This window comes from Mustela lutreola, chromosome 3, assembly GCF_030435805.1.
Source record: "Mustela lutreola isolate mMusLut2 chromosome 3, mMusLut2.pri, whole genome shotgun sequence".
NCBI classification, from domain to species: Eukaryota; Metazoa; Chordata; class Mammalia; order Carnivora; family Mustelidae; genus Mustela; species Mustela lutreola.
Genome location: NC_081292.1, coordinates 201,023,806 through 201,145,701, shown reverse-complemented (window position 1 = coordinate 201,145,701; position 121,896 = coordinate 201,023,806). Strand labels below are relative to the sequence as shown.

The window sequence follows — 121,896 nt, the reverse complement described above, 5'->3', positions numbered from 1 at the left end:
GGGAAAAGGGAGAAAAGAGTGTTACTAGAGCCCGCTGAGAGTTGAAACCTTAAGGGAGGGTTTGCCTGGTAGGAATTATAGTTGGGGAGGGACATAGCTACTAGCAGAAGGCACCGAAACACAGAGGAAGAGTGGAGGGAAGAAACACTCTGGCTTCTCTTCTCTCTACCCTTAAGTGCATTTAAGTGCCTCCACTGGTCAACTCCAATGGAAGCCAGGCATCAAACAAGAAGAGTGATGCACTGCATCTTCATGAGCTCCTGGAACCCAGGTCAGGTCCAAGAAGGCACAGAACATCTGGAGAAATATACAGTACAAAGTACCAGTATCTGGAGTATATACAGTACCAAAGGACAATAGAGTACCTTATACAATCAATGAAAACTGGTATATTTCAGAAAGAGTGGGGACCCAGCCAGTTTCAGGAAACTTAGAGCTTCATTGAACTTTGCTCCTAATGCTTTTTATTGATCTGATTCATTTCTCAATACTCTTAGTCTCCATATCTCTTAGTTCAAATTCTTGACAAAGATTTTTATTGGCTATGAATCAGCCAGTCTAGTCTCTTTCTTGTCAAGCGCTACCCATGATCTAACTAACTGTGCCCAGGAACTTATATCCTGCAGTTGGATATAGCAGTAGTGGTCCAGTCCCTTAGGTAAGGGGGCAGTTTTAGAAGATCATGGCTGGAAAGGCACCCCAAAATTACCAGCTACTCAAATATAGGAGTGGTTGTTGTATATTACATGAAGTCATTAGTATGCTATCAGAGCTCTCTTCTTAGGGCAGAGGGGAAGATGATAAATTTTAGGCACTACAATTAAAGGTCATGAATAAAAGAAAGTACTAAATGTATGCGTGGAAGTAGTGGCAATATCGTCGGCTAATTCTCAACCAGGGTTATTAAGAGCAGGCAGTACTCAGTGCACCTTCAAACACCACTGTCCTGCAGTAATGTTACGGGAAATCCCCTGGAACTTGGCAAAGTGGCTACCTTGCTCTCAACTTTGTTTAAGGAATTATTCTACTACAAAATTACTTGTGTGGCATTCTATAAATTGTGTGTTATAAGGCTGGAGCCATCCTGGAACCAAGTTTTATCTCTTCCCATGTCTACAACCCACGGAATATGGTGGAGTGCAACAGCCTGAAGTAGCTTGATAAGGGGGAACGTGCATAAAGAAACACCAAAAGGCAGCAGAACTTATACAAGAGGTTTCAAGACCCAGCTATTTGAAAGCACAATACTATTGAAATACCAATTGAGAGCTTTCCTGTGGTGGGATGAAATGCTATTATACTCTTAGCTATTTCCTACCTATTATCAATATGAAAGAGAAAATCCACAAAGAGATTTTTTGGTGACTCATCATTTTAGTCAAATTATGTGGGGACATCTGTTTGGCTTGTCAGACTCTTACAGTAATAATAGGATTTAAAAAATACTCTGAGCAGGTTTTCAATATGTGATCCCAGACCAATAGTATCAACATCGCTTGGGAACCTAAACATGCAAATTCCTGGGGCACCTGGGTGGCTCAGTAAGTTAAGTCTTAGACACTTGATTTTGGTTCAGGTCTTGGTTTCAGAGTCATGGAATTAACCCCCACATGGACCTCCTTGGTTGAGTCCCCCAGTTGAGTCCTCTGGTGGAGCCCTGCTTCTGGCCCTCCTCCAAGAGAGTCTGCTAGAGATTCTCTCCCTTTGCCCCTCCCCCCATTCATGCGCCTCAAATAAATAAATAAATATTTAAAAAAATGCATATTTGTGGCTGGTGAGAGTTTGAGAACCATACTACATCAGAATCACTGATGGATTTATTAAAACCCAGCTTGTTTCCTGTCTCTACATCACCCCCCGACCCCCTTGCTGATTTAGCAGGTCTGAATTGGGGCTCAGGAGGACGCCATGATTGAAGAGAAAGTTTTCTGGAAAAATGGCTTCCACCCTAAAATTAGTAAATATATAAGGAAAAGTTTTTTGGACTAGAGAAACAGATGTGCTTCATATAATCCTTAGGAGGATACTTCCTAGACAGTCAGACTGTCTACATCAAAATGCAAAGATTCTTAATTTGGCAAGATTTCTTCTTTTTAATGTTATTTGCTTTGGGATGGTGAAGTCTTAAGAAATATTTTATAAAATAGCAACCCAGAAATGGCTTCAAGAGTTCAGAGCATTTGTTTCAAATTTAGAAGAAACGACAAGTAAGACCCCATGTATTACCCATGTAAGCAGTATTCTAATTAACTGAATTTGAAAAGTGATTCTTAATGAGCATAAAAATAAAAAACCAAGTTCATATTTCAGTGTCATTTGAGAATCTTCTGTCAGTGTCCTAGAAAAAGAAGGAAAAGAGAAAATGCTTGATATATCTTATGAAATTGCTTCCCCATTCTTTCATGTTTTAAAACCGTTCCTAGGCCCAGAACTTGCTGTCTGTATGCATTTCAGGGCTGTGTAGGTACTAACACAGATGCACCAAGACAGTGCAATAACTATGGAAAAACATCAATGAATCCATTAGGACATTGGGTATTATCACAGCAGCCATTCCTAGGTGGCTGTAATATCATAGCAGATACAGGATTTATGTTCTGTAGTCATTGAGAACAGCCATGACACACATTTTCCTCCCTTTCATAATTTAATTACTGTCACCACATATTATTATCAGCCATTACCACAGATTCCAGAATATGGAAAGTCACTGGAGCCAGAGCAGAGGAGCCAAGTAAAACACCTGCAAGGGATTTCAAAAGTGATTACAGTTCAGTTGCTCTATTTTGAATGAAAAATACAGATGATGAAGCCACGAAGCATCTGTTCTTTTTCCTTCTGGCTCTGTGCAGTACCGTGTCATGCATTTGCCTTGTGACTTCAATCAGCCCCCCTCCCACAGAGCATGCCGTACTTCATGCATATGGTCACTCAACAAATGTTTATGACTTATAAATATTTACCAAAGAAAGTATGATCGGTGTCTGTTAGCAACAGTTTTTGGAGCAGATGCTGTTTTCGGAGCGTGGCAGTCATCACATGGATGACGAGAACAGAACATTTCTATGCTAACACCTGACAGTTGTGATTCTTCTCCAGTTCTTAAAGATATTTCACATATAATATTTTATGTCACCCTAGCTCCGGTTCTGGGATTAGAATAGAAAGCAATGATCTCCACAGTAAAAGAGCAGAAACCTGTTTTGAGTGACTTGACAAAGGTCTCAGTGCTAATGAGTACTGGGGTGGGGATGCATACGCAGGTTTTTCATTCTCAAGTTCAACATTTAAGATTTAAAACAAATAAAATGGATGCTTTTACGGTTTGGCATTCTCACCTTTTCTTTCTGGAATCTTGAGTTTTCCCTTTTCCTTTTGGCAAATGAGAATAAAAAAAAATTTTTTTCCTCAAACCCTTTCCAAAAGTACAATCAGATGCCACATTAACAATAGAAGTGAGGGGCGCCTGCATGGCTCAGTGGGTTAAAGCCTCTGCCTTCGGCTCCGGTCATGATCCCAGGGTCCTGGGATTGAGCCCCGCATCGGGCTCTCTGCTCAGCGGGGAGCCTGCTTCCTCCCCCTCTCTACCTTCCTCTCTGCCTACTTGTGAGTCTCTGTCAAATAAATGAATAAAATCTTAAAAAAAAAAAAAAGGAATAGAAGTGAGAGAAACCTAGCCCCAAGTTCAGGTCCATTATCGATGTTGGGGCTAACTGGGCAGTAGGTACAGTGCTTAGGGAACTAACTGTAGCCATCCTGTGGGGCCATTCTTCCACTGGCTTCTTGGTTCTCTAGTCCCCGCTTCTCCAGTCCTGGAAAATGGAATGTGCTGTTTCTATAAAACAATGTGCTCTTTTTTGTAAAACTAGCTTTAAATGCTGCTGCCTCCTCCCTTAGCTGTTGGAAATTGTTGTTTCTATCTGGAAAGGGATTGCAGAAAATGCCTTGTAAGAATAGGAACCCAGCATAGATCCCAGACAGCAGTATGGCTGTTGGTTTTGCTGGAGAGGGATCTGAGAAGCTTCGGTAAGATTCCTGAAATTCCACTGTTAGTCTCACATAAGCTAAATAAAACTAGACAAAGCGTATTCAGTTTTAGCTTGGACTATAAAGTAACACAGAAATAAACAGACATGATTCAAGGTTTTCCTTGAGGTGCCTGCAAGTCTTGCACAAAGTATATTGGTATAAATAAAAGTCCTATTCATGCCCAGTGAGGTAGATATGTCGTACTTCTAAACATTTTGTGAATATAGCTCATAGGACATATCCTTGCATGTTTCTTTTTAAGAAGCTTTATTTTTAACACCAATTCCACTGACCATGAAACATGTTAGACTTTCAAGTTTTATTCTAAATAAGAGAAAGGGGAGGGGAAGCCAAAATCTGCCCAGCCTGGTTATTCTACTAGGGAAATTCAGATGGCTCTTCGCAGGTCCTGAGAAGGTATAATCAGTGCATGCTTTTCAAAGCAGACAATGATGTGGCATTTTTGATCATGGCAGGGAACAGAATTTTTCTATTTAGTTTAAGAGTAAATGGGTTTGTTACAGGTTAATAAACCCTTTATAGAATTGCTGAGAAGGTTAAAGTTGAACTCAAAGAATTGCTTTAATGGCCCAAAGGCCAACCAGAAACTACAGAGTTGTAAAAGCAGCTGGTGCCAAAAATCAAGGGGTCCCCCTACAACCAGGAGACCGCTAGGGTCAGGGAGCACTGGCAGCAGAAACCAGCAGAAACCAGCAGAAACACTGCTTGCTACCAGAGCCAGTGGAAGCAGCAGAATCCCAGGCTCTGCCTCCTCGCTGCCGTCCAAATGCCGTGAACGTACGTCTGACAGTAGCCTTGGTCGGATCCAGAGTACTAGCTGCAAGGGAGTCTGGGAATAAGATTTTTTTTTTAAAGCTTTCCAGCATAAAAATAACATACATGCATCACATTTTACCAGTCTGCTCCCCTCAAATGGGCGCCGGGATTGCTTGTCATCTTCAGCTGCAAACTGCAGAGAAAATTCTTCTGGACTAGGTGATGTGATATTTTCTCTAGGATATATCCCTAGAGGTGGGATCACAGGGTTATAGAATACATGCGCACTTTAAAAAAAACTTGAGTCCTGCCAGGATATTACTGCCAGAATGGTGCCGGTAGCCTTACAAAAATTTAGTGTATAAATCACTTTACATTTATACATACTATTATCAAATACGAATGGTTTTTACTTCCAAGGAAGAGCCTCTAAGGCAAAAAATAGATTTTTATTTCTTTTTCCTTTTTTTTAAAAAAAGATTTTATTTATTTTATTTGACAGACAGAGATCACAAATAGGCAGAGAGGCAGGCAGAGAGAGAGAGGGGGAAGCAGGCTCCCTGCTGAGAAGAGAGTCCAATGCGGGGCTCGATCCCAAGACCCTGGGATCATGATCTGAGCTGAAGGCAGAGGCTTAACCCACTGAGCCACCCAGGTGCCCAATAGATTTTTATTTCTTAAATATTATGTCTGAAATAGTATAATAGAAGATAAGTTGGTAGGAATACTCTGGTAAAATTTTATTTGCTTTTGTAAAAATGGGCACCATTGTGGGGCCCTAGAGAGCTCCACAGGTCCTGCGTTGGATGAAACTTAGATCCTGTGTATAGGACACTGGGCAGGCTCCTTAACTCCGTGTGAGCCTCATTTCTGTGAGCATTCCCCAAAGGGTGGCCATGATAATAAGGACATGGTTGAAGAATTGGAGTTAAGGGACATGAATTCATCAGGACAATGGCTGGCACATAGTCCTTGTGCAGGCCATGTTAATTTTTCATTGAGCACCCATGGACTTTTCCTACTGCCGCTCACATATAACTCCCATATGAATGAATTTTGTGGCAAACAGAGGCCAAGATTGTAGATGACCAATAACTAAATCCCTGCTGGCTAGTCCCTCATCAGTGCTGGAAGGGTTGCAGAGTGAAAGGTAAGACACAATTTCCCTTGGTTTTTTTTGTTTTTTGTTTTTAAGATTTATTTTACAGGGAGAGTGTGTGTGAGGAGGAAAAGGGGCAGAGGGAGAGGAAGAGAGAGAGAGAATCCCAAGCAGACTCCCCACTGAGTGGGGAGCCTGAAGCGGGGCTCAATCCCAGGACCCTGAGATCGTGACCTGAGCTGAAACAAGAGCCCAACACTTAATGGCCCAAGACACCTAGTGCCCTTTTGCTCCTTTGAGGACCTCAGATGGTGAAGGAGAAGGACACACATGCCCTTTTTGTTTAACTCTGTGGATGACCGTAGAGAAGCACCCAGAGTGGCGAGCAGGGTGCAGGCTGCTCATCTAAGAGGAGAGGCTTGAGGCCAGAACCAGCCCTTCCCCAGTGTTCGCTCACCCACAGGCATGTTGTCGCCTGCCTCAGCTTTCCCGATGATTTCTCTCAGGGTTAAGTGGTCCTGCTTTTACCCACCCACACCAAACTGCGTTTCCTTTTAACACATCTTGCCGTACTGTCCTGTAGTCTACACTGTGATTGTTGGAGTGACTGACTAGATGTGCTCTGTCATTTCACCATGGCCACGCTTGGATTTCAGGTGGCATTTCTTCGTTGCCTGATTTCCGTGTCCGTTCAGGTACAGGTACTCTCTCTCTTCCAAAAATAAAAATAGATAATAATAATAGAAATAAATAAAATAAATAATAATAAAAATAAATAAAATATTTAAAACCTGACCAGCGGTTTGACCAGGGTGGATTGGATCCAGAGTCAGTAAGTAGGTATGAAGGTATAAACCGTGTAACTGGCCAGGTGAGACGAGATACTGACATCTCTCAGAGCAACAGCAGGAAGCAGCTGCCACCCTTAACCAAAGCCAGGGCCGCGGGTCCTCAGGTTGAAATGACCAAAAGGCAGAAGCTCAGAGAAGGGGTGAATAGAGGTGCGACTCAGGCAGCCGGCAGGGGACTGTTCAGCCATGGCTGGTGGTGGTATCTTGAGGCTGGCTGCCAGGTGTTAGAAAACCTGCAAATTGCCTTCAGTTGCCGAGGTGGCACCGGTAGGAATTGCCTGCCCAGGTGAAGAATGTTGCTGGGCGACACGGGGACTGCAAGTGTGCGGAGCCGTAAGGGCCAGGAAGGCCTGAGTCCTTCCCTCCTTCTCCAGCCCAGCATGCTCCGTCCAGCGCCCCCTATTGACAGAGCCTAACAGGGAGTCAGGGGGACCGCAGAAATTGGATTTACAGTCAGAACCCCATTTGTCTGGAACAGTATAAAAGGGTGGGTTTGGAGCTGAAGGATAATAGCATGATAACTGACCTATTTCTTTAAATATGTCATTTTTCTGCATGTGGCTGTCCAATTTTCCCAACACCATTTATTCAAGATGCTGTCTTTTTTCCATTGGACATTCTTTCCTGCTTTGTCGAAGATTAGTTGACCATAAAGTTGAGGGTCTATTTCTGGGCTCTCTATTCTCTAGGACCCGTATCCACACGTCCATCCACAGATAAATGTGTTTGCGGAAGGTGGTATAGACATTTAGCGGAACACTGCTCAGCCTTTTTTTTTTTTTTAATTTTTTAAATTTTTTATAAACATATATTTTTATCCCCAGGGGTACAGGTCTGTGAATCGCCAGGTTTACACACTTCACAGCACTCACCAAAGCACATACCCTCCCCAATGTCCATAACCCCACCCCCCTTCGCCCAACCCCCCTCCCCCCAGCAACCCTCAGTTTGTTTTGTGAGATTAAGAGTCACTTATGGTTTGTCTCCCTCCCAATCCCATCTTGTTTCATTGATTCTTCTCCTACCCACTTAAGCCCCCATGTTGCATCACCACTTCCTCATATCAGGGAGATCATATGATAGTTGTCTTTCTCTGCTTGACTTATTTTGCTAAGCATGATACGCTCTAGTTCCATCCATGTTGTCGCAAATGGCAAGATTTCATTTCTTTTGATGGCTGCATAGTATTCCATTGTACATATATACCACATCTTCTTTATCTGTTCATCTGTTGATGGACATCTAGGTTCTTTCCATAGTTTGGCTATTGTGGACATGGCTGCTATAAACATTCGGGTGCATGTGCCCCTTTGGATCACTACGTTTGTATCTTTAGGGTAAATACCCAGTAGTGCAATTGCTGGGTCATAGGGCAGTTCTATTTTCAACATTTTGAGGAACCTCCATGCTGTTTTCCAGAGTGGTTGCACCACTTTGCATTCCCACCAACAGTGTAGGAGGGTTCCCCTTTCTCCGCATCCTTGCCAGCATCTGTCATTTCCTGACTTGTTGATTTTAGCCATTCTGACTGGTGTGAGGTGATATCTCATTGTGGTTTTGATTTGTATTTCCCTGATGCCAAGTGATATAGAGCACTTTTTCATGTGTCTGTTGGCCATCTGGATGTCTTCTTTGCAGAAATGTCTGTTCATGTCCTCTGCCCATTTCTTGATTGGATTATTTGTTCTTTGGGTGTTGAGTTTGCTAAGTTCTTTATAGATTTTGGACACTAGTCCTTTTCTGATATGTCGTTTGCAAATATCTTCTCCCATTCTGTCAGTTGTCTTTTGATTTTGTTAACTGTTTCCTTTGCTGTGCAAAAGCTTTTGATCTTGATGAAATCCCAATAGTTCATTTTTGCCCTTGCTTCCTTTGCCTTTGGCGATGTTCCTAGGAAGATGTTGCTGCGGCTGAGGTCGAAGAGGTTGCTGCCTGTGTTCTCCTCAAGGATTTTGATGGATTCCTTTCACACATTGAGGTCCTTCATCCATTTTGAGTCTATTTTCGTGTGTGGTGTAAGGAAATGGTCCAATTTCATTTTTCTGCATGTGGCTGTCCAATTTTCCCAACACCATTTATTGAAGAGGATGTCTTTTTCCATTGGACATTCTTTCCTGCTTTGTCAAAGATTAGTTGACCATAAAGTTGAGGGTCTATTTCTGGGCTCTCTACTCTGTTCCATTGATCTATGTGTCTGTTTTTGTGCCAGTGCCATGCTGTCTTGATGATGACAGCTTTGTAATAGAGCTTGAAGTCCGGAATTGTGATGCCACCAACTTTGGCTTTCTTTTTCAATATCCCTTTGGGTATTCGAGGTCTTAGAAGATGGAAATCCTGCCGTATACTATGCTGCGAATGAACTGTGGGGGCATCATGCTGAGTGAAATAAGCCAGTCACAAAAGGACAAATAGTATATGATTCTACTTATGTGAAGTATCTGAAGAGTCAAACACACAGAAACAAAAAATGGTGATCGCCAGGGATTGGGGGAAGGGAAAAATTGGGAGTTTTTGTTTAATGGAAATAGAGTTTGTTTTGCAAAGATGAGGAAGTTCTAGAGATCTGTTACACAACAATGTGAGTAAACTTAAGATTGCTGAACCGTACACCTAGAAATAAGTGTTGCCTGGGTGGCTCAGCCGGTTAAGCATCTGCCTTCAGCTCAGGTCTTGATCCCATAGTCCTGGGATCTGGTCTCTCCTGGGGCTACCAGCTCAATAGGGAGTCTGCTTTTCCCTCTGTCCCTCTCCCTGTTCATGTGCAGGCTTTATCCCTCTCTCTCTTCCAAAAATGAAAATAGATAATAATAATAGAAATAAATAAAATAAATAATAATAAAAATAAATAAAATATTTAAAAAATGATTAAAAATAAAAATTTCTATTTTTTTTACCACAATTAAAATTGTAAAAACATTACTTAAAAATTATTTAAAAATTAGGGTCCATTAAAAACTGCCAAAAAAAAAAAAAAAACCCACTGCCTATCTCCAACATTTTATGTCTCTCCATAAATTTCTCAGTCTGATTTTTATGTTTTTCCACATTACTTGGTGGAGAATCCTTGATCCTTATCCCATATTAATCAAGTAATCTTCGATTTTTTTTCATTGTTACCTGAATAATATTCAGGATACAAATGACAAAAGCAAGCAACTATTTATGAAATATAATTGCAAAATAAGATCATTGTCTTGCAAAAAAGACTACTCTACAGCTGCTTGTAAGACCCTCTATCAATAGAACGGTCCAAAGTAAAATGAATTGTTTACAAAAGCAGCAAAAACATTTTAGTTAGGTTTACAGGCCACAGCGAAATTTCTTTGTTGAAATCGTGAGCGGTGGAGCCAGTTTTATGCTCTTTCCTGGCCCATTCTCTGTCACATTGCCTGCTGGAGCCAATCTTTGCCATGCTGCCTCATAAACTTTTACAGTAAATATTCCATTATTGGACACTGGGGTAGAGAATGATGGAAGGGAATGTAATTGTTTTAGCTTTAAATTTACCCTTGTTCAAATTTGTCTTTGATATACAGCACAAGAGCAGCCTGTAAGTCATGAAGGCGTTCACCTCTCTCCAAGCTGGATTGCATTTAAACCATTCCAGACAGATGAGGGAAGTGCCCCTTAGGAGAAGGAGAAAGCAATCTCACAATCCCTCTTAGGAACTCATCCCCTGTTTGACAAATCTTGCCACTGGGGTCTTTGTAGTTAGCCAGAGTTTCATCTGCTTCAATACTCCCCCATCACCCTCTCCCAAACTTCTGGTTACATCATTAATGGATATTGGAAGCAGCTGGCCTCTTTCTTCTGCATAAGGGACTTTTATAGACACGAAAATGATTATGCAGTTTCCCTTACACTACTCTGCTGAACAATTCTGTCTTCTAATTTTACCCCATAAATTTTATTTTTCAGAATTTTTTTAAAAGATTTTATTTATTTATTTGACAGACAGAGATCAGAAGTAGGCAGAGAGGCAGGCAGAGAGAGGAGGAAGCAGGCTCCCTGCTGAGCAGAGAGCCCGATGCGGGACTTGATCCCAGAACCCTGGGATCATGATCTGAGCTGAAGGCAGAGGCTTAACCCACTGAGCCACCCAGACACCTCTATTTTTCAGATCTTTCAGGGATCTTTCTGAGGCTTCTGAATCTTTTGTAATTTACCAGACTGTTCTAAAATTGTGGAATTCCAGTTTTCATGAAACTCTAATATATTTCTAAGCATTTTTGAGATTAGTGGAATGATTAACTCATCCCTGTACAATGTTTACTTTAAAAATAAATGTCATTATTAAACCACTTTTCAAATCTTTGTGGTTTTCCTGACAAAAAGGAAAAATATCACTCACACCATTTGCTGCAAAGCTATTAGCCCTCATAATGTCAGGTGGAAAATCAGCTTCTTTGGGGGAGATTTTTAATCTATATGGAAAATAAGATATTATAAAAAATATGGAAATATATATATTAGTGGGAATGAAGATCAGTTAGGATGAATGTAGTGTGAGAGGCTTTCCTCAAATTATAAAGAATTTTTGCTATTTTTCTTTAAATATAAAAAATGTAAAGAAAAAGTTAAAAACACCTAAAATCACACCATTTTGAGCTATGAAGATTTAACATAGTAGTGACCATCTTTTTTGTTTCTCTTTATATTTTCACATATTTATAATTTATCTTAAAGACAATCATGTTATTTTTCTTCATCACATTTTAAAGGCATTTTTCTGTATGCATTCTTAACTTCATATGCTCTCCTTTCTCCCTCAAATAACTAATGTTTTATCCCTCCAGTCCTTTTTCATTGACATGTGATCATATTTGAGTCTGTGTTTAAAGGCTTGTCACTGTTTTAGAGAAAACAATATAGTCGTTTACACATCTTGCTTTTCTCACTAAACAAATCTTTATGGAAGTTCTTACCAGGCAACTATATAGATTTAACTCATTTATTTTCATGGCTGCATAATGGCACGGCTGTAACTCCATTTCACCTCTCCCCCCGTTGTGTCTGTAATATTCTTTAGTTGCTGTATCAGGTTAGATCTCCAGATTGTGGTTCCATAGTCATTAATATATCAGAAAGGGACAACAGAAGGTTCTATAGCCATTAATATATCAAAACAGGATAATAGAAGTTGAAAACAGGACAACATGAAAGTAAAATATACACAGAAATCTAGAAAAAGAACTACAAAGAAATCAAAAAGCAGAAGGAAGAAAGTATTAAGGATAGAAATGGAAAATAATGAATTAGAATACAAAGTAAAACAAAAAGGGAGAATTAATCAGTCCAAAAGCTGGTTCTTTGGGGGAAAAAATATCGGCAAAATTGACAAACCACTGGCCCAACTAACAAAGAAATTAAAGAAGAAACTTAAATATACACAAAATTGGAAATCCTAAGGTAGAGGTTCGGAAGAAAGAAAGCTTTAAAAACTCTAAAAGACTACTTTGCACAGCTCTCTACAAAGAAATTTAAAATGCATAATTTTCTGGTGTAATGCAATTTTCTAGTAAATGTGGAATGCCTAAATATGTCAATTAACAGAGATGAAATGGAAAAATCAAAGAGCACTCCATTATAAATCTCAGATGGTTTAACATGGGAATTTACTAAAACTTTAAAGATCAGTTATTTTAATAGTATTTAAACCATTTCAGAGCATGGTTTAAAAATAAGTCTTTCAAATTCTTTCTATGAAGCAAATTGGTCTCAAAACCCAGCAAAGTTTTGTATACTTGAAATTAATGTAACATTGTGTGTGAACTATACTCAAGAAAAAAAACTGACAGAATTTGCACCCCAAAATAAAACTGGCCAGTCTCATTATGATGATCAAATTGAATTGTTCTAAATCAAATTTTAGGAATTTATTAGCTCATTAATAAAAACAGTATGATCAAATGAAGTAGTTTTCCTGAAATGTAAAAGCTCAACATAGGAAAATCAGCTAATATCTTCATCATTTTAATAAGAAGAGAAATCATATGATCATTTCTATAGATGCAGAAAATTTCACAAAATTCAACCATAGTTCAATAAAGAGAAAATGGTGGATACTTTTTGAACAAGGTAAAATATATACCTCCATCTAAAGCCAGGGTTACTCAATGGGCAAGCATTAGAGGATTTATTGCTAAAATGATAAGGCAAACATCTCTACACTATGCTGGAGGTGGTAGTAAATGAATTTAGACATGACAAAGTAATTAGAGGTATAAGAATTGAAATGAAGAAATAAACTATCTCTATTTGCAGAGGATATGATTATATATCTAGAGAGCCCAAAAGAATCAATGGGAAAGCTACTTATGTAAACAAACAAACAAAAAAAACTTAATGAACTAACAATTTATGGTATTATCACATAACAATTAAACTAAAATCAGTTCTACAGGAGAATTCATATTAATGTTCAACAGCATTCTTTTTGCTAATGCCTCTCCAGATTCTAGAAAACCTCATCTTCTGGGAGAGTTTTAGGAAGTGATGATGGGAACAAAATTCATTCTGTCATTGCATGTTCACAATAGATTTCCTATGGACTTCATACTTCAAGGTCAGTTTGGATATAAATGACATGGCTCATATTTTCTTTTATTTTTTTATGATTTATTTACTTATTTTAGAGAGACAGAGAGTGTGTATCTGAGCTTGGGGAGGGGCAAAAGGAGTGGAAGAGATAGAAAACTCAAGTGGACTCCCTTTTTAAAAAATTAATTAATTAATTAATTTTAAAATTTCTTTTCAGTGTTCCAGAATTGTTTATGCATCACACCCAGTGCTCCATGCAATACATGCCTTCCATAATATCCACCACCAGGCTCACCCAACCTCCCACCCCCAACCCCTCCAAAACCCTCACATTGTTTCTCAGAGCCCACAGTCTCTCATGGTTCATCTCCCCCTCCAGTTTCCCCTCAACTCCCTTCTCCTCTCCATCTCCCAGTGTCCTCCGTGTTATTCCTTATGCTCCACAAGTAAGTGAAACCATATGATAATTGACTCTCTCTGCCTGACTTATTTCACTCAACGTAATCTCTTCCAGTCCCATCCATGTTGATACAAAAGTTGGGTATTCGTCCTTCCTGATGGAGGCACAATACTCCATTGTATATGTGGACCACATCTTCCTTATCCATTCGTCCATTGAAGGGCATCTTGGTTCTTTCCACAGTTTGGCGACCATGGCCATTGCTGCTATGAACATTGGGGTACAGATGGCCCTTTTTTTCCCACAACATCTGTATCTTTGGGGGAAATACCCAGTAGTGCAATTTCTGGGTCATAGGGAAGCTCTATTTTTAATTTTTTGAGGAATCTCCACACTGTTTTCCAAAGTGGCTGCACCAACTTGCATTCCCACCAACAGTGTAAGAGGGTTCCCCTTTCTCCACATCCTCTCCAACACATGTTGTTTACTGTCTTGTTAATTTTGGCCATTCTAACTGGTGTATGGTAGTACTTCAATGTGGTTTTGATTTGAATTTCCCCGATGGCCAGTCTTTTGAGTGCAGAGCCTCACACAGGGCTTGATTCCATGACCCTGAGTTCATGATCTAATGGCTCACATGTTCTTCAGCAATTTAGTTATTTTACTCCATTGTCTTCCTGGCATAAACTATTGCTGTTGTAAAATATAATGTCAATCTTATTTTTTTTTCCCTTTTAAGTCACTTAGTCTGTTTGCCTAAATAGCCTCCCTTTTCTTTTTCAAATGTTCAGTAGTTTTACTAGACAACGTTTTGATATAAACTACCTGGTTTGATCTTTTTGCAGGCATGCAAAATACCCTTTAAATATGAAGATTCAATTTTTCTTCTATTTCAGGGAACATTCATTTAATTGCAGATCACTCCTATTGCATATATACTGAAGTTTCTTTGCCTTTCCTCTATATCTATCACTTTCTCTTTTAAAAAACTTTTTTTCTCCTTTTCCTTTTTAAAGATTTATTTGAAAGAGAGAAAGAGAGAGAGAGAGAGAGAGAGAGAGAGAGAGAATGCACACACAAGCACAAACCGGGGGAGGGGCAGAGAAGAGGGAGAATCTAGAAGCAGACTCCCTGCTGAGTGAGAGGCATGACCTGGGGCTTGATCTCAATATTCTGAGATAGGACCTCAGCCAGAATCAAGAGTCGGCCGCTTAACCAACAGAGCCACCCAGGTGCCCCTTCCTTTTGGTTCTTAAAATTTTCTTCCTTTACTCTGCTATTTCTTGTATGGTATTACTATTTGTGCTTATGTATGTCTTAATTCGTGACATGCTTTATTATCAGTAGTTCTTATTTTTCTTCTGTTTGCTCTCTTTTTCCCAATCATCTCATTTTTAAGATTTGAAAAACTCAGATTTATGCTGTTCTTTTATAGCTTCTGTAATTGTCTTAAATTCTTTTAATGTTTTAAAATGTTATAAATACATTTGTATTGTACGTATTTTTCCAAATGCTTTTGTTGGTGCGGTATTGTTCTGCTCTTACCTCACTTTAGTTTATAATAACTTTATAGGAAATTGAATTGGAATTTTTTTCTTTTGCTAATGTTTAAGTGAGATGCAATTTCCTGAGTTTCTTAGAAAGGAAGGACAAAGAGTCAGTATACTCTGCCAGAAGAGTTCAGGGCTCTCTTTCATTCTTGTCATGAAGTAGTACTTTTTGAGACCTGTCATTTTCGCCTTTTCTTCCCTCTGCTTTTGCTACATCTACCACAGGTGTTCCCACTGCTGTTGTAATCCACTCCTTGTTCTAGATGGCCTGAAGACAGAGCCTATCCAGGCTTTTGGTGGGGCTATAGATTGCCCCAAATTCAGCTGTGACTCTCATTTAAACCTTGCTTTGAGTGGTCGATCCTCTAGCCCTCTGCTAGAGGGTCACTTTGCCCCTGTTCAGTACCATCTTCCTCTCCATAAATTGGCTGCTGGTACCCAGCTCTCTCCTCAGTGTCTGCTGACCCCATGCTTCTGGGGGGCTGATGGAGACCAGTTGGGCTGGGAGTGGCATGGGTCACTTAGTTCCTCTATCTGTTTATACCTGCCCTCATTACTCTTGGGAATCTAGATGCTTCTTTTGATGCACTTCCCCCTCTCCAGTATCTGTGTTTTGACTCCAGTTGGGGTCAGGAATAGAGTCTTCTTAGATAACTACCTGTGTCTGATTCTTTCTCTGTATTCTGACCATTATATTTTCCTGTGTGTAAACACCGTATTTTGCATTTTTTCCCCTACTTTGCACTCAACATCTTTTTGGTCTTTTAAAAGTCCTGCTTCTTATAATAGAAAGTCTGGCTTTTCTACTTGAACTTTCCCTTGATTGCTCCTGCTAGGCATTTAGTAATAATATTTAGAAATTAGTCTGCTTGCTTTTTTTCCATGCTGTATCTCTCTCCCTTTAGGAGCAGCACATATCAAAAACTGTCATTGTGTTTGCCTAAGTGCTTGGGGAGAGAATAATGAATATAAAAAAGTGTGTCATGGATGTTGTCCCAAATCTGATTTGATCTGGAACAGAGCTTCTCTGTGATGTAGTTCACAGAGAGAAAAAAATAACATTCCTGATAAAGTGTTTAAGCCATTTTCTGAGGAATTTTAACGGGATTAAAAAACTCATTCTGGAAACCTAGTCACCTACATACCCAGCTGATCGTTGTTAAGAATTTAATAAGCTTTACCACCCATTCTTTTCTTTTTGATTTTAGCCAACCAACGATAATGTAATCCTCTGCTTTTGGGCCAGAGGCAATTTTGCCTCCTGGGGAACAGATGGCAATGTCTGGAAACATTTTTGTTGTCACAACCAGGTGAGGAGGGTGGGGGTTGCTACTAGCATCTAGTGTGTAGAGCCCAGGGATACTGCCAAACATCCTATAACATGCAGGCAGCCCTCCCCTGCCAGGTGAAGAATCATCAGGTCAACAATGTCCGTAGTGTTAAGCTTGAGAAACACTGATCCAGCCCTTCTATTTTCTAATGAGTTGGTCTGTTCTAGGACTTTCCTCATGAAACAAGATTGAGTAAAATTTTTATATATTCTCATGACTAATTTGTTTAAAAATTTCTGTGTGATTTTTAAACAAGGGGGTGGGGGAACCTCAGTTAATTCCTAAAAATATTATCCCCCGACACTAGCTATCAGTGTCAGGCAGCTGAGATTGATCTGGGGTTCGTAGGTACGTAGTCCCCAGGCCAGGCAGGAAAGCTCAGTCTTTTGCTTTAAACAGAGACTTCTGGAGTCAAAACTGATAATAAACTGTACCAGATTTTATGTGCAGATGTTGACTCTTGAGACTAAGCCCAGCAGTGTATTCACTACTATCTCCTAATTCCCTTTCTTCTTCTTCTTCTTCTTTCTTCTTTTTTCTTCTTTTTCTTCTTCCTATCCTAATTCTTAATTTCCTAATTCAGCTTAGCCCACTGACTTGCCTCCTGGTTGCCTGGGTGCTTGAATTTATTTTTTGTTCTCAAGCATTTATTTTCAACAGCATCTCTCCATTGCCTGTCTTTTCTGTCACCAAGGAGACACTGCTCTGTGGATACAGCCTTTCTTTCTGACCAAACTTTGTGCTTATAGAAAAGAGCCTTTTTTGCCTCTTCCACTACCAGGAAGGTCAGCTGGTGAGACAGGGAGTGGGGGAGTGGGAAAACCCAAGTACATGCCCATCTTGGCTGTGGGGATGCAGAGAATGCACAAAATGGCTTGTGAAAAAGCACAGCTTTCTCTCTGAGTTTTGCCAAATACCTGTGAGAGGATTGAGTGTACCAGATATTCATTTTTGCAAGGCAGATGGAGGTATTGGTAGTAACACCTGGGTTCAGGAGAGGAAGAAGGCAAACAGAAAAATAAAACTCTACAGTTGTTTGAAAGATATTTTTAGGATCTTTTTTAATCTATATTTTTATGTGAAAGAGAAAATGTTTTTTTTTTTTTTAAAGATTTTATTTTATTTGTCAGAGAGAGAGAGAGAGAGAGAGAGAAAGAAAGAACACAGGCAGGGGGAGCATCAGAGGGAGAGGGAGAAGCAGGCTCCCTGCTGAGTAAGGAGCCTGATGTGGGGCTGGATCCCAGGACCCTGGGATCATGACCTGAGCTGAAGGCAAATGCTTTACTGACTGAGCCACCCAGGCATCCCGAGAAAATGTTTTTTAAAGACACAGTTCATCTACCAGAGACCCTGTAGCTAAAGAAAACCATCTGTATCTCTAACTACAGTCTTTAGCTTAAAATATAGTTTGTCTGATATGAGAATTGCTACCCCAGCTTTCTTTTGAGGTCTGTTGGAATGATAGTTCTCCATCCCTTCACTATCAGTCTATATCTTTAGGTTCAAAATGAGTCACTTATAGACAGCATATGGATGGGTCCTGTCTTTTTATCCAATCTGCAACCCTGTGCCATTTTATGGGAGCATTTAGGCCATTCATGTTGAGAGTGATTATTGACAGATAAGATGTTATTATCATCATGTTGCCTGTGAGGTCCTTGTTTCTATGGATTGCCTCTGTATATCTCTGTTCTGTATCACTCTTGGGGTCTTTCTTCTTTTATAGAAACCCCCTTAATAGTTCTTGCAAGGCCAAATTAGTGGTTACATATTCTTTCAGTGTCTGCTGGTCCTGGATGCTTCTTATCTCTCCATCTCTTCTGAATGAGAGCCTTGCTGGATAAAAAATTCTTGGCTGCATATTCTTCTTATTTAGTACCCTATATATGCCTTGCCAGCCTTTTCTGGCTTGCCAGGTCTCTGTGGACAGGTCTGACATTATTCTAAGGTTTCTCCCTCTGTATATAAAGAATCTCTTCCCTCTCACTGCCCTTAAAATGGTTTCCTTGGTTCTAAGATTTATGAGTTTTACTATTACATGCCTGGGGGTTGATCTGCCCTGATTGATCTTGGGAGGGTGTTCTCTCTTCCTCTAGGACACAATTACTTATTTCATTCCCCAGATTAGGGAAGTTCTTAGCTACAATTTGGTCAAATATATTTTCACATAGACCAGTGGAATAGAATAGAGAGCCCAGATATGGACTCTCAAATCTATGGTCAACTAATCTTTGACAAAGCAGGAAAAAATATCCAATGGAAAAAAGACAGTCTTTTCAATAAATGGTGCTGGGAAAACTGGACAGCTATATACAGAAGAATGAAATGGGTCCATTCTTTTTATACCATACACAAAAGTAAACTCTAAATGGATGAAAGACCTCAATGTGAGATAGGAATCCATCAAAATCATAGAGGAGACCATAGGCAGTAACATCTTTGACATTAGCCACAGCAACTTCTTTCAATACATGACTCCAAAAGTAAGGGAAACAAAAGTGAAAATAAACTTTTAGGACTTCATCAAGATCAAAAGCTTCTGCATAGCAAAGGAAATAGTCAACAAATTAAAGAGGGAACCCATGGAATAGGAGAAGATATTTGCAAATAACACTATAGACAAAGAGCTGATACCCAAGATCTATAAAGCACTTCTCAAACTCAACATCCAAAAAACAGATCAAATCAAAAAGTGGGGAGAAGGAATAAGCAGACACTTCTCCAAAGAAGACATACAAATGGCTCACAGACACATCAAAAAGTGTTCATCATCATTATCCATCAGGGAAATTCAAATCAAAACTACACTGAGATACCACCTTATACTAGTTAGAATGGCAAAAATTGACAAGGGAAGAAACAACAAATGATGGAGAGGTTGTGGAGAAATGGAACCCTCTTATACCATTGGTTCCCACCAATGGTGTATTTTCCAACTATTTGGAAAATAGTGTGGATGTTCCTCAAAAAGTTAGAAATGGAGCTACCCTATGACCCTGCAACTGCACTACTGAGTATTTACCCTGAAGATGCAGATGTTGTGAAAAGAAGGGGCACATGCATCCCAATGTTCATAACAGTAATGTCCACAACAGCCAAAATGTGGAAGGAGCTGAGATGCCCTTCAACAGATGAATCGATAAAGAAGATGAGGTCAATATACACAATGGAATATTACTCAGCCATCAGAAAGGATGAATACCCAACTTTTACGTCAGCATGGATGGGACTGGAAGAGATTATGCTGAGTGAAATTAGTCAAACAGAGAAAGTTAATTATCATATGGTTTCACTTGTTTGTGGAACATAAGGAATAGCATAGAGGACATTAGGAGAAGGGTAAAATGAAGGGTGAGAAATTAGAGTGGTGGAAAAACCATGAGATTATGGACTCTGGGAAATAAACGAGGTTTTAGAAGGCGTGGTGGTGGGATGTGTGAGCCTGGTGATGGATATTAAGGAGGGTACAAGTGCATGGAGCACTGGGTGTTATAAGCAAACAATGAATCATGGAAGACAACATCAAAAACTTATGATGTACTATATAGTGATTAACATAACACAAAAAATAAAAAAAATAAAACCAATATATTTTTTTATGAAAGAAAAGGAGAAAACAAAAGTCAAATATTCATATATTCAAGCATACACTATGCTGATATGGAAGTTGGGGGAAAATATATTTTAACAAGAAAATACTTTTTTTTTAAAAACAATGACTTAAAACGTACTTTCACTTGAGGAAAAGTGAGGACATTGAAAAAAGTATACATTCCACTAGACCTCTTCCACATAACACTCAACTGAAAAATTAGGCACATTTCTAGGTATTCACAATTAGTACTTTGTGCTGTTGGCTCACATCTTGTAGTTTTATTTATTTATTTTTTTTAGTAATAACAGGCTGCTGATTTTCTTCCAAGCACTTTCAAACCAGTAAGTGCATAAATTCCAGCCAAAACTGCCTGTAATCATCTAAAAATTCTCCTTTGTCCTAGCCAGTGGGCTCCCCTTCAATTTGCCTCTAATGCCTCTGCTCACTTCTCAACACACTTCTCTTCTCATTGCTTTTCTTTCTTTCTTTCTTTCTTTCTTTCTTTCTTTCTTTCTTTCTTTCTTTCTTTCTTCATTTCTCTTAGAAAAAAAATCTTGGTAATTCTTTCTGACACAATAATATGGACTACATATGTCTTATTTATTTGTTAGGATTTTTTTTCTTTTTAACTAGACCCAGTCCAAACTTCCAACTCATTTGTGAAGGTGTTACCATGAATGATACAGCAGCAGCAGCATGGATTTGAAGGAGTTCATGTTCCTATCCTGTTTCTTAAGGTGAATGATGTTTTTATAAGAGAGAGACTAGGATATCTGACTCCATTCATGCAAAAAACAGCAACCACATGAGGAAAATGAAAGAAAGGCCATTATTTCCCCCTAAAATGTGTTCTAGCATCTGGCACTGAGGATACAAAGGTGAAGAAGAGAGTTGCATTTAATAGATAACCCCAGGATATTGTAATGGTATGAAATGTGTTTGAAAGAGGAAGAGGGCTTTAAGTTACTTATGGTGGAACCTGGGACTTTTTTTTGAGAGAAGAGGCCTCTATGCTGAACACCAAAGTGACCACCCTTTCAGTTTCTCCATCACTAAAGTGAGGAAAGTAATGTAGCTAAGATCCATTGTGTAAAGCAGGACTTGGTCTAAGACCAGAGGATTTATCTAGGTTGTGTGTCTGTGTGTGTGCCTAAATTTTAATATGGACGTGTCTTATATGGGAACTAAAAATGAACAAAACTATAATGCAAAACCCCTGTGGAGAAGTGGTAAATGACTTACCCTTCTTGAAACCCACTCCATTCTTTTATGGGGCAAAAAGTCATTCACTGCTGCCTAGCAGCAGGCCAAGTAGACCTGGTTTTCTTCATTTCCCCTTTTAAGTGGGAATTATTATTAAACAAAATGGCTTTTCTAAGGTGTCTAAAGTTAACAGCTAGAAAATTCTTATTAGTCTTTGCATTGAAAAGAGGCAGAGAACCTGTGATAACATTCCCACTTTGGATTTGTGTACGTCTCTGTGTTTGTTTAAATTTCAGTATAGTTAACACACAATGTTATATTAGTTTCAGGTGTACAATATAATGATTCAGTAATTCTATACATTAGTCAGTGCTCATCAAGTTACATGTACTCAATCCCCTTCACCTATTTCACCCATCCCCCACCCACCTCCCCTCTGGTAGCCATCAATTCTCTATAGTTAAAAGTCTGGGGGTTTTTGGTATCTTTCCTTTGTTTTCTTTCTTAAATTCCACATATGAGTGAATTCATATGGTATTTGTCTTTTCTGTGCGACTTATTTCACTTAGCATTATACTCTCTAGATGCATCAATGTTGTTGCAAACAGCAAGATTTCATCCTTTAATACATCTGAGGAATATTCCACTGTCTATATATACCTCTTCTTTTTTAACATCTATCTTTAAAGTTAACATCTTTAACATTTTTATCATCTATCCATGGATGCTTGGGTTGCTTCCATATCTTGGCTATTGTAAATAACGGTGCCTCTATTGTAAATTTAGGTGTGCATATATCTTTTCAAATTAGTGTTCTCATTTTCTTTGGGAAAATACAAGTAGTGGAATTACTGGATCATGTGATAATTCTATTTTTAATTTTTTGAGGAATCTTCATATCGTTTTCCACAGTGGCTGTAGTTTGCATTCCTACCAACGGTGCATGATGGTTCCTTTTTCTCCTTATCCTTGCCAACACTTGTTGATTCCTGTGTTTTTGATTTTAGCTATTCTGACAAATGTGAGGTAGTATCTCACTGTAGTTTTCATTTGCGTTTGCCTGATGATGAGTGATGGTGAGCATCTTTTCATGTGTTTGTAGGCCATATGTGTGTGTCTTCTTTGAGAAACTCTTGTGTTCATGTCCTCTGCTCATTATATTTGGGGTTTTTGGTGTTGGGTTTTTTAAGTTCTTTATATATATTTGGATACTAACCCTTCCTCAGATATGTCATGTGCAAATATCTCCTCCATTTAGTAGGTTGCTTTTTAGTTTTGTTGATTGTTTCCTTTGCTGTGTAGATGCTTCTTAATAATTCTACTAACTTATTTTTGCTTTTGTTTCTCTTGTCATTGGAGACCTATCTAGAAAAATGTTGTTATGGCCAATGTCAGAGAAATTATTGCCTGTGCTCTCCTGTAGGAATTTTATGGTTTCAGGTCTCACATTTAGGTCTTTAACCCACTTTGAGCTTATTTTTGGGTATCATATAAGAAAGTGGTACAGTTTCATCCTTTTGCATATTGTTGTCCAATTTTCTTAATATCATTTGTTGAAGAGAATGTCTTTTTCTCATTGTATATTCTTGCTTCCTTTGTTGAATATTAACTGGGCATGTAATTGTGGTTTTATTTCTGAGCTCTCTAATCTGTTCTATTCATTTGGTTTTGTGCCACTGCCATGCTGTTTTGATAATTATAGCTTTATAATATATCTTTTTTTTTTTTTTAAATTTGACACACAGAGAGATCACAAGTAGGCAGAGAGGCAGGCAGAGAGAGAGAGAGGGAAGCAGACTCCCCGCCGAGCAGAGGGCCCGATGTGGGGCTTGATCCCAGGACCCTGGGATCATGACCTGAGCCGAAAGCAGAGGCTTTAACCACTGAACAACCCAGGCATCCCTATAATATATCTTGAAGTCTAGGATTGTGATATCTCCAGTTTTGTCCCTTTTAAAAATTGGTTTGGTTTTTCTGGGTCTTTTGTGATTCTATACAAATCTTAGGATTGTGTGTTTTAGTTCTGTGAAAAATACTGGTGGTATTTTGACAGGGATTGAATTAAATCTATAGATTGCTTTGGGCTGTATGGACATTTTATCATTATTTGTTCTTCTAATCTATTAGCATGGAATATCTATTTGTTAATGTCATATTCAATTATTCCTTCATCAATGTTGTCAGAGCACTGGTCTTTTACCTCCTTGGTTAAGTTTATGCTTAGGGATTTAATTTTTTTTTGGTGCAAATATAAATAGGATTGTTTTCTTAATTTCTCCTAAAAAAAAGGGTTTATTTATTTATTTTGGGGGGTAGGGGCAGAGAGAGAGGAAGACAAGCAGACTTTCCCATGAGTATGACTCTTATGTTATTACCTGAGCCCAAACCAAGAGTTGGACACTTAACTGACTAAGCCACCTGGGTGCCCAAATTTCTCTTTCTGGTACTTCATTATTAGTTTATAGAAATGCAACATATTTCTATATATTGACTTTGTATCCTGTGACATTACTGAACTCTATCAGTTCTAGTAATTTTTGATAGTCTTTAGTGTTTTCTGGATGTAGTATTGTATCATTTGCAAAAAAGTGTAAGTTTTACTTCTTACCACTTTGGATGCCTTTTATTTCTTTTTTTTTTGTTGATTGCTATGGTTAGGATGTCTAGTACTATACCGAATGAAAGTGGTGAATGTGGACATCCTTGTCTTGCTTCTGACCTGAGAGGAAAAGCTCTGTTTCTTACCATTGAATATGATGTTAGCTATGGGTTTTTCAGATATGGCCTTAATTATCTTGAGGTATGTTTTCTCTAAACTTTCTTTGTTGAGGTTTTTTTTGTTTGTTTGCTTTGTTTTGTTTTTACATGAATGGGGGTTGTACTTTGTCAAGTGCTTTTTCTGGAGCACCTGGGTGGCTTCAGTTGGTTAAACAACTGCCTTATTCTCAGGTCATGATCCTGGCGTCTGGGGATTGAGTCCCAGCTCCAAGGGAAATCTACTTCTCCCTCTGACCTTCTCCCCTCTCATGCTCTCTCACAGTCTCTCTCTCAAATTAATAAATAGAATCTTTTTAAAAAATGCTTTTTCTAAAAAAAAAAAAAGCTTTTTCTGTATTCAGTGAAATGATCATATGATTTTATCTTTTCTGTTATTGATGTGATGTATCATGTTGATTGATTTGAAAATATGGAAACACCCTTACATCCCAGGAATAAATCTCACTTGATTACAGATAAATTATTATTTTTAAAGTATTGTTGGATTCAGTTTGCTAATATTTTCCTGAGGATTTTTGTATCTATGTTCATGGAAGATATTTTGTACTTTTCTTTTTGTACTTTAATCTTTACCTGGTTTTGATATCAGGGTAGTGCTGGCCTGATAAAATTAATTTGGAAGCTTTCTTTCCTGTTCTATTTTTTAGAAAAGAGTAGGTATTAACTGTTTTAAAATGTTTGGTAAAATTCACATGTGAAGACATCTAGTCCTGGACTTGAGTTGGGAGTTTTTTGATTATGGCTTCAATCTCATTGTTGGTAAGATGTCTGGTCAAATTTTCCATTTTTTTCTAATTCAGTTTTGAGAGGTTTTATGTGTTTCTAGGAATTTATCTATTTCTTCTAGGCTGTCCAGTTTGTTGGCATGCAATTTTTGGTAATATCCTCTTATAATTCTTTGTATTTCTTTGGTATTAGCTGTTATTTCTCCTCTTTCATTTCTGATTTTGCTTATTAAAGTCCTCTCTCTCTTTCTATCTTTTTGATGAGTCTGGCTAAATGTTTATCAAGTTTGTTGATCTTTTCAAAAAATGAGCTCCGGGTTTCATTGATCTGTTCTATTGTTGTTTTGTTTTAATTTCTGTTTTGTTTGTTTTTGCTCTAATCTTTATTATTCCCTTCATTCACTGGTTTTGGGTTTGGTTTGTTCTTCTTTTTCTAGTTTCTTGAGGTGTAAGGTTAAGGCGTTTATTTGAGATTTTCTTGCTTCTTAGGTAGACCTGTATTGCTATGAACTTCCCTTGACAACTACTTCTGCTACATCCTAAGGACTGTGGAACGTTGTGTTTTCATTTTTTCCATGTATTTTTTTATTTCCTCTTTGATTTCTTGTTTGGCCCATTAATTGTTTAGTAACATATTATTTAATCTCCATGTATTTATGCTCATTCCAGATTTTTCTTATGGATAATTTTTAGTTTCATTTTGTGTGTTCAGAAAAAATGCATGGTGATTACTTCAGTTTTTTTGAATTTGTTGAGACTTATTTCGTGGTCTAATATGTGATCTATTCTGGAAAATATTCCATGTGCACTTAAAAGAAGGTGTATTCTGCTTTTTTAAGATGGAATATTCTGAATATATCTGTTAAATTCATCTGGTCCAATGTATCATTCAAAGCCCCTGTTTCCTTGATGATTTCCTGTTTGGATCATGTGGCATTGATGTAAGTGGGGTGTTAAAGCTCCCTATTATTATTGTATTACTATTTGTTAATTCCTTTATGTTTGTTATTAACTACTTTATGTATTTGGGTGCTCCCATGCTGGGTGCATAAATATTTACAATTGTTATATCTTATTATTGGATTGTTCCCTTTATGATTATACAGTGTACTTCTTTGTCCCTTGTTACAGTCTGTTTTTGTTGTTGTTGTTGTTTTAAGTAGGCTCCATGCCCACTTTAGAGTCCAACATGAGGTTTTAATGCACAATTCAAGATCAAGACCCGAGCTGAAATCAGGAGTCAGACACTTAACTCAGATGCCTCTACAGCCTTTGTTTTAAAGTCTATTTTGTCCAGTATAAGTATTGCAAACCCAGGTTTCTTTCACATCCATTTGCATGATAAATGCTTTTCCATCCCTTTACTTTCAATCTGCATGTGTCTAAAGAGGTCTCAAATGAGTCTCTTGTAGATAACATATTGATGGATTTTGCTTTGCTATCCATTCCTTAACTTTATGTCTTTTTATTGGAGCAGTTATTCCATTTAGTAATTATTATTTTTATTAACATATAATGTATTATTTGCTGCAGGGATACAGTCTGTGAATCATCGTCTTACACAATCACAGCACTCACCATAGCACATACACTTCTCAAAGTCCATAACCCATACAACCTATCCCCCTCACAACCCTCAGTTTGGGTCCTGAGATTAAGAGTCTCTTATGGTTTGCCTCTCCTCCCAGTCCCATCTTATTTCATTTTTTTCCTCCCTACCCTACCTCTCACACCTACCCTACCTCTCACATTCCTCATATCAGAGAGATCGTATAATTGCCTTTCTCTGATTGAATTATTTTGCTTAGAATAGTACCCACTAGTTCCATCTATGTCATGGAAAATGGCAAAGTTTCATGTTTTTGTTTTTGTTTTTTTTGATGACTGCACAGTGTTCCATTGTGTGTGTGTGTGTGTGTGTGTGTGTGTACCACATCTTATTTTTTTTTTTAAGATTTTATTTATTTATTTGACAAAGAGAGAGATCACAAGTAGGCAGAATGGCAGGCAGAGAGAGGGGGAAACAAGCTCCCTGCTGAGCAGAGAGCCCGAAGCAGAGCTCAATTTCACAACACTGAGACCATGACCTAAGCCGAAGGCAGAGACTTAACCCACTGAGCCACCCAGGCGTCCCTATACAACATCTTCTTTATCCATTTACCTGTTGATGGACATCTAACATCTAATATCAAACATAGTTTGACTATTGTAGACATTACTACTATAAACATTCGGGTGCACATGCCCTTTTGGATCACTACATTTGTATCTTGAGGATAAATACCCAGTAGTGCAAATGCTGGGACATAGGGTGTCTCTATTATCAACTTTTTGAGGAACTTCCATACTATTTTCCAATGGAAGGTAGCCACTACCTTCCATTCACACCAACAGTGTAGGAGGGCTCCCTTTTCTCGACATCCTTGCCAACATCTGTCATTTCCTGATTTGTTAATTTTAGCCATTCTGACTGATGTGAGCTAGTATCTCACTGTGGTTTTGATGTGTATTTCCCTGATGCTGAGCGATGTTGAACAGTTTATGTGTCCGTTGGCCATTTGGATGTCTTCTTTGCAGAAATGTCTATTCATGTCTTCTGCCCATTTCTTGACTGGATTATTTGTTCTTTCGGTATTGAGTTTGATAAGTTCTTTATAGATTTTTGGATACAAGACCTTTATCTGATATGTCACTTGCAAATATCTTCTCCCATTCTGTCCATTGTCTTGGTTTTTCTGTTTTCTTTGCTGTGCAAAAGTTTTTTTTTTTTTTAACTTAATTTTATTTTTTTCAGTGTTCGAAAATTCATTGTTTGTGCACCACACCCAGTGCTCCATGCAATACATGCCTTCCACAATACCTATCATCAGGCTTACCCCACCCCCACCCACCCTCTCCAAAACCCTCAGTTTGTTACTCAGAGTCCACAGTTTCTCATGTTTTGTCTCCCCCTCTTATTTCCCCAAACTCACTTCTCTACATCTCCTAATGTCCTCTATGTTATTCCTTATGCTCCACAAGTAAGTGAAAGCATATGATAATTGATTTTCTCTGCTTGGCTTATTTCACTCAACATAATCTCTTCCAGTCCCATCTATGTTGATACAAAAGTTGGGTATTTATCCTTTCTGATGGGGAATAATACTCCATTGTATATATGGACCACATCTTCTTTATCCATTCATCCCTTCAAGGGCATTTTGGTTCTTTCCACAGATTGGTGACTGTGACCATTACTGCTATGAATACAGCGGTACAGATGGCCCTATTTTCATTACCTCTGTGGGGAGAAATACCCAGTAGTGCAATTGCAGGGTCATAGGGTAGCTCTATTTTTAATTTTTTGAGGAATCTTCACACTATTTTCCAAAGTGGCTGCACCAACTTGCATTCCCACCAACAGTATATGAGGGTTCCCCTTTCTCCACATTCTCTCCAACATCTGTGTTCTGTTGATTTCTGCCATTCTAACTGGTGTAAGCTGGTATCTAAATGTAGTTTGTTTTGATTTGGATCTCCCTGATGGCTAATGATGATCAACCTTTTTTCATGTGTCTGTTAGCTATTTGTATGTTGTCGTTAGAGAAGTGTCCGTTCATGTGTTCTACCAATTTTTTTAAATGATTATCTGTTTTGTGTGTGTTGAGTTTGAGGAGTTCTTTATAGATCTTGGATATCAGCTCTTTGTCTGTAGTGTCATTTGCAAATATCTTTTCCCATTCTGTGGGTTGTCTCTTTGTTTTGTTGACTCTTTCCTTTACTGTGCAGAAGCTTTTAATCTTGATAAAGTCCCAAAAGTTCATTTTCTTTTGAAACAAAAGGAAACTTTTGTTTCCTTTGCCTTTGGGGACATGTCTTAAAAGAAGTTGCTGTGGCTGATGTCGAAGAGCTTACTGCCTATGTTCTCCCCTGGGATTTTGATAGATTCCTGCTTCACATTGAGGTCTTTTATCTATTTCGAGTTTATTATTGTGTATGGTGCAAGAGAATAGTGGAGTTTCATTCTTCTACACATAGTTGTCCCATTTTCCCAGCACCATTTATGAAGATACTGTCTTTTTTCCATTGGATATTTTTTCCTGTTTGGATATGGACATAAACAGTATGTCAGAAAGGGACTTTAGGGTAACAATTATCCAGGCAATGGCTATGTTGGAGAAAACCATTAATGGCAACATATAATTGATTAGGGCAGAAGTGAAAGCCACCAGGGAAGAAGTTAAAAATGCTATCAATGAGATCCAATCTAATATAAACATTCTAACAGCTAGGGTAACTGAAGCAGAAGATAGAATTAGGGATCTAGAGGATAAACTGATAGAGAAAAAGGATCAGGAGGAGGCCTGGAACAAATAGCTGAGAAGCCATGAAAACAGAATTAGGGAAATAAATGATGCCATGAAACATTCCAGTGTCAGAATTATTGGGATCCCTGAGGGGGAGGAGAAAGGAAGAAGACTAGAAGATATAGTTGAACTAATTCTCCATGAAAATTTTCCCAATCTGGGGAATGGAGCCAACATTTGTATCCTAGAGGTAGAAAGAGAACTCCCCCCCCCAAGATGAGTGAATCTAGAAAGACCTTGAGGCACTTGATTAGAAGATTTATGAATCATAATTTTAGAAAAGATCTTTTGAGAGCAGTTAGGGGGAAGAGATTCCTTATGTACAGAGGAAGGTCCATCAGAATAACGTCAGACCAGTCCACAGAAACCTGACAAGACAGAAAGGGCTGAAAAGACATATTCAGGGCACTAAATAAGAAGAACATGCAGCCAAGAATATCTTATCCAGCAAGACTGACATTCGAAATGGATGGAGAGATAAAGAGCTTCCAAGACTGTCAAGGTTTAAAAGACTATGTGACTACCAAGCAGGCACTACAAGAAATAAATATTAAGGGGAGTTCTATAAAAGAAGAAAGAACCCAAGAGTGACATAGAACAGAAATTTACAGAGACAATCTATAGAAACAAAGACTTCACAGGCAACATGATGTCAATAAAAACGTATCTTTCAATAATTGCTCTCAATGTGAATGGCCTAAACACTCCCATAAAATGGCAAAGGGTTGCAGATTGGATAAAATGACAGGACCTGCCTATATTTTGCCTACAAAAGACCCATTTGGGACCCGAGGATACATCCAGACTGAAAGTGAAGAGATGGAGAAACACCTTTCATGCCATAGGGCCTCCAAAGAAGGCTGGGGTAGTGATTTTCATATCAGATAAATTAGATTTTAAACTAAAGAGTATAGTCAGAGATAAAGAAAGACACTACATTATTCTTAAAGGGTCCATCCACCAAGAAGATCTAACAATTGTAAATATTTATGCCCCCAATATGGGAGCAGCCAACTACATAAAATAACTGTTAATTAAGATAAAGAGTCATATTGATATGAATACATTAATAGTGGGGAATCTTAACATGTCACTACAGTAATGTGGCAGGATACAAAATCAATGCACAGAAATCAGTTCCTTTCTTATACACTAACAATGAAAATATAGAGAGGGAAATTAGAAAATCGATTCCATTTACTATAGCACCAAGAACACAAGATACCTGGGAATTAACCTAACCAAAGAGGTCAAGGATCTATACTTGAAGAACTAGAGAACACTCATGAAAGAAATTGAAGAAGACACAAAAATATGGAAGATATTCCATGCTCATGGATTGGAAGAATAAACATTGTCAAAATATGTATACTGCCTAGAGCCACCTATGTTTTCATTACCATCCTGATCAAAATTCCACCGGCATTTTTCAAAGAGCTGGAACAAAAAACTCTAAAGTTTGCATGGAACCAGACAGAAGAGACCCCAAATTGTTAAGGAAATGTTGAAAAAGAAAAATAAAACTGGGGCCGTCTTGTTGCCTGATTTGAAGCTTTAGTACAATGCTGTGATCACCAAGACAGCATGATACTAGCACAAAAACAGACACATAGACCAGAGAAACAGAGTAGAGAGCCCAGATATGGACACTCAACTATGTGGTCAAAGATATTGATCTTGATGAAGTCCCAATAGTTCATTTTTGCCCTTATTTTCCTTGCCTTTGGTGATGTTTCTAGGAGGAAATTGCTGTGGCTGAGATTGAAGAGGTTGATGCCTGTGTGCTCCTCAAGGATTTTGATGGATTCCTGCCTCACATTGAGGTCTTTCATCCATTTTGAGTCTCTTGTGTGTGCGGTGTAAGGAAATGGTCCAGTTTCATTTTTTTGCATGTGGCTGTTCAATTTTACCAACACCATTTGTTGAAGAGAGTATCTTTTTTCCTTTGGACATAATTTCCTGCTTTGTCAAAGATTAGTTGACCATAGAGTTGAGGGTCCATTTCTGGGCTCTCTATTCTGTCCCATTGATCTTTGTGTCTCTTTTTGTGCCAGTACCATACTGTCTTGATGATGACAGCTTTGTAATAGAGCTTGAAGTCTGGAATTGTAATGCCGCCAACTTTGGTGTTCTTATTCCACATTCTCCTGGCTATCTGGACTCTTTTCTGGCTCCATATAAATTTTAGGATTACTTGTTCAATTTCTTTGGAAAAAAATTGGTGGTATTTTGATAGGTATTGCATTAAATGTGTAGATTTCTTTAGGGAGCATAGACATTTTCACAATATTTGTTCGTCCAGTCCATGAACCTGGAATGTTTTTCTATTTCTTTGTGTGTTCCTCAATTTCTTTTATGAGTACTTTACAGTTTTCTGAGTACAGATTCTTTGCCTCTTTGGTTAGGTTTACTACTAGGCATCTTATGGTTTTAGGTGCAATTGTAAATGGGATTGGCTCCTTAGTTTCTCTTTCTTCTGTCTTGCTGTTGGTGTATACCGATGCAACTGATTTCTGTGCATTGATTTTATATCCTGCTACTTTGCTGAATTCCTATATGAGTTCTAGCATATTTGGAGTGGCATCTTTTAAGTTTTCCACATAAAATATCATATCATCTTCAAAGAATGAGTTTGATGTTTTCTATGCCAATTTGGATGACTTTTATTTCTTTTTATTGTCTGATTGCTGAATTAGGACTTCTAATACTATGTTGAATAGCAGTGGTGATAGTGGGAAGCTCTGCTGTGTTCCTGACCATGGGGGAAAAGCTCTCAGTTTTTCCCCATTGATAATTATATTTGCGGTGGGTTTTTCATAGGTGACTTTGATGATATTGAGGTATGTACCCTCTATCCCTACACTGTGAATAGTTTTGATCAAGAAAGATTCTGTACTTTGTCAAATACTTTTCAAGCATCTATTGAGAGTATCATATGGTTCTTGTTCTTTCTCTTATTAATGTAGTGTATCACATTGGTTGATTTGAAGATATTGAACCAAATTTGCCATCCAGGAATAAATCCCACTTGGTTTTAGTGAATTATCCTTTTAATGTACAGTTGGATCCTATTGGCTAGTATTTTGGTGGGAGTTTTTGCATCTATGTTCATCACGGATATTGGTCTGTAATTCTCCTTTTTGATAGGGTCTTTTTCTGGTTTTGGGATCAAAGTAATGCTGACCTCATAAAATGAGTTTGGAAGTTTTATTTCCATTTCTATTTTTTGAAACCATTTCAGGTGAATAGGTATTAATTTTTCTTTAAATGTTTGGTATAATATCCCTGGGAAGTTGTCTAGCCCTGAGCTCTTGTTTGTTGGGAGATTTTTGATGACTACTTCAATCTCCTTACTGGTTATGGGTCTATTCAGGTTTTCTATTTCTACCTGGTTCAGTTTTGATAGTTTATATTTCTCTAGAAAGCATCCATTTCCTCCAAATTTTCAAATTTGCTGGTGTACACTTGCTCATAATATGTTCTTATAATTTTTTGTATTTCTTCAGTGTTGGGTGTGATCTCTCTTCTTTAATTCATGATTTTATTAATTTTGGTCCTTTCTCTCTTCATTTTGACAATTCTGGCCAGGGGTTTATCAAACTTATTTATTCTTTCAAAGAACCACCTACTATTTTTGTTGATTTATTCTACTATTCTTTTAGTTTCTATATCATTGATTTTTGCTCTGATCTTTATTATTTCTCTTCTACTGCTGGATTTAGGTTTTATTTGCTGTTCTTTCTCCAGCTCCTTTAGGTGTAGGGTTATGCTTGTATTGCTATATACTTTTTTTCTCAGGACTGCCTTTTCTGTGCCCCAAAGATTTTCAACAGTTGTGTTTTCATTTTCACTTGTTTCCATGAATTTTTAAAATTCTTCTTTAATTTCCTGGTTGACCCATTCATTCTTTAGTAGGATGCTCTTTAGCCTCCATGCTTTGAGCCCTTTCTAACTTTCCTCTTGTGGTGGAGTCCTAGTTAAAATGCATTCTCATCTGAAAATATGCAGGGAATGATCACAATCTTTTGGGACCAGTTGAGACCGGATTTTGACCCAGGATGTGATCTATTATGGAGAAGGTTCCATGTGCACTGGAGAAGAATGTGTATTCTGTTGCTTTGGGATGGAATGTTCTAAATATATCTGTGATGTCCATCTGGTCCAGTGTATCATTTAAAGCCTTTATTTCCTTATTGATCTTTTGCTTAGATGATTTGTCTGTTTCAGTGAGGGGATTGTTAAAGTCCCCTACTATTATTGTATTATTGTCAATGTGTTTCTTTGATTTTGTTATTAATTGGTTTATATAATTGGTTGCTCCCTTGTTAGGGGCATAGATATTTAAAATTGTTAGATCTTCTTTTTGGACAGACCCTTTGAGTATGATATAGTTCCTTCCTCATCTCATATTATAGTCTTTGGATTAAAATCTATTTTATCTGATATAAGGATTGCCACCCCAACTTTCTTTTGATGTCCATTATCACAGTAAATTGTTTCATACTCTCTTATTTTAAATATGGAGATGACTTTGGGTCTAAAATGAGTTTCTTGCAGACACCATACCAATAGGTCTTGTTTTTTATCCATTCTGATACCCTGTGTCTTTTTATTGGGGGTATTTAGCCCATTTATATTCAGGGTAACTTGAAAGATATGAATTTAGTGTCACTGTATTGCCTGTAAGGTGAATGTTACTGTATATTGTCTCTGTTCCTGTCTGGTTTATGTTACTTTTAGGGTCTCTGCTTGGAGGACCCCTTTCAATATTTCCTATAGGGCTGATTTGGTGTTTACAAATTCTTTTAGTTTTTGTTTGTCCTGGAAGCTTTTTATTTCTCCTTCTATTTTCAATGAAAGCCTGGTAGAATATAGGATTCTTGGTTGCATATATTTCTCTTTTAGTGCTCTGAATATATCATGCCAGTCCTTTCTGGCCTGCCAGGTCTCTGTGGAGAGGCCTACTGCCAATCTAATATTTCTATCATTGGATGTTACAGATCTCTTGTCCTAAGCTGCTTTTAGGATTTTTTCTTTCTCACTGAGACTTGTTAAGTTTTACTATTAGATGATGGGGTGTTGGCCCATTTTTATTGATTTTGAGGGGGTTTCTCTGTGCCTCCTAGATTTTGATGCTTGTTCCCTTTGGAAAATTAGAGAAATTCTCTACTATAATTTGCTCCAATGTACTTCTGCACCCCCTTTCTTCTTCTGGGATTCCAAATATTCTAATATTATTTTGTCTTATGGTAGCACTCATCTTCTCGAATTCTCCCCTATGGTCCAGTAGTTGTTTGTCTCTCTTTTTCTCAGCTTCTTCATTCTCCATCATTTGGTCTTATATGTCACTAATTTTTCTTCTGCCCCATTTATCTTAGCAGTAAGAGCCTCCATTTTTTATTGCACCTCATTATTTCAACTTGGTTAGAGTTTAGTTCTTTTATTTCTCCAGAAAGGGATTACCTAGTATATTCCATGCTTTTTTCAAGCCCAGCTAACACCTGATAATCATCATTCTGAACTCTAGGTCTGACAGATTACTAATGTCCATATTGATTAGGTCCTTAGCCATCGGTACTGCATCTTATTCTTTTTGTGTGTGTGTGTTGAGTTCTGGCCTTGTCATTTTATCCATATAAAAACAGATGAATGAGAGAATAAAATAGTAAATGGGAGCAATGATCCCAGAAATATATACACTAATCAAATCTGAAGAGACCCTAGAGCAGTGGGAGAAGAAAGGAAAAAATGTATATATGTATACATATATGTATATATATACACATATATACATATGTGTGTGTATATGTATGTGTGCATGCGTGTGTGTGTGTGTGTGTGTGTGTGTATGCCAGGATGGTGAATAGAACAGAGCCACACACTTGATTTGGGGTTTATTTTAGTCTGTTAGAAGAAACTCTCTCCCAAAACATTGAAAGAAAGAAAAACTTATATATATACAAAAATAAGAGTAAACACAATGATCAGATGGAATATGACTATAAAGATGAAAATTTAAAAAGATTCTATAAAAGGAGCTGATAAGATAAGAAATTGGCTGAAAGGCTGACAGCCTTCCCATTGAGATCAGGAACATGACAAGGATGCCAACCGTAACCACTGTTGTTCAACATAGTACTAGAAGTCCTAGCAACAGTAATCAGACAACAAAAAAAATAAAGGGATCCAAGTTGGCAAAGAAGAAGTCAAACTCTCCCTCTTCACAGATGACATGATACTTTATATGGAAAACCTAAAAGACTCCACCCCCAAACTACTAGAACTCATACAGCAATTCAGTAATATGGCAGGATACAAAATCAATGCACAGAAATCAGTTGCTCTCTTATATACTAACAATAAAAATGCAGAAAGGGAAATTAGAGAATTGATACTATAACACCAAGAACCATAAGATACCTGGGAATAAACCTAACCAAAGTGGTAAAGGATCAATACTCAAGGAATTACAGTACACTCATGAAAAAAATTGAAGACGACACAAAAAGATGGACAACCATCCTATGCTCATGTATCAAAAGAATAAATATTGTCAAAATGTCAATACTGCCCAGAGCAATCTATACTTTCAATGACATCCCAATCAAAATTCCACCAGGATTTTTAAAGTGTTGGAGCAAACAATTTTAAATTTGTATGGAACCAGAAAAGATGCCAAATCACTAAGGAAATGTTGAAAAAAAAAACAAAAACAAAAAACAAAACTGGGGCATCACGTTACCTGAATTCAAGCTTTAGTACAATGCTGTGAACACCAAGACAACATGGTACTGGCACAAAAACAGACACATAGACCAATGGAACAGAGTAGTAGACAGTCCAGATATGTACCCTCAGCTCTATGGTCAAATAATCTTTGACAAAGCAGGAAAAAATATCCAATGGAAAAAAGACATTACCTTCATAAATGGTGCTGGGAAAATGGGACAATTATGTGTAGAAGAATGAAACTCCACTATTCTCTTATACCATACACAAAGACAAACTCAAAATGGATAAAAGACCTCAATGTGAGGCAGGAATCCTTCAAAATCCTAGAGGAGAACATAAGCAGTAAGCTCATCGACATCAGCCACAGCAACTTCTTTCAGGACATGTCCCCAAAGGCAAAGGAAAAAAAAGTGAAAATGAACTTTTGGGACTACATCAAGATCAAAAGCTTCTGCACAGCAAAGGAAATAGTCAACAAAATAAAGAGGCAACCCACAGAATGGGAAAAGATATTCACAAATGACACTACAGACAAAGAGCTGATATCCAAGATCTATAAAGAACTCCTCAAACTCAACACACACAACAGATAATTATTTTAAAAAATGGGCGGAACACATGAACAGATGCTTCTCCAAAAAAGACATATAAATGGCTAAAAGACACATGAAAAAATATTGATCGTCATTAGCCATCAGGGAGATCCAAATCAAAACCACCTTATACCAGTTAGAATGGCCAAAATCAACAAGACAGTAAACAACAAATGTTGGAGAGGATGTGGAGAAAAAGGAACTCTTTTACACTGTTAGTGGGAATGCAAGTTGGTACAGCCACTTTGGAAATAGTGTGGCGATTCCTTTAGAAATTAAAAATAGAGCTACACTATGACCCTGCAAATGCACTACTGAGTATTTCCCCCAAAGGTACAGATGTAGTGAAAAAAAGGGCCATCTGTACCCCAATGTTCATAGGAGCAATGGCCACAATGGCCAAACTGTGGAAAGAGCCAAGATGCCCTTCAACAGATGATTGGAATAAGAAGGTGTGGTCCATATAGATATTGGAATCTTACTCAGTATCAGAGAGGATGGATACCTAACTTTTGTGTCAACATGGACGGGACTGGAAGAGATTATGCTCAGTGAAATAAGTGAAACAGGAAAGTCAATTATCATATGGTTTTGCTTACTTGTGGAGCATAAGGAATAAGATGGAGGACATTAGGAGAAAGAAAGGAAAAATATATTGGGGGTAAATCGGAGGTGGAGATAAACCATGAGAGAGTGTGGACTCTGAGAAACAAACTGAGGGCTTTGGAGGGGAGGGTGTGGGAGGGGTTGGGTGAGCCTAGTGGTGGGTATTATGGAGGGCATGTTTTGCAAGAAGCACTGAGTGTAGTGCATAAACAAGAATGCTGGAACCCTGAAAGGAAATAAAATAAAATGGAAAAAAAAAAAGAGTTGAGGAAGTATATTGCCTGGAAAAAATTTTAAAAAAAGAAAGAAGTTGGTTGGAAAAAAAAAAAAAAGAGGAAAGAATGTTATCAGGCTGGACCCTAGAACAAAGCCATGCACTAGATTTAAGGTATTTTGATTTTGATCTATTTTGATCTATTAGAAGAAACTGTAGCCCAAAATTTTAAAGAAAGAAAAACTTACATGTACACAAAAAATGAGGTTGAATACAGCTAAGGGATAGAATATGACTATAACAATGAAAAATTTAAAAGACTTTTAAAAAGGTATTGATAAGACATTATAAGAACATACTATGAGCAACTCTATGCCAACAAATTTGACAATCTGGAAGAAATGGATGCATTCCTAGAGACATATAAACTACCAAAACTGAACCAGGAAGAAATAGAAAACCTGAACAGACCCATAACCAGTAAGGAGATTGGAACAGTCATCAAAAATCTCCAAACAAACAAAAGCCCAGGGCCAAACAGCTTCCCAGGGGAATTCTACCAAACATTTAAAGAAGAATTAATTCCTATTCTCCTGAAACTGTTCCAAAAAATAGAAATGGAAGGAAAACTTCCAAATTCATTTTATGAGGCCAGCATCACCTTGATCCCAAAACCAGACAAGGATTCCATCAAAAAAGAGAATTACAGACCAATATCCTTGATGAACACAGATGTGAAAATTCTCACCAAAATACTAGCCAATAGGATCCAACAATATATTAAAAGGATTATTCACCATGACCAAGGTGGATTTATTCCTGGGCCATAAGTTTGGTTCAACATCCACAAATCAATCAATGTGATACAATACATTAATAAAAGAAAGAACAAGAACCATATGATACTCTCAATAGATGCTGAAAAAGCATTTGACAAAGTACAGCATCCCTTCCTGATCAAAACTCTTCAAAGTGTAGGGATAGAGGGCACATACCTCAATATCATCAAAGCCATCTATGAAAAACCAACCACAAATATCATTCTCAATGGAGATAAACTGAAAGCTTTTCTGCTAAGGTCAGGAACATGGCAGGGATGTCCATTATCACCACTGCTATTCAACATAGTACTAGAAGTCCTAGCCTCAGCAGTCAGACAATGAAAAGAAATTAAAGGCATCCAAATTGGCAAAGAAGTCAAACTATCACTCTTTGCAGATGATACAATACTATATGTGGAAAACCCAAAAGACTCCACTCCAAAACTGCTAGAACTTGTACAGGAATTCAGTAAAGTGGCAGAATATAAAATCAATACACAGAAATCGGTTGCATTTCTTTACACCAATAAGAAGACAGAAGAAAGAGAAATTAAGGAGTCAATCTCATTTACAATTGCACCCCAAACCATAAGATACCTAGGAATAAACCTAACCAAAGAGGCAAAGAATCTACACTCAGAAAACTATAAAGTACTCATGAAAGAAATTGAGGAAGACACAAAGAAGTGGAAAAATGTTCCATGCTCCTGGATTGGAAGAACAAATATTGTGAAAATGTCTATGCTACCTAAAGCACTCTACACATTTAATGCAATCCCTATCAAAATCCTATCCTTTTTTTTTTTTTTTCCAAAGAAATGGAGCAAATAATCCTAAAATTTATATGGAACCAGAAAAGACTTCAGATAGCCAAAGGAATATTGAAAATGAAAGCCAAAGTTGGTGGCATCACAGTTCCGGACTTCAAGCTCTATTACAAAGCTGTCACCATTAAGACAGTATGGTACTGGTGCAAAAATAGACACATAAGTCAATGGAACAGAATAGAGAGCCCAGAAATGGACCCTCAACTCTATAGTCAACTAATCTTCAACAAAGCAGGAAAAAATGTCCATGTAAAAAAGACAGCCTCTTCAACAAATGGTGTTGGGAAAATTGGACACCACATGCAGAAAAATGAAATGGACAATTTCCTTATAGAATACATGAAAATAGACTCAAAATGGATGAAGGACCTCAACGTGAGACAGGAATCCATCAAAATCCTTGAGAAGAACACAGGCAGCAACCTCTTCGACCTCAGATGCAGCAACTTCTTCCTAGGAACATCACCAAAGACAAGGAAAGCAAGGGCAAAAATGAACTATTGGGACTTCATCAAGATAAAAAGCTTTTGAACAGCAAAAGCTTAACAAAACCACACTTAACAAAACCAAAAGACAACTGACAAAATGGGAGAAGATATTTGCAAATGACATATCAGATAAAGGGCTAGTATCCAAAATCTATAAAGACCTTAATAAACTCAATATCCAAAGAAAAATAATCCAATCAAGAAATGGACAGAGGACATGAACAGACATTTCTGCAAAGAAGACATCCAGATGGCCAACAGACACATGAGAAAATGCTCCACATCACTTCACATCAGGGAAATACAAATCAAAACCATAAGGAGATACCACCTCACACCAGTCAGAATGGCTAAAATTAAAAAGTCAGGAAATGACAGATGCTGGTGAGGATGGGGAGAAAGGGGAACCCTCCTATGCTGTTGATGGGAATGCAAGCTGGTGCAACCACTCTGGAAAACAGCATGGAGTTTCCTCAAAAAGTTGAAAGTAGAGCTACTCTATGACCCAGCAATTTCACTACTGGGTGTTTACCCTAAGGATAAAAACATAGTGATCCGTAGGGGCACGTGCACCTGAATGTTTATAGCAGCAATGTCCACAGTAGCCAAATTATGGAAAGAACCTAGATGTCCATCAACAGAGGAATGGATAAAGAATATTTGGGATACACACACACACACACACACACACACACACACACACACACATATACACAAAATGGAATACTATGCAGCCATCAAAAGAAATGAAATCTTGCCATTTGCAATGACGTGGTTGGAACTAGAGGGTATTATGCTTAGCAAAATAAGTCAATTGGAGAAAGACAACTATCATATGATCTCCCTGATATGAGGAAGTGGAGATGCAACATGGGGGGTTTGGGGGATAGGAAAAGAATAAATAAAACAAGATGGGATCAGGAGGGAGACAAATCCTAAGAGACTCTTAATCTCACAAAACAATCTGAGGGTTGCTGGGGGGAGAGGGGTTGGGAAAGGGTGGTGGGGTTATGGACATTGGGGAGGGTATGTGCTATGGTGAGTGCTGTGAGGTGTATAAACCTGGCGATTCACAGACCTGGGCTAATAATACATTATATGTTTATAAAAATTTTTAAAAAATATTTTAAAAAGGTATTGATAACATAAAACAGTTAAAAAATGTTAAGAGACGCCAAAGCCTCTGTCTTTGGCTCGGGTTATGATCCCAGGGTCCTGGGATTGAGCCTTGTATCGGGCTCTCTACTCAGCAGGGAGCTGTCTTCCTTTCCTCTCTCTCTGCCTGCCTCTCTGCCTAATTATGATCTCTGTCTGTCAAATAAATAAAAATAAAATCTTAAAAAATGTTAAAAGAGGAAATATTAAAAAATAGAACAGGAAAAAAATAAAATTAAAAAAATTTATCTTTGAAATACAGAAGGATCTTGGGAAAAATGCCATGAATTCTATGTGCTATATTCCTGTAGTTCTGAACTTTTGTAGTTCTCATTGATCAATGAACTTGGTCTTGGCTAGTTGTTTTTGTTGATTTTCTGAGGGAGGGGACTGTTGAATTGATTCTCTGTCTTTGTCCAAGATAAAATTGCACCACCTTTGCTAGGTACAGTTTAAGTAATCTCTTTGGTTTCACTCTTAGGAGGTTTTTCCTCAATGTTTTCTGTAGAGCTTTGGAGGAAAGGAGTAAAGGTGGTGGTCTCCCAATCTCTGGACCCATAGTAGTTGAGAGCTAGGGACCCCACTCCTCAGTGCACCCTCAGAGAAAAGCAGTCAATCCCTCCCATCTCCTGTGTCTCCAGCTGCACTCCATGCTTACCCGGCCTGTGAGCAAATGTTTCTCTCTCTGGTTCTTGGCTCCATTTGGAGTCTCCAAACCCAGAAGATTCCTGCTACATGCTCCTGTGCAGCTTCTCCTGGAGGAAGAAGGAGAGGGTATCTCCATGTCTGTCACTTATGGGGTCTCTGCTTGAAGGGTGGTGGCCCAACTGTGCCTAGGATCATGGTTTAAGGTAAGCCCAAGCTGAGAGCTCACTCCTTGGCTCTGGCTCTGTAGTTGGCTTCCCCGCTCTTATACCTGGCAGCTTTGCCACACTCAGACACCCTCAGTCTTTCTGTGACCCTGAGTTCTGAGACCACACTGTCCCTGCGAGCGCTCCACCCCTACTTAGCCTCTGGAGCAACATCTTTCAGTGGAGCAGACTTCTAAAAGTTCTGATTTTGTGCTCCACTGCTCTTCTACTTGCTGGGAGCTGGCCCCTCCCCTTGCGGTCTCTCTTCTCATCCTAACTTCCAGAAAGTGGTCGCTTTTCTGTTCTTAGAACTGCTGCTTTTCTTCTCTTTGATTTCCTGTTGAGTTTGTAGATGTTCAGAATGGTTTGATAACTATCTAGCTGAACTCTTGGGACCTGATGATATTTAGGTCTCTTACTCCTCCACCATCTTCCATTTAGTAATTATTGATAGATATGTTTATTTCCATTTTGTTACTTGTTTTATGGTTGTTTTATAGTTTTTCTCTGATCTTTTTTTTTTTTTTCTTGCTCTCTGTCATGGTTTGGTGGCTTTCTTTAGTGATATATTCCTTTATCTTCATTCTTTGCATATCTATTACTGATTTTTGATTTGTGGTTACCATTTGATTTATAGACAACATCTTCTGCATATAGCAGTCAATATTGTTTACTCCTCTCCTCTCCCCATTTTGGGATATGGTATCATATATCACATTCTTTTATTTTGTGAATTCCTTGACTGATTTTTACAGACATACTACTTTTATTACTTCCAACTCCTTATACTCTTACTTACTGTCTTTCTTTTAAAAAGGGATTAAAAGAATCCCTTTTAATATTTCTTGTAGGGCTGGTTTAGTGGTCAATAAATCCTTCAGTTTTTGTCTGCGAAACTCCCTATCTCTCCTTCTATTCTGAATGATATCCTTATTGGATAGAACTTTATTGGCTGCAGATTTTTTCCATTTAGCACTTTGAATATTTTATGCCACTTTCTTCTGGCCACTAAAACTTCTGAAAAATCCACTGATAGACTTACAGGGTTTTTCTTGTATGCAACTGACTTCTGCTTCTTTAAAACAAATTTGTTTTATAACTACTCTTTGCCATTTTGATTATTGTGTATCTTGGCATGGTTCTCCTCGGGTTGATTTTGTTGGGAGAGTTTTTGTGCCTCCTGGATCTGGATTTATGTTTCGTTACCCAGATTAAGGAAGTTTTCAGGTATTATTTCTTCAAAAAAATTTTTGGTCCCCTTTTCTGGGTTCCCTATAATGCCAATGTTATTATGCTTGATGGAGTCTCTGAGTTCTGTAAGTCTATTCTCATTTGCTCAGCTTGACTGCTTTTCATTATTCTGTCTTCCAGGTTGTTAATTCATCCCTCTGCTTCCTCTAGCATGCCATTTATTTTATCGAGTGTATTTTTAATTTCATAATTTTGTTCTTCATCTCTGATTGGTTCTTTTTTGATCTCTTTGTAATGGTCTCACTGATGTCCTCCACTCTTTTCTCAATTCCAGTGAGTATCTTATGACAATTACTTTAAATTCTCTATTTAGCATGTTACTTATGCCTGTTTCACTTAGGTCTCTTGCTGTGTTTTCATTCTATTCTTTCATCTGGGATATATTCCACTGTCTTCATTTTGTTTATTTCTCTGTTTCTATGTGTTAGGAAAGTCAGCTATTTTGCCTGCCCTTGAAGGTAATGGCTTTGTGAAGAAGAGGTCCTATAGTGCCATGCAGTGCAGTGTCCCCTCTTCCCCAGGTCATGGTGCTTCAGGGTGTGTCTCCTATGTGTGTTGCCTCTGCCCTGCTATTGGATCCTTACCACTTTTTTCTTCAGTTCAGTTGTCTACAGTGGTTCTGTTTGCCTGTTGTAGGCAGTGTTTGGTCCCTAGCCAGGGCGAGTACATTTTAACAAGGTGTGCACTGGTCTGCTCGGGAAATGATTGTTGTTGGCAGAGTGGAGGTCCCATAAAACACATAGGTCAGGAGATGAGGTATTGGTGGTGTTCTGGAGTAGGGGTCTTGTAGCACCAGAACTGAGGCAGGTGTGATTGGGGAGGGTGGATCTGCTGAAGTGATGATCCAGACCTTGGTGTGATCAAGCTAGGTAGTGTATGCTGGTACTGCATTGGTTCATGCAGGTGGCAGGGAAGGAAAATGGCACCTGCCAACTCTTGTTCTTGGAGGGATCTCCCTGTGATCACTGCCTCTCTGGGCCATGCTCTTGGGTGAATAACTAACCTTCCTGTCTGCCCTAGACATCTTTCAAACTGTTGCTTCCATGCTGTATCTCTGCTGGCTTTGGTCATGCTGTCTTTTTAAGAGTGAGGACTCCACTTCTTAATGCCATCTCTGTTCTCCCAGAGCAAAGCCCACAAATTTTTATTTCTATTCTTTAAGTCCCACTGGTTGTAAGAACTCCTGAGATTTAGTCCCTCTTGTTTTCAAAGCCAAATATTATGGGGATTCATCTTCCCCATGCAGTCTTCCCCAGTGTGATAGTCTATTTTTTACCCTTCTCTGCACCATTGGCTCCCTCCCCACTCTGAATGGCCGTGGTCTTTTTGCTCCCAAACCTCATACTTACCCTTCTTACTTTCTTCAATGAGACCTCTTTTCTACCTTTAGCTGTAGAGTTTGTTCTTTCAGTCTGGGTGTTTATCTAGTTTATGCCGATGTGAGTGTTATCTAGTTCTACCGATGGGATGAGGTGAGCTTAGGATCCTCCTCCTGCTTCCTCCATCCCATCTAGTGTATTTTTTATTTTAGTTATTGAGTTCTTCATTTCTGATTGGTTCTTTTATGTTTTTTGTCTCTTTGTTAAGGGTCTCACTGAAGTTCTCCACTCTCTTCTCAAGTCCAGTGAGTTTCTTTATGGCCTTTACTTTAAATTCTCTATCAGACATATTACTCCTCTCCATTTATTTAAAAATCTTGCTGTGATTTTTGTCCTTTTTGCTGTGATTGTTGTTTATTTGGGGCATTTTCTTCTGTCTCCTCATTATGCCTAACTCTCTGTCAATTTCTATATGACAGGAAGCTCAGCTATGTGTTCTGCCACATAGTGTCTGCTGTTCACTGGAATGTGGTGTTTCATGGGTGTCTCTGGTGGTGTTGCAGGCACTCTACTCTTGTGGCTGAGCTTCTTTTGCCTTCAGTTCGGTTGTCTTCAGTGACTTTCTTTGTTGTGGGCAGAATTTGGTCCCTGTGTTTTCAGTGGACTAGTCTTGGGTTTGAGCTGAGGTAGCCTAGGTATTTGCTTGAGATGTAGTAGCACTAAACTAAAGGGTTATTTTCCTATGTTGTGCCCTGGAGAAATTTTGTTAGTGGATGCAGTCTGCAGTCAGACCAGATGTCTGCCCCCAGCCCTGGGTGGGGCCTTAGTCAGACTGGTGTGTGTAGGTGGTTATCTCTCCCTCTCCCCATGGGAGGAGTTACTTTGGAGTGGTGCTGGTCCCTTTCAGAGTTGCTTATACCCTGCCAGACTTACAACATCACTTTGGAACAACTCCAGCCAGTGGCCTATTGGAGGGACAGGTCTACAGGAGACCTGGGGACAAAGGCATGCTAGACAGGACAGGGTGAATGGTGTTAACAAGTTAGGTGGATGGTGTTGCTATTTGGCTGGTTCCCATAGTGTCTATGTGTCTAGGCTGATGGGGGTGTGGTGGGTGGAGAGAATTAACATCTACCAGTTCCTTTCTTCCTGGAGAACGCTCCCAAACACCTTTGTCCCTCTAGCACATATTCTGAGATTAGTGAACAAATTTCCTTCCGGTATACCCCAGGCATTTTTCAAAGTGCTGTTCCTATGCTGTATCTCCATGGGGTAATTTGTTCTGCTGTTTCTTTAAAGGCAGACACTACATTTCCTCTCACTTTCTCTGCTGCCCCAGAGCTGAGCCTGCTGATTTTTAAAGTTCCAGGTAGTAAATTCCATGGATTATAAGAACTCGTGAAACTCACCTCCTCAGGTTTTCAAAGCCAAATGTTATTAGGATTTGTTTTCCTTCCTTCAGGCTCTCCATGTTTGAGATGCCTGCGTGTCTCTTTTCCCTCCTCATGTTCGTGGCATCCCTCCTTCCTACAGCTAGCCCCACAGGTCCATTTGTCTCCCAAGTATATCTCTGCCCTTCCTGCCCTCTTCCACATGGCCCCTTTTCTACATTTAGCTGTTCTGCCAGTCTTTGGGTTATTTTCTGGGTTCTTTACACTGATGTGGGTGTTATCTAGTTATCTAGTTGTATCTGTGGCTCCCTGCTTGGTGGGTAGCCTGCTTCCCCCTCTCCCACTCCCCTGCTTATATTCCCTCTCTCATTGTCTCTCTCTCTCTCTCTCTTTGTCAAATACATAAATAAAATCTTAAAAAAGACCCAAATATTCCACTCTGAAGACTCTGAGTTTATTTCTTATGATGGGTTACATGTATATGCCCTCCAGACAACATGGGCATGAATAAAAATACTGAAGATTAATATGGCATAATTATATAATTATATAAGATTAATAATGGCTAAATATTTGCAATAATTGCTTCCATTTTTAATACATAATTCTTAAAAATAACTTGTAACCTTTAAAAAATAACTTTAGTAATATATATTTATTGAAAGAAACTAAAAGAAATAGAAAAGAAATAAAACTATTATAATCAAGAAAAAGAATGACTAACATTCTTCCATGTAAATGGCCTTCTAGAAGCATCTTTGTAAAGGTCTATTTGTACACACATTTATTGACAGTTTCTCTGTACCGGGCCTTGACTATTTGCAATCAGATACATTCCTCCTTCTTTCTTTATAAAAGGGATGACCAGTGTGAACAGCGCTTCCTGTTTTCCTGTTACCACATCATCTGGCTTTCATTGAGGTTTAGCAAATGAGAAGCTTTCATGAGTTTGGAGGCAGGAAGAAGGGAGAAGGCAGGGGGTTGTATTCCCTTCTCTCTGCCTTTAGCAATAACTCTTCCAGTTTCTGTGTAGCAGGGCTGTTAATGTCCTAGTTTCTGTCAACTGACCTTGACCTTTGGGTTTCACTGTCACCACTTTCCCTTTGTCCTTCTAGCCTGGAGTCTGGGTAGTGGCTTTCTCCTCCTGTGAGTCTGTCATCTCATCTTCCTGTGATTTCTCAACTCTTTCATCTCCTGCATATCCAGTTCTCCAATTTAAGTCTCCCCCGTTTTATATGCTTGTGCACCTGGGTGGCTGCTGATGGATGCAGGTTGATAGCGATATAAATAGAAAATTTATACTCATCTAGGAGATATCAAAAATGAATTCTGATTTCATCACAACTGGTTGTGTTTGAAGTTGATCGAAGACTATGAATTTTGACCCTTACTGGAACTAACTGATGCCACTGATCAGTGAGCTGTGGCACTTGTTGCCAACTGTTTACAGACAGTGGAGTTGTTCCATCATATCTGAAGGATTAATTTTCTTTCTTTTTTTTTTTAAGATTTTATTTATTTATTTGACAGAGAGACAGACAGTGAGAACACAAGCAGATGAAGCAGGAGAGGGAAAAGCAGGCTTCCAGCCAAGCAGGGAGCCCGATGCTGGGCTCGATCCCAGGACCCCACTGGGATCCTGACCTGAACCAAAGGCAGAAGCTTAACAACTGAGCCATCAAGGCGCTCAATTTTCTTTCTTTTTTCTTTTTCTTTTCTTTTCTCTCTCTTTTTTAAAGAGAACTAGTTTTCAATACTTAATTAGTTTTCTACTGTGAACACCATTTTTTTTTTTTTTTTAACACTGAAAACACTTCACTTTCCCCCACTAGCACACTGTTCTGTTCAGTGATTTCTTTACTACCTTAGGATCCCTCACAAGGTAAGATTATGGACAAAACTTGGGCTTTTTTTGTTTTTGTTTTGTTTCCTTTTAAAGCTCTGGTAGTCTTTGTTTTATTGTTTGACACTAAAATATTATTTTTCAACATACTTTTTATTTTATTCTATATTTTATGACTTGTCAAATATATTTATGTTTCAATGCCATAATTTCTTCAACATTGTTAAACATTTAGTTTGTTTCAAATTTTTTGCTTGCTGTGATTAATTCCTTAACAGTTAAATATCTGGAAATATTTTCAATTATTCAAGTTGTAAATTTTTTGAGCAACTCTTCACTAAAGGTTTCAAATGACTTCTCAGTGATATGCAAGCTGCAAAGAAAATAAAACTGACAGAAAAACTAAGTGGAATATAAATGGTAGTGGTTATCTTCAGAAGTGTTTTCATGATTCACCTCCTCCCTCCCCTCTTTATTCAGGTGTCCAGCCATGTCTGACTCAGTCCACATGTCTCAGGGGAAGCTGATCCCACCCATGCTCCAGGATGGAGCTGTGGTTAAGCCTATCTCTCTTCCCTAGGGATTGGTTGAGAAATTGTCATATGACTCAGTCTGTGCCAATAAGCATCAAGGAGAGGTTTGCTGCAGATTATGGGAAAAATGCATCTTCCATAATCTGGGACTTTTCTGTCTTCTTCTCATTTCATTTCCAGTCATTTCATATCCAGCATCAGTAGGAAGCCCATTCACCAGAGGGAGAACAACAGGGAGCCAAAGCCATAGAAAATGTCCACTCTAAAACCTCGTCTTCTAGACATCCAGTTATGCAAACCAAGAGACTTCCTACATTTGAAGATAGGTTGAATGAACTTTTCTGTTATTTTTTGCTCAAAGCATCTAATTTGCACAGTAAATTAGCAAAATAAGTACTAGAGGGAAGTGTTATGAGTTCTAATGTTTAAAAATAAGAAAGAAAAAGAAAATGAAGAAAAAAATCTAAGTGATTAGATGTCAGCTAGTTTTAAACATTTTTATATCTGACAAAAAAACTAGAGACACATTGATTCAGAATAGATATATCTATTTTTAAGAAGTGTGGTTCTGGCATAAGTATCTGTTGATATTTTTATTTATGTTGACAGATAAGATGAAAGTGAAACAGCTTTGAGGTATATTAGAACTTCCTTGGTTCATCAAAGAGATGAGAGACTTTTTTGCTGACTTGGGTGATAGGTTGTAGAATACTGGAAGAATATTTCCTCAGTGTGTGTTTGTGTGTGTGTGTGTGTTCACTTTATGGTGTAATGGTTACATTTTGTTATGATATGCCTTTTAGTTTGATGTAAACATTTTATCTATCCTATTGTTAAGTTTAGACCTCAGGTTAACAAACTACAGCCTTAGGGCTAAATTTCACTGCTCCTGTTTTTGCAAATAGTTTTATTGAAACATAGCTGTGTCATTTATTTACTACTGTCTGTGGCTGCTTTCTCACTACCATAGTAGTGTTGAATAGCTGTGACAGAGATCGTGCCTGCAAAACCTAAAATACTTATCATCTGACCTTTTATAGAAAATGTCTACCAAATCCTGGTATCAATGATCAACAAAAGAATAAATCAAACCCTGATTTACCTAGTAGGTCAGCTGAAGTCAATAGCTACATCTCCTGACCTCCTGGGGGTGTCCTTCCATTGTCCCACACCAGTAGTTTCTCCCTGACATGTTGTCCCTTCCTATGCTGATCAGCTGACACTGGTTAAATCTGGGACTTTAGAGGAAGAAGGGGAAACATTTTTGAACTCCAATTTTGTCTGTTTAAAAATGCATTTGCTTTAATGTAGTTAGTCCAGTGTTCCAAGTGCTACCTATTTTGCTATTTTATCTCTATGGTTTCTTACTTTTATAAATAAAGTATTTATTGTTAATATCTCTTTACTGCTTTCTGAATAAATAATTACAAACTTTTTAGTTGTGAGCCATGCTATAACAGATATGGTCCAACATAAGTTCCAAAGATTTATTATTTAAATAAGAAAGTTATCATGAAACTATATGGAATAAGAGATCTTTGGGCTATTGAAGCCATAGGTAGCTTGATGCCATGGGAGAGACCATTCAAGACTGAATGATCAAGAGATAATTCAAGACTGAAACTTGGCTTTTATTATCCCAGTATGTCTCACCTGTGCAGAATTACCAGGGGAGCTTGTTAAAATGTAAGTTTTACAGATAAAATGTATATTTACACAGGCTCACTGAATGAAAGCCTGTGGGACATTGGGTCTGTAAACTTCTAGCAGGTATGTTTGATCAAATACTAAGAAATAATCGTGAGCTTCCATGAGACATTGAACAGTTTGGGGGCCTCATTTGTAAAATGAAGGACTTGGCTTCTATGATTGTATGTTATATCTTAAGATTGGTTGTTTTCTCATGGTGCAGGAGACTCTAATGTGAAGGAGACGAGAGCAATAATTATGCCTTTATCTCTGTTACTTGTTTAAAAATACATGCACACAGGGAACCTGAGTGGCACAGTCAGTTAAAAGGTTAACTCTTGATTTCAGCTCTGGTCATGATCTCAGGGTCCTGGGATCAAGCTCTGGGTTGGGCTCCATGTTTAGAATGGAGTCTGCTCCAGGATTCTCTCTGCTTCTGTCCCTCCCCCTGTTTGTGCTCTCTTTCTCTCTCTCTTTCTTATAAATAAATAAATCTTTTTAAAAAATGCATGTACCCCTTTGTGCTGTAAGCATTCAAACACATGCACTTCTCTTGCCATGTATTTTTGGCAATGGTAGACATTTGTGGCAGGACTACTATTTATACACAGCCTCTTGGGCATCAAATGGGCATCCAGACATGTTCTGAATTAGAGCATTTACCCTGCATCTGGTGCATTAGCTGGTGGAACAGTGGGAACGCCTCATGGGACACCATAAAGATGGAGTGTACTATCTGATGGATGCTGCAGATGTTGTCCTTAAGGTTGTTACATTGAACCATGCAGGTGGGCTGCTTCAACTGAGTGCACCAGGTGCAGATCCTTACAAAAGATTTCTGCTACCAATGATGAGTCATATTGGTGACATGGGAAATAAACAACACCAAAACTCTCATTCAACTTGAGTTTACTGGCCAGTTTCCACTTTTATTTTTTGTACATGAAATCCACAAGATGCTTGGTGGCCAAAAGCTTGGTAGTTTCTATAAGTACTTCAAGATCAGAGAGAGTAGAAAGTTACTACAAATTAATGTCATGGTAGCTAAGAAGCAGAAGTTTAACTACACAGTGACACAACATTATGTTCCCATTGTAATATTTCCAAATAGACAAAATTGCCTCTTTAATATCTTGTAGTCTAATGTGGGTCATCTTGTCAAGCCATCTTTTATAGAACATTTAATTTACCTGTTTTGCTTTTTTTTGCTGCTTAGGCCTGTACAACCTCCTCTTCTGCTATTTTCCTGGATGTTTTAGCATGAACACCTTAACTCAAATATGACAAAACCTTTGTCTGCCTGCCAATGGAAAATCAGTTGCCACAAGGAAGACATGTGGTAGAGGAAGGCAGAAAAGAACTTGGATTCCAAGGTTGTTCTTAAATTACTGCCAGTTTGCACTCAAACTTTTCCAAGACACAGACTGTGGAAAAGACTTGGTGTGTGTTCTTGCTGATGAGCATTTCACAAAATGGGCTCCATGTACCAAGCCTGCATCCATGTGTATTGAAACAAAGTCTGGTGGCCCCTGGGGAATGGGTCACCGCCTACCTCTCCTCCACTCACATGAATCCTTCTCAGTGCCCTCTTCATTAAGATTCAGAGAATCCAAGATAAATGAAGATAGAATGAATCTTGAGATCATAAAAAAAGAACTTTCCAGAAAGAAAGCACTTTCTAAAGTAGTGTTAAAATTTGGAATACTTTCTAAATCATAATCTCTAAAACAAACTAGGTACCTTGGTTTGCTGGAGTGGCCATAACAAAATACCACAGACAAATGGCTTAGCAACAAGAATTTTCTCACAGTTGTGGAACCTGTGTGTGTAGTCCTTGATTGATGTTTCATGTTCGGTTTCCTCTTTGTCCTCACATGGTCTTTTCTCTGTGTAAGTGCATCCTTGGTCTTTCTCTTTTTGGGTGTCCAAATTCCTTCTCTTATGAGGACAAGAGTTAGATGGAATTAGAGCCCAGTCTATCTGCCTTGCTTTATTACCTCTTTAAAGGTCCAGTCTCCAAATATGGTCCCATTTAGAACTAGTAGAGGTTAGAGCTTTAACACATAAATTTTGGGGGACACAATTTAGCTCATTACACTAACCCAGATTTAAAGAAGTCCATGAAAAGCTTTAGTATAGAGTGATTTTAATTTTCTAATAATACCCATTTTGCTATTGGCTCTGTTAATGAGCCAAATCTACAGGATCAGAAAAGTAAAAAAAAAAAAATTCACTCTGGTGCCATGGTCTGCATTTGTTGACAGATATCACCTTCACCTACTTGATTCTATGAGTTCCCTTTTTACAGCTTTCCTAAAATAAGTGGAAGTGATGCCCTTGCATCCAGTAAATGTTCTTTTTTTCCCAATTTAGCTGTCCTTTCCTGTGGGCACCCTTTCACACCACATTCATGACGTGACTTCATCCATATCATGAATGAACACTGCTGAAATCTTGACTCCTCGCATCTACTAGCCTGTTGTAGCCATCCCATTCAGCAATTCTTTGACCCTATGAGATCTTTAGCCCATTAGCTTTATCTCAATAAAAGCCCTCCCTTCTACCTCCACCCGCTCTTCTCTTTCTTTCCTGTACAACTTAAGATTCTAAGATCTATCACTAGAATTGCCTTCTTTCCCTTTCTCCCTCCAGGGTTGGCAGAATTATAGTCCTGGTAAAGCCAAGTCCTCTGCTTCCTTCTTCCTCGGCCCCCCAGCAGCTATAGAAAAGTACAACTTTTTTTTTTTTCTTACTATTCTCATTTCAGAGTCATAGCATGTGATAGAAAGAATAATCCTCCCCAACAAAGATGCCCATGTCTCAAACCAGATTCACAGAAGGTGATGTAATAACCAAGGTAGAGGCAGAGTAAGAAGTGTGGCGATGGAAGCAGAGGTCAGAGAGAAAAAGACAGATTTGATGCTATACTGCTGGTTTTGAAGGGGAGAGGGTATGGATCATGATCAAAGAATTCAGGCAGCCTCTAGAAGCTGGAAAATGTGAGGAAAAAGATTTTCTCCTAGAGCCTCCAGAAGGAATATGGCCTTGCTAACTCTTTGATTTTAGCCCAGTGAGATTCATTTCAGAGTTCTGACTTCTGGCATTGAAGACAATACATTTGTGTTGTCTTAAGCCACCAAGTGATTGGTAATTTGTTACAGCAGTAATAAGAAACCAATACAAAGCTCAACTGGCCACTGAACTCTGTGTGATATTTGTACCTTTCAACATGCTTGCTTTCCTGTTCTCCAAAATAGCTCTTCCCTATCTTGGCAGCTAATATAGCCTTGTATTTCATTGAGAATCTGACTCCTATTATGATAAACATATGTATTTATGTGCTCAACTATTTATATGTAACAATATACCAACCACATTGCTACTTCCTTGATCCCATCACATGTTTGGCCCCTGGCCATGCCACTATCTTCAAGGAAAAGGGATGGAAGAGGAAGAGAAAAATCAACATCAACAATGTTAGCTGAGAATCTGCTTGGGCTATAACATATCTGTAGTATCTAACCTGAAGCTTCTTCATATTTATACCCAAGGAACAATGCCTGACTTAATATTTAAAACTTGGGTTTTTTAAAAAAAAATAAAATTGTAGCCCGAATAACTGGTGGTTCTGCATAAAAGAATTCCTTCCCAAACAAAGACATTACCAAAAAAAATGTGGATACAACCTCTTCTCTCCCTTTGGGACCCCATAGAATGTTATAGTGTTGCTATGGGTCACCGCCTTACTGGTGTTACCAATATTGTAAGAAAAAGCCATATCCAAAGTCTCCTGTCTGCAGAGATGTCCCTGACGCCCAGATCCACATCTTTGTCCCAGGGTGGGAGAAGGCAAAAGCAGATGAGTTCCTACACCTTGGCCATATAGTGTTAGATGAATATGAACAACTCTCTTTTGAAGCCATGGAGACTTCCTTTAATGGTTCCCAAAAGTACACGGTGAAAGGCTGTGGCAAATATTGCTTTCACATCCAAGTATGGCTCACCCCTTTCATGTCATCCATATCAACAAGATTTTGTCCTGTGCTGGAACCAAGGGGCTACAGACAGGTATGTGGGGTGCCTTCAGAAAGCCCTAGAATACAGTGGCTAGGGTCCATATTGATCAAGCTGCAGAACAAGAAACATGTGGTTGAAGCTTTGTATAGGGCCAAGTTCAAGCTTTCTGGCCTCCAGAAAACATCATTGAGAAGTGGGGCTTTAGTAAGTTTAATGTAGATTAATTTGAAAACATGATGGTTGAAAAGTAGCTCATCCCAGATGACTGGGGTATCAAATACATCCTTAGTCATGGCCTCCTGGACAAATTGCTGGCACTGCACTCATGAAAACCTCGGCACTGCCCCTTCCTTATTCATGCTCACTGATAAATCCTATTTCCTATAAAAAATATGGATATAACCAAACACCATCAGTGACTTGAACTCTTTACCATCATGGCAGGCATAAGCCACATTATACCTATCCCTGTTACCTTAATTTTGGGTTTTGTGATTGCTTTTAAACCTAACCTAAAAAATTTATTATGGATTTTTTTTGTGAGTATATAAATGCATATTTGTGGTTTAAAAAGCAGATGGACACACACACACACACACACACACACACACACACATATGAGATGTTAATTGGGAGAGAAACTTTGAAGATCCCTGTGTTCCTTCCTCATGGCAACCTCATTTTTTGTCCAAATGAAATCACCATCTTGAAATTTGTGTTGTTTTCCTTGCTTTTGTTTATAGTTTTACCAACTATACAAAATATGACCACACATCCAGTTCATCTAAGACAATCGTGGTTTAAGAATGGTGTCCCTGAGTAATTATTTTTTTTTAAGATTTTATTTATTCATTTGACAGACAGAGATCACAACTAGGCAGAGAGGCAGGCAGAGAGAGAGAGGAGGAAGCAGGCTCCCCGCTGAGCAGAGAGCCCCATGCGGGGCTTGATCCCAGGACTCTGAGATCATGACCTGAGCTGAAGGCAGAGGCTTTAACCCACTGAGCCACCCAGGCACCCGTCCCTGAGTAATTATTAACAGTATTTCCTTTTCCTCTCAAACGTCCTATTTTGAATGATATAAATGAAATATGGACACAGACTATATGTATAGATTTTTATACAGTGACTTATTTTTGGAGCTGAGTGGCAAAGTAGAAACCTAATTTTTTAAGAAAAGTGCATTATTGCCATAGTTAGATGAAGGCTCCCAGAGAGCCTTGAGGTCATGATTTGGCTTCCATGTGTGTGGAATTTCATAAGGGCTTCTTTTGGAGAAGTCAGTGGACAAAGCAGTGAGTTACTCTTGAGGAGCACAGGGTTCACCATTGTCTAGGCATTTATTCGGTTACAATGTGGGTCAGGTTGTTAACTATATTTTTCAATCCTCTTTTAAAATTATTTTCAAATATTTATTGAGGTGTGATGTGTGTACCATGAAGTACATATATCTTAAGTGTATACCTGAGGAATTTTAATGTACAACATATTTCTGTATCCAACACCCAGATCAAGATATAGAACACTTCTAGCCCCAGAGGACTCCTCATGCCTCCTCCCACTCAAGGATGACAACTATTCTGATATTTATCAGCAGTGATTATTTTATCAGTTTTTGAAATTCATATAAGTGAAAAAGAAGCATTCTCCTTTGTCTAGCTGCCTTTGCTCATTGATTATGTCTGAGATTCATTTATGGGATAACCGTTCACTTTCTTTCTTGCTATGCAATATTGCATTGCATGGCTACACCACAATTTTTTTTTCATCCATTCTACTGTTGAGAGACTTTTATTTTTAGCATTTCCCTGTTCACTCTTATAAATGAATATAAATGAGTACCAGTTTCAGTATATCACTGACAATATATAGGAATGCCAGTTGTTCTATATCTTCATTTTATTTTGCTTTGTCACTCTTACAATTTTTTCAGTAGTGATATCTCAAAGTCCAATGAATCATAAAATTCATAAAAGTAATTCCTTGCAAAAAAAAGACCTCAAATGTCATTAGTTGTATTAGCAGTCATTTAAAACATTTTACCATTTCTGAAATTTTGATCAAAATTTTAATGAGAATTATAGGGGGAGGAGTCAAGATGGCGGAGAAGTAGCAAGCTGAGACTGCTTCAGCTAGCCGTAGATCAGCTAGATAGCTTATCTAAAGATTGCAAACACCTGAAAATCCATCGGCAGATCGAAGAGAAGAAGAACAGCAATTCTGGAAACAGAAAAACAACCACTTTCTGAAAGGTAGGACCGGCGGAGAAGTGAATCCAAAGCGACGGGAAGATAGACCCCGGGGGGAGGGGCCGGCTCCCGGCAAGCAGCGGAGCAACCGTGCACAAAATCAGGACTTTTAAAAGTCTGTTCCGCTGAGGGACATCGCTCCAGAGGCTAAACCGGGGCGAAGCCCACGCGGGGTCAGCGTGGCCTCAGGTCCCGCAGGGTCATAGAAGGATCGGGGGTGTCTGAGTGTCGCAGAGCTTGCGGGTATTGGAACGGGAAAGCCGGCTACAGAGACAGAGCCGACAGTAAGCTCGCAGCTCCGTGTTACCTTGAACCGGTCGCAGGCTCGGTGAGCTCGGAGCACGGCCGGAGGTCAGGCAGACGGGAGTAACTGGGCGCTGTTCTCTGAGGGCGCACTGAGGAGTGGGGCCCTGGGCTCTCGGCTCCTCTGGGCCGGAGACCAGGAGGCCGCCATTTGTATTCCCGTCCTCCGGAACTCTACGGAAAGCGCTCAGGGAACAAAAGCTCCTGAAAGCAAACCCGAGCGGATTACTCACCCCGGCCCCGGGTAAGGGCGGTGTAATTCCGCCTGGGGCAAAGACACTTGAGAATCACTACACCAGGCCCCTCCCCCAGAAGATCAACAAGAAATCCAGCCGAGACCAAGTTCACCTACCAAGGAGTGCGGTTTCAATACCAAGGAGAGCAGCAGAATTCCAGAGGAGGAGAAAGCCAAACACGGAACTCATGGCTTTTTTCCTGTGATTTTTTTTAGTCTTGCAGTTAATTTAATTTTTTCTTTTTCATTTTTTTTTTTTCTCGCCTTCGGGTAAAATTTTTTTTTTTTAACTGTTACCTTTTTCTTTTTTAACGATTTTTTACTAGTTTATCTAATATATATATTTTTTCTTTTTTACATTTTTCTTAGGTGTTTTCCTTTTTTAAAAATTCTTTTCTTTTCTTTTTTTTTTTCTTTTCTTTTTGTTTGTTTTTTTTTTCTTTCTTCCTTTTTGAACCTCTTTTTATCCCCTTTCTCCCCACTCACGATTTTGGATCTCTTCAATTTGGTTAAAGCATATTTTCCTGGGGTTGTTGCCACCCTTTTAGTATTTTACTTGCCCCTTCATTTACACTTATCTGGACAAAATGACAAGACATAAAAATTCAACACAAAAAAAAGAACAAGAGGCAGTACCGAAGGCTAGGGACCTAATCAATACAGACATCGGTAATATGTCAGATCTAGAGTTCAGAATGACAATTCTCAAGGTTCTAGCCGGGCTCGAAAAAGGCATGGAAGATATTAGAGAAACCCTCTCGAGAGATATAAAAGCCCTTTCTGGAGAAATAAAAGAACTAAAATCTAACCAAGGTGAAATCAAAAAAGCTATTAATGAGGTGCAATCAAAAATGGAGGCTCTCACTGCTAGGATAAATGAGGCAGAAGAAAGAATTAGTGATATAGAAGACCAAATGACAGAGAATAAAGAAGCTGAGCAAAAGAGGGACAAACAGCTACTGGACCACGAGGGGAGACTTCGAGAGATAAGTGACACCATAAGACGAAACAACATTAGAATAATTGGGATTCCAGAAGAAGAAGAAAATGAGAGGGGAGCAGAAGGTATACTGGAGAGAATTATTGGGGAGAATTTCCCCAATATGGCAAAGGGAACGAGCATCAAAATTCAGGAGGTTCAGAGAACGCCCCTCAAAATCAATAAGAATAGGCCCACACCCCGTCACCTAATAGTAAAATTTACAAGTCTCAATGACAAAGAGAAAATCCTGAAAGCAGCCCGGGAAAAGAAGTCTGTAACATACAATGGTAAAAATATTAGATTGGAAGCTGACTTATCCACAGAGACCTGGCAGGCCAGAAAGAGCTGGCATGATATTTTCAGAGCACTAAACGAGAAAAACATGCAGCCAAGAATACTATATCCAGCTAGGCTATCATTGAAAATAGAAGGAGAGATTAAAAGCTTCCAGGACAAACAACAACTGAAAGAATTTGCAAATACCAAACCAGCTCTACAGGAAATATTGAAAGGGGTCCTCTAAGCAAAGAGAGAGCCTACAAGTGGTAGATCAGAAAGGAACAGAGACCATATACAGTAACAGTCACCTTACAGGCAATACAATGGCACTAAATTCATATCTCTCAATACTTACCCTGAATGTGAATGGGCTAAATGCCCCTGTCAAAAGACACAGGGTATCAGAATGGATAAAAAAACAAAACCCATCTATATGTTGCCTCCAAGAAACACATTTTAAGCCCGAAGACACCTCCAGATTTAAAGTGAGGGGGTGGAAAAGAATTTACCATGCTAATGGACATCAGAAGAAAGCAGGAGTGGCAATCCTTATATCAGATCAATTAGATTTTAAGCCAAAGACTATAATAAGAGATGAGGAAGGACACTATATCATACTCAAAGGGTCTGTCCAACAAGAAGATTTAACAATTTTAAATATCTATGCCCCTAATGTGGGAGCAGCCAACTATATAAACCAATTAATAACAAAATCAAAGAAACACATCAACAATAATACAATAATAGTAGGGGACTTTAACACTCCCCTCACTGAAATAGACAGGTCATCCAAGCAAAAGATCAGCAAGGAAATAAAGGCCTTAAACGACACACTGGACCAGATGGACATCACAGATATATTCAGAGCATTTCATCCCAAAGCAACAGAATACACATTCTTCTCTAGTGCACATGGAACATTCTCCAGAATAGATCACATCCTCGGTCCTAAATCAGGACTCAACCGGTATCAAAAGATTGGGATCATTCCCTGCATATTTTCAGACCACAATGCTCTAAAGCTAGAACTCAACCACAAAAGGAAGTTTGGAAAGAACCCAAATACATGGAGACTAAACAGTATCCTTCTAAAGAATGAATGGGTCAACCGGGAAATTAAAGAAGAATTGAAAAAAATCATGGAAACAAATGATAATGAAAATACAACGGTTCAAAATCTGTGGGACACAACAAAGGCAGTCCTGAGAGGAAAATATATAGCGGTACAAGCCTTTCTCAAGAAACAAGAAAGGTCTCAGGTACACAACCTATCCCTACACCTAAAGGAGCTGGAGAAAGAACAAGAAAGAAACCCTAAGCCCAGCAGGAGAAGAGAAATCATAAAGATCAGAGCAGAAATCAATGAAATAGAAACCAAAAAAACAATAGAACAAATAAACGAAACTAGGAGCTGGTTCTTTGAAAGAATTAATAAAATTGATAAACCCCTGGCCCGACTTATCAAAAAGAAAAGAGAAAGGACCCAAATAAATAAAATCATGAATGAAAGAGGAGAGATCACAACTAACACCAAAGAAATACAAACTATTATAAGAACATACTATGAGCAACTCTATGGCAATAAATTTTACAATCTGGAAGAAATGGATGCATTCCTAGAAACATATAAACTACCACAACTGAACCAGGAAGAAATAGAAAGCCTGAACAGACCCATAACCAGTAAGGAGATTGAAACAGTCATTAAAAATCTCCAAACAAACAAAAGCCCAGGGCCAGACGGCTTCCCGGGGGAATTCTACCAAACATTTAAAGAAGAACTAATTCCTATTCTCCTGAAACTGTTCCAAAAAATAGAAATGGAAGGAAAACTTCCAAACTCATTTTATGAAGCCAGCATCACCTTGATCCCAAAACCAGACAAGGATCCCACCAAAAAAGAGAGCTATAGACCGATATCCTTGATGAACACAGATGCGAAAATACTCAACAAAATACTAGCCAATAGGATTCAACAGTACATTAAAAAGATTATTCACCACGACCAAGTGGGATTTATTCCAGGGCTGCAAGGTTGGTTCAACATCCGCAAATCAGTCAATGTGATACAACACATCAATAAAAGAAAGAACAAGAACCATATGATACTCTCAATAGATGCTGAAAAAGCATTTGACAAAGTACAACATCCCTTCCTGATCAAAACTCTTCAAAGTGTAGGGATAGAGGGCACATACCTCAATATCATCAAAGCCATCTATGAAAAACCCACCGCAAATATCATTCTCAATGGAGAAAAACTGAAAGCTTTTCTGCTAAGGTCAGGAACACGGCAGGGATGTCCATTATCACCACTGCTATTCAACATCGTACTAGAGGTCCTAGCCTCAGCAATCAGACAACAAAAGGAAATTAAAGGCATCCAAATCGGCAAAGAAGAAGTCAAATTATCACTCTTCGCAGATGATATGATACTATATGTGGAAAACCCAAAAGACTCCACTCCAAAACTGCTAGAACTTATACAGGAATTCAGTAAAGTGTCAGGATATAAAATCAATGCACAGAAATCAGTTGCATTTCTCTACACCAACAGCAAGACAGAAGAAAGAGATATTAAGGAGTCAATCCCATTTACAATTGCATCCAAAACCATAAGATACCTAGGAATAAACCTAACCAAAGAGACACAGAATCTATACTCAGAAAACTATAAAGTACTCATGAAAGAAATTGAGGAAGACACAAAGAAATGGAAAAATGTTCCATGCTCCTGGATTGGAAGAATAAATATTGTGAAAATGTCTATGCTACCTAAAGCAATCTACACATTTAATGCAATTCCTATCAAAGTACCATCCATCTTTTTCAAAGAAATGGAACAAATAATGCTAAAATTTATATGGAACCAGAAAAGACCTCGAATAGCCAAAGGGATATTGAAAAAGAAAGCCAACGTTGGTGGCATCACAATTCCGGACTTCAAGCTCTATTACAAAGCTGTCATCATCAAGACAGCATGGTACTGGCACAAAAACAGACACATAGATCAATGGAACAGAATAGAGAGCCCAGAAATAGACCCTCAAATCTATGGTCAACTAATCTTCGACAAAGCAGGAAAGAATGTCCAATGGAAAAAAGACAGCCTTTTCAATAAATGGTGCTGGGAAAATTGGACAGCCACATGCAGAAAAATGAAATTGGACCATTTCCTTACACCACACACAAAAATAGACTCAAAATGGATGAAGGACCTCAATGTACGAAAGGAATCCATCAAAATCCTTGAGGAGAACACGGGCAGCAACCTCTTCGACCTCTGCCGCAGCAACATCTTCCTAGGAACAAAAGGCAAGGGAAGCAAGGGAAAAAATGAACTACTGGGATTTCATCAAGATCAAAAGCTTTTGCACAGCAAAGGAAACAGTTAACAAAATCAAAAGACAACTGACAGAATGGGAGAAGATATTTGCAAACGACATATCAGATAAAGGACTAGTGTCCAGAATCTATAAAGAACTTAGCAAACTCAACACCCAAAGAACAAATAATCCAATCAAGAAATGGGCAGAGGACATGAACAGACATTTCTGCAAAGAAGACATCCAGATGGCGAACAGACACATGAAAAAGTGCTCCATATCACTCGGCATCAGGGAAATACAAATCAAAACCACAATGAGATATCACCTCACACCAGTCAGAATGGCTAAAATCAACAAGTCAGGAAATGACAGATGCTGGCGAGGATGCGGAGAAAGGGGAACCCTCCTACACTGTTGGTGGGAATGCAAGCTGGTGCAGCCACTCTGGAAAACAGCATGGAGCTTCCTCAAAATGTTGAAAATAGAACTGCCCTATGACCCAGCAATTGCACTATTGGGTATTTACCCTAAAGATACAAATGTAGTGATCCAAAGGGGCACGTGCACCCGAATGTTTATAGCAGCAATGTCCACAATAGCCAAACTATGGAAAGAACCTAGATGTCCATCAACAGATGAATGGATCAAGAAGATGTGGTATATATACACAATGGAATACTATGCAGCCATCAAAAGAAATGAAATCTTGCCATTTGCGACAACATGGATGGAACTAGAGCGTATCATGCTTAGCGAAATAAGTCAAGCAGAGAAAGACAACTTTCATATGATCTCCCTGATATGAGGAAGTGGTGATACAACATGGAGGCTTAAGTGGGTAGAAGAAGAATAAATGAAACAAGATGGGATTGGGAGGGAGACAAACCATAAGTGACTCTTAATCTCACAAAACAAACTGAGGGTTGCCGGGGGGAGGGGGTTTGGGAGAAGGGGTTGGGATTATGGACATTGGGGAGGGCATGTGATTTGGTGAGTGCTGTGAAGTGTGTAAACCTGGTGATTCACAGACCTGTACCCCTGGGGATAAAAATATATGTTTATAAAAAATTAAAAAAAAAATTAAAAAATTTAAAAAAAAAAAAAATTTTAATGAGAATTATAAAGATATTCACTATAAAGGAAGAGTGAGTTGGCTGAGTTTGAACTATAATTTATTCTTTTTTTTTTTTTTTTTTTTTTTTTTTTTTTTTATAAGGTTATGTTAATCTATGGATGGAGTTGTGTCCCCTCATATACTGAAGCTCTTCAGTGTAGTAGTTTGGAAATGGGACCTTTGAGAGATAATTGGGTTTAAATACGCAGTAAGGGCAGGGCCTTCATGATGAGATTAGTGCTCTTATAAGGAGAGACACCAGAGGGCTCGCTCACCCTCTCTCATGTGAGAACACAGTGAGAAGGCAGCCGTCTGTACCCAGGAAAGTACTCTCATCTGTAACCCTATCTACTAGTACCTTGATCTTGGACTTCCCAGCCTCCAGCACTGTGAGAAATATCTGTTTTTTAAGCCACCCAACTTGCAGTATTTTGTCATAGCAGTCCAAACTAATGTATTAAAAATTGATGTTCTACCAACATGAATTCATATAAAATTTTGCATAGAGAAATGTTTAGAATTTTTCTCATCTAACAGGTATAATTATTTCCAAACAACCCATCACTAACAGGATGTAAAGAAGTACTTCTCTTTCCCAGTTTCTTGATTACACTGAATTCTACTTGGACACAGACAAAAGGGTGACTCCATACTATTTAAAAGTGGGCTAAGAGAAGATAACATTCTTGTGGCAGATCCTTAGCCCGAGGAGTCCATCTCAGGGAAAGAAATGTAAATGATTGTCGACTGTGGAAATATAAACACTAACAGTTTTAGAAAAGAAAAAAGTTGGAGAAAAATTGGGAGACAAGCAGTTTTATGACTGTATTGCAGAAAAATCATTTAGCAAAGTCTTGAGAGTGAATTTAAGAAAGCTCACAATGGCTGTGAGCCCAATGAGAAGATACTATTTCTGTGTGAGCAGATTAAACTCGTTACTATTTCAGTGCAAATTCTGAAATGGGAAACTAAAAGGATTTCTATTTGAGGCATCAAATGCTGGCAATGGAAGCTGAACTAATCTCAGGAGGAATAACTATAGAAAATCATTCTGAAAAAGGATTTAGTTCCTTGCTGAGAATATGTGCTGAAAGAGAGAACCTGCCTTTGACTAGGGATAGAAAAGGGGAAAATGTAGAGAAAGATACAGGAGATAATTATACTATTTAAATCAAGACCACTGTGTTTAATTGACATAGCACACATCGATCATCTACCATATGCCAAGTGTTGTGCTATGTAATAGTGGACATGTGTTTAGAAACATGAGATGGTTAGTTCTGGTGCTCAAATTTACATGAGCCTGTGTACTACATTCCCTGGGAGACCTGCATTCATCCTCAGAGTCAGACATACCTAGACCTATTTGCAATACTTGTGAGGGAATTGATCAGGCACAAATTTACATGAATGATCAAGTTGTGGAGGTTAGCATCAATTCTTTCTCAAAGGTACTGCTTCAAATGTTTGTTCAAATAAGTAAAACAAGGGTAAAGTACCCTAGAAATGAGATTGACTTCTCACATCCCTTCTCTATGAACAGTAGTCATGAATGAACACAGGATTTTTACATTGATGGATTATCATAAAGTACATTATTAGCAGGGAGCTGGAGTTAGAAACTGTTATGGTAAGGACCCACAATTATTCCATTACAGGCTTTTATACTTATTATTCATTAGTAAAATTTAGTAACCTATTTCAAATAATTCATGGAGCCAACCCTCACTGAGTCCCTTTTGGTTACTGTGTTTTGAGGGTCAGGGACACAGAGATCCATGAGAGGTGCCAATTCTGGAGAAGATCAGAGTCTAATGGTAGCATTCATATGGGCAGATAATTATTGTATTGTATTGTATAATCAGACATGATTTCTTACAGAAAATAAAAGCAGAAGTGGACCTGCAGAGGAGGAAGTGACCAATTTCCTAGGATGTCAGAAAAGAATTTATATAGGAGGAGATATTTTGGTCTTTAAAGATGAGAAATCTATGTCCATGGACATACTGAGTCTGACTATGTCAATGGACACACTGAGTTAAAAAGATCATGACATATCCCAAGAACTCTCCGGCATGGAGTTCAAGGAGAGGAAGGTGAGTTTGGTCTGAAAACATTTGTCAAAGACGCTGGGACTGAGGCTAGGCATATCCAGATGGACAGGTAGAATATGGTCCTTGTTTTTTTTTTAAGCATCTTTGCTAAAGATAAGCAGAGTCTGTACTCAGAGTTCTCAAATAATGAACATTTTTTTTTTTTGAAGTGCACTAGTCTACCAACTGTTAGGAGTTAACCAAAATTTGTTATGAATTTTAGAAAGTGGTTATAGTGGTTATAGTCCGCCTTTCCACTCCTCTTGATTCTTACTTGCTAGATACATAAATACATTTAGGGAAAGAATAAATTATGTTATAGGCACACTTCTAGACTCAGGCAGAATTACATCCACATTTTAAATCAAAATAGGAGAAAGTGTACTTTTAAGTCCGATGCTTGGTTACATTAAAGGTTAATAAGTATGTATCAATTCCCATTGATGTAATTGGGCCATAACACAATTTCTAGTTTGGAATAAAAGGACAGATACAAGTGTTTCAAGTATAAGATAAGAAGAGCAATGATGGGGACATAAATGTTAGGCCATGATGTATAAGTAATGTAAGATGGGTTATTGTTGGCCATGACTTGACTGGAAATTATTCTCTCATTTTTTGTTTATCTGAGGGTGTCTTAAAATGTCTCCTTTATTTTTATTTTATTTTATTTTTTTTAAAGATTTATTTATTTATTTGACAGAGAGAGATCACAAGTAGGCAGAGAGGCAGGCAGAGAGAGAGAGGAGGAAGCAGGCTCCCTGCTGAGCGGAGAGCCCAATGCGGGACTCGATCCCAGGACCCTGAGATCATGACCTGAGCCGAAGGCAGAGGCTTTAACCCACTGAGTCACCCAGGCGCCCCATGTCTCCTTTATTTTTGAAGACCAGTTGTGAAGGTACAAATTGTTGGTGGACAGGTTCTTTCTTCTTTCAATACTCTGAATGTGTCATCTCATTTTTTTCTGGCCTCAATGGTTTTTGATTAGAAGTCAGCTCTTAATCTTGTTGAGAATCCTTGTATATAATGAATCACTTTTCTCATGCTGCTTTCAGGATTCTCTTTTTGTCTTTTTGGTACTTTGAGTACAATGTGCATAGGGCAGGATCTCTTTGAATTTAATTCTACTTGGGTTTGTTGAGATTCTTGGATGTGCATATTGACAGTTTTCATCAAATTTGGACATTTTTGGACTACTATTTCTCCAAGTATTCTTTCTGCCTCTTTTTCCTTTTTCTCTTTCTGGGACTCCCATTGTCCATACATTGATACATCTGATAATATCCCCCAGACCTCTGAAGATCTATTCCTCTTTCTTTATCCTTTTTCTTTTCTGTTCATCAGGCAGAATAATCTTATTTATCCTGTCTTACAATTTTCTGATTCTTTGTTTTGTCACTTCAAATGTGCTGTTGAGCCCCTACACGGAATTTTTCATCTTAGCTATTGTACTTTTCAAATCCAGAATTTTTACTTGATTTTTTTCTTTTTCCTTACTCAATATTTGGTAAGATATTGTTCTCATACTTGCCTTCAGTATTTCAGACATGATTTCTTTTAGTTTTTAAAAGAAATATTTATAATAGCAGAATTAAAGTGTTTGTCCAGTAAGTTCCTTGGCTGGGTATTCTAGGGATACTTTTCATTGACTTTTTCCCCCTGTGTGTTGGCTATAATTTCCTGAAGAGAGAGAGAGAGAGAGAGAGAGAGAGAGAGAGTATGCCCATTTTATAATTATTTTGTTGAAAATGGGACACTTAATATGATGTAATGCTAAAAATCAGATTGTTGACCTTTCCTTTTGTTATTGCTATTTGTTTAGTGACTTTCTTAGGTCTGTATTTTTTTGTCATATGCAGCCACTGGAGTCTCTAGTTGATCTTCTTCATGATGAGCTAAGGATCAGACAGAGATTTCTTAAAGTTCCTTGAATCAGAAGGTCTCTCAGCCTCTGCGGAGGAACTCTCTGTATGTGTTGGGCGTAACTTCAATACTTCAGTAGGCAGTTTGCAGCTCTGTTTTCGCTTTCACTTCCTGCTTGTGAATAGCCTCAAAATATGTTCAATATGAAAGATTAGGGTCTTCTCAAGTCTTTCCTGGGCATGCATATAGCTCCTGAATGTGGGTCTGGCCTTCTAGAATCTCAGAAATATACAGAAGTTTTTCAAGTCTCTCTGGGGAGATCTCATTTCCCAGTTTTTCTTTTCAAGCTTTGTGGTCAGCCTCTTGTTATCCCCAGATGGAAATGCTGCCTCAGGAACTGCAATGTTATATAATTGTTGCTGATTGCTTTCATCAAATACTCTAGGGATAGAGCTGCTCTCACAGGCCAAACAAGACCAGCCTTGAGAACGAGGCTTTTCCGTAAGCTTCCAGACCAGTCATATCATGACAGTTTTCTGGGGATGGGGCTGTTGAGGAGTTTCAAGTACATTCTTCTCCCTCCAGGGGCTGCTTGGCTGTTGGTACTTAGAGTTGTTGTAAATGCCAACAAGCGACAGCCTAGGCTCTTGTTTTTCAAGGATATCATAGAGCTGGGGAGAGGCAGACAGGATTAGAACAAGTTAAAATGTCACAAGACTCACAGTTCATTCTGAGATTCAGTCATTTTCTTGAATAAAACTCCTTGGATTGTTGCAAGTCTTTAGTAAATTTCCAGAGTTCTGAATAGTTTTATTTTATTTTATTTTATTTTTTTGCCAGTGTTCTTCTTGTGTTTATAGAAAAGCAGATTTTTAGAATGTTCTGATGGCACCATTCTGGGAGTCACCCATTAAACAGTAACCTTTAACTACATTTTACTATGTTTGGATACGGTGTAAGAGAATGGTCGAGTTTCATTCTTCTACGTATAGCTGTCCAGTTTTCCCAGCACCATTTATTGAAGAGACTGTCTTTTTTCCACGGTATATTTTTTCCTGTTTTGTTGAAGATTAATTGACCGTAGAGTTGAGGGTCCATATCTGGGCTCTCTACTCTGTTCCACTGGTCTATGTATCTGTTTTTATGCCAGTACCATGCTGTTTTGGTGATCACAGCTTTGTAATAAAGCTTGAAATCAGGTAACGTGATGCCCCCAGCTTTATTTTTGTTTTTCAACATTTCCTTAGCGATTTGGGGTCTCTTCTGATTCCATACAAATTTTAGGATTATTTGCTCCAGCTCTTTGAAGAATACCGGTGGAATTTTGATCGGAATGGCATTAAAAGTATATATTGCTCTAGGCAGTATAGACATTTTAACAATGTTTATTCTTCTGATCCAAGAGCATGGAATGGTCTTCCATCTTTTTGTGTCTTCTTCAATTTCTTTCATGAGTGTTCTGTAGTTCCTCGAGTGCAGATCCTTTACCTCTTTGGTTAGGTTTATTCCCAGGTATCTTATGGTTCTTGGTGCTATAGTAAATGGAATCGATTCTCTAATTTCCCTTTCTGTATTTTCATTGTTAGTGTATAAGAAAGCCACTGATTTCTGCACATTGACATACTCAAAAGGAAGTTGAGCACACACACAAAAATGTACAAATGCTACTGGGTGGGGTGACTTTCAGAATTCACAGATCCAGACTTCTACCAGGAAATCTTACCAGGACTTACATGCTTAGTTCTAGTATAAATAGGGCTATTCCCCAGGCTGTTTCCATGTAGCTGGTAATGGCTTGATCCTCATTACCAGGAAAGCAAGAGAATTTGTCTTTTATTTGTCAGTTTATTACAAATAGCCATGAGGCAAAGAATGGGTAAGAAATTTTTGCCCTCACCAAAGTCTAAGACTTTTGTCTCCTGTTCCTGGAATTACTTTTCTCAAGTGATTGACAGTGGGAAATCCACCGCCTTCAAGGAAATGCCCAGCTGTACTTGCAGGATGTGGTTGTGGCTTCATATGCTGGCCTCAATAAATTAATCATCTCAGAGCATAATGGTCCAAAATAGGTGTATCTGTCAAAGTCTGGGTTGTCTCATATGAAATAGCACAAGGAGAACATTAGCAGCTTGTTATTGCTTGAAACCAATTAGGTTCTGTCAAGTTTCTTTTGAGTCCTTTTTCCAACTTGATTTGAAGAATCTCTTCCCAGTTTTCTGGATTTCAGCTCCTCATCTTGCCTAAGAGTTTGTGCTCAAACAGGAATACAATTTCTTCACATAAACCAGTAACAATTTGTAGGCAGAGTACGCACTAAATTTCAAAGGAAAACATTTTTTCTCAGCTCCTTTGGCTGTCCAACAAAAAAGCAACGATGTCTGCAGAGACCCCATCCAGCTTATGGTAGCAATCAACTGCTAGTTGGTCGTTCATAATGCCAACATAAGGGTTTATGAGGCTTCAGACTTGTCCTCCCTCCCTCCAAAGAGAATCGATTAATTTTTGGCTTTTATTTGTATACCTAAGTGTGGCAATTCATTTGTGAGAAAAAAGAAATTAGCAAGTCTCAAAAGAGAATTAGTTACTGTATCTTCTAAGAGAAAATATTTTTTCAGGTTTTAAATGTCAGTTTTTGGTTTGTTTACAACTTCTACGCATAAGAATTTCAAAATTCTTGAGGGTCTGGTTTTTAAAGGGTCATCTTGTTGCAAGTGCACTATTTTCAAAAAGGTGACCTAAACATATACAAACACAAGAAGCAGGGTAACCCTTGGTTGAAAATAAAATACTGAGGAATCTGTGTTGTCCAAAATCACAAAGATAGCTATTTGCAAAACTGTGATTTAATGAGGGGAGAAAAGAAACCACCATCTCTCTTGCCTCTCTTTGGAGGGAACTTAGTTTCCCTACAATTGTAAACTCTAGGTTTAGTGTTTGATATTGTAAAGACTTAAATACTCAACAGATGGAGACAGAAGTATGAACTACCGCAGTACAAGTTGGAGTCTTGGTATCCAGGCAACTGTCCTACAAGGTTCACTTTAAAAAGAACAGAAAGAATATAATGTTGAACTTGTAGGAGACACTGCAAAAATCCATTTGTGTGTCTAGTTGTCTAGGTCTGTCTGCTTGTGAGCAAACAGGTGATGTCTCCTTTATAGTAATAAGAAGGGTTACCAGCAAATATTGAACACAGTGCTAGCTGCTATGACTCCATCTTCCCCCTGCCCCAAAGATTTAAGCTTTAGAACTTCTTGTCCTGAATGGTTATAGAGAAGCTCCAACAAAAGCATTAAGTAAAAACCCAAAAAACCTTAATTTTAGAATTGAGAGGGACCAGTTACATATTTGTTTTACTCTGTAACCTACCTCACATAAATTGAATGGAGAGTTCTGTTCTAATTCTATCAAAAGTGATGAAGCGCTTTGGTTCTGGACTCATCTTCACAGTTTCTGCTGATCCATCTCTCATTTCTGGGACTGTCACTAAAATTAATTATGGAATGCGAGTGTTCTCAACCACGAAATGGAAATTCATAGCTGCTATGTGTGCATTTGAAGATCAAGTAGATAAAACAGATATGCAAGTCTTATAGAAAATAAGTTTCGTTTTCTATGATTCTTCAGTTGTCTGAGTTAAGGAAATAAAATAGATAGATCATAAATACATAGCATTTCTGACTACAGTTGTCATAGAGATGAAGCCAAGGTAAATGCTTAAATATCTGTTGCATGAGTAAGTGGAATAAATATCTTTCTTTCTTTTCTTCTTTCTTTCTTCCTTTCTTTTTTAGATTTTATTTATTTATTTGAGAGAGAGAGAGCACAATCTGGGTGAGGGACAGAGGGAGAAGTAGACTTCCCACTGAACAGGGAGCCCCATGTGGGTCTCAATCCCAGGACCCTGAGATCATGACCTGAGCCTAAGACAGCTGCTCAACCAACTAAGCCACTCAGATGCCCCAAATCATTGCTTTTTCTAAATGCATTTGTAGGGGCACTTGGGTGGCTCAGTGCGTTAAAGCCTCTGCTTTCGGCTCAGGTCATGATCCCAGGGTCCTGGGATCAAGCCCCACATCAGGCTCTTTGTTCAGCAGGGAGCCTGCTCCTCCTCTCTCTGTGCCTGCCTCTCTGCCTACTTGTGATCTCTCTTTGTCAAATAAATAAATAAAAATATTTTTTTAAAAATGCACTTGTAATGCACACGGGATTCAGATATGTCTTTCCTAAAAGAAATAGTCACAAAGTACCCTCAAGTCCATGATCCAGAAAAACTCTTGTTTTTGTAATGAACCCTGAGAGTTGGCTATCTCCCTTATTGTTACTGTGAAAAGCCTCTAGCAAATCAATCTCTTGAGGAAGTTTTTAAAGAATTTACTTTTAGAGCGATATACTCAATTTTCTATGACCAATGACACTAGAAATCTTGTAAGGAATATAACCTGGAGTAAACTTGGGGCAAAATTTTCTCATCAATTAGGTTATTTGTCTTCTACAGGTTATATAGGGTATGTATATCAGGGTGTACTGGTGGAGGATGTTGGCAGAAGGGCTGATTTACTCCTGCCAGTGAAAACAAGCTGTTACTTTATTTTTTGAGCAATGGCAGCCCAGGATGCTGAGCTTACAGATTTCGTAACTCATAAACAGTTAGGGGCAGTATATAAAGGACTACAAAAAACAAAGAACATTTTTTTAAAAAATGATTTTATTTATTTATTTGACAGAGAGACACAGCAAACAGCGAGAAAGGGAATACAGCAGGAGGAGTGGGAGAGGGAGAAGCAGGCCTCCTGCTGAGCAGGGAGCCTGATGTGGGACTCAATCCTAGGACCCTGGGATCATGGCCTGAGCTGAAGGCAGCTGTTTAACAACTGAGCCACCCAGGCACCCCAGAACATTTTTTAAAAAGATCTATTTATTCTCTCTCTCTCTCTCTCTCTTTTTTTTAAAGATTTTATTTATTTATTTGACTGATAGAGATCACAGGTAGGCAGAGAGAAAGAGAGAGAGAGGAAGAAGCAGGCTCCCCGCTGAGCAGAGAGCCCGATGCGGGGTTCGATCCCAGGACCCTGAGATCATGACCTGAGCCGAAGGCAGAGGCTTTAACCCACTGAGCCACCCAGGCACCCGAGATCTATTTATTCTTTATCTTAAAGTGGGGGAGGGGCAGAGGGTAAGGGAGAGAGAGAATCTTAAGCAGACTTCCTGCTGAGCATGGAGCCCAATGGGGCTCAATCTCATGATGCTGAGATCATGACCTGAGTCGAAATCAAGAGTTAGATGCTTAACCGACTGAGCCACAAAGGCACCCCACGAATAGAGAAATTTTATTTGTGAATGCTGTAAGAAGTCTTCAGTAATTGGTTGGCCTTCTCATTAAGAATTAGCAGTAATAGAATATTGAAAATCTGACAAATTCTATATTGAGTTTTCTTGGCATTTCATATTATCTTTCTCTAGAGACAAAAGGGTTAATTAGAATAGGTAAATGTAAAGGGTTGAGGAGGAAAACTCTTGTGCTACTCTCCAGGGTCAACCATCTGTAGGCCTCTTTTTTTTTTTTTTTTTCTTCTTCAAGATTTTATTTATTTATTTGACAGACAGAGATCACAAGTAGGCAGAGAGGCAGGCAGAGAGAGAGGAGGAAACAGGCTCCCCACTGAGCCCCTGTGGGGTTGATCCCAGGACCCTGAGATCATGACCTGAGCTGAAGGCAGAGGCTTAACCCACTGAGTCACCCAGGCGCCCCACATCTGTAGGCTTCTTAACGATCTTTTCATCCTCACTGCTCTGGACTTCTAGCTCTTGCACTTTGATGATCTTTCCTGCCTATGGGGACTTTGCATATGATTTTATTACCCTTCCTGCCTTTTTTTCATGTAGTTTACCACTATTCTTCAGATCTTTTAGGAAAGTCTTTTAAAAAAAATTTAGTGCCTAAATGATCTTAAGACACCATTTCCTCTTATCATAGCTTAACTTATATTTGTGAGACATCATTAAAACCTGACTTGCCAGGAGACTTCAGGCTCCATGAGAGGCAGGGATGATGTCTCTTTTGACCTCATATTGTCTCCCCAGCATAGTACTTGAAAGGAGTCCTCTACAAAGTCAGAGAGAGAAATGATTAATTCTTCCTGGGCCAGCAAGAGATGAAATACACGTGAAGCATAACACAGATAGCATATTAGTTTAGCTTGGCAGATGATGATATGCCAGAAAAGGAAGGTATTGAAATTGTGGGAGTAACATAAATAAAGGAATTGAAACAAGTAAGTACATGGTGTATTCAGAAGTCAGAATGTGGATGTAGGGCAGGGAATGAGTAAAGATGAGGTTCTAGGGGCAGATTGAGACCAGATTGTTTAAAGCTTGTTGGGCTTTTAAGGAATTTGGACATTTTCTAGGAAGTGAGGAGCCATTTGAAGACTATTAAGCAGTAGAATAACACAATTCCATCTGTGTTTCTGATATCACTCTGGCAGCAGTGTGGAAGGCAGTGGAACTAAAAATAGGATTATAAGTAATGTGCTCATTGCTTTTCCCCTATTTGCACAGTAACCCAATTTTTAGCCTTGACATACATCCTGTTTGTACAGGAAAATCCCTAGGCCTGAAGAAGTATCTCCTTATACTATCTTGACGCAAGTTTTGTTATAAAGCCCAAGGTGAACGTGGCCATCAGCCACTGCATTGTGTCTTATGCTCATAAGTGTTTGATAATGAAGACATTTAACAAAAATAATTAACTTAATACATGGAACTATACAATTCAGGCATTGTTCAGACATTCTCAGAAACTGACATTTAAGAAATGGTGCGGAGAAATAGTTAAGGGAATCACTTTTATATATCTTCTATCAAAAAACCAGGTCAGGGACACCTGGGTGGCTCAGTGGGTTAAAGCCTCTGCTTTCGGCTCAGGTCATGATCCCAGGGTTCTGGGATCGGGTCCCGCATCGGGCTCTCTGCTTCGATGGGAAGCCTGCTTCCTCCTCTCTCTCTCTGCCTGCATCTCTCCTACTTGTGATCTCTGTCTGTCAAATAAATAAATAAATTAAAAAAAAAAATCCAGGTCAGCAGGAGAAGTTAACTAATTCCAAGAAAGTGATCAGAAGTACCCTACAGGAGTGCCTGGGTGGCTCAGTGGGTTAAAGCCTCTGCCTTCGGCTCAGGTCATGGTCCCAGGGTCCTGGGATCGAGCCTTGCATCGGGCTCTGCTCAGCGGGGAGCCTGTTTCCCCCTCTCTCCCTGCCTGCCTCTCTGCCTACTTGTGATCTCTATCTGTCAAATAAATAAATAAAATCTTAAAAAAAAAAAAAGAAGTATCCTACAAACAGCAAGTTATGGAAACCCATAATAGAACTTGATATTACCAGGTGTCTTGAAAAATGTCAACATTTAGATGTTAGGGACATAGTGATATTTACTGAGAACTATTATGTGCCAGATGCTGTTCTAACTTGATTAGCTCATATAATCTTCACAACTTTATGGGACACTGCTAAAGAAGCTGTAATTGACATAGAAAAAAGGGAGACTGAGTGAGGATAAATAACTTGTACAGGGTTTCCTAGGTAGTAAGCGGTGGAGATGGATTCAGGCCAGGGAGTCTCACTTCTTGGCCCTGAGCTTCTTACCTCCCACTCGACATACAGAGCTGTGCCCAGCCTTGGAAGGGTCCGTCTCTCCTCTTTATGGTCACACTGTTACATTCTTTACTTCTCTCAACCAAAGAGAAAGCACAAATTTACCATCAATTCTGTCTTTCACTATCTTTCACATAAAATCACATGGAGTTTTGCCTGATATGTTTTTGTGAACACCTGATTTGTGACCATTAAAAAAAAAAAAATGGTTTAGTCTGGTCCTGACTCAGGAGGTAGAAGTATTGGAAATGCAGCCTGTTAGAAATTTAACTCACAAGGTTGTAGAGTCCCACAACTCTACCACAGAACACTATTTTTTTTTTTTACCTCTAAAGTGTTTTAGAGTTGATTATATCACTAAAAAAATTATTTGGGGGGGGGGCAAGTATATAATTAAGTTATTTTTTCCTAGCACTCTTTTCCTCAAGTTTATGATGTCAAAACCAAATAACTCGACATCTCCTTGTGCTTTGCTTTCTCCCATCTTGCAAAACCTCTATAGTAACAGATGTAAACTAGGTGTTTTGCAGTACTCTTTCTTGGTGTTGTATTTGAAAGCATTTTTATAAAAATCCTGATGGCTCTTGGTGACTTTGACACAGTAATGCTCAGAATTATTGTAATAAGAGAAAAAAACATTTAGAATCCTGATTAGCATGAGCTTTTTTGATAGAGCCCATATAAGTTCAACAATGAGAATATTTGAAACAGTTAAATATTATTAACAACAATAATTTCAAAACTTTGTGATATGATGATATTCTCTTGGTCATAATATCCTTCTAATTTCATGCATGCCTTCATTAACTAAAAGGAATAAATGTAAAAAAAAAGGAATAAATGTTGTGCAAGAAAATCAATGAGATCTATCACGTATACTATATTTTTAAGCCATAGAATTCTAAGACCTCAGAGATAATGTAGTTCAATTCCCTGCCACTTCTTGACCACTGTCCTACACACACACACACACACACACACACACACACACCGCTTGCCATCTGGTGTATAGCTACTCCAGGCTATGTGAATTCAAATACCTATAGAGATCAGACCATAATGTAAATGAATATAGCAGGCCCAGAGGTCCCTCCCTCCTTTTTCTTAAAACCAGCAGTATTGTCTGCTATCTTATATTTTTCTGCTTTTGATAGAGATATGGCAATGGGAGAAAGGTTCTCTACTGTGAAGAAAACCACACTGCAATTAAGGTGATAAAAGTCAGTTGTCACTTTGCCTTCAGTTGAAGATTGCCAACCTCCGTACTGGAACACTGGGCTCCCTATTGCCCTCTGCTGGCCCTCTTCTTTTTAGTCTTCCTTTTTGGTATCCCATTCTTTTTTTTTTTTTAATTTAAAAAAAAATTTTTTTTTAAAGGTTTTATTTATTTATTTGACAGACAGAGATCACAAGTAGGCAGAGAGGCAGAGTGAGAGAGAGGAGGAAGCAGGCTCCCTGTGGAGCAGAGAGCCCGATGTGGGGCTCAATCCCAGGACTCTGGGATCATGACCCGAGCCGAAGGCAGAGGCTTTATTTAACCCACTGAGCCACCCAGGCGCCCAGGCGCCCCTATTTTTTAAAATTTTTTATTTCTTTTCAGTGTAACAGTATTTATTGTTTTTGTACCACACCCAGTGCTCCATGCAATCCGTGCCCTCCCTAATACCTACCACCTGCTTCTCCCAACCTCCCACCCCCCCGCCCCTTCAAAACCCTCAGATTGTTTTTCAGAGTCCATAGTCTCTCATGGTTCACCTCCTCTTCCAATTTCCCTCAACTCCCTTCTCCTCTCTAACACCCCTTGTCCTCCATGCTATTTGTTATGCTCCACAAATAAGTGAAACCATATGATAATTGACTCTCTCTGCTTGACTTATTTCACTCAGCATAATCTCTTCCAGTCCCGTCCATGTTGCTACAAAAGCTGGGTCTTCATCCTTTCTGATGGAGGCATCATACTCCATAGTGTATATGGGCCACATCTTCCTTATCCATTCGTCTGTTGAAGGGCATCTTGGTTCTTTCCACAGTTTGGTGACCATGGTCATTGCTGCTATAAACATTGGGGGTACAGATGGCCCTTCTTTTCACTACATCTGTATCTTTGGGGTAAATGCCCAGTAGTGCAATGGCAGGGTCATAGGGAAGCTCTATTTTTAATTTCTTGAGGAATCTCCACACTGTTCTCCAAAGTGGCTGCACCAGCTTGCATTCCCACCAACGGTGTAAGAGGGTTCCCCTTTCTCCACATCCTCTCCAACACATGTTGTTTCCTGTCTTGCTAATTTTGGCCATTCTAAGTGGTGTAAGGTGGTATCTCAATGTGGTTTTAATTTGAATCTTCCTGATGGCTAGTGATGATGAACATTTTTTCGTGTCTGATAGCCATTTGTATGTCTTCATTGGAGAAGTGTCTGTTCATATGTTCTGCCCATTTTTTTTTTTTATATGATTGTCTGTTCTGTGTGTGTTGAGTTTGAGGAGTTCTTTATAGATTTTGGATATCAACCTTTTGTCTGTACAGTCATTTGCAAATATCTTCTCCCATTCTGTGGGTTGCCTCTTTGTTTTGTTAACTGTTTCGTTTGCTGTGTAGAAGCTTTTGATCTTGATGAAGTCCCAAAAGTTCATTTTTGCTTTTGTTTCCTTTGCCTTTGGAGACATATCTTGAAAGAAGTTTCTGTGGCTGATATTGAAGAGCTTACTGCCTACGTTCTCCTCCAGGTGCTGGGTAAACTGGACAAGTATATGTAGAAGAATGAAACTCGATCATTCTCTCACACAGTACACAAAGATAAACTTAAAATGGATAAAAGACCTCAACGTGGTATCCCATTCTTAATATCAAACTCTACCAGTTTTGAGTCCTTTGAGTTGGAAATAATAGAGAATATAATTAACCTGACGTAAATAACAAAATTACATGGTTACATGGTTTACAAAACTAAGTATTACATTCTGGAGGTAGATAGGGCTTGAGTGAGGTTTGATCATGGATTTATCTCCCTGTCTCTATTTTGTTTGACTCTGTCCTCTTTCATCTTGACTACATTCTCTTGCTAATTTCTCTTAGGTAATGAAATGGCTGTGGCAGCTTCAGGTATTGCATATCCACCATACTGTCCAGGACAAGAGAGCCCTCAGCTGTTAAATAGAAGTCCTGCACATTCCTGCTGATGGGACCAGTCACTGTGTCTAGGATGATCAGATTACACTTACCAGATTACCCTTTGGGTCCATCTCTGGATCTGGGGCTCAGGCCAATCACACCAAACCATGGCTGGTGTTTAACTAGGAAAGAGTAAAAGGATGTGGAAGAGCTCTAGGCTTCAAGGTTTTCTCAGGTTACAGCGCCAAAGAGAAGAGAAACAGTCAACAGTTGACTTTACTTGGAGACTGGATCTTGAACCAACCTCAGTTTGGAAGCTGAGGGTTGGCAAGGCTTGGGTCACTTGCTCACTCTTGTGGATACCTGTCAGGAAAGGCCCATAATTGACATTTCTTTCCATATTGCATGGATCAGGGAGGAACATCTTCACACTGGGAAGAGGGCAGCTAATGGGTAAAAATAACATATTCAGTCTACCTTATATTTCGGCTTTCTTCCCTTTGTTTGGTACATTGCTGATGTGTCCCAGACACGGTATTACCTCCCCAGGCATTGATTTTAAGGATAGACTCATAATGTGCACTAGTGTGTTTTTAAAACACTGTGAGAACAACACATGTAATTTATGTCTCAGTGTATCTGGCAATTAATACTGTTTGGATATATTATACACTATAGGCTTGCTGAGTCCAATTCATGAATCATTCTGTGTTGTATATGTGCCTTAACATATGTCCAAATTTTAGTTCGTAGCACCGTTTTTCATCCCACCCTTTTTTCCTCCGCAGCATATAAACAAAGAACTTCTCAAAGAAGCTGGGGACAGAAGCTGGCCTCTTTCATTTTATTCTCTTAAGAATTCTCTTTGCCCAGAATGAAAGGTGGGTACCATTCAGACTCTGGCCATTGGATCATATTAATTCACCCCCAGAGATCCTTACTGAGGGGATTTGTGGTTTTTCAAAAGCTCCCCCAGTAATCTTGGTAATTAGCTATTTTTGGAAACTTCTGAAAAAGGATGCACTGTGTTCTCTTCACCAACATGTTTAGAGTGCAGCATACCGATGACATAGTGTTAGCTTCTTTGGTCTGAGAAGTCAAGGAGTCTTTCATGGAAGACACTTTAAAGAATCCCATTTGGTGGGGGCCTATGTTTTTAGTATCACTATGGGACCATTTTTACTTCTAACAGAAATGGATGCCATTGACTGACTTTGGAGTTGTTCTGTCCTTCTCTGGCCAGGTTCTCTGGCTACAGATTAGATCCGTGTCAAGGAGGAACACATGTGACTTTGGCAGAATTCCTACCTAAACCTTCCTCTTTCTTTAGGGATGATGCTTTTTTGCTTTTTATGCTTCTAAAAAAAAGAAGACTGATGTAACTGAGTGAAAGGATGTCATAATGGGGCTATAGTTTCTTTCCAATGAAAAGTAATAAAAAAAGGGTGAGAACAATTCCCATCTCCTCACATGGAACATCTCTCAGGAAGGTTTGTGTTCATGTAGGTTCATCTACAAGTTGTGTACAGTTCTTTTGCCTTATGTTCCCCAAAAGGAATCCGTAAGTTCTAAAGTTCAGGACTCTGTGTCATTGAAAGAATCCATCTGTAGAGGCAGGGAAAAGGCAAGAGAAGTGAATGTTTATCAGTGTTGTCCAACAGATATATATAATGCAAGCCACCAATGTCAGCCACAGCAATTTCAAGTTTTCTAACAACCACATTAAAAAAAAATAAACCAACATTACTTGGCATTGGTTCCTACAGGGATTAAATGAGAAGTGCAATCTTTTGACTCATCTTTTTCATGATTACTTGCAATTTTTGCTTCGCTTTGATGAAATGAAGAAAAAATTGTATAGAAAATATCTGGTTTGGAGAAAGGAGGCAAATCACAGTCTGGCAGGTGCTAAGACAGAGCCCTGGTACCTCCTGGTACCCCAGAGAGTAGAGAAATACTGTGGAGGGGAGCAGACTGTATGTTGTTTCTATAGCCTGCAGTAAAGGTTGCTATAGGGTGTCGCTAGTGAATTGAAGGGAGTAGAATGGGAAGAAATAAGTTATGCAGGTCTGAAAGTTAATATCCACAAAGATTTATTTTATAAAACCATCTCAGCTATAGGGGGTTAAGTAATATTTGGAACATTGTATATTTGTATTATGAGAGCATGGTCAGATTAAAAAGATACTTATTTTCAACTCTAAGTGACATCAAAGATTATTTTTTAAGGAGAAGCAGCATCCCTTCACAGTTAAGCATAAAAATAACAGTCTCTTTACTATGACATTATTCTTGTCATACTTTCTTGGGTGGTAAATTGAATGTCTAGGTCTGTATAAATTAGTATACTCAATAAAGATTTGCATGAATTCAACCTCAATTTAAAAATGCAGTATTGAGGGAGGGGCAAGATGGTGAAGTAGGAGACCCTGTTTCAACCGGTCCCCTAAAGTGAGCTAATTATCTACCAGAACACTCTGGACACCCTTGAAATCAGCCTGAGACATAGGATTATACACATTTGGATCTTTACAGGGGCAGAAGAGGTTAGTGGAGGGATAAAGCATACTGGGAACCATAGGACTGATATTGGAGGATAAACAGAAGGGGGAGAGAGCCACCAGAATCAACTAATTGCTGAGTCTGAATGGCGCTCCCCACCCATGCCTGAGAATGCTCTGTAAGGGTGCTAGCTGGTGGTCTCCAGGACCAGAGGAAAGTCTGAACACTCCCAGCCCAGACTTGAAGGAACTACCCCAGACAGCAGTCCTGGCAAAGGCAGCCACCGAAAGTGGGCTCCCTGGATCATTATCGATTGTGGTTTTGGAATGGGGGTGCAGGGATGGGTAGGCGCTTTAGGCGACCCTGAGATGGTGTCTGGGGTTGTATACTGACTATGGGAGGTTAATGGCTCAGCAGAGCTTGCAGAGGGGGAAGCTGTGTGCTCTGGACCACCCAGAGGGGAGTGGACTGAGGCGTCTTTCTGAGTCAGAGGTCTGAGTGCAGCTTGCTTTCCACTAAACCTCTGAAAAGCTGCAAAAAGCTGCCAAAGAACAAAAACCTCCAGAAAACAAAAGCCTAAAAAACTGGTTTCCACAGAGCCCAGCCCCTTGATAGGGGGCAGGAGGACCAACCTAAGCAAGACTGACTGAAAAACAATGCGTCAGGCCCCTCCCCCAGAAAGCCAGACAAAAGAAGGAGAGGACAACCACCACAGGGTTCTCATAAAACTGTAAAACCCCAGGGGAAAATAATAGATTAAGCTCCCAGTATTGCCCTAAAACCTGTGTATTTCATAAATACAACTTTAATTTTAAATTTGTTTTCACTATTCTTGTTCTTTTTAATTTTTTTAAGCCTACTTACCATTACAACTAGAGGTTTAATACAACATATTCCATAATAACCTTTTAACTTGAACTTTTTTCATACTTATACCTGGGTTTTTCTTTTCCTTTTCTATTTTTTTTTTTAATATACATATAGAAATAACTTCTAGGGTAACTAAGGCAGAAGATAGAATTAATGATCTGGAGGACAAACGGATAGAGAAAAAGGATCAGGAGGAGACCTGGAACAAGCAGCTGAGAAGCCATGAAAACAGAATTAGGGAAATAAATGAAGCCACAGTGAATATCATCCTCAGTGGGGAAAAGTTGACAGCCTTCTTTTTGAGGTCAGGAAATGACAAGGATGTCCACTTCTGCCACTGTTGTTCGACATAGTACTAGAAGTTCTAGCAATAGCAATCAGACAACAAAAAGAAATAAAAGGTATTCAAATCAGCAAATAAGAAGTCAAACTCTCCCTCTTTGCAGAAGACATGATACTTTATATGGAAAACTCAAAAGACTCCACCCTCAAACTACTAGAACTCATACAGCAATTCAGTAATGTGGCAGGATACAAAATCAATGTACAGAAATCAGTTGCTTTCTTATACACTAACAATGAAAAAGTAGAAAGGGAAATTGGAGAATCGATTCCATTTACTATAGCACCAAAAACCACAAGATACCTGGGAGTTAACCTAACCAAAGAGGTCAAGGATCTGTACTCGAATAACTACAGAACACTCATGAAAGAAATTGAAGAAAACACAAAAATATGGAAGAGCATTACATGCTCGTGGATTGGGAGAATATACATTGTTAAAATCTCTATACTGCCTAGAGCCATATATATTTTCAATGCCATCCCTATCAAAATTCTACTGGCATTTTTCAAAGAGCTGGAACAAACAATCCTAAAATTTGTATGGAACCAGAAAAGATGCCAAATCACTAAGGAAATGTTACAAAAGAAAAACAAAACTGGGGGCATCACGTTGGCTGATTTCAAGCTTTACTACAAAGCTGTGATCACCAAGACAGCATGGTACTGGCACAAAAACAGACACATAGACCAGAAGAATAGAGTAGAGAGCCCAGATATGGACTGTCAACCCTATTGTCAAATAATCTTCGACAAAGCAGGAAAAAATATACAGTGGAAAAAAGGCAGACTCTTCAATAAATGGTGCTGGGAAAATTGGACAACTATGTATAGAATAATGAAACTCCATTATTCTCTTACACCTACATAAAGATAAACTCGAGATGGATAAGAGACTTCAAAGTGAGGCAGGAATCTATCAAAATCCTAGAGGAGAATATAGGCAGTAACCTCTTTGACATTGGCCACAGCAACTTCTTTCAAGACATGTCCCCAAAGGCAAAGGAAACAAAAGTGAAAATGAACTTTTGAGACTTCATCAAGATCAAAAGCTTCTGCACAGCAAAGCAAACAGTCAACAAAACAAAGAGGCAATCCACAGAATGGGAAAAGATATTCACAAATGACACGACAGACAAGAGCTGATATCCAAGATCTATAGAGAACTCCTCAAACTCAACACACACAAAACAGATAATCATTTTTGAAAATGGGAAGAAGACAAGATCAGACACTTCTCCAAAGAAGACATACAAGTGGCTAACAGACACATGAAAAAATGTTGATCATCATTAGCCATCAGGATGACTCAAATCAAAACCACATTGAGATACCACCTTACACCAGTTACAATGGCAAAAATCAACAGGACAGGAAACAACAAGTGTTGGAGAGGATGTGGAAAAAGGGGAAAACTCTTATACTGTTGGTGGGAATGCAAGTTGGTGCAGCCACTTTGGAAAATGGTGTGAATATTCCTTAAGAAATTAAAAAATAGAGCTACCCTATGACCCTGCCATTGCACTACTGGGTATTTACCCCAAAGATACAGATGTAGTGAAAAGAAGGACCACCTGTACCCCAATGTTCATAGCAGCAATGGCCACAGTTGCAAAACTGTGGAAAGAACCAAGATGCCCTTCAACTGACAAATGGATAAAGAAGATATGGTTTATGTATACAATGGAGTATTATGCCTCTATCAGAAAGGATGAATACCCAACATGGATGGGACTGGAAGAGATTATGCTGAGTGAAATAAGTCAAGCAGAGAGAGGCAGATATCATATGGTTTCACTTATTTATGGAACATAAGGAATAACATGGAGGACATTGGGAGATGGAGAGGAGAAGTGAGTTGGGGGAAATTGGAGTGTGAGACAAACTATGAGAGACTGTGGACTCTGAGAGACAAACTGAGTGTTTTGGAGGGGGGATGGACTGGTGACCCTGGTGGTGGATACTGTGGAGGGCACATACTGTATGGAGCTCTGGGTGTGGTGCACAAGCAATGAATTTTGGAACACTGAAAAAAAATTAAATTAAAAAAATAAAAATAATTTAAAAATAAATAAAAATAAATATATAATAATGTAAAAATAATAAAAATAAATAAAATATAAAATAAAATATAAAAATAAATTAAAAATTAAAAAAAATAAAACAAAAAAGAATATTTAGGTTATTTAGGTTAAAAGTAAATTAATATGATCTATATGATTTCTACTTTTGTGAACTTATTGAGCTTTTTTGGTGACCTAATAAATAACCAGTTGTATGAGTTTCATGGGAATACACACAAAAATGTATTCTCTATTGTCAGGGTATTGAGTTTGAGACATATTGATAGGATTTATCATATAATGTACTTGTACATCCATTGGTCTACTTTTTCAAACATGAACTGATGGAATTTATGTGAATTCACCTACAACTATTATGATTTTCCAATAGCATTTTTGCTTTTTGTATCTTTGTGGTGCGAGAGGTGGTGAATAAAGATACATGAAAGCTATAGCCTTAAAAAAATTCAGTATTGAGCTCAATACTGATTCAAACACCTAGAAATTGCAATAAACTCAGTTTAGGCAGTGTTGGCTATATTTCCAAATGTCATTAAAGGAACGTTACACAATATATCTCTACTGTATCTCTTAAACAAAAATTTCCGAAAAGCGTCTGCCTGTTCAGGGAGAATATGAAAATGGGTTAGGTTCAAAATGTATTGCTAAAGGTACTACAGGATAAAAGGAAATTAAATGCTGAGCCTTAGCATGATTAATTTTCTCACACCTCTTTTGGTTGCTCTCTTATAAAATTGTGTAGTCTGGAAGATTTAGAGAAATAACAAATCTAAAGAAATGGTACATCATTACTTTGGGTTCAATGATTAGAGTGCTGGTTGTTGTGAAGGCATTTTTCTTTAAATAAATGCCCAAATGGTCCTAAATAACATCATCCTTCGATAGCTGTTATTAATTCATCTGCTCAGTTAGTAAACAGGTGCAGACCCTCTGAGGTACCATCCCATTTCCACTCTTTTCTTCTCTAATACCTACATTTGCTGGGACTGAGGTATCAGAGGGTGGATGCTCCTTTCTTATTTCCTATCCCAAACCCTAGTATAGATTGTTATATTTATAATACACAGCATTTGCTTTTATTAAGTGGGAATATTTCATTCACTCTTCTCACTCAGAACATTTACTGAGCACCCACTATGGACTAGGAACCATGAGAGGTGCTGGAGGATACAAAAATGAATGATACATCCTACCCTTGAGAAGCTCATCGTCTAGTTGAGGGCAAAACATAGATAAGATATAATTACAATGTGAGGTGAAAAGTGTAATAGCAAAGGACTTTGGAAACATTTTTTACCAGTCAGCACAAACTACTGCTCCTATTAGAACACGTTAAGGTGAAACCATCATGTTTTTTCAGTAATCCATTCTAAAATCCCATTGTGTATTAATTTATATGAGTTGACAACTGAAAGAAGGAAGTGAGCATCATAGGAATTTGTACCCATTGGTGGAGAGGAATAATTTGGGAGCATCAGGCATCATATAAGGAAGCAGGCTTAGAAGGGGAAATGGTAGAGACAGCTCTGGCAGCCAAGTGGTGCTTTTTATTTATGTAAACAGAATTTATTTTTTATAGCAGTTTTATGTTCACGGAAATATTGAGCAGAATGTACCAAGATATCCCATATACTCCCTGCCCCCTCCACGATGTGCAGCCTCCCCCATAATCACCACCCCTCAGCAGAGTGGTGCATTTGTTGTAACTGATGAACCTACATTCACCTACCATTATCACCCCATCGCCCCAAGTCCTAATTTACATTAGGATTTGTTCTTGGTCTTGTCCGTCAAATGTGTTTTAAAGAAGCTCTAAATGAGGGAGGATAACCAGGTGCAGTGTTAGGCAGAAAGGCAGGGAGACATCTGTTCAAAAACATTAAGACTGGTCACGGCTTCATTATTTTGTTTGGTTTTCCTCCCACATGCTCCTCTAGTGTAAAAAGAAGCTTAGCAGAGTTAGAAAACAGGTCTTTTAGAGAGCAGTGAGTTCAGTGCCTGCCTGCTCATTAATATTCATGGTCGATGCACCGATGAAAATGGCGTACTTGGAGTCTTGTAGGTTGACTAAGACCAAGGCGAGTCAGGGCACAGTTCATTACTCTGAAAATTGATAATTAAAGGAAAAGAATTAAGTATTCATGTTGGATTTCTCATATAAACTATTTTTCAGGGTAATCAAATGGTATTGGTGGATGAGGGAAAGATTTTCTGTACAGGAGAATTTCAGCTAATAAATGCAGAAGGAATAATAGAATTGGAAAAAATTACCATTTTGCAAGCTCTAATGAAACAACTGATGCAGATAATGGTCATCAGCAGTTGCAAGAATTATTAGATGAAGTGTTGATGGGGAGTGTTGAATATCCTGATCAATTCTAGCATCACTAAAAGTGAAAACACCAGGTAAGAAGGGACTCCGGTTATGATGCAGGATAAAATGCATGGCACCAGTTGTGGAGTGCATGTGTCCAAAATTCAAATCTGAGGCTAATTAACATTAATTAGGTTATTGAATTAGGAATCTAACTTCCAACTCATAGGAGATACTGAGGAGAGACCCATTAAGAAACATCTGGTGAAGGCCAGTAGCCAAAACCAGGGTATGGAATCTTTTCTACATTAACTGACCAATTTCAAGGTTTAAATAGACTTTTTCCATATCATGAACATTTTGAGTAAATTCACTTTAGGAAAGCTGACTCCGCACCTATAGGTATGTGTATTTAAGAAATTGTTAATGGTGGTGTACCAAGGCAAACTCCAAGTTTTACAAGTAGAAATTAGTAAATTGCTGAGTTTAAACTTGTAGGCAGATTCATATGCTAACAGATCCTGCTCACAAACTGGCTGTTGGATTCCTGGCTTTGGGTCAGAAATCAGTTGGGACAAGAAAGAAATTTGATGCGTGTCCTGCATGCATCGGTTATTCTATCCTTCAACCAAATTTGTCTCTTGTCAATTTATTAACCTAATATTTCTGGTGAAATAAAGAGACTGAAGTGAACTCCTTAAAAATGGCAAAAAAAAAAAAATAGTTAAAACAAATATTCAAACTTAATATTTGATCTTGATACTAAAGCTCATGGCAAGGTGGAGTCTATCCATTAGGAAATGTTTGAGCTTTAGTGATTTAGAAAATATAGTAGTTTAAACACAGTAGGTCTGTTTTCCTTTCAGAAATAAGAGTTCTGGAGTTGGGAAACTCAGGACTGGTAGAGCAGCCCCCTGGTCATCAACATCCTGGTGTCCTTCTTTTATGTCTCGTTGGTTCGAAAACGTGGGAGTTGCCTGGATGAATTTGCAACTGGCCTCCATACATGAAAGGCAAGGAGAGATCAGACCATTCCATGTTGATAGTGGCCGTCCTAGTAAGCAAGGGAACTTACGTATGAGGCTTGTCTTGGGTGCTGCACAATGAATACATCTTTGCACTTGCCTGCCAGGGCCTTAGAAGTTTATATAGAGACCTTAATGGACTCAATTATGATTAAAAGACCATAAATCTGGGGCGCCTGGGTGGCTCAGTGGATTAAGCCTCTGCCTTTGATCACAGGGTCCTGGGATCGAGCCCAGCATTGGGCTCTCTGCTCCCTGCTGAGCAGAGAGCTTGCTTTCCCCTCTCTCCCTGCCTGCTGCTCAGCCTACTTGTGATCTCTGCCTGTCAAATAAATAAATAAAATCTAAAAAAAAAAAAGAGCATAAATCTGTTGTGTGTACTATTTGAAATGCTTTTGGGAAGCACTACCGGCCCTTGTTAGTGTATATAATTTTATATGTGTATTACATCCATTTTGAGGACGTCATGGTCCATTATTTTGCTACAAGCTCTTGTGTGATTTTACTGATAAATGTGTTGGATCCTCATTTACTTCACTATTGTTCCTTTCTCATCCTGCCTTCACATATGGCCTATTGGGTCAGAACAATAACATTTATAAGTCAAAGGTTGTGTCATATAGCTGCACTGTCAGACTTTCTTGTCTAGGAGATCGTAATTGAGGCTGGCAAACTGGCAGTGGTCTGATTAGCAGTTTGATTTATTTTGCATCAATTCTCTCAGGAAAGTACATATACAGAGGAGGGTTGGGGGGGGACTCTCGGTAGACTTCCAATCTTTGAAATCTTATGTGTAGAGGTCTCTTTAGCCTTACTCTGCCAAACTCCATTTGTGATTGAGATAGCACAGGATTTTAAGTTATCCAAGAGGGCCTCTGTAAGAACAGATTTCTAGGGAACAGAACTATGCAGAGTTCTCCTGTCCCCAAATGCCACATATCACAGGCATGTATTTTGTGAAATTTGGGTTATTATGGCAAAACCCGAGTTATTCTCCTAAGCCAGATTTTTAAAAGATTTTTTCTTTATTTATTGGAGAGAGAGAGAGAGACAGAGATAGTGACAGAGATAGTGAGAGAGAGAACAAGCAGGCAGGAGAGGGAGAAGCAGGCTCTTAGCAGAGCAGGGAGCCTGATGCAGAGCTCAGTCCCAGGACCCTGGGATCATAACTGGAGCTGAAGCAGATGCTTAGCCAGCTGAGCCACCCAAGTGCCCCCAAACTTTTTTTTAATCATTATTTATACATCATGGCTTTATTTGAAAGAACTGATGGAACCTGTAGGCATGTGCAATGAAGCACCATCTATGCACATCATGTTATATTGAGTAAAGCACAGGCTTTCAGGTGTGAGGACCCGAGAGACTAAATCTGTCCCCTTCTGGAGTTTGTGACTCTGGGCAACTGTAATTTCTCTGAGTCTCAGATTGCTCCTTACCAGATTCTATTTTGAGAGCCAGATATTAACTAGGTGCCAGTGGCTGTCTTAAGCACAGAAAGATGGCTATGAACAAGATAAAGGCGATTATGGCCTTTGTCAAAGTTGACGCTGAGGTTGCAAATTCCATTGTTGTCACAGGTCAGGCAGGGAACATTGATGCCTAAAGAGGAGGGAAGTAAAATGATCCAGGAGAGATGGGGACTGTGGCTGGACTGAGGCTGCAGCTCACCCAAAGAGATTTAGACTCAAAAAAGTTTTGATACCCCAGCTATATGGGCTGATTTTGTCAGTCTGTTTTACAACCTTACATTGACCATGGTGGAATACGGCAGTTTGTGTAGTCACTGGTAATTTCCCTGCTTGGGTGCTCTACCTAATCATCAGGAGCAGGGCTATGGGGGTCACTGTGTTTGGATCCCTACTTTGCTATCTGTCTAGATGTGGTCTCTTCCTCGAGTAAACGACTTGAGCAAGTCACTAATCTCCATGGGTCTCAGTTTTCTCCTCTCCAGCGTGAGAAAAATAATAGATTTAGTGGCCTTGCAGTTAATTGAGTTAATATGTGTAAAGAGAATATTACCTGCCAAATAATACACACTCAATAAATATTAGGTATTATTATGGGCCTGCATAGGAAAAGGACTCCTTAAAAAAGCTTTAAAGGGAGAATTAGAAACAGAATGGACAAAACACTGGCAGTTAGTGCCTGCTTTTTGGCTATCCCATCTCAGGTTTGATGGAATAGCTAGACGTAAGTCTAAATGGATTATTGAAACATTTCTACTTTTGGTAGAGTAACACTGTGATGGCTGACTTTATATGTCAACTTGGCTGGGCCATGGTGCCCAGATATGTGGTGAAACATTATTCTAGATGTTTCTGTGAAGGTGACCTTAGATGGTATTTAGGTTTAAATCAGCAGACTTTGAGGAAAGCAGATTGCGCTCCACAGCACAAATAGGCCTCATCCAATCAACTGAAGGTCTGACGAGAATAGAAGACTGACCTCCTGAGGCCAAGAGGGCATTCTGTGCCATTTGCCTTTGGGCTTCGTCAGCAATGGTTCTTTCTGGTTCTATGGCAGACTGCTTTGGGTTTGAACTGCAACTGTCTTCGGAGTCTCCTGCCTGCTGCCTGCTTCCCCTATCACATTTTGGACCTATCAGACCTCCACAATCACGTGAGTTAATTCCTTAAAATAACTCCCCCCGTCTCTCCGTCTTTCTCTCTCTGTATATATACATATTCTTCTCTTTCTCTCTCTCTCTCTCTCGATATATGTATATATGTGTATATATATGCATAAATATATGTATATATTACATAAATATGTATGTATGTATGTTTATTTTATATATATATATATATATATATATATATATATATATGCACATATGCATGCACATCTTATAGGTTCTGTTTCTCTGGAGACTTTGGTTGGTGAGTCCCTACCTCCATAGCATGTTACAGTACAAGGCAAGAAGAATTAAGGTTGCAGATAGAATTCAATTTGCTAATTAGCTGACTTTAAGATAGGAAGTTGTGATACTATGATTTATAATAAGAACTATGTATTTGGTCTTTGTTCCTGTTTCTGGCACAGAACTTAAAACTCTTAGAATTCCTTAAGTGCTAAGAGTGGTAAGTGTCCTGATTTTCATCACAAACCCCTTTCAACCACACCTTGGTTTATGGTTAATGAGTGACTTTTGGAATGCCCCTGGTTGCTAGGGGAAACAATCCCCGTTGGAACTTTCAGTTCTATCCCCTGACCTCCAGGGACTAGAAAGGAACTGAAGGTTGAATCACTTGCCCATGGCCAGTGATTTCATCAATCATGCCTAAGTAACGAAGCCTCCATAAAAACTCAAAAAGGGCAGTGTTTGCGGAGCTTCCGGTTGGTGAACACGTGGACGTCCTAGAGTAGTGGCCCACAAGGAGAGGCCATGGACGTTCCACACCCCTTTCCACATATCTCGCTCTATGCATTTCTGCTATCTGGTGGTTTCTGAGTTATATCTTTTTAGAGTAAGTGGGTGATCTAGTAAGCAAAATGTTTCTCTGCATTTTGTGAGCCACTTTAGCAAATTAATGGAACATGAAGAAAGGGTCATTGTGATGTAGAAAAATGTTGGGGTTTGTAGCTGATGACCAAGAAAGAATTCTTGAAACATTTTTGGTGCAAAAAGGTGATTTTATTAAAGCGTGGGGACAGGACCCACGGGCAGAAAGAGCTGCACTGGCGTTGTGACAGGTGACTGTATACTTTCAAGTTGGAAGGGGTTAGGGACAAGCACAAGCCTCAGGTATTTTGGAAATGAGATTCCCGGGATCCTCAGGGGGGTAGCTCTTGGAAAAGGTCATTTATTACTATTTAGTAAAAACACAGTCATGAGACCCTTCAGAGGTACAGCAGTGGGCCATGGGCTGGGAGGGTGATCCCTAACATGTGTCTTAGGGGGTAGAGATAAAGGAAGTTGCCGAAGGGATTTTTATATGTTAAAGAAGACTTACAGGATCCTGAGGGTAGGGATAAGTTTGCTTATCCCTTAGTAAAGTATTAATATCAAGGCAGCTGAGTTCCTAGAGGAATGTCACTGCTTGTTTCAAGGATTTGTCAATGGGCTGTAAGTAGTAAGGAAATTAAATTTTTCATTTGCCTTTAGTTTCCCATGTCAATTGGAAGCTCAGGTTGATAGCCAGTGGGTCAGAAAGCACAGTGACATACCGAACTTGAGATTGGAATTTGAAGCTGTGGGGAGGGGAGGGACAGCCTTGGGTAACTAAGCCCTTAACTTGTGGGATATGATGTTATCTCCAGGTAGAGAGTGTCAGAATTAAGTTGAATTGTGGGACACCTACTGGTATCAGAGAATTTCTTGGTGGTGCAGAAACATATTGGAATTTGTGTCAGAATTGGAGGAACTTAATTTGGATTATCAAGATGGGTCCAAAAAAATCACAAGCATTCTTAAAAGTAGAAGAGAGAGACAAGGAAGTCCAGAGTCCAAGGGAGATGTGACTAGAGATGTAAATCAGGCAGTGACTTTAGTCATAAGGAATGGAGGTCAGGCGTGGTTGGCTGTCACATCCCTTCTCCTGTTCATCCCCATGCTTCTCTTCTGGTGGGGGGAGGGAAAATGATGGGCAAAGACGTTTGTTCTTGTGTGATTATGTCTTCTTTTACTTTGTGGTTTAAAATGTTGTGAAGAAAATAGTTCCAATATATTTAGGGAATTAGATGAAGAATTATTGAAAATAGACTCTTTCATCAGGCAAGAATGGCTTGGGGGGTGGCAAAAGGAAGGACATTGTTGCACTGGCATTGGGAGTTCTAAGCTGGTTGCCAGAGCCCACTGAGGACGGATTTGGGGCAGAGGCAAGTGGAAAAGGGTTGGTGTTCCTGGAGTCATAAGAAATGTTAGGGGCACAATAATACTTTGTGTGAATACCATCAGAGAATGCTTCATACCTAATAAGCCAAGAGTAAGAAGGGGTCTTGGGGCAGGGTCTTTGGTGGAAGGGGTGAATGTATCACTTAGGATACTTTCCGTTACCACAACAAAAAACCTACCAAGCGTGGCTTAAGCAAAGAATATTTATGTATCTCACATAACCAGAAGCCTGGAGGCAGGAAGCACAGAGGAACTATTTTATCCAGTCAGTGGAATCAACATGGCCTGGGTTTTTCTATTCTTTTCTTTAGCCATGTCCAGCTGGATACATTCTTCATCCTTAGGCATCTTGTCTCCTGGTGCAGAGTGATCTCAGGCAGCAGGAAAGTAGGAGTTTTGTGCCTTTCTTTCTTTTTCTTTCTTTCTTTCTTTCTTTCTTTCTTTCTTTCTTTCTTTCTTTCTTTCTCTTTCTTTCTTCTTCTTTTGTTTCTAGTACTTAGTACAGTATGTGTACATAGCTGTAGCACAAAATAGCTGCTCAATAAATACTGTTCGAATAAGTGATTATTAATTTGCTTCTAAACATTATTAATTTGCTTCTAATGTGTCATCATCTACTGGTTTTGTGGTTAACATGGTAAAAGAACCTTACAGCTAGTCAGTAACCATATCTGATCGCTACTGAGGATATAGAGGTAGAAATGGGGAAAGGGTTTACCTTGTAGAGGACTTGACTGGGGTAGGACAGGCCACAGCATCTAGACTTTTCTTTCCCCCTGTCTAGAAGTGCTGCTCAGAGTGTGAACAGATTTTCTTTGTGGAGGCGGGGTGGTCTGGCTTTTCTCTAGTCTCCTTCCAATCTTTTGTTATGGCAGGAACTCTGAGCCTCATTTCCTTTAAGGCTCAGCCTTTAAGTTTCAAAACACTGGATCTTTCAAATCACAAGTCTTGGCTGGCACAATCATTGCCTCTCTGTTCCAAGGGAGGAAGGCAACAGTGAAATATGGGAGGCGGGGAGTGACCACGAGATCTGCACGCATTAGTCAGCTAACTTAGATTTTCTAGCCTTCATCCTATAATGGACTAAATGCATACTAGACTCTATAATCATTTAAGTAAATGAAGGGATGCATACATCAGCAAATCATTGAATTAATCAAAATCCAGAAGAAGAGTTGACAATCTGGCTGACAGCTGTCCCGTCTCACTCGGAAAGTACGGTGAGGTCCGATGAGGTAGTCAGAATAGTGACAGCATTGCTGATGCTGAGTTAAGCCCCGCATTACATAGTCCTGAATTCTGTTTAGAAGTGTAATTCCCAGAAGACAGGCAGGGGCCAAATCCGTTGTCAGGGCAAACATTTGGCTAATATAACCCCTAGGAAATCAGCAATTCCCTCCTTCTGCGGTCTGGAGAGTGTTTCCGTGTCGTTGTGAAGACAGAACCAAAACCAAGCTACTGTGAATTTTCTTACAAGCGTGTGTTGTAGCAGCTGAGCAAGCAGTAGGAAATGAGTCATCTGAGGCCATCCTATTCTGTTAGCTTTTGTCTCTAACAACGTTCTGTCTTGCTTACTGTTGAGTGTCTGTTTCAGTTTCTCCCACATGTGTTTCTGAAGCATCCAGAAGCAAAATGGGAAAGTACTCTAATGGAATGAGTCTGCAGATGATACAAAAACGGGAAGGAATTACAAATAGTTCAGATGTTCTTAAAATGTGATTTGATCTTGATAAATGAAGGACATAGCCTGATATCATTAAAAATAATTAGTAAAGTAGCCCACCTGGGGAGAAATGAAAGTAGAGAGTTCAACTGGGCAAGATATAGCTTCTATAATACTGCCGTGTAGGCTTGTGAAGATTCTGCTATGAATGATGTGATCAGGAATCATGGGAGTGTGTTACAATGACAGTAGGTATATTGTTTAGTGTCAGTAGAAACATCAGAGATAAAGGTACCTTAGCAAAATCATTTCATCGTACATGAGACAGTCAAGTGGCTGCTGTAATTGACGCAAGAATGGTAGATTTGGAAAATAGTCCTAAACCGTGCATAGTGGTGGACTAAATATTCTCTGATGCCTAGAAAGAGGGGTAGGAGGCAATATCGGAATTGAAGATGACACAGCATCTCTCTGCTGTTTACAGAAATGCCTTGAACTGCCTTGATTGTAAAGACAGAAGACTTTACTCTTTAGTTTTTGCTTTGGTCTTTGCCACAGTCTCCTTTCTTCTGCTTTGACCATTATATTGGAGACAACTGTGGGATCCATGTAAGTATTCTCTGATGATATCAAGATCATTGTAGATCAGTCTCCTTGCTATGCCCACCCTGGGCAATGGACCCTGCTACACAGACCTAGATTAATCATGAAGAAGATTTATGACATCCTCCCAACATAGACCTAGTCATGGATTTTTTTAGTATCTAGTTATTTTTATTTTTCACAATGTAGTAAACATCTATGAACCCACCACTTGAAACAGAAACTGGGAAGATGTTATATAATCTTCTTAACCCCTTCTTCCCTTCACTCTGCCTTCTTGACCCAAGATGACTCATCATCCAAAATACCATGTTCATCATTTTTCCTTTTCTACCTATTTCACAAAGTTTTATTTCATCTGTTTAGAATCCTAAAAATCTACATTTTTAACTTGATAAGAATTATCATAATAGATGTAACTGTTTGGGATTTACTTTCCACTTACATTGCCAGGACTATCTATACCGTTGTGCGTTACTGTACTTCATTCATTTTTGCTGCTGTGTGACATTCCGTTGTGTGACTATACCACCCTGTATTTATCTTTTCTCCTGTAGGTGGTATTTGGGTTATTTCCAGGTTATTACTACTATGAACAATACTACTTTGAACACTCTAGCATATTTATTCTATTAGAAGGAAGATTTTTTCCTGGATTATTTTCACTGTCATTCAAACATGCTTTAGTGCCTCTTATGCTAAATTCACCTGTTCCTACCCTTACCCTACATTCTCTTTCAACTGCTGGCAGATCTCTGTGTTCTTTTTTCCAGCCAAGACTCTTCTAAGAGTGTATACATACAGTCTACTCTGTGTAGTCACTCTTCAAATCAATCTCTTATGGCTTCTGCACCCAGACTATTTTGCTGAGGTTATCAATGATTTTCATATGCCAAATCCAATGGACATTTCTCTGCAGTCTTATTAGAACTATGGTTAGCTGTGTTTGACCCAATTGAGTATTCCCTCCTTGTTAAAATTCTTTCTTTTGGCTTCCATGTCACCACAGTCTCTTTGATTTCTTCTTTCTGTCTATATTTTGTTGTTCCCCCCACGCCGCTTACTACTTAAAGATATATATTAGAATTCTTCAAGGTCAGCTTGAGGTTTCTTTCTCTTCTCACTCTGTTATTTCCCAGAGGTGGCCCTATTTATGTCTTCTGTTGTAGCAAAAATCTTTTTTTTTTTAAATTGTTTAAATTGAAGTATAGTTGATACACAATGTTAAATTAGTTTCAAATGTATACCATATTGATTTGACAAGTTTATATGGTATGCTATGCTCAGCACAAGTATAGCTACCATCTGTCACTATACAAGCTATTACAATATCATTGACTATATTCTCTATGCTGTGCCTTTTATTCCCATGACTTATTCATTTCATATGAAGGGAAGCCTGTATCTCCCACTCCACTTACCCTCTTTGCTCATTCCTCCAACCCTCTCCCCTCTAGCATCTTAAGCAAAATTAATTTATACACTTTTACTCTCTAAAGTGTCCTAGTTTGATGACAAGTTATATATCCTCCTTCCCTAGATATCAATGGCTCCTGGTTCATCCATGACTTCTTATTTATCAAACCTTCTACTAATTATCTTTTTTGGATATTGTGTGGGCACTTTAACATGTGTAGGGGTGCCTGGGTAGCTCAGATGGTTAAGCGGCTGATTCTTGATTTCAGCTCAGGTCATGATCGCAGTCCTGAGGCTGAGCCCTGTGTTGGGCTCCCCACTCAGTGGGTAGAGCGCTTTGGGTTCTGTCTTTCCCTCTCCCTGTGCCCCTCTCCCTAGGTTCACATGCACGAGTGCATGCACATTCTCTTTCTCTGTCTCTCTAAAATAAATAAATAAATCTTAAAAAAAAAAAAACCTCTAAAATTGTTTTTTTCCTTCCAAAACCCATTTCTTTTCCTTTGTGTTCAACTCACAAAATGGTACTTCCACTCACTTAATTACTGAAACTCTAAACTTAGAGACTTTATTTTTATTTTTATTTTTATTTGTATTTTATAATTCCCCATTTCTCAGACCATCTGTTGCTGAGACCTATCAATTTTTTAAAATTTAAATTCAATGAGCCAACTTATAGTACATCATTAGTTTCAGATGGAGTGTTCAATAATTTATCAGTTGTGTATAACACTCATTGCTCATGATATCAGATACCCTACTTAACGCCCATCACCCAATTACCCCATTTCCCCACCCACCTCCCCCCCAGCAACCCTCAGTGTGTTTCCTGGAGTTCAGAGTTCCTCATGGGTCTTCTTCCCTGTGATGACGTCTCATTCTATTCTCCCTCCCTTCCCCTGCAGTCCTCTGCCCTGTTGCTTATATTGCACATTGGAGTGAAACTATATGGTAATTGCTTTTCTCTATTTGACTTATTTCGCTCAGCATAGTACCCTCCAGTTCCATCCATGTCAATGCAAAAGGTAAGTATTCATCCTTTCTGATGAATGAGTATATAGTGTGTATGTGTATGTATACATACACATATGTATACATACACATATGTATACATACACATACACACTATATACATTATATATACACTATATATATAGATATATATACTCATACACACTATATACTATTTTATGTATATATACTATTGTATATATATGCCACATCTTCTTTATTCATCTGTCAGTGAACATCTCAGCTCTTCCTACAGTTGGCTATTGTGGACATTGTCGCTGTGAACACTGGGATGCATGTGCTCTTTAAGATCACTACATTTGTGTCTTTGGGATAAATACCTACTAACACAATTTCTGGTCATAGGGTAGCTCTCTTTGTAACTTCTTGAGGAACTCCATACTGTTTCCCAGAGTGGCTATACCAGCTTGCATTCCCACCAACAGGTAAGACTGCATCTCTACATCCTCTCCTGTCATTTCCTGTCTTGTTAATTTTAGCCATTCTGACTGTGTGAGGTGGTATCTCACTGTGGCTTTGATTTGTATTTCCTGATGCTAAGTGATATGGAGCACTTTTTTCATATGCCTGTTGGCCATTTGTATGTCTTCCTTGGAGAAATAAAAGGCATTCAAATTGGCAAAGAAGAAGTCAAACTCTCACTCTTCATAGGTGACATACTTTATGTGGAAAACCCAAAAAACTCCACCCCCAAATTGGTAGAACTCATACAATAATCAACAATGTGGCAAGATATAAAATCAATGCACAGAAATCAGTTGCATTTCTATACACTAATACACTAACAATGAGACAGAAGAAGGAGAAATTAAGGAATTGATCCTATTTGCAATTGCACCCAAAACCATAAGAAGCCTAGGAATAAACCTAGAAAAAGAAGTAAAGGATCTGTACTCCAGGAACTATAGAACACTTAAAAAGAAATTGAGAAAGATACAGAGAAATGGAAAAACATTCTATCCTCATGGATTAGAAGAATAAATATTAAAATGTCTAGGCCACCCAGAGCAACCTACACATTCAATGCAATCCCTATCAAAATACCATCAACATTTTTCTTTGAGCTGGAACAAATCCTAAATTTGTATGGAATCAGAAAAGACCCCAGTTAGCCAGAGGAATATTGAAAAAGAAAATCAAAGCTGGTGGTATCACAATGCCAGACAAACCTATAATCATTAAGACAGTATAGTACTGGAACAAACACAAACACATAGATGAATTGAACAGAATAGAGAACCCAGAGATGGATTCTCAACTCTATAGGGAGTGGGGGAGGAGGAAGGTGCTGCAAAGAACTCCTAACAGATGCCTAGCTTTCCACACTTGTCCAGATCTCTTACTCTCATCCGTTCTCTTACCTACCCTGGTATTTTTAAAACATAAATCAGATCATGTCACTGCCTGCTTCAAACCTTTCAGTGACTTGTCACTGCACTCAGAAGAAAAGCACAGTGCTTTTTCTGGCTTCCAAAGATTAGCATGCCCTGTCTTATGACTGTAGGTCTAGTCTCAACCTGGGTCATTCTCCTTGTCATCCACTCTGGCCATGCCATCTCTTAGCTCTACCATTGCAGTCTTGTCCCAAGGCCTTAACACAGGAAAACCCTCCTCTCACTACCACTCCTACCCTGTCTAATGCTCGTTCATCCATTAGATCTCAGCCTAAGCATCTCTTATCCTCGAATGTGGTATCATTATGTACATGTGTGTGTGATTTTAAAAATGGCATTTTTCAATTCTTAAGTAATATTTTTTGAATTAGAAAATACAGGTAAGTAAAAATAATAGTCATCATCATCCTTCACTCAAAAATAAACATAGTTAACATCTTGGTATGTATTTTTCTAGACCTTTTCTCTGTCTGCATAGCCTAGGTATCTGTTGTTTACATGGCCCCAAGGCCTATAATATGGGGGGAATCATTTTATCCTATAAATATAAGATGTAATTCACACCAGGGCTGCTTCTTTATGTTGGAAAACTCATTATCTTTGCCAGTTTCTCTAGGGAGTCTTGGGTTGGGCAAACATCTCTCTTGGTCACATCTTACTTCAATTTCCTGCTTCCACTGCTGTTTCCATCTCCCCTGTGACTAGTTTCTTGTGTAGACTCAAATGTGGGACACAGCCCCTTATCCTTGATTCTGTACTTCTCCTTTCCAGGACAGGGCAGGAACAGTCTGGGAAATGCTACAGAAAAGAACATGCTTAACACATCTCTACTTTTTGGAAAGCCTACAGCTACCTCATCCTGAAGATGCCTTGCTATCTGCTTTGCTGGGCTGGGGCATTCTCTCTCTTTCAACCCGTGCCTCTCCTCACTTAGTCCTCCAACTGTGCCCACTCTTGTGAGTTTCCTAGAGGGAGCAAGTTAATTTTCTGTCTGTTTTAATGGTTCTTTCCAGATCTTTTTCTGGACGGTGTCAGTTTCCAAACTCAAGCCTACTAAGATGTCTTTCCTAAACAACAGGTATTTTAGGCTGGAGAAGAATCATGCCATGCATCTGGTGGGCAAAAACAGCTCTGACCAGTTATTTGAAATAGCAGGGTTTTTTTTTTTTTTTCAATAATTTTCTTTGCACATAGGAATGCTCGCCTCCCAACAATGGTACCATACAGTATATATTGGTTAGAAATCTGCATGCTTCATTTAATAGGGGATAGTGAGGTTCTTCTGTGTCAAAATAAGTACATGGTGTAGACAGTAAAGCAGAACATTTACTAAACTATGTTAGGTAGGATGCCCTGAAAGGTTGTTAGAAATGGAGATTCTCAAGCTCCATGTGGGACCATGCATTCATATCAGTATTTTGATCCCTAGGACATTCATGTGCAAACAAATTTTGAGGCACATTAGAGCCCAACATTTATATGGCTTTTGTAAGAGTGAAGTAACAATTGTTATTTTTTCTTCATTGGAAAACTTGTAAAAGGCTATTATGGATATTTATATGGCTATTTAATTTCTGCTTTGATACAGCTAGCTTTACTTATTAAATGTGCCATCAATGCCAAAATACAAAGTGCTTTCCTATACTGTGATGTCTCCAAGAGCTGGCCTTTCCCTCTGGTAACATGAAACATAGAGTCCATGATTTTCACATTATATTATTATAGGAAACTAAAGTAAAATTTACTGCCTTTTAAAAATTAATGTAAAATTTTCTCTTACCTTGTCTTCTAAATTAGATAGTTTTAAAAGCAATTTGCATATATAAGTATAATATATTATATATACATAGTTAAGACTAAAATACCTTTTGCTTTTCATTGAGAACACAGTTCCTTAAGTAGGAGCTTTTTGAAGATACACTACTAGTATAGAGTATACTTATTGGGTCAGTTCAGTGCAATTGAAAACTGTGATACGGTTTAATTTGGAACCCCGAGTAAATAAAAGAAAAATAAAATTCTATTCCTTGTTTTCATGTTACAAAGTTTATAATGAAGTAAACTGCTTTTCCCTCAAAAAAAAAAAAGTTACCTTTACAACATTACTTCTAGTTTGTCTCATTTTAGACCTTTTAAAAACTATTAATTTAACTAGCACACTATTTGCTATTTATAAGAAGTCATGTGAAAAATCTCAGTTTTTGAAACCCCTCCACTAAAAATTCATGTAGCACATCTTTCTGTCCAGATTTTAAAAGCTTCAATTTCCCAGCTGGCAAAAGCATTAAGTGTGTGTATGTTTCCAATTAGAAGCAAGATTTTCCCAATGCCTCATCCAAGGTTACACAGTGGCCCACAGAGGATTTGTGGGGTCTTTCCTTCTTTGTCTTCTCATTTTCTGCTGCTGTTATGTGGACAGTTTGCAGAACTTTGGCTGCTGAGCAAGATGTAAAAATTTCTGAACATTGATTCATTAGGAAGTAGCAATTCAATCCGAACAAATAGAATGCCACATTTACAGTTTGTTTCCTTGGAAATAACTTTCAGGAAGCAGGAGAGTTAAAAACCAGAAGGGTATTGTTTCACAAATGGAAGCTATTTGTTCATGTGCCAGTGGGAATTGTTTTCTAAAGTTCCTTTTAGAGCAGGCAGAATTAAATAATACATTCTGAAAATTTTCACCAAGTAATACAGTTCCAAGTTTTCACAAATTGTAAAGGGAGGAGAGAGAAGCCAAAGTAAAGACTAAAAAGTGTTCTTAAGTCAAGCCTTCATTTACAACAGAGACGTCACTCCTAAACAGGTCATGAAGATAGAAAAATGATATTCAAATATTGTACTTGGGTGTCAAAAATTCATAATTTTGCACTTTGGTCTCAGTCTGTCATGCATCCCCTTGGAAAAAAATCCTTTATAGGTTTTTGTTATGTCACCATCACTTTGAAATTCAGACCTGAATCTTGGTACAGAAGCTGCTTTCACATCTTTCTAAGAGGCCCATGAGTAGGTCCTGCTGCAGAAATTAAGGGAGCTTAACCTGAAATTTAAAAAAAAATATATATCCAGGGCACCTGGGTGGCTCAGTCATTTAAGTGTCCAATTCCTGATTTCAGCTCAGGTCACAATCTTAGTTTTGTGGGTTGGAGCTCTGCATCAGGCTCCGTGCTGGGTGTGAGCCTGCTTAAGATTCTCTCTCTCTCTCCTTCTGCCCCTTCCTTCCCTCTCTAATATATATATATTAGAGAGGAGTTTAGCATGCCTTGTCATTCATTTATATATATATATTATATATATATATTATATTTATATATATATTATATATATATAATATATCTGGAAAGAGATTAACATATTTCCAGATGTTCTGTGTAGAGAAAGGAATTTTACACAAAAATCTTAAATGATTGGAAACCTTTCTTCCCCCATATGTGTATATTAGGCAGGTTGAATAAGAAGTTTATTCATTTATGCTGTAAAAATTTTATTAGATAAAATTCACAGAAACCAGTTAATATTGTATTTATTGAAATAAGAAGAACTCAATCTTCATGATTGTTCCAATATCTGTCATATGAAACTTAGAATTGATAGGGCCTGCAAGAACATGGCAGGGATGTCTGCTGTCACCACTGTTGTTCAACATAGTACTGGAAGCTTAGCCTCAGTAATCAGACAACAAAAAGAAATTTTAAAAAGGCATCCAAATCGGCAAGGAGGAAGTCAAACTTCTGCTCTTCTCAGACGACATGATACTCTATGTAGAAAACCTGAAAGACTCCACCAAACAATTGCTAGAACTGTTACATGAATTCAGCAAAGTTGCAGGATACAAAATCAATGTACAGAGATCTGTAGCATTTCTATAACCAATAAGGAAGCAACAGAAAGAGAAACCAAGGAATCGATCCCATTTACAACAGCACCAAAAATCACAAGATACTTAAGAATACACATAACCAAAGAGGTAAAAGTTAAGTACACTAAAAGCTATAGGACACTCATGAAAGAAATTGAGGAAGATGCAAAGAAATGGAAAAACATTCCATGTTCTTGGAAGAACAAATATTGTTAAAATGTCTATACTACCCAAAGTAATCTGAACGTCCAACACAATCCCAATCAAAATACCACCAGCATTTTTCACAGTGCTAGAACAAAAAATTCTAAAATTTGTATGGAACCAGAAAAGGCCCCACATAGCTAAAGTAATGTTGAAAAAAAAAAAAAAAAAGCACAAAGTGGGAGGCATCACAATTCCAGATTTCAAGCAGTATTATAAAGTTGTAATCATCAAGACAGTATGGTACTGGCACAAACAGACACATAGTTCAATGGAACAGAATAGAGAACCCAGAAATGGGCCCACAACTATAATGCCAACTAATCTTCAACAAAGCAGGAAAGAATGTCCATTGGAAAAAAGACAGTCTCTTCAACAAATGTTTTGGGGAAAACTGGACTGTGACATGCAGAAGAATGAAATTGGACCACTGTCTTATACTACACACAAAAATAAAGTCAAAAGTGGATGAAAGACCTAAATGTAAGACAGGAAATCATCAAAATCCTCATGAAGAAAGCAGGTAGGAACCTCTTTGACCTCAGCTGCAATAGCTTCTTACTAGACACGTCTCTGGAGGCAAGGGAAACAAAAGCAAAAATGAACCATTGGGATGTAATCAAGATAAAAAGCTTCTGAACAGTGAAGGGAAAAATCAACAAAACTAAAGGAAAACTGATGGAATGGGAAAAGATATTTGCAAATGACATATTGGATAAAGAGTTAGTGTCCAAAATCCATAAAGAAATGATCAAACTCAACACCTAAGGAACATATAATCCAGTTAAGAAATGAACAGAAAACACAAATAGACATTTTTTTTCAAAGAAGATACCCATATGGTTAATAGACACATGAAAAGATGCTCAACCCTCCTCAGCATCAGGGAAATACAAATCAAAACCAGGATGAGATACCACTTCACACCTGTGAGAATGGCTAAAATTAACTCAGGAAACAACAGATGTTGATGAGTATGCAAATAAAGGGGAAGCCTTGTGCACTGGGTTGCTGGGAATGCAAGATGGTGCAGCCACTCCGGAAAACAGCATGGAGGTTCCTTAAAAAGTTAAAAATAGAACTACCTTATGACCCAACAATTGAACTACTAGGTATTTATCCAAAGGATACAAAAATGCTGATTCGAAGTGGCACTTCGATGTTTATAGCAGTGATGTCCATAATAGATAAATTATGGGAAAAGTCCAAATGTCCATCAGCTGATGGATGGATAAAGAAGAAGTGGCATACATATGCAATGGAATATTACTCAGGAATCATAAAGAATGAAATCTTGCTCTTTGCAACAACATGTATGGAACTAGCTAAGAATAAGTTAGAGAAAGACAAATATATGATTTTGCTCATGTAGAATTTAAGGAAAAAAACAGATGAATGAGGGGAAGGGAAGGAAAAATAAAATAAGTTGAAAACAAGTGGGTAAACCATAAGAGACTTAAATATGGAGAACAAACTGAAGGTTACTGGAGGGGGTGTAGGTGGGAGGATGGGCTAAATGGGGGGTGGGTCTTAAGGAGGGCACTTTCTGGGATGAGTACTGGGTGTCATTATTTATTTATTTTTAAATATTTTATTTATTTATTTGACAGAGAGAGATGGTGAGAGAGGAAATACAAGCAGGGGGAGAGGGAGAGGGAGAAGCAGGTTTCTTACTGAGCAGGGAGCCCAATATGGAACTTGAACCCACAACCCTGGGATCGTAGCCTGAGCCAAAGACAGATGCTTAAAGACTGAGCCCCCCAGGTGCTCTTAGGTGTTATGTATAAGTGATGAATCACTAAATTCTGCTTCTGAAGCCAATACCACAGTGTATGTTAACTTATTTGAATTTAAATTAAAAAAATAAAAAATGAAAATAAATATTTCCAGACAAAAACCAGGGTAGTTGCAAACAACATAATGCTAGAAGCAAGAAGAAAATGAACTAATTACCTTCAAAATATAAGGAAAAATAATTTCAACCTCAAAATTCTATACCCAGTTAAACGTAAGAATAAAACCACATCCTAAAGACATGTGGTTTCCTGGAATGTTAAGTACTGAAAAAAAATTCCCTTTTGAAAATAATACTAACTGATGTGCTCTCACAGGAAGAAAAATTAACCCAATAAATGAAATACAAGAAACAATGATTCACTGAGAACCAATAAAATTTATTAAATATTTAAAAAAAAAAGCTAAAAAAGGTATTGATGTGGCCTCTATTTTAATCGAACTTCTCTGTGATTTTAAAGTTATCATTTACTTCAAAAAATAGCCAGAAATCTGAGCTAACAGTACAGTATACTTAAGATGAGGAGTTTCCCACTCTTTAGAGAGTAGTACGGTGCTCCTTCTCTGCAAATGCATGGCCGCATACACCCACATCCACACCCACATGCACAACCCTGAAGAGCATTAGTTTAAAAACAGTTAAATTGACTCAAAGTAGAACCACTCGGGATAGGAATGTAAGTATTCTTGATCAAGGTACTTGTGGCTGTAGAACATACTTGTTTCACACTATTGTCACAAAAACAGTTATTACGGTGGCGTCACCAGTGGGAAGGCCGACGTGCCCTCTCTAGCCCAAGCTGCCATTGTCTTTCACCTCCACTGCTGCTCAGTCTCCCAGTTGGTCTTTCCACTTCCATTATTGTCCCGTTAGAGTCCATTCACATAACAGCAAAAGTGAAATGTATTTTTTAAGGTTTCTAAAATTGTAAAATTATAAAATATAGATCTTTTAAAATTGTAAAATATAGATAACTGTGTCGCAGCCGGCGCGACAATTCGATCAGGAACGTGAGGGTAAGAGGATGGTGAAAAGAAATTAAGAGACAAAGAGATGGGGGCAGGAGGAGCACTGAGGAGGATGTCCAACAGTGCCAATTTTATTCCACATCTTACAAGCATTTATAAGGCAGATCACAAGAGAAGGAATAACACATCAGTGTCAGACAACCGCAAGTTCTTATAACAAGTCTTACATTAACTACAAGCAAACTTCATGGTGCCAGGTAGTCATGGCTAGTGCCATTAGCTACTATTGATTCAAGAAGTTGCAATCAACCAGGGAGTGGATTATGGGAAGTACAGGAACAACAAGGACCAACTAAGAATTCATGACCCTGACCACATTGTTCCCTTCCGTAGGGAGAGCGTGTGGGAAGTCACGTAGGCGAGCGTATGACACATAGCACAGACTCTTTCTCAGTGTTACTCAACTTTCCTGTCCTTAACCCTTTACCAAGGTGTCTGGACTTTAAAGGAGACACAAGTCAGGGCCTGGTTTGATCTACGACTCCAACCGTGCCGTGGCCTCCAACATAACTGAAAACTTGCCAAACTCAGCATTTGAATTATTTTCACATGTATTAATTCAGTGGCACTGAGTACCCTCACATTATTGTGCAGTCATCACTACCGCCCATCTCCAGAATTTGTATCATCATAAACTGAAACCCTGTATGGTTTAAACACTAATTCCCTTTTCCTTCTACCTCCAGTCCTTGGTAATCACTATTCTATTTACCGTCTCTGAGTTTGACTACTCTAGGTCCCTCATATTAGCAGACCTTTGGGGTCTGGCTTATTTCGTTTAGCATAATGTCTTCAAGTTTCGTACACATCATAGCATGTGTAATTACCTTCCTTTTTAAGGCTGAATATTATTCCACTGTATACTTGTTTATCCATTCATCTGTTGATAGACATTTGGGTTGTTTCCATGTTTCGGCTTCGTGAATACTGCTGCTGGTGTCAATGTTGGTGTACAAACAGCTATCTGAGTCCCTGCTCTCAATTCTTTTGAGTGTATACCCAGAAGTAGAATTGCCAGATCATATGATGATTGTTTTTAGTTTTTCTGGAGGCACCATACTGTTTTCCACAGTAGCTGCCCTAGCACTGCTTAAGAGTTCCCATTTCTCCACATCCTTCCCAACATGTGTCCATTTGCTATTTTTTGAAATAATAATCATTCTAAGAAATGCACATGTGATATTTTCAAAACAAAAATTAATACCATTTCCTGCCTAAAACTCCATGGCTTTTCATGACCCTTTATCATAAGCCATCAGACCTGAACGTATCTGTCCCCTGCTTGTTTTCTAACTTCATCCTATGACTCCCCCTTGCTTTCCGAGGACACTGTAAAGTCTACCTCCGGTGAGGATTTTTCTGTTCGTTCTTCCCTCTGGTGTGACTTCCGTACTGCCTCATTTTGCATGGATGGCAGCTTATATTATTCTTTGTGTTTCTACCTCTGCAAGGGTCCCCAGCACCCTTTGTAAGGATAACCCCAGTGCCTTGTTCTTTTCCTTTGAAGCACACATCACCACTGTAATGACGTCATCCCTTTTACTGTTGCCTGCCTAGAACGGAAGCTCGATCTGGGTATTGCCAGTGGCCAGCTCTACTCTTGCTTCCTCAGAGCCTGCCAGGCTCCTAAGAAATGCTCAACACGGAGCTGATAATTAATTCACAACAAGGACATGGAAATTCCTCTCAAATTTGTGATTTTTCTCCTCTACTAATGAAACATATGTTCAGTTTCTCTAGTTTGTCAAGACAAAATTCTTCAGAAACAAATTTACTGTCTAAAATTTTATAATATTTTTATTATACATGTGTTTAATAGTAACTTAATTACATAGTTTAATATTTATATTACTAGACCCAAAGCTGCTAAACAGATTATAGGTAGATTGCTTTCTGACAACCAGCAATTAAAATGACTTCTTTTAAAAAAAAATCAAGTTGATACATTTAAAGGTAACAAAATTCAAATGCCATTTAATTTAAGCACTTTTGCCTCATGAACAACAACAAAAAATAAGTTAGCTATAACATTTATCTGAAATCATGCGTATTTTATTCCAGTGTTCTCTGGTAAATATGAAATTACCAAGTAATTTGCCAAACAGGTTTTAGAAGTCATTTGAAGGGTACCTGGGAGGGAAATTGAGAATTTAATCTCTACTCATTTTAGTTTATTTTTTAAATTATTTTTTATTTATTTTCAGCTTAACAGTATTCATTGTTTTTGCACCACACCCAGTGCTCCATGCAATCCATGCCCTCTCCAATACCCACCACCTGGTACCCCAACCTCCCACCCCCCGCCCCTTCAAAACCCTCAGATTGTTTTTCAGAGTCCATAGTCTCTCATGGTTCACCTCCCCTCCAATTTCCCCCAACTCCCTTCTCCTCTCTAACTCCTCTTGTCCTCCATGTTATTTGTTTGTTCCACAAATAAGTGAAACCATATGATAATTGACTCTCTCTGCTTGACTTACTTCACTCAGCATAATCTTTTCCAGTCCCGTCCATGTTGCTACAAAAGTTGGGTATTCATCCTTTCTGATGGAGGCATAATACTCCATAATGTATATGGACCACATCTTCCTTATCCATTCATCCGTTGAAGGGCATCTTGTTCTTTCCACAGTTTGGCGACCGTGGCCATTGCTGCTATAAACATTGGGGTACAGATGGCCCTTCTTTTCACTACATCTGTATCTTTGGGGTAAATACTCAGTAGTGCAATTGCAGGGTCATAGGGAAGTTCTATTTTTAATTTCTTGAGGAATCTCCACACTGTTCTCCAAAGAGGCTGCACCAACTTGCATTCCTACCAACAGTGTAAGAAGGTTCCCCTTTCTCCACATCCCCTCCAACACATGTTGTTTCCTGTCTTGCTAATTTTGGCCATTCTAACTGGTGTAAGGTGGTATCTCAATATGGTTTTAATTTGAATCTCCCTGATGGCTAGTGATGATGAACATTTTTTCATGTGTCTGATAGCCATTTGTATGTCTTCATTGGAGAAGTGTCTGTCTACTCATTTTAATTCCATATTGCTCATTTTAAAAAAAAAGATTTTATTTATTTACTTGAGACAGAAAGCATATACCCAAGCAGGGGGAGGGGCAGAGGGAGAGGGACAAGCAGACTCCCTGCTGAGCGGGGAGCCCAGGAGTGCCAGCTCTATCCTAGGACCCTGAGATCATGACCTGAGCCAAAGGCAAATGTTTAACAAACTGAGCCACTCAGGCACCTCCCCTCATTGCTCATTTTGAGCAGGACATTAAAAGCACTAATATCAATTACAGAGTTTATAAATGAAAAAAGGAAATGGATTGCCTGGGATTTATGGAACAAAATGTGTTTTCTATATGGACGATTTTAGAACTCTCCCTTTGCACATTTAGAGGCTGGTATCTGGACGTGGGTTTGCTTTATTCATTCTGCTTGGCATTTCATGGGTCCTTTGGTCTGAGAAGCCTCCCTTCTCACCTTCACTGAATCTCTTCTCAACTTTTATGGCTTCTTCTGGCAATCTAACATCTGTTGTTTTACCTTTTTTCCTCACAATTTCTTGCCTCTTTTCTTTTCTTTCTTTTTGTTATATGTTCTGTGAGACATTGCTATTATTTCTAATTCAGTAGTTCTCAAATTTTTCGTGTGCATCAGAATCACTTGGGAGGCTTATTAAAAAATAAATTGATCGATTCCATCCCCCAGAGTTTGGATTCAGTAGTTTTGGGGTGGGGGCCAAGAAATAGCACTTCTAACAAATTCCCAGGTGGCTCTGATGCTGATAGTATGGGGACCACAATTTGAGAGACCTCTTACCTGTCCTTGCTACTCGGTGGGAGGATCAGGATGGCATTTCTAACAAGCTACCAGGTGATAAAGCTACTGGCCTTTGGCCTACACTCTGAATAGCACAGATCTAGAACAGTGGTTCTCAAATTCTGAAACTCAGACCAAAAGTACCCGAATCCCCTGGGAATTTGTTAGAAATGCGATTTCTCATTCCCCATCTGAGGACTCCTGCTAAGTCAGAGTCTGCTTTTCAACAAAATCCCCAGGTGACCAGTAAGCACCGTTAAGGTTGAGAAGCCCTGTTCTAGATCACCTGGTCAGTCTTCGTGATGCCAATTTCATTATATAGCCCACCCATGAAATTTATTTTAGATGAGATTTTAATTTTATACACTTTTTGAATTCTTGATTATTCATTTTTGTCATAGTCTAATCTTGCTTACAGATGTAATATCATCTCAAAATATTCTGAGGCTACTTATGTTCCTTTCAGTTTTCCTTATTCAGTTTGTTCCTTTGTCAGCTGTCCTGTGGTAACGAATGAGCCTACAAATCCTAGTGGTTTATAAGGACAAAAGTTTATTTCTTGTTTATGTATTATGTTGAATAAAGGTCAGTGCTGGTTCATCTCTTGGTCCCTCCTATCTTTATCCCAGGAGGCTTGAAGGAGGGGACTTCATATGGGCTATGTTTTTCCTGAAGGAGAAGGAAAAGAGCAAGAGGGTTGCTAGAAACCTACAGGGGCTCTTAAAAGTTTTGCTTGGATGGGGGAGGGAGTCTATCACATCTGCTTCCATGCTATTGCCGAAGCAAGTTGAAGGATAGATGTGTTGTCAATAGAATGGAAAGTATGTTTGTCCCAAAGGAGGCATGTTACAGATTGAATGTTCTATCCCCTGCCAAATTCATAGTTGGAATCTAATATCCATTGTGGTGTTAAGAGATGGGGCCTTTGGAGTAATAGGTCATGAGGACTGAGACCTCATGAATGGCATTATAAGGTGAGGAAGGGGCTAGATTTCTCTCTCTGCTTTGTGAGGGCACAAGACGGGGAGGGCAGTTTGTAGACTAGAAGAGGATCCTTACCAGGACCTGACCACGCTGGTACCTTGATCTCAGAATTCCAGCCTAAAAAAACTTTCTGTTGTTTAAAATCTACCCAATGTGCATTTTTTTTCATTTTATAGAATCTATATTTTATATGCTTTATATGAAATATTTAGCATAATTTCACAGCAATATTATTCAGTGCTCTAATTTAGAGGTGAACAAAGAATTGTAGAAGAGCAAGAAAACCAATAACTAATTGTTTATGGATTATATTACCTCTCTAAAACAAATGGTTTAGTACTACTGGAGATATATATATATATATATATATACACACACACATATATATGTATATATATATATATTTTAATAAACATATAATGTATTTTTATCCCCAGGGGTACAGGTCTGTGAATCGGCAAGTTTACACACTTCACAGCATTTTTTTTTTTTTTCATACCAGCCTGAACTAAGACAAAACACTGCAACTCACATGTCAAATGAATAGTTATGTAATCCTGTTGCAAGAAAGGGTAGTAAATACTGTTAAACAGTAATACAGTTTACCAGTGTCCTTCTTTTATGATACTGGTCTTCTTCAAAGATCGGATATTTTATATGTGTGTGTGTGTGTGTGTGTGTGTGTGTGTGTGTGTGATAATATGTAATGAAGCAAAGGTATTTGTATACACATATTTCATTCATAATATGGCATGATATATATAAGATATACACATACTATTTAAACTGATCAATGTATGTTTGTATGTATAAACCTATGTTGGTTTGTACAGGCAGTTGGTATGGGTTTCCTGTTGGGTTGCACAGATCTATTTTCCCTCTAAACTCCTCCCATGAATGGAAAGGATGGTACTCGTCCCCGTGAAAGCAGGTGGCACATTCTGATCAACAGGCTTCTCTGTACGCTGGCTGGCTAGGAAGCAGGCAGGTATCACTTGCTAACAACTCCTGGAGTGACTTATGCTTATTATTCCAGAGGTTATGTCTCACTGAATTAGGAGGGAGTACGTAAGAGGTAGAGTAGGAAGACAACTCTCTTCTCCCTGCAGCTGGGAGAACTAAGAGAAGGTGGAATTGTTAAAAACTAGAAGCTTCTGGAAGTAGCCCCACAGAGCTGAAGTATAGAAATCTGGGGAGCACTGCTTGCTGGTAGTTTTACTGGGTGTCTTCATGTTCCTTGGGAACCTTTCCCCAGTGTCTTTTCTGCCATATCCTGCAGGGCCGACCCCTGAAATTTATTCCTGTGCATTGCTTTAGAGTTTTACTGCATGGATAAATATATGCTGATGGACAGTGTGCATCCAGGAATGGGCTTAAATTTTCTCACATTTTCTCATTCACAAGTACTTCTGTTTGTTGGTTTGGGATATTAATTTCATATATCCATTTGGCTAGACAACAGCACTCAAATGTTTGGTCAATCATTATTCTAGATGTTTCTGTGAAGATACTCTTTAGATGAGATTAAAATTTACATTAGTAGACTTTGAGTAAAGCAAATTGCTTCACTCAGTTTTTACTTTGAATAAAGCACTTCCATAATGTGGAATCAGTTGAACACTAAGGACAAAAACAAAACAAAACAAACAAACAAACAAACAAAAACCTTCCTCAGGAATGAGGGAATTCTGTCAAGAGACTACCTTTGAACTTGATCTCCAATATCAGCTCTTCTCTGTGTCTCCAGCTTGCCAGCCTCTACCACAGATTTTGGACTTGCTAGCTTCCATAGTCACATGACCCAATTCCTTAAAATCTCTGTTTACCTACCTACCTACCTACCTATCCATCCATCCATCCATCCGTGTGTGCGTGTGTGTGTGTATCCTATGGGTTTTGTTTCTCTAGAGAGCCCCAACTAATGCATGGTCTTTTTATCAGAGTTTTAGAAGTAGGAAAACAATCTGCTAGGTTGTCTCAGAGTCTCTCCATCTGCACTTAGATTCATGGATTGAGCTTTTGTGTCTAGTTTTACAGTTCATGGTTGTATCTAACTGTATCACACAGGGGATAGTGGGACACTATTTGTGGGCACTTGGTTCAGGGCTCTGTGACAAAGAAAGAAGGCAGAACGGAGTGCAGAGAGTCAACGGGTCGTCTTTGCCATAGACGGAACATGGCAGGGCTTCTCTTCATTCATTTCTTTGCCCCAAATAGGTCCAAGCAATAGACGCACTTCTTTTTGTGAGACAAAATGGTTTCAAGATTTAGTGTATGTCTTAATCCATTTAGGCCATCACAGAATACTCTAGCCTGGGTGGCTTCTAAGCAACAGAACTTAATTCCTCACAGTTCTGGAGATTGGGAAGTTGAAGATCAAGGTGTCAGAATGACAAGGTTCTGGTGGAAGCCCACCTCCTGCCTTATGACAACCATCTTTTCACTGTGACCTCACATGATAGAAGGAGCAAGGGATCCCCTGGGGTGCCTTTTATGAAGGTCAATCTCATTTGTGAGGGCTCCACTCGCATGATCCAAGCACTTCCCAAGGGCCCCATCTCCAAATCCCATAACATGGGGTTAGATTTCAAGATAGGAATTTTAGGGGACACAATCGTGGGGTCTCTAGTGGAGTGTTTGTACAATGGGCCCAGCTCTAGAGAGCACATGTGATCACTAGCTGGAATGGTTTTGGCTGCTTGCAGAAGTACTCTCTGCTCTCTATTCCAAACTTCCCATCTTCTTTTTCCTTTCTTTCCATGGACACACACTGCATTTGCATCGGCATCAGTAGGCAGTGGCTTTATTTTCCTGCTTGGGGTGGAAGGGCAGACCCTGAGATGCAGTCTCCAGCAGGGAGACTCACTGTCATGCAGAGCTCTGCTGCCCTGGGCTCTGGGAGAGTGAAGGAAATGACTTCTCATAATCCAGAAATATTCTCTATTCATCTACTCAGATGCCAAGCATCAACATTTATTACATGAGGCTTAAGCAAATCCTGAGACTCCATAAAAGATTGATGATTTATGTACTGTCTGTGTTCTAAGGCCTTACCAAGATGCTTCTAACTAGAAAACATGTAGCACTTAATATATATTGTGGAAGGTGAAGGTTAAGCTGCCGTATTCTGGACCATTCGTTGAGGGAGCAGAAGAGCAAAGACAGTCGTCCTTGTGGCTTAGCATTACTAGTACTTGATGGTTATTTAAAATCCTAAGCCATGACTTTTCAAGTATTCTCCAGACTTGGAAAGCAAAAGCAAGATCTATAAAGAACTTCTGAAACTCAACACCCAAAAAACAAATAATCAAGTAAAAAACTCGGTAGAAGACATGAACAGACACTTCTCTAAAGAAGACATACAAATGGCTAAAAGACCCATGAAAATGTGTTCATCATCATTAACCTTCAGGAAAATTCAAATCAAAACCACGATGAAATACCACCTTACACTAGTTAGAATGGCAAAAATTGACAAGACAGAAACAACAAGTGTTGGACAGGTTGTGGGGAAAGGGAACCCTCTTACACTGTTGATGGGAATGCAAGTTGGTGCAGCCACTTTGGAAAACAGTGTGGAGGTTCCTCAAAAAGTTAGAAATGGAGCTACCCTATGACCCAGAAATTGCACTACTGGGTATTTACCCTGAAGATACAGATGTGGTAAAAAGAAGGGACACATGCACCCCAGTGTTCATAGCACTAATGTCCACAATAGCCAAACTGTGGAAGGAGCTGAGATGCCCTTCAATAGATGAATGGATAAAGAAGATATGGTTCATATATGCAATGGAATATTACTCAGCCATCAGAAAAGATGAACACCCACCATTTGCAATGACATGGTCAGAACTGGAGGGGATTATGTTAAGTGAAATAAGTCAGAGAAAGACAATTATCATATGATTTTACTAATATGTGGAACATAAGGAATAGCATGGAGGACATTAGGAAAAGGAAGGGAAAAAGGAAGGTGGGGGAAACCAGAAGGGTAGATGAACCATGAAAGACTATGGGCTGTGGGAAACAAACTGAGAGTTTCAGAGAGGAGGGGGTTTGGGGGATGAGTTAGCTGGGTGATGAGCATTAAGGAGGGCATGTATTGCAAGGAGCACTGGGTGTTGTGCGCAAACAATGAATCATGGAGCACTTCATAGAGAACTAATGAAGTACTGTATGGTGACTGACGTCAGACACACACACAAAAAGCAAAAGCAGTAAACTCTAGGACATTTTGCCTAGCTGCGAAGGAAGTAATTTAAAGCACATTATCAGGTAAATATTTGCTTTTTGATGTTGTAGAGTTGGCAACTGCATTCCTCATGGATGATAACCCAAGTAACCCTCCCTTTAGAGCTGATGCCCAGGAAGAGAGACGTTTGTTCAGATCTCCTTTCAGACCGGCCAGGCTGCTGTCTGATGTGTGTAATAGAGCCAATTCTAAAATCTAATGGAAGAGGCAAATTCCATTTGGATATGTAGTGTCAGGTAAATTAATAAATACACTTGATTAACAAATGGCCATCTCAACCCATTAGAATTTTATAAATTTTATAAAATATGCTTCACAAGGTAACTCCTTTCCTTTCTAAGGGTGCCCTTAAAGATGGTGTATTAACATTCATTTTAACAGTTTAACTAGAGGTGAACTTGATAACATAGTTGTATAAAGATGTAAAATAATATTTAGGGATATTATAAAACTTAGCAAGTTATGAAAATAAACTTGCCTTTAATGATATTCAGAAACAGACATTCTGAGGAGAAAAATCTTGTGCATTCTTTATTTTCTATAAATTCACAAGTCATTGCAAGAAGAGAATGATTAACTTTCTCCCCTTTTCTTATTATTCTTAAATGAGCTATGCCCCAGCTAAGCGAGCTCCAGGTGAGATCTGTACCGATTAAGATCAAGTTTCAGAAATCCTGAGGGCAGCTGAGCGGGTCTACCCTCTATCCCGGGAGCGTTTGGGGTGAGGAGACAGGCTCTGTCTGAATGAGACTTGGTGGGGCGAGTATTGGGGGGACTATAGTGAATTGACAGGATTCATCAAAGGACATATACAGTGTCTTTCTTTTTCTCAAAGATAACATGACTCCGTAGACTGAGATTATGAAGATGCTATCTGACTACACTGTAGAAATATCACTGAGCTCTGGAAACCTAGAATTAAGACCAGAGACAAGAGATAATGGTATTAAGAAAAAATTAGTTTTTTCTTCTACTTACTGCCCCCCCCCATCTTTCTTTGCTTCCCCTCCATTCTTTTTTCTTCCTCTCCTTTCTGTCTCCTCCAGCGCTTTGCAGGTACATTTAAAAAGTTAAAAAACGAAACAAAACATTAACTTTTTAAAGGATTTAATTTATTTCACAGAAATTACAAGTAGGCAGAGAGGCAGGCAGAGAGAGAAGGGGATGCAGGCTCCCCACCGAGCAGAGAACCCGATGCAGGGCTCCATCCCAGGACCCTGAGATCATGACCTGAGCCAAAGGAAGAGACCTAAACCACTGAGCCACCGAGGTACCCAGAAACATTAATTTTAATAAAATATTATTTAACATGATCTCCCACAAATATTATATGTTAACATGTGATCAATATAAATATTATTAATGTGCTCTTTTGTATTCTTTTGGTTTTGGTTGTGTGAGTTTTTTTGTTAGTTTGTTTTGGTACTATGTTTTGAAATTGACGCGTATTTTGCACTCATAGCACAGCTCACTTCAGACTTGGCCACATAACGAGGGCTCAGTAGTCACATGGGTTCCTGGCCACTTGCAACGGACAGCGCAGATCCAAGGAAAGGAGAGAGCAGTAAATATGTGGTTGGCAGTAGCCTGGGGAGATGTATTTCTGAGGCTGCAACAAGAAGTATTATAAAGTACTGGCTCGTGAATGCCTTGATCTGCCTGCACCTTTAGATATTTAATGGCCTCAACTCTGCACGGCAATGAAGTGTCAAACAAAATTTCCTTTCAGAGAGCCTGCTAGTGGATTTGCCAGGCAGAGCCTTCCCAAGTTCTGCTGAAGCCTGTGGGTAGCTCGGGGAGGCAGGACTCCCAGTCTGTTTGGCAGTCTGGAGATTATACAGAGTCATTCTAGTTATCATGAGAGACGGATCATCAGGGTGTGGGAGGGGCATGCAACTGAGTAGCCATAACTGCCTCAAAAATCCTAAAAGCGTAAAGCAGCATAAAGGCAGGGGTGGGGTAAAGTTAAGAAAAAATGCTGACGTATTTCTGTGAGGGAATATCTCTTGAAGGTGTATGTGGGACCAAATTGTAGATGGCAAGTCAAGTTTTGGGTTGATTTTACTCTTTAATTAATTGTGTGGGACTAAGAAGCCATTCTCATTTCCCTTTCTAGCATTGCTTAAACTTGAAGTGTTCAAGATGCCATTTGGGTCTCCTGGGCTGCAGAGATTAGAACATGGGGCTCAGAGTAGTGTGACCGGAGGAGTTACCCGTCCATCTGCGTCCACTACACACCCCTTCAATCTCTCCCTTATGGGGCAGCCAGCATGAATTTATGAAGACATAAATCTGATTAATTCATATGACAGCAACCAAGCAGGAATAGTCCAAAGAAAGAGTACTGTACTTGGGATTCTCAGTCTTGCAGAGGAGTCCATGGAGAACTTGCCGGATGGGTCTCAGTCAGACCCCCTGCCTGGTCCCATACAAATCCCTGCTTACTCTCTGCCTCCAGCCAGTCAGTTCCTCACACACCCTATGCTTATTCCTGCCGCAGGACCTTTGCACTTGGTAGTGGCCTGGCATGCAAGAGGGCAGACTGAGGAGTCCGGATGAGCTGTAGGAGCCCAGGTCACCTCTCTTTGTCTGTTTCCTCACACCTGACTCACAGAGCTGTGGTGAAGAGTAAATAAACCAATGTCTGTGAGCCCCTAAAAAAGTGCCTTGCATAGAAAGGTGGAAAAAAATCTAGGTCTTTTAGCAGCAAAATGTGATCTGAACAGACTTGAGGCTGTTGGGGTTTGTCTGCCCTGCTTAGTGTGATTAAGTGTTTTGGGTGGAACTACTGATAAAACTATAAGGTGTTGCCCGCACCTGGCTGAGAATTCGAATACAAAAGGGTGCGCCTACCGCATTCCATTCTAAAGCCTAAAAACTCTCTTCCTGAAACATATGCTTCCCCAATAATTTTGCATAGGGGACTGTGCTCATGTATCATTCTTGTTTAAGACTCCTCTTATACCCTTCTCGAGAGGCCTCTGACCCCCCGCCTAGACAGCCCATCCCCCTCGATGCCTCTGGTTACAGGACCCTGTTGACCGCTCCTCTAGAGCCCACTGTCTGCAATCATCTTGTTTGTTAGTGGCTTTAGTAACCATCATCTCTGGACAGGTCCCCATATAAGAGCTCTAGTGAGGACTTCTGCCCTGAACAGGTCAGATTTACAAGTGACACCCCGTTATTTCTACGTGAAGGCCCAGACCTTGAGCTTCTGACCCGGCCGTTGCCCTGCTGCTCTTACCCACCCCCACGATGGTTGCGACGTCTCCATCCTTCCCGTTGCTCAGGCCAGAGTCTGGGGGTCCTCCTGCCTTCTCTCGCGTTCCTGTGCTCCGCACCTGTGCCCCGGCAGCCCCCCTGGCCTTGCCTCCCTGGTCTGTCTGAGCTCTGAGCCTTTCTCAGCGCTTCTGCCATTTCCAGTCCGGTGTGAGTCCTCACGGCCTCTTGCTGGACTCCAGCCCGGGCCTGGCGATCCTCATGCCCCCTCCTCCATCTGCCGTCGGTCCATCCAGGGGGTCTCCTGCCCTGGCCTCAGGCCGTTCTCAGCAGGCTTCTCTCCTGGCCTCCTTCGCGCTGGGGCCTGGGCACCTGCACTCGCTCTTTCCACTGGTCTCCTTTGCCCCCACGCCACACCACTATTCTGTCTAGAATGTTCCCCGTACTTGTTCCCAGATAGGTTCAAACACTTGTTCAAATGTTCACACCCTTCTTAGGGGGTCTTGCCTGACTGCGAGTCTCCACAACCATCACTCCCCAGACCCCTGGCTGCTTCTTCTCACCTAGTCCTAATTCATGGGTATTTAGGACACTTGGCCCCTTTGAGATACTCTTTTAGACCCAATTTAGGCACCTTCCAGGACTCACCGGCCCTGGTTTTTCTGCTCAGTGGTACTGATGACCCTCCAGGAAGACCACCTAGCCCCACCACGTACTGGGGGACATACAGGGGAGGGGGCTTCGTCTCCCCTGAGAAAAGACTCCCAGAGCCCTGCTACCATTTCAACAGGGCAGCAAGCTGCTGTCACTGGTTTGGGCAGGTGGGCCTTCTAGCTGCTTCTGCTCCTGCGTGCCCTGCTTAGACATACCCCAGGGGAGCCTCATATCCCATCTCACACGTCTGCGCCTCTGGCATCTTGGTCGCTGCTGAGGACTGAGTGTTTGTGGGACGTCGTGTGTCACCCATGCAGACAGCAACTTCCGTGGCCGGCCACTAGGCTTCCAGGGGTGGAGGGGCAGGGAGGGGCAGGCAGAGAATGCTCTAGCTCACCCTGCCCTGTGCTCATAAGCTACACAGCCTGCTGTTTCTGACTTGGGTCTTTCTTTTCTAGCGGCTACCGGAGAGGCAGGATGGCACAACCTGTAAGGTAGTGGGGTTGATGGTTCATGGGGCAAACTCATCTAATACGTCACAAGAGCCTGTGGTTCAAGTTTTCTCCCTTCCCACTGTGGTTCTGTACTGCTGAGTAGTAAACAATCTTAATGGTTCAAAATAACAATCATTTGTTTTTCCCTTGAATACAGAGTTTTTCTTGTCACTTCTACTATGTTCTCTTGGTCAAAGAGTCACAGGCCAGTCCAGATTCCTGAGAAGGGATGTAGGTTCCAGCTCTCAGTGGAAGGGAGGTCAGAGAAGTTGTGGCTATTTTTAGTCTGCCATACTTCTTTCTTTGATGAATTGCTCTGAGGCAGTAAATCATAAGACCTTGCTTCAGATCAAGTAATTGGCTGTGCTTTTTTAGGAAGCTAGAGCCAACTGGTAAACCATCCCCTTGAGTTGGTCCTCTTCTCTCCTTGCCTCTCTCCTCTCATTCCTGCATAGGTGTATTTCACTCTTCGAGAAAGTGTTAGTCATAAGCTTTTGCTTCAGGTTCTGTTCTGTGTTGGGGGAAACCCAAGGTAAGTCCCAGATCATATACTTTACTTTTTTTTCTTTAATTTAATTTTTTAAATTTTTTTATTTTTTATTTCCAGCATAACAGTATTCATTATTTTTGCACCACACCCAGTGCTCCATGCAATCCGTGCCCTCTCCAATACCCACCATCTGGTTCCCCCAACCTCCCCCCCACCCCACCCACCCCCGCCTCTTCAAACCCCTCAGATACTTTACTTTTTAACTTTGATTCTTGTTTATCTCTCCTGCTAGTAGATATGCTAGATAAGCTGCTTAGAGCAGGGGGTGTGTGTGTGTGTGTCTGTGTTTCTTGTAAGGTTGTATTCTTAGAGTGTTGGACAGTGTCTGGCTTATTGAAAGGACTCAATAAATATTAGTTGAACCAATGAATGTTTATCTAAATATTTCTGTTTCTCCCACTAGAACACAATCTGCACAAGGGCAAGGACATTGCCATCTGTCTCTACACTGTTTCCCCAGCTCCAACAATAGTGTGTGGCACATGTTAATTTCAATAAGTGTTTTTAATGAGTATGTGAACAAAGCCAGGAGAAAGCACACGAAAACTGTTCTTGAGGGGAGCATAGTCATTATAAACCCATATGTGGAAATTTCCAGAAAAGCCCAGAATAACTCTGAGGTATCCATCCAAGATCATCACTCTTGGAAGATGACAGTTCCATCAGGACTTTCATCGGATCTTTGGGATGCTATTAAACAAACATTTAAAAATTGAATTGTAACGGTCTAGAAAAGACGAGCAAGATACAGCCCCCGGGGTCCATGATCCCCCAATGTGCAGTGGCCCATTGGGGCTGTTTCAGGTGGGGCCTCCAAGGGGCTGGACATCTCTTCCCCATGCCCTTGCCATGCCTGTATCTTCCTGGAACACATACTCCTAAGAGTACGACCCTGATCTCACCCCCCCTGTTTCGAGTTGCTCCTTGGGGAGTTTTGTGTGAGGGTTTGTTTCTTTCCCTTTTCCACCCATTCAATCAAAGTCCACTTTTTCGTTAAAACTGAGCTTCTGTGTCAGAGAGAGTTAAGCCTTTGTGATCTAGGTCAGTCAGGGCATCGATAGAAAACAGGGTTTACTCCAACAGAGATCATTCAAAGAGAGTGTAGGCACCAGGTGCTGTCCGCCGACTTTGCATACACAGGGAGCTACGCTAGTCTGGCAGCTGGAGCCAGTAGGCGGTTCTCCCCTGACAACCCGGGAGCCTTAGGCAAAAGTACCGATGAGCACCCGTGTGTCACCCGTCAGACTATTTCAAAGTTGTAACTCCAGAGAACATGTTGTTGAATAAAATCTGTTCTGTGTTCCTGCCTCCACAAATAGGGCGCTTGTGAAATGGCCCGGAAGGCTGGGTCTGCATGTGGAATCACTGCACTCTTCTGCTCATTGACCGTAGTGCCAGAACATGGTGGGAAGAAAGAGCCAGCCCGGGCCACCTACCCCCTCTCAGCCTTCCTCCAGCCCTGCGCATGCAGCAAACACTTTTACTAGCTCGTGCATGGACAACCCTGGCCCATGCATCCAAGCTCTGCTCACAGTTGCACAAAGAGCTATCTTTTAGCCATTTTCGATCTAGGGGTAAGACCCGAGTCACAACTGAGGATAAGACCTGCTCAGACCTGGGAAACTGATCTCTTTGGGTGGGGAATTCCAGTTTCTGAGTGTACAGAACATTCTACAAGTGGGACCTCAGTAAAGGTTCATCAGCGCCTGAATCTATGAGTAGCAGCAGAGCTCTCCCGATTCTAGGTGTGGGAGGCGAAGGAGGCCTTGTCGACTATGTCACCCTTGAGCTCTGTCGACTATGTTGCCCTTGTCTCTTCTTTCTAGAGACACAGTCAAATGCAGATAAGCTTGCAGGAAGGGGGCAGAAGAACATTTGCTCCTGCTGGTCGCAGAGGTCCCCACTAGTGTCCCCCCACCTTGGATGTAGAGGGCTTGGGAATCATGGTGATGGAGTTTCCCCAGGCCTGAGAGCAGCCAGGGACGTGCAGAGAATCTGGAGGGGAAGACACAGGCGCCAGACACTGGTTGTGCTGGTGAACAGCGCCTCATCCACAGTAAATGCTTTACCAACACCAAGCAGGAGAAGATCGCAGTGCCGGTGGCCTGACATGTGCTGGGTCTCAGAGAAGGTCCCGAGGGAAGTCTGGGATCTGTTTACTCTTTGATCTTCATGCTTTTTGAGAGTTGAGCACTTGAAGCCCCTGGAAAATGGGGAGAGGCTCCAAGGACATGAGCCACAGTATTAGTAGATGTGGCCACTTGGTTCAGCCTATGAGGTAGGCTGAGGTAAAGTCAAATCACTTCATTATGTGACTTTTCATTATTTGTAAGAACATGCGGTTAATCAACATGCGTAATCTTTTCTACCAACTTCTGTTCAACTGTTTTCTGCAAAGCCCTGTCCAAGTCCAGTCACAGCCTGTGCCCTGAGGAGCCAGTGGTCTCGGTGGGGAGACTCCGACTGCAGGCACAGTGGTCTGAGCCTTCCAGTCTTGGAGTTTCTCCCTTGCCCTGCCTCCCACGGCCATCTTCTCACTTCCGTGGGGGCACTAAGAAGAAGTCAGATGGGCTCAGAAGGAAGGGGGACTTCTTTGTGTGAGAGATGCGGAAGGAGAGAATGGAAGGGAGTTGGTAAAAATGGGTGTGTGTGAGGAAGTTGGAAATGTGGTGCCCAGTGAAGCAGAGGGAGCTCAGGGGGAGGAGGAGGAGAGGGGACAGACCATGGAGCAGTGAGCACAGAGCAGGCGGAGGGAGAAACAAAGCACCACTCATCTTTGACCCATGCATTTGGCTTTTGAGTACCCTTCTCCTTGTTCATTCAAACCCCAAGGACCTTCCCGAGCTCCTGCGTGTGTGTTTTAGGTCCCTGATGGGCCTCCCATCGCCCATCTCTGGGTCTCTTGGGTCTCTGATGCTTCCTGCTGGTGTCTTTGTAGGATTATTTTGCAGAACGTTCGAAGCAGTCTTCTTTTTTCAGGCCCAGTGTGAGGAGAGTGAGGCGACGCACTTCCCGGGGGCACCGAAAAACTCAGGAACCGAGACAAATGATATTTTAAAGTAATAATTTAAAAAAAAATTAATGTAAAAGATTCATGATGAATAACATCTCAAAAATGTAAAAAAAAAAAAAAAAAAAAAAAAAAAAAGGCCAGATCAATATCCCAGGGCTGAAACCAAAGAATAGTTCTGTTCCCCTCAAGAGTGAAACTCCGGTGGGTTCCTTATAATCAAAGACCAAGGGAAGAGGTGTCGGGTAAACACCAGCCCGGGCAGCTGCAGCGCTGCGCGACGCCTCCGTCCACGTGCGGGTGTGTGACCCTGGGTCTGAGCGCCCCACGGCGCGCGCGATTCTGTGGCAGGCTCATGCTGCCATCTAGTGGTCATGTGTGGTAGCACCGCCCTCAGTTAGGGAGTCTTGGGGCGGGGGTGGGGGTCAGACATGATTAAACTTGGAAAGGGCAAAGAGATAGACAAATATCAGAAACTCTCTGGATCAACAAGTTCTTGGAGTGGTACTTAAGTTCGGCCTATTGTTTGGCATTCTGGGTCCCCCCCCCTTTTATTAAATATAAATTGAACTGCTATGTTTAAGAAGTGCCAGGCGCTGGGTATGGATGAAGGAGCGCAGCGGAGTGTTTGTCCCGGGAGAGCTCTTCCAGAGTCTGAGTAGGAACCGACTCACCCACCTTCCCATTTTATTAAAAACAAACACAAACGGCAAAGAAGCCTGGCGAGAGTTGTACAGAGAGTGATTTGTCTGAAGTAAAGTAAGTGGCTGGCAGGAGAGTCAGACTTAGACTTCGATTGGGGGCGCGTCCGTGGTTCGCTGCTTGCCTCGCACCCCAGAGGGACCGTGTCCTTACGATGCTGAGACAAACATCCCGAAGCTCTTCCCCCGATGTTCTTGGTGGCGGGAGTAATTGCAGCGGATTTCAAAAATGGATAAGGGAAGGCAGTCCGCGGCATTTCTGCCAGGGGTATCTCCAGCCTGACTTAAATCATTTGGTTCTGCTGAGCCACATACCCCAAGAGTACCTCAAAGTTAAGATGATCTAAAATTTGTTTGTAATTCATTTAACCAACACTGGAAAAAGAGAAATCATAATTTACCCTTTGTCCTTCAGCCAACGACAGTGTCATTCTCTCTCTCTCTCTCTCTTTTTTTTTTGTAGCTGAGCTGCACCCCCCCCCCCCCTTTCAAGTC

General features: G+C 39.4%; 1 pseudogene; it reads left to right on the top strand.

The window, feature by feature from the left end:
* The first annotated feature begins 6,540 nt into the window (after nt 1-6,540).
* Nucleotides 6,541-53,883, top strand: LOC131827976 (large ribosomal subunit protein uL16-like; annotated as a pseudogene).
* The last annotated feature ends 68,013 nt before the right edge of the window (nt 53,884-121,896 follow it).